The 109,235-nt window shown below is 42.0% G+C and overlaps 2 protein-coding genes across 13 annotated transcripts; one reads left to right on the top strand and one right to left on the bottom strand.

Moving 5' to 3' along the window:
- Nucleotides 1-11,301: 11,301 nt before the first annotated feature.
- On the top strand, nucleotides 11,302-27,837 carry RNF44 (ring finger protein 44). 11 transcript variants are annotated; one of them, XR_014024176.1, is made up of 12 exons: nucleotides 11,303-11,514; nucleotides 22,211-22,361; nucleotides 22,549-22,738; nucleotides 23,073-23,240; nucleotides 23,675-23,851; nucleotides 24,066-24,227; nucleotides 24,317-24,444; nucleotides 24,713-24,800; nucleotides 24,888-25,009; nucleotides 25,144-25,243; nucleotides 25,431-26,632; nucleotides 26,813-27,837. XR_014024176.1 is itself a non-coding variant. In XM_081311190.1 (12 exons), exons 3-12 carry the CDS (start codon nucleotides 22,255-22,257, stop codon nucleotides 25,491-25,493), a joined length of 1,305 nt encoding a protein of 434 aa, XP_081167316.1. In that variant the 5' UTR covers nucleotides 16,656-17,259; nucleotides 17,826-18,070; nucleotides 22,211-22,254; the 3' UTR covers nucleotides 25,494-27,837. The 11 variants fall into 11 exon arrangements, 10 of the variants coding, with proteins under 10 accessions (XP_081167322.1, XP_081167319.1, XP_081167321.1 ...); XM_081311190.1 differs by lacking the exon at nucleotides 11,303-11,514 and adding exons at nucleotides 16,656-17,259; nucleotides 17,826-18,070 and having other exon boundaries at nucleotides 25,431-27,837; XM_081311196.1 differs by lacking the exon at nucleotides 25,431-26,632 and having other exon boundaries at nucleotides 11,302-11,514.
- A 16,678-nt stretch (nucleotides 27,838-44,515) lies between these two features.
- Nucleotides 44,516-106,839, bottom strand: FAF2 (Fas associated factor family member 2). Of its 2 annotated transcripts, XM_081307288.1 has the most exons (11): nucleotides 106,692-106,839; nucleotides 69,646-69,714; nucleotides 63,175-63,309; nucleotides 59,861-59,937; nucleotides 57,272-57,410; nucleotides 55,540-55,625; nucleotides 55,351-55,442; nucleotides 53,363-53,540; nucleotides 51,993-52,164; nucleotides 51,322-51,465; nucleotides 44,516-45,335 (listed from the first exon to the last, which is right to left on the bottom strand). In XM_081307288.1, exons 1-11 carry the CDS (start codon nucleotides 106,752-106,754, stop codon nucleotides 45,153-45,155), a joined length of 1,338 nt encoding a protein of 445 aa, XP_081163414.1. In that variant the 5' UTR covers nucleotides 106,755-106,839; the 3' UTR covers nucleotides 44,516-45,152. The 2 variants fall into 2 exon arrangements, with proteins under 2 accessions (XP_081163414.1, XP_081163415.1); XM_081307289.1 differs by lacking the exons at nucleotides 57,272-57,410; nucleotides 59,861-59,937.
- Between the last annotated feature and the right edge of the window lie 2,396 nt (nucleotides 106,840-109,235).

Below are 109,235 nucleotides of genomic sequence, written 5' to 3'. Positions count from 1 at the left end.
CAGCTGAGCATGAGTGATGGGGTACACTGCTGATGTCCACTCTGTGAGGAAAACTCAGGAGCTTTCATGCTGGGTGGACATGTCAGGACCTGGCATCCCTGAGGGGCTGTAATCATCCACTTAATCTCTCATCTCTTCTGTTCTCTCCTCTCTCCTCCCTCAGAAGTGAGTCAACAGTTGCAAAAACAGTCATTAGGTGCAGAGCCAGCAGGAGTAAAAGGTATATTTATCTCCATTACAAAGTCCATCTCAGTCCCTCTCCCAAGATGGGAGATTACTGTCCTCAAGATCCCTCTACCCAGTCCTCAAGAAAAAAATGGAGCTGACAAGAAGGGCCACGTGCTGTAAATAGCACTTTGTACCCATTATCGCTGAGCATACGAGGTGGGGGAGAGACAGGGACCGGTCAGTAATGGGGGTCAGATCCAAAGCCAGGTAATCTGTGCTCTCTTTTCTCATTCCCCACCATCCCTGAGGCCTCCCCTCACAGCACCCTTCCTCTGTACTCGTTGCTCGTTCAATTTGTCCCATTCCCGTCCCACTCTCATGGTGAGGGGGAGGTCAACAAGTCCACTGTCCTTACTCAACAAGGATGGGACCCTTCATCTGCATAAGCACATACAAAGTCTCCCTGCATCAGGTGCTCAACACCCCCTGGAAGGAAGAGAAGGCTCCTCAGCACCCCCAACCCCCATTTCCCATGGGGACCCAGAGTCTCAGGGAAGCAAAGTCTCCTGCCCAACAGAGGCCGCCAGCCAGAGGGGGAGCTGGGATGGCACCCTCCTGACTTCTGGCCTAGAGAGCTCTTTCCTGTCCTCTTGTCTCTCCTCCCTCTGGTTCAGCTGGGTAGGCCCTGGGTTTCATTCCGTCTTGCTTCCTCTTTGTCACACGTCACAGCAACTTTTCATAAACATACTCATTTGATCGTAAAGAGGCCAAAGTTCAACATCACTCCCTGCATTTGGTTACTTAAGGAAAAAAATGTCCTGTGGGAGCCGGGGAAGGCACCAGGGCAGGCTGCCCTCTCTGAGAGCCTTCCCATCCCGCTGAGCTCCCTTGCTTCCAAACTCAGACTCCCCCACAGCTTCCCCTGGCCGCAGGACACCCTTCCTGCCCTTCCCCCTGGCAGGCAAAGTCCTCACAGGGCCCGGGTCTCAGTGTCCATACAAGCCATTCTCTCCCCTCCTGTGGTCCAAGGACACGGAAAGCCCCCTGCATTTTCTCTCCTTCCTGCATTCGCATCTGTCCTCCCCTCTGCCCAAAAGTCCTTCCCATGCCTTTGGCACGTGTGCAAATTCTCCCATCCTTTAAGGCCTAGGTCAGGGGTGGAGCCATGTTCCAGCAATTGGTGTTTCCCCCTCTGGGCCCCTAAATTTCTGGTACTCCAGCAAGGTACCAATGAAAAGAAAGTGGGTCAACTTGCCCATGGGCAACTTTCTCCGGGTACCCCCTTCTCCCAGCAGGCGCAGCCTCAGGCCAAGCTTGGTTCTGAAGCAAGGCACAGTCTGATTCTAGCCCCAGCCATCGCCATGCACAACTGTATGGGGCCTCCTTTCTTTTGGTTTGTTTCACTAAGAGTTGGAGACTCTACTTTCTGAAAAGTCTGCTTCCTTGCCCCCAAGCTCTGGTCCCACTCTTATTCTTTCCCACTCTTTTTTTTTTTTTTTTTTTCTTGCAGGGCAGAGGGGGCAGGGGAGGGTGGGAGGCCAGGCGGGGGATGGTACTGGGAACTCAGGGGCACTTGACCACTGAGCCACATCCCCAGCCCTGTTTTGTATTTTATTTAGAGACAGGGTCTCACTGAGTTGCTTAGCACCTCGCTTTTGCTGAGGCTAGCTTTGAACTTGTGATCCTCCTATCTCAGCCTCCAGCGCTGCTGGGATATATTCCTACTTTTAAAAAGTGTTTGGGGCTGGGCATGATGATGAACATCTGTAATCTCAGTGACTCTGGAGGCTGAGGCAGGAGGACTGAAAGTTCAAAGCCAGCTTCAGCAAAAGCAAGGCACTAAGCAACTCAGTGAGAACTTGTCTCTAAATAAAATATAAAATATGAGGCTGGGGTTGTGGCTTAGTGGTAGAGCACTTGCCTAGCATATGTGAGGCACTGGGTTCGAATCTCAGCACTGCATATAAGTAAATAAAAATAGATGGTCCATTAACAACTAAAAAATTTTTTAAAAATACAAAATAGGGGGCTGGGGCTGTAGCTCAGTGGCAGAGCACTTTCCTAGGTTTGAGGCACTGGGTTTGATCTTCAGCATCACATAAAAATAAACTAATAAGGGCTGGGGATGTGGCTCAAGCAGTAGCGTGCTCGCCTGGCATGCGTGCGGCCTGAGTTCGATCCTCAGCACCACATACACACAAAGATGCTGTGTCCACCGAAAAAAACTAAAAAAATAAATATTAAAACTCTCTCTCTCAAAAAAAAATTTTTTAAAAATAAAATAAACAAATAAAATAAAGGCATTCTGTTCATTTACAACTACAAAAAATATATATTTAAAAATATATACAAAATAGGGCTGGAGAGGTGGCTCAGTGGTCAAGTGCCCTTGAGTTCAATCTCTGGTACCAGGAAAAAAAAAAAGTGTTTGAGGAAAGATCAGAGGCAAATGAGATTCTGGACCACACCTCGGAGAATGCAGATAGTCCCTGGGTGTCCTCTTGGCCCTGCTGGGCCCTGGAAACACCAGCTCATCAAGCTCATTTGGAGGAGGCTTCAGACAGCTCAGAACAGTCCAGGGAATTTCTAGACTTTCTAGAATTCAGATCCACTGGGGTTCAGAGCCTCCAGGAGGATGAGAAGGGAGGCCTACCCACCTTATCCAAGGGCCCAGCCACTCCACCCGCCACTTACCACACTTTCATTTCTGCTTTCTCTTGTTGCCTTCCCAAGGAATTATCATTCAGATCACATCATTATGAGAAAACTGAGACTCAGAGATGTTCAGAGAGGGATGCCCAAGAGCAAGGGGCAGAGAATTAGACCCAGAGCAGGAGACCCTGGCCAAGGTCTGGTTTGGGCTCCACTCAATCATTCCATGGGGGCTATATCTGCACCCAGAGGGCAGACACCAACTCAGCTAGGGTGTTCCAGGGTGAGGATACGGGACTCACCACCCCTATAGTGCCCCTCCCACAGTTTGCTGCATCTGAGAGACAGATATGGAGTCAGATGGATTCCAACATTTCACCTACTCATGCAGCCCCAGGCCAATTCCGACACCCCCCCTCCGTCCCTGGGCCTCTGTTTCCCATACTGAGAAGTGGGACTAGGATAAGGTCATGGACTGTTTTGTTTTATTTTTGTGATGCTGGGGATCATACTCAAACCCTAACTCTTGCCAGGCAAGTGCTGTACCACTGAGCCACATCCCCAGCCTGCCTGGCCTGTTTTGATCAAAAAACTCTCATGCTCACTGAGACCCTAACTTGGGCTTGTGCTAACCCAGTAAGCCAGTCCCTGCCTTAGGAATGAGTCCGGGCCCCAGGTGGCAGCTGAGTCTCCACCATATAGACCAGGTGATGTAGTAGGGCCTGGGAACGAGCCAGGTTTGGGGGCCATTAGTCTCCCCTGACACCTCCTCATCCTGGCTGAGGTAGCACTGGACTTGATCACTGAGTCTGGAGAGAGTATACAAGCACCCAACCCTGCCTGCCTCAAGGCTGTCCAGCTTCTTGGCTGTACTAGCATCCCCACCCTACAGATGAGGAAACTGAGGCCCACAAGAGTCATGCAGTCCAGAGCTTAGAACTAAACCAAGCAGTCAGGGTCAGAGCCCAGCTTTTTCTCCTAAACCTCTGGGGCTCCCAAGGCTCACTTACCTTGTCCTCACCCTTTTCAGTGTCCTATGAAAGGAGCCCAGGTGGGTTAATTAATTTGCCTGGGAGACCCTGCCTCCCTTCCGTCCTGAGAAGACTCCTCCGTAGGCCAAATTACCCAAGGACTTGGAAGAGCAGGAAGCAGGCTTTATCCCCATATTCCAGAAGAAATGGAGACCCCACAGCTGGTTGGGACTCAACTCCAGGTGTGTCCAGCCCAGCACCACAGCTAGCTCCATCTGCCAGGCATTCCCACCCAGCTGCAGGCGGGATCTTTAAAGACCCCCAAGCTTGCCTCATCTCCAAGGACCCTACCTTACCCCCAGCCAGAAAATCCCAGAGCCCACTGCTGCATCTGAGCCGTGTGTTCCCTACCTGTGCCCCGGAAGGGGCCACAGAGGTGGAGATGATCACCAGCAAGCGCAGATAGGCACTGTCTAGGCCTGGCAGCAGCACACCCTGCAGACTTTGGCACCATCTCTGCCTCTTCTGAGCAATCATTAACCCTGCCAGAGACCACACCTCCTGGGTTGGGGCTGACTCTTCAGGAGGCACTGACCACAGCTGGGGGCCGGGGGAGGAGGAAGGACAGTTCCAGGGCTCACAGTGATCCTGAGACGAGAGTTCAAACTGGAGGAGCAAGGGGGGAAGGATCTGGAAGACCCCCAGCTCAGAGGACCTGGGAACAAGACCCAGCCCTGTGGTAGGTGGGAGATGGAGAGGGTAATGGAGTGGGGGATGTCAAGACCCTCCCTGCTACAAGAGTCTCCAGGGACAGGGACTTGCAGAGAAGGCGGGGTTAGGACAGGAGAGGAGACTAGTAAAATGGTTTGACAATCAAACATGGAGACTCCAGGATAGCCCAAGAGGTTTATGCAGGGGAGCGAGGCACCCTGGAACTGCCCCTCCTGTCATTGCTATTTATTCTCTCCACTGAGGCCCCCAAAGAGCAACCACCCTTCTCCAGGAGTTTCTTTCTTTCTTTTTTTTTTTTTAAGAGAGAGAGATAATTTTTTTAATATTTATTTTTTTAATTTTCGGCAGGCACAACATCTTTGTATGTGATGCTGAGGATCGAACCCGGGCCGCACGCATGCCAGGCGAGTGCGCTACCGCTTAAGCCACATCCCCAGCCCCTCTCCAGGAGTTTCATCCACCCCAGGCTGGCTAAAGCTGTCTCAATGCCAATGGCTTCCCGTCAGGGACCGAGCCCCCAGCCCCTTCTCAGCCAACCTCAAGGCCCAACCATCCCATGTGAACACAAGAAAAGAGGGGCCCAAGTACAAGATCACCAGCCTTGTGTCCAGCCTCTTTCTAGCTGGGGAAGACAGTATCCCCTTCTGAACCATGCTGTCTGCACCCAGGTGCCTCTGGCACCTGCTGGGAGCCTGTAGGGTAGACGAGCAAGCACAGCGAACCCCAGGTCTTCCAGAAGGGATCACGGGATGCAAATCCTGGGAATTGGCATCTTATGATCCAGAGAAGTTCTGGTGAAGGCTGATATTATGCCTTCCAAAGGGAGTTGGAATCAGCATTTATTGAGTACCTACTCTGCGCTTTACATCATGTTCTCAATGATGCCTGACATCACCTAGGAGAGTTAGAGACCCATCATGCCCATTCCCCAGAGGAGGAACCTGAGGTTCAGAGAGAGGAAGTGACCATGCCAATGTCCCCTCAAGAGCAAATAACTGAACTGGCAGCACATTCTGACTAGAGCCTCTGGCACCTGCTGAGAACCTGTAGGGTAGACAAGCAAGCACAGCGAGCCTCGGGGCTCCACAAATGGAAAGGGCAGGGGAGTGGCCACCGTGTCCTTGCTCACTCACCTGGACCCTCCCTCTTGCTCCTTTAGAGGGGGGATTCCTCTGCACACTTCTTTCCTTGTCTCCGTCTGCCTACCTCCCAGAAGGCCTCCCCTGTTCCCTGGCAGTGGGCACCTGATATTCCCATTGCCCAGTAGTCCTTCTCCTGGCAACAGCACCCTAGTTTTTATTTGGGGAAACTCCATGCACCACTCTCCTCTGCTCCATGCTGGGCACAAATGAGGCCGAGCCAGTCAAGTCACAGTGTCTCCTGGTCTGGGCAGGTGACCAAAGTTGGGCCAATAAGAATGAATGGGTCTCAAGTAAAAGATTTTTGTTGGAATGGTCAAGAGCAAGAACTTCCTCCCAGTTGGAATGTCTGAGTTGTAAGAAAGTGACTCTGGGGCTTCCAAACGCTATCTTACTATCAGGAAGGCAAAGTCTGACTGAGACATAATCTAAGACTGAGCAAAGCAGAGCTAAGAAACAGAAACACAGAGATTCCTTGTGACTCTGTGTGAGCCCCTGACGCAGCCTGTTGAACCCATCCATCACCAGATTTTTCTGCTACAGCTTGTTAAGTTGGTTTCTGATCTGACTACAGTCCCTTTCAAGATGGAAGTTCCCTTTCTTCCAAGATGCAAAGAAAGGGCATAGACAGGTGAGCAAGAGAGGCAGAGTCTGAATGTGGCTTGGCCACTTCCCAGTTAGTAAACCTCTTGGAGTCCTTGCTCCTCCTTGTATCATGATATCAGACACCCTCATTTGTTTTGTTTTGTTAAGCATTTAGTTTTTAGTTGTAGGTTGACACAGTGCCTTTATTTATTTATTTATTTATTTTTGCTGAGGATCAGACCCATTGGCTCACACATGCTGGGCAAGTGCTCTACCTCTGAGCCACAACCCCAGTCCCAGACATTCTCATTTATAACTCAAAGAAAATATTACCCACTGCATGGGATCTTGTGAGGATTAAATCAGGTAACTGAAACACCACTCCAGTCATGGGATCTTCCCACACACCCTCATCTGGGCTTCCCCAGCATTGAATTCACATCTTTCTTAAGGCATATGCCCTCCATCTTGTCATCCCCATAGGGTGGCCTGTTCCTCATGAGCAGGAGCCACATCTGATTCACATTCAATGGATACACATCAGTTAGTTACTATAGCCAGAAATTTTAACAGGATAATTTGTTCCCCAGCTCCTCAAATTTAAAACAGATTACCAATGTATATGCTACAACAAGCTTTAAAAGGCAAAGAAATCTGGGGCTGGAATTGTGGCTCAGTGGTAGAGCGCTTCCTAGCACACGTGAAGCACTGAGTTTGATCCCCAGCACCACAGAAAAAGTACTAAATAAAGGTATTGTGTCCACCTAGAACTGAAAAATAATATTTTTTAAAAAGGCAAAGAAATCTGGATGAAGGGAAGATGCATGAGAAAACAAGGAGAATCTAAGCTTGAATGGAGTCCACAGAATATTTGCCTTAAAATTGTGGGTAAAAGAGGTGGGCCATGAATCAGGTTCTGAGCTTTTCAGCAGGAAGGCAAAAAGGGAAACATGATCCACTGAGTCCGGCATCCATCTGTTTAAAACCACAAGTCTAGGCCAGGTGCTGTGGCCCATGCCTGTAATCCCAGTGGCTCAGGAGGCTGAGGCAGGAGGATCACGAGTTCAAAGCCAGTCTAAGCAAAAGCAAGGTGCTAAGCAACCCAGTGACACCCTGTCTCTAAATAAAATACAAAATAGAGCTGGGGATGTGGCTCAGTGGTTGAGTGCACTGGAGTACAATCCCTGGTAACAAAAAACTACAAGTCTATACCCAGGATCTGGGAGCTACAATGCAATTACAAGTTTTGATAACTAAGAGGTGTTTCCTCTTCCAAGAGGCATTTCTGAGGAAAGGTATAGGGGGCCGTTGCGCTGAGTGACCAGCATTTTCTTTCCTGTGATAAGTAGAGGCTCTATTGTCGTGATCTGGCCACATTCACACAGTCTAGATGGCTGCCCCATCCTTGAAGTAGCAGAATGTGTCTTCATGCGCAGGTGTGCCTTCCTGCAGCCCATGGGTCGAGCTGTGCTCATCTGTTCCTTTGTGATATTACCCTTTGCCCTGTTTGGGATAGAATATTCCATGGAAATGCCTTTTGCGTGTCCCCTTCTCTTGCTCTGCCTTTGGGTGTGGGCTTCCTAGATGTCAGTCAACCTTCTGACAGCAGACATCAAGAAGCTAGATTCAACCCCCTGAAAACTGATCCCTTGCCTCATTTGAATGGTTTCTCCTCAATAAAAGGGTCAGTACGTGCTCTCTCTCTCTTTCTGTGAACTCTTAAGGTCAGAGGAGCCACCACAGGACCCCCCAAAGAAAAAGGTATCTCTGTCTCTTGTGTGGTTATTTCATGCCGTCCAGTTCCTGTGGAGTGACCCTTAGTGTTTTTGTCACCAGGAATGTGACAGAAAGGATGCTGTGAACAGTTGGACAGCACTTGACATGACTGGCACAGAAAAGCAGTTAAGAGAACAGATCACGGTGAGATTCCTGGGTTCAACTTGGGGAGAGGCAAGCTACATAATATCTCAGAGCCTCAATTTCCTCATCTGTAAATTGTGAGTAATGTATGACACCTGCCTTGGAAGAAGGTGGTGAAGATGAAATGAAGTCACATATTTAAAACTCTAGGGGCTGGGGATGTGGCTCAAGCGATACCGTGCTCGCCTGGCATGCGTGCGGCCCGGGTTCGATCCTCAGCACCACATACAAAACAAAGATGTTGTGTCCGCCGATAACTAAGAAAAAAATAAATAAATATTAAAAAAATAAATAAATAAAACTCTAGGCTTGGCTGGGGATATAGCTCAGTTGATAGAGTGATTGCCTCACATGCACAAGATCCTGGGTTCAATCCCCAGCACCACACACAGAAAAATAGCCCTAGGTTGGGTGCCTGCACAGAGTGAAATCCCAATAAATGTTAATTTTTGTTGTGGTGGTGGTTGCGTTGTCATTACAAATATTATCTTAGCCAGGCATGGTGGTGCACACCTGTAATTCCAGTGGCTCAGGAGGCTGAAGCAGGAGGATTGCAAGTTCAAAGCCAGTCTCAGCAAAAGCAAGGCGCTAAGCAACTCGGTGAGACTCTATCTCTAAATAAAATACAAAATAGGGCTGGGGATGTGGCTGAGTGGTCAAATACCCCTGAGTTCAATCCCCAGTACCCAAAAAACAAATAAAAATATTATCTTATTTAGTCCTCCCCAAAACTTCAAGGATGATTTTTCCCCTATTACAGATGGGGAAAATAAAAGCCCAGGCAGGTTAGGTCACCATCTGAGGCCAGACTGTCAGAAGGCAGCAGAACCAGGACAGTAATACATATCTGCACAACTATTCTTGCCCCTGGATTTCCTGCCAGTTATCAGTTTCTCCTCTGAAGAAAGTAGGCATTAATATCACTGGTGGCTTGATATATAGAAGGAGAGGCAGATGACCTCACCCAAGGCTCCAGGTTCCAAGCTCCAGCTCTATTTCAGATCACAGAAGTTAGCCTGGTCTCTCTGCACAGACCCCAGACACAACCCTCTGCCCTCCTTCCATGCTGTGATGACTGGGGCCATCAGTTCTGAGTCACTGTTCTGGCTATTAGACGTACCCTGGTCTACCCAGACCTTTGGACAGCACCTAGATGAGCCAAATGTGATCCTGCCCATCTCAAGGGACACCCTTTCACCTACCACAAGGCAGCCTGGAAAGCTCGCTGTGTTCTAGGCTGTGATGAGCCAGGTCTGAGTAACATGTGCAGGTTCATTTAGTTTCAGGGAGCAAAAGACCAAGAGCCCAGGATGACCAGGATCCTCGTGTCTTCTCCCAAATTTACCATCTGAAGCCTTGGGCAAGGTACTTCATCACTCTGAACCTTAATATCCTTATCTGTAAAATGGGTATAAGGGCAGACTCCAATTCACAGAATTATTTTTAAGGATCAATCATTTAATGCATGAAAGCATCTAGCACAGGATAAGTAACAGTGATGTGCACATGAGGTAACAATTTAGATACACATTAGGGTTCCTTCAAAACCACTGTTTTAAGTGGGTGCTTTTTCAAAAAGTTGGTCATAAAAACGTCATTGACTATCTTTGCTAAGTTCACCCCTTATGTGCTCAGAAATTGATCAAGTCCAAACCAAGTGCAAGCTTGTCCCTGACTGGCTGAAGCACACTGGCTAGTTATTCTCTCTGAGCCGCCACTTCTTCATATGCAACATGGGAGACATCCCCTAATCCCCACCCTAGAGGTCACAGGTCACCTTCAGAGCCTGAAGATGGCTGCTTAGTGTAAATCCATTCAATCTTTCCTCAATGTCGCAGTCATCCCTCGATGCTACACTCTGTACAGGGTACAAAGTTAACTCGTTGTTGTTTACAATTAGTAGACCAGCCCAGGAACAGCCCTCCTTGTTGTCTCAGATTCATTCACTGCCTCCCACCCCAGAAAGAACTTTGGATACTCCCAGGTCTGTCAAGCTCTAGTCCAGTCCTATGTAGTGTTAAGTATACAGGGAACGTGGGAACAGAGCTGCAATCCCTTGGCCTGTCCTGGAACCACAGACCCTTGAGCCCACTACCAAGGCACACATTCCCTTTAAAGTGCTCTTTCCAGGTTGCTCTTCTACCAAAAAAGGAATCTTTAAAAACTAACCTCGTTGTGCTCTACATGTGTAATACGAAATGAATTACATTCTGCCATCATGTATAACAAATTAGAATAAATTAAAAAATAAAAAGAGGGGCTGGGGTTTGGCTCAGTGGTAGAGCGCTTGCCTAGCACGTGTGAGGCACTGGGTTCAATTCTCAGCACCACATATAAACAAGTGAAATAAAGACCCAATGACAACTAAAGAATATTTTTTTTAAATGACACATTTTAAAAAAATAATAAAATAAATAAATAAAAAAGAATACATTTTTATGAAAATTAAAAAAAAAAAAAACTAAGCCTCGAGTGAGCCTAACCAACATCAGCATAGGAGCTAAGTCCTGGCCTAAGAAAACGGGACGCCCCGCTGGGAGCCCCTGGGAGGCGTGGCCTACAGGTCCCCAGAGACCTGGCAGCGCGTCACCCTCCGGGAGCTGTAGTATCTATTAACCTGCTCCCTCTGGGGCTGGGGCTCCCAGGTCTGTCAAGCTCTAGTCCGGTCCTATGTAGTGTTAAGTATACAGGGAACGTTGGAACAGAGCTGCAATCCCTTGGCCAGTAGCCTTGTCTTCTTGTCACCGGAGTCTCCCAACTTTCTCCTGAATAAAACGTCATCGCTCCATCTCGCAGACAGAGGTCCAGAAAATGGCCCAAAGGAGGAACCAAGATCTATTGAGCCCGTTCTTGGTAGGTCTACCAGCGCCCCCTGCTCCATTCCGAGGCTGGGGAAGGGGCACAAACTTTCCGGGAAGCAAAGACTCTTTGAAAGGCCACGGAGTCGTATTATTCCTTATTTCACACACGAGAAAACGGACACAGTCTTCTTCCAAGGTCACAGAGGTAGTAAGTGGGCGCTTTGCTCTTGCGCACACTTTGCCTCCCAACGTGAGTGGGCGTGGCCGAAAACCGCCCGCCTTCTCCCGCCGGCCACCACCCCCTCGCATGGTGCGGTCCAGCCGGTTCCATTTGCTCCGGAGCCTGAGTGGGAGGGCCGAAGCTAGCGTGGATTCCCCCGCGCGCGCCCGGGTGGTGAAGTCCGCGGACGGTTCCACAGTGCGAGCCCAGAGGGGGGGGGCCCGCGGCAGGCGCGGCGTCCGGGCCGCCGCCAGACCGAGACCCTGGGCTGCAGCGGGAGCGACGAGCTGCCGCGGGGTCGGGGAGCAGCCCCACCACCGCCCCAGGTAACGCCCGGCCGCGACCCTGCGCGGAGCGCCCCAGGCGCAGGGTCAACGAGGACGCAGCGGTAGGGGGCGGCCGCGGGCTGGCAGAGTTAACGCTGGGGTTCCAACGAGGCCTCTGCGTGTGCTCACAGCCAGAACTAGCTGTTGTGCATCTGGGTGCCAGTGTGGCGCTCTCTTCCGCCGGTCAGCTATCGAAGTGCCTCAGCTCGGGGATGCCCGGGCAACTACAAGTCCCACTGAGCCCTGCGCCCCGCGCCTGCCCTGATCACAGCCCCCCAGGTGGGTCCAGCTTCAGCTGAGATCCAGGCATCCGGGAGCCTAAGAGGCGCTGCAGTCCTAAGGCCTCCTTATGCCGGTCCCAAACATTTTTACTGACGCCCTTTGTGCTAGCCACTGGAATAACCAGAATGACCCGGGCCCTGCCCTGTAGTGGCTGCCGGACCAGGGAACCCACCTCTAGCCGTCCTTACTGCATTCAGAAAGCTGGAATTCCGAGGGGGGCAAGAGAGGATCAGTGTCTTTTCCAAGACTACACAGCTTCTGTTGTTTGAAAGCCACTAAGCTCTATTCGAGCTGGTGCCGGGAGCCGGAAAGGAGAAGAGGTGAAAGGGGATATTTAATGTGGAGGAAAAATGGGGCACTCGGTTGAACTCATCTCCCGAGTCTGCCAGACACTGTACTCCTGCAGACGCAGGTTATCATCTGTGAACAGTGGGTCGTGGTTCCTAATCCTTTTGTGGACGTTGACAGCTCCAGTGATGAGAGTTACAGGGACTGGGGTGAGTCAGAAAAAGGAGTCCCCCTACACACACACACACACACACACACACACCAAGCTCACACATCCAAATGCAGATCCGGAACCAGAAAGTTAAGCAAGTGTCTCACAAAATGCACAACACGCTGAGATCGGTACTCTCATCCCTATTTTACACCTGGATTAAACAGCCTCACAGAGGTTCATGACTTCTTCAAGGTCACAGAGCTCTTAAGACAGAGCAGTTCCTTCATTTAACCATTAGTGTAGTCCTAACATCTTACCTAAAGGAGATGAACAACAGTGCTGGGTTGATCCTTTGTGCTCAGTAAATGTCACTGTCATTAGAACTATCATTATTGCCCAATCTTAGAGATGAGAAACCAAGATTTGGAGAAGGCAAATAAATTACCTAGGGTCTCAAAACTGGAGCCAGAATGTTGCAGACATGAACCTCATACCCTGACATCTCTACAAGACACCCAGCACCCTTGCCCCACTGATGCATCTGCACAAATTTGTTCTTTTTAAGGAAGCCAAAACTTAAGGCCTTAGATACATTCAGTCCTGCTCTAAAGAGAGAGGATTTGTCAGGGAACCTGTCAACTCGCTCCCAGGTATTTGAGTCTCTAGGCTCAAGTCTGATATTCTGTGTTATCTGGGAGGTCTGAGTCCTAAAACTGGCTCTACCAGGCTCTGCTTTCCCCTGAGGTGGTACATCAGTCTCTATCTCCTGCCAGCTCTATCCTGGGAAGGTTACTGTACCCTGCCTCTTTGGAGGAGGATTTGAGGATCCGTGCAAGAAAAGTGGAGTGCTCTGTGACCCTGAGGGAAGGAGGAAGGCAGCCTGATGTCCAGGCTCTGAGTAGGTGGAAACCCTGGCTGGGCAGGGCCCCAGCAGGAAGTGATGACCACACCCTCCTCTTCCAGCCTCAGCCTGCCCAAGCCCCTCCCAGCTGCAAAGGAGTTCTGGAGGAGGAAGCTGGAATGTAGTAGCATCAAGTGCTTTATACTTGAAAGCATTAGGATTTGAGCCCCTCTGGCTCTCATCTGCTCTGTGTGATTTGGAGCCACCCACTAGTCCCTGAACCTCTGTGGTCTCCTCTTGCTTTTTTTTTTAAGTTGTAGATAGACACAATACCTTTATTGTATTTGTTTTTATTTTTTATATGGTGCTGGGGATCGAACTCAGTGTCTCACACCTCACACATGCTAGGTAAGCACTCTACCACTGAGCCACAAGGCCCCTCCTCTTGCATTTGATTATTGAGCAAGTTGAGTAATTATGGCATTTGCTTTGCCTGAACCAAACTTCAAGAATGTGATCCTAAGGGCTGGGGATATAGCTCAGTTGGTAGAGCGCTTGCCTCGAATGCACAAGGCCCTGGGTTAGGGTTGCCTCTTAATGGCTGTGTAACATGGTGACTCATCACCTCTCACTTAAGTTTCTTCATCTGTAAAATGGGACAAACATTGGCACATAGCATTTAGTTCACTGTCAGATGATCAATCCCACATTGCACCTGCATCTTTCCACAAAACACTCAGCAAGCTACCCCCACCTTTGGTTTCTGGAGCCCACTGGCCACCTTTCTGGGGCAGTGAGTTCCTGTCTCTGAACCACTTTTATTAGTAATATGAGACTAAATAGCACTTGCCTTCAAGGGGGCAAGTGTGACGAGAAAGAGGCACATATCACTACATAGGGAGTTGTAGGCCACATCCTCACATTGTAGTTCCAAAGTATAGGATTTTGAAGAAAAGTTCGGATTTCTGCCTTGTATTGAAAATTTAGGATATCTGATAAATTTATGTCCCCTTTTCACTTTGCTGAAGACTGGCTTTCCTTGTGCCCAGAAAAGATATCTTATTGACCTCTGACCTTAGTTGATCTCCAAGGGACTCTGGGAATTTACTGAGGATTTCCTGGTCATGCCTAGACACAGGGGATAAATAAGAGAGTTGTACAGGGGCTGGGGTTTTGGTTCAGAAGTAGAGCACTCGCCTAGCATGCGTGAGGCACTGGATTTGATTCCCAGTACCACATACAAATAAAATATTGTGTCCACCTACAACTAAAAAATAAATGTTAAAAAAAAAAGAGAGAGAGAGAGAGTTGTGCTGGAGAGATGATGAGGAGGAGTTTCCTGGACAAGGATGAGGGGCAAGTACAGAGCCTTTGCTTTGAGCATCCATCACCTAGTATGAGCCAGGCCCTGAACTGGTGTCCGGACCCTGCTGGGAACAGGCTTCTGTTATTGTGATACAGTGTGACAATTCTGCTGGGAGGAAGCCAGAACAAGCCAGCAGGTTAGGGAAGGCTCTGAAGAGGTAGTCTTTGAGCTGTCCCCAAAGCTTGAGCAGGATTTTGCCACAGGCGAGTAGGGGGAGTTGAGGATATATTAGACAAAAATTATGGCACAGTCAGAGGTTGGATCATGGCTGGAAAGTCCCTTTCTGAGGGTGAGAAGTGGTTAAGGTATTGTGTGGGTTTTTTGGCAAAGTCACTTTGCCTTTGTGAGTCTCAAATATTCACCTGTAAAATGAGATTGGGTCACCCCTGTGCTGCCTAACTTCCAGCAAAGGCCAACTGTTGGCACACTTAAAAGGGCTGAATCCTCTCAGCCAGCAAGAGGATTATTAAGACACGCAGTGATTGTGACAGGGCCATGTGCAAATTAAATGGCATGAGGGGAAGGTCAGGGTACTAGCCCTGTGTGCATAGATGGAGGAGTTCAGTACAAGCTGGAGATATCACAAGTAGCTTCCTGAAAGAGGTGAGATGAGAGCAGAGCTTCAAAGGGCAAAAAAGAGGAATGGATTGGTAGGGATTCAGAGGGCATCCAAGACAGGTAGGGAAGGCTAGAGGGAGCACCGCCATGGTGTGGGAGAGAGTTGAGGAGAGGTGAACCCAAAAGGTTTGGACAGCGAGACTTTGTTAAGTACACCCCAAAGACTTAACAATGTGTTGTTGGCAGTAGGAAGTCTGCCCCTGTTGAAGCAAGGGATGCTCTTACAGATGTAGACACCTTTAAATGTGGGGAGGGTTTTCCAACTGCTTTTATATGATGGGGAAAATTAAAAGGTTAATATTATATGGGCGGTGAAGGAAGAATTGATGATAGGGAGCCAACTGAAGAGCTCATCGTGTGAGCTAGGGTGTGTGTAGTGGTCGAGTGCTGGACAAATACAGCATTCCAGGTTACATCTGTAGCACTGTATCAAGAACTTGGATCTTCTGTTGCTTAGAGATCTGCAAATACCCTGCTGGGTACCATCTTTAGGATGTGCATCCACAGTAATACTGATTTGTTGTTGGTCTACTTGACATGTGATAAGCAAGTCTGTTCCCCAAACTTCTTTCTGGATTCTTCCAATGGACACCTCTACTGAAAAGTGATTTCTGATTTCGAGAAAACAAAAGCTTTTATTGCTTAAAAAACTTAAAACATACTCTTATATAGTAGTTTTTATTAAATTTCCCAGTAGCTTATACTCTAGAAAAAATTTTTTTAAAAATATTTATTTCTTTTAGTTATTGGCGGACACCAACATCTTTGTATGTGGTGCTGAGGATCGAACCCGGCCGCACGCATGCCAGGCCAGCACGCTACTGCTTGAGCCACATCCCCAGCCCCTCTAGAAATTTTTTAAATGAGCAAATGTATATGTTAATATACAAAAAAAGTCTACCCTCCTGATTCAGTTCTCCTTGAGGACAACTGTTAATCAGTTTCCTGGATATCCTTTCAGAAATATTCTATGCAGATGTATATATCCAATTAAAGATATCGATAGTACCGTTACATCCTGTTCAGCATTTTGGATTCAATTTTTATTTTAAAATTTAAGATTATGGCTGTCTCAGAGTACTTGCCTAGCATGTGCAAGGGCCTGGGTTCAATCCCTAGTACCACAAAAACAAACAAAAAAACAAATTTGGGGTTCCAAAATACCCAAGCAGCATAAAAATGAGCCCCACCCTGTAGTCCATCACACAGATTTAATAAATCATAAACTTTGCGCTCGCACTTTGTTTCGAGCTGTCCTGGAAGTAGCCCCATGGAAATATCCCTGTAGCTGTACAGGGGTTCAGTTATTAGTTGTACGGTTGCACTCACCAGTCTTTATTAGGCTTGACTGTCCCCAGCTCTGGGACAGCTCTAGCATATTACTGATTTTTGTTTGCTTATATAATTGATGTGTTACGCTGCATTTTGTTTGATGTCTCTCTGGGGAGGCATCCAGGCAAAGGATAACAAGGCTTGGCTTTGGTTCAAATGTCTGTCCCCCACACTTACCAGTTCTGTGATGTGGGGCGAGTGAAGGCGCGTGCGCATGCACCCCCACCCCTAACGTGCTGGGGATCAAACCCAGGGCCTGGTACATGCTAGGCTAGGGCATCCTCAACCCAGGTTAGGTATTTCTTAATCTTCATTTTCCTCATCTGTAAAATGGGATGACTGTCATAATCTCTCGTTTTATAGTTGCTGGGAGGGATAGAAAACTTAAGTATGGAAGCGTGACACAAAACTTCCTCGCCCAGCCAAAAGTAACTAGTGCCTGGTGACTCAAGTTTAATCTTAAACTACAATCTGTTCCCTGCCCCTTTCCCCTGGTCACGTTGGGGGCGGGGCGGCTAATTATCTCTGTGATGTCAACGCGCGCAGGACCAATCTCCCCACCTGGTAGACGTTAGCTCGTTTGCATGGATCGCCCCTTATTGGTCTGTTGGGCAATCTAGGCCGTCCCACTATATTAAAGGGGCCGCACAGTATAAACAAGGAGATGTGGGGCGACGGGATCATGATGTCATCGCGGTGCTGCAGCTCTTGGAGGTGACGTCATTCTGGGAAGGTTCCTGGCCCAGGGCTGTTGAAACCATCCTAAGTACTCGATCCGGCTGTCCCTGCCCCATTGGAGGTCAGCCCCATTGCACTTCAGTGTCCGAAGCGGCACCTGGTCCCCAAGGAGGTGACCATGACACAGTAAGTCCGGGCCGCGGCTCTGCTGGCGGGACTCATTTCTCCCGCAGGGAAACTAAGCCTCAGAAGCGCGAGTAGTTAGCGAGTTTGCATAGCATGTTTGAGTTGCTGCTCATCGGTCTTGTGCATCCCGAGGTCTTCAGCTTTTTATCAGGCTCTGTTGCCCCGCCCCTTGTCTTTAACAGTGGCTGCTGCGGTCGCTTTAAGTGCGAAGGTGGAAGCAAATAAGAGATTTAAAAAAAAAAAAAATCTTGTCTTTCAAGATGGCGGTCTGCCCGTCACGTGCCTGGCTGCGATGAGTGATTGGCTCTCTGGGCTGCCGTGGGGCGGAGCCCCTGGCGTGGGGCGGGACCGCCGCAGGCTTGCAGCCGGCTACGGTTTGCCTAAATCTCCCGGCGCGCCCCCGCGAGCCCCCCCTCCCACCCAGCGCGCGACCCCGCCGCTTCGAATGTTGTGAATCAAATGTGGGGTTTGTTGCATTCCGCTGCCACCGCGGCGAGTTCTTAAAGGGCCAGCCGCCGGAAGCCGCGCAAACCAACTGCGTCCTGCGCGTCCCTCGGCTCCCCTAGGGCCTGGGTCAAGAAAGACTGACCGCGCGTGGGCCTCGCGAGGCGGACGCCGTCGGGCGGACAACAAAGAGAGAGGGCCCCGGAAGGAGCCGGGCTGCCCCCGGACTGGGGGGTGGGGAGGGGAGCACATTGTTCCGCAGGGCGGGGACTCTTAAAGGGTCCAGGCAGCCCCCCCCGCCCCCCTGCCCGGCCTAGCCTTTCTAGATCGCGAACAAAGGAGTCACCGTGTGGCCGGGCGGCCGAAGGTGAGTCAGGGCCAAGGCCCATAACTCCCGATTCCCGCACCCCTGAAACTCAGTTTCTTTCCCCGGGGAATGGGGTTAGTGATCCAGCTGGCTCTGCAGGGGTTAATCATGGGCGGTAGGGACTGGGAGCAGCGAGACCCCTGAGATCAGGGAAGCCCCCCTGCGCCCTCCAAGGCCGGGCCGGGTCTCCCTTCTCCAGAGGTAGAGCGCTGCGGTTGGAGAGGAAGGAGCCGCCCCCTCCCCCTGCGGCCGCCACTTCCTTTGTTGTTGCTTTTGTCTCACGCCGAGCACATGGTCCAGGATCCTCGGCTCTTAAAGTCACAGCGCTCCTGCCCCGGCGCTGCAGTCTGGCCTCCCGCCCCTACTGCCCCTCTGAGCGTGGCACAAAGGAATAGGAAAGGGACGCGGGAGGCCCCGCTCGGGGCAGGTATCCGAGTCTCAGATCTCTACCGCATCCCCAGGGATGGCTGTGGAAGGTTCCTGGAGCCCCACGACTTGCGCCTGGCCAGATCTGGAGAGGAGCATGCCCCTTAGGGACCCGGGCTTTCCTCCCCCTTCTAATATGACCTCCAGGTTTCTTGTCCCCTGCGGCCTTTGGGTGGCATTCCGGGGAAGAGAGATTTCTACTCCATTTACAGTTGGGGCTGCTGAGACTTTCAGAAGCTAAGGGATTTCCTTGACCAAGGTCACCCAGAGAGTATGAACTAGCCAAAGACTTATGGCCCCGCGTGTGGTGGTCCCGCCTTCAACCGCCTCCAGGCACCACACGTTGGAGAGCTCCTCTTTGGGGTGGGGGTGGGGCAGGAAAGTAGGGTAGGGGCTTCTATTCCTGCCTGAGTTTACTCATGCTCCTAGGGTCTGATTTGCTCATCTGCAAAAGGGTGTCTTTCCTGCAAGCAGACCCCAGGCCCAAAAGGCTTGGGCTCCTTAAGCAAGGGTCAGGGTATCTGCATGGGGCCATGGACTGAGGGAGTTGGCTGACAGGGAAGAGTGTGGATGTGGGAGTGTCAGTGCAAAGTAAGATACCTGCTTCTAGCAAGGTTAGATTTAGAAAGGGGACAGTCAATCCATTTACACTAACGTTTTTGAAAGCAGAGCGTTAGTGTGGAAAGGCAGAGCAGTTAAGCTGGCCACCCTTGCTGTTTGACCTTGAGCAAGTTGCTACCTCCAACTCACTGGTTTCTCTCCACAACGATGCTACTCACAGGTGCCTGAAAGACAGTGCTTTCTCAGCCTCTTTTATGGCTTGGAACAGAGTTGGATTAGGTGGTTCTTCCTTGGGCTATTGACACCAGTGAGAGAAAGGAATTGGGAGAGTCAGTGAGGACCAATTGTGTTCCTCAGGTTTTGTGGCCTATATCAAGTTTCTTCCTTTCTCTGGGCCTCAGTTTTGTCAACTGTGCAGTGGGTGTGTCCCCTTTGCTGCCTGTGTTCCTTGTGCTTAAAGTAGTGCCCTCTTTCTGCTTGGGGTTTGGGGATGGAGGTCACTATATCTTTTTTTCTGATAATGATCATTCACACCCAAACTGACTTCAAACTTTACAAATCACTTGTACTGCAGTCCTTGAGGAGCCTTGGGAGGCAGTTAGTGGATTGTTCCCCTTTTAAAGATAAGAAAGCTAAAGCTCAGAAAAGGGGAAGCCATGCATCTAAAGTCTTCAACCAAGACTCCAGCAAGAAGCTGGGGGTGTTAGGTATGGGGCTGTGATGGCTGACGCTGTCTGTCTGCTGGTCTGGTTTCTCAACTCCTTACTTACCTTTCCTGAGGACTAGGTGCCTTTGTAGGAGGTCTGGCCATGGAGCAGATTCCCACAGACCGGTCTCTGTGGGATTAGCACCCATGAGCAGTTGAGGCCACTGGCCGCTACTGAATTGATGGCTAAACATGGGTGCTTTATGGTCAAACTGGGTCATGCCTCAGTGTCCTTACCTCCAAAGGTTGTATGGGGACTCATCAAATTGGCACATGAGAAATGTTATAGTTCTTATTGTTACTATTTCTCATTGGCAGAACTGTGGCTCCCTAGATCTCTGGAATCAGCTAGAGCAGAAGTTCCAGACCTGACTGTGCCATAGAAACTGCTAGGGAATTTGATAAAATGTAGGTGCCCATGTTCCCTGAACCTCCAAAGCGGGTCTGGAATGGGCCAAGAGTTTGTTGCTTCAGTTATCTGTGTCTCCCTTGGCCCTTGTTTGCTTGGTAGATGGATAGCAGGAAATAGGAGGGCTATGTATATACATGTGTGGTAAGGATTTGCCCATGCCCAGAGTTCACAAACACTGTCGTCTATGGTGGGCAGGCAGAAAATGGGCTAGAGTGGCTTAGAGAGCACATGAGGAAGGCGTGCAGAAATAAGACCCAGTGGGACCGGATTTCTCACTTTTCTCCCCTCCCCTGAGAGGTTGTTTTTGTAATCTCCTGGTTTTTAATCACTGGCACTAACATCATCACTGCCAGACTATGTGGCCTTGGACCTGTGTGTTTGACTTTCTTCAGTGCACATTTATAACACCTGCCCTGTGCTAGACACAGAGAGGTCCATACCCTCCTCTGAGTGCCATAGCTCTTGAGTTAGGGGAGAAATGTGAATTCCAACCTATATACCTCCTGCCTGTGTGGCTTCAGCCAGGCACTGTCGGTGAAGTGGAGGTAATAATTCCTAGGAAGGCTCATTTTCAGAATTAGGGCCCAAGCTTGTAGAGCCCAGCACTGAGGAAATGGTTCTTGTAGCTATTGGCAGGAAGAAACAAGATGTTGAACTGACAGTTAACACCAGCTCCCTGGCTGTGTCAATAAGGAGGTGACATTTCAAGTTGGGTATCAAGGATGCATTGGAAAATTGTTAAATGGAGAAGTGGTAGGGCTGGGGATGTGGCTCAAGCAGTAGCGCGCTCGCCTGGCATGTGTGCAGCCCGGGTTTGATCCTCAGCACCACATACAAACAAAGATGATGTGTCCGCCGAAAACTAAAAAATAAAATATTAAAAAATTCTCTCTCTCTCTCTCTCTCTCTCTCTCTCTTTAAAAAAAAAAAAAAAAGAGAAGTGGTAGAGGGGGTTTCCCTATGGCAGGAACAGCAAAGGGCTGGCCCTGTTTGATGTACCCTTCAACTTTGCAGGACCTGACAGGTTCTAGAGCTTTCCCTGCCAGGGCCTTATCCCAACCTATGAAGTTAATGAATGGAAGCCTGGGATTGAGCCAAGTCCCTCAGCTTCCCCCACCTGGGCCCCCTCTCTGACTCTGGGGAGGAGGTTCTGCTCCACCCACTCTTTCTCAACTTCCTCTCTCAGGGTCTTGCTTCCCTTTTTTCCTTAGTAGGCCCCACGTTCTACTTTGGGGGCTGTGTTAGAACCCCTCACTTTTCCCCAGAACAAGGACCTATGCCAGACCCAGTAAGCTATCAGTAACCACTCAGATGCAGGAACAGGCTTGTAGTGGCCCCTGTCCTAGCTTTAATGCTTACTGTGGGGTCTAGGGCCAGTCCTTTCCTCTTGCTGATCCTTGGTTTTTCTCCTCTGCCAAATGCTCTAACAATACCTTTCTTGAAGAGTAGATAGATTAAGTCACACTGGGGTGGGCACTGTGGAACTGGTCAAGGAAAGAAAACACTGCTTTGCCTTGAGCTGAAAACCCCCAATGGCAGAAGACATGTTGGAACCTCTTACCTGGTGATAGTGGGAGGAGAACTGGGTTCCAGGCCTCTTTCGGATCCCTTCTGAGCCAGCCAAATGGAAGGGAGGGTATTTGGAGGCCAAGCTGCAGCCCATGGCAAAAGGAAAGGGAAGGTCCCTGCCCAAGTCCTCATACCAGGGGTCAGTACCCAGGAGCCCTGTCCATTAGGATCCTTGCTGGAACCAGCTGGCCCCAACATGTGTTAGCCAGAACTCTGAGGGGACTTGATGCCATCTCACAGAGCTGGAAGCTGAGGCCTACTTCCTTACAGGCAGAGCCTGTCCGTAATCTGTCATCCCTGGACCCAGGGTCCAGAGCAGGCCACTCTGAGGGTGCACATGGAGCCCAGGAGCAAATGAACATCACTGGCCCCTGCAGTCATACTGCAGGGATTCGATTGAGTCTCCCCAGCCTGTAATGGGGCCAGTGACTGGACTTATCCACACCTCAGTGTCTTTGCCTCCTAGGGTTGTGAGCCCTGGCCTAGCCCCTCCAACCCACTGTTCCCCTGATGCGACCATGGGCTCTGGCAGTGACTAGGTGGCCACCCTCTATCCCTGTGGGTCAGCGGCGATTCTCTGCAGGACCTAGCAGCACTCCAGGCCAGCTCTGGGGAAGGTAAGAGAATCTCCCAGGCCTGGTATTGAGGTGGCCAGCTTGACTAGGGCCTGGGGTTCCAGAGGGGTGGGGCCCGGGTCCCAAGCTATCTTCCCTCCCCAGTGGGTGTACAACTCTGGCTGCTCTCCCTGCTCTGTGAATGAGTGGCACCCCTTCAGTCCTATGGGGCCTCCTCTCTGTGGTGCAGCCCCAGCCACGAGGGCCCCCTGGCCAGCCCACCTGCCCAGGATGAGCGCTTACCCTCCCAGCAGCCGCTGCCCCGACCACCACACCTCCCCTTAGAGGAGCACCGAGCCTCGGCTCCTGCCGGCGGGAGCCCCCGAATGCTGCACCCAGCCACCCAGCAGAGCCCGTTCATGGTTGATCTCCACGAACAGGTAGGCACAACACTTGCCCACTTCCCCAGCCTTTGACAAACCAGTCTTAAGAAACAAAGGCTACAAAACCCTGATTTCATCTTGCTTAACTCATTACATGGTTGTGGGAGACATTATTAGCCTTGTTTTACAGGTAGGTAAACTGAGGCCCAAACAAAGGCAGGGCTTTCCCTGGGGTCCCTGGGCCAGGGAATAGTCTGGTCTGAAATTAGGTAGGTCCCTAGCTGAGAAGAGACAGGAACCTGGGAGTTGAGCCTGGCAGGACTTTTTCTCCTGAGGGTAATCTGAGTGGTGGGGCCTCCCTACAGTTCCCTGGCTCTCTCTCTACTCACAGGTGCACCAGGGACCTGTCCCTCTGTCCTACACAGTCACCACAGTGACCACCCAAGGCTTCCCCTTGCCTACAAGCCAACACATCCCTGGCTGCAGTGCCCAGCAGCTCCCAGCATGCTCCGTGATGTTCAGTGGGCAGCACTACCCCCTCTGCTGCCTCCCACCCCCGGTGAGTAGGTGCTTTCTTCTCCTACCCTGGCCCTGGTTTCAAGCAGCTATCTTCCCCAGGACAGCTACGCAGCAACCCGAACTGAGCTGAGCTTCCGGTGTTCCCCCAGGCTGTCACGGTTCCAGTCCATAGTCCTGAAAAGATGTATCAAAGCATGCTCACATGTAGTGATAGAGCGTTTCAGGTTCAGGGACTTCCCTGTACCCAGTGTCTTACATTGGCAGAGGTGCTAGAGTGAAGGCTGTGGGTCTTTAAAATACTATGTCCTCCTGGGAGCCTATGACAGAGATGGGACTTCTAGATCCACTGAGGCTACTGGGTTTGTATTACAATGAGGATCTTTAGCTGGATGGAATAGCCTGTGGCCCTCATCACAAATTAAGGCCTAGCCCAGAACCTTCTCCAGCCTCCCCCTCCCCTTACCCCTCTCTCAGCAGCTGATCCAGGCGTGCACCATGCAACAGCTCCCTGTGCCCTACCAGACCTACCCCCACCTCATCTCCAGTGACCACTACATCCTGCACCCGCCACCGCCAGCCCCTCCACCCCAGCCCACCCACATGGCGCCTCTTGGGCAGTTTGTATCACTGCAGACCCAGCACCCCCGTATGGTGAGTCTTGGTGTTGTGTCTGTGCTAGAGGGGGAGAGTAAGGGGGGTTGGGCATGTGAGTCTTGGGGTTGGGTCTGTGCTAGAGGAGGAGAGTGGTGGGGAGGGTTGGGCATGTGAGTCTTGGGGTTGGGTCTGTGCTAAAGGGGGAGAGTGGAGGGTCGGGTCGGGTATTTCTTTTATCACTTCTGTGACTTACCACCCCTACCACTTCTAGCCCTTGCAGCGGCTCGATAATGATGTGGACCTGCGGGGGGAACAGCACCCCTTGGGTGGCTTTACTTATTCCACCTCTGCCCCAGGCCCAGCCTTATCCCCCTCGGTACCCCTACACTACCTGCCCCATGATCCACTGCACCAGGAGCTGTCTTTTGGGATGGTAAGTGCCAGCCCCACCTCCCAGCCGGGCTCTGGGGCATTTAGGAAGCAGGCCTGCAGGCTGACCTATGTCCGCCCCCCCTCTTGCAGTCATATTCCCACATGGTGCCACGAAGACTGAGCACCCAGAGATACCGCCTGCAACAGCCACTGCCCCCACCGCCACCGCCACCACCACCACCACCACCTTATTACCCAAGCTTCCTGCCCTACTTCCTGTAAGTACCAGCACGTCTGCCCCAGAGCTATGATACCCCATTGTCCTGGAGACCTTAGGTCCTCCGAAGCCATCTAGTATCCCCAGCAAGCCACATCCACACAACGCTCTGTTGAGTTCCCATCCTAGAACAAGAAACCAGGGTCCCCATTGTAAACTGTGCAGAGCTGTGGACTTTTCATGGAAGAGTTAGAGGAGCAGTTCTGTGCTCTTCCCGCCCCCACCCCATGTTAACCTTGACTTTGGGACCCCATACCTTCCTTCTCTAGCTCGATGCTGCCAATGTCACCAACAGCGATGGGGCCCACCATCAGCCTGGATCTGGATGTGGATGATGTGGAAATGGAGAACTATGAGGTTCCGTGGCTTCCCGTGCTGGGAGGTGGGGTTTGGGAGACCTCCAGCCCTGAGTGCTATTGACCCTCCCCTTCTGCCTTTATCTAGGCCCTTCTGAACCTGGCCGAGCGGCTGGGAGATGCCAAGCCCAGAGGCCTCACCAAAGCAGACATAGAGCAGCTCCCATCTTACCGCTTTAACCCAGACAGCCATCAGTCAGAGCAGACACTGTGAGTGCCATGCCACCATCTCTTGCCCCTGAACAACTGGGCTGCAATGAGAGTCCTTTCAAGGAGAATTATACTCTGATGAGCCTTCCCTCAGCCATCATTGTGCAGCTGAGTGACACTGTGCTCCTCTCCAGGTGTGTGGTCTGCTTCAGTGACTTTGAGGCGCGGCAGCTACTCCGAGTCCTCCCCTGCAACCATGAGTTCCACACCAAGTGTGTCGACAAGTGGTTGAAGGTACGGTGGCCCCAGGTATTCTTCCCATGGTGAGGGGCAGGGCAAGCCTGGAGAACTTCTCTTCTTGTCCCTGCCATCATCCAGAAGTTCTGGCTCCGGGGACCAAGTCCTCACCAGGCAGTGGAAAATAAAGGGGTGGGACGGAGGACAAGTGAGAGTGAATCCTGACTTGCTGCTGCTCCCCTAGGCTAACCGGACATGTCCCATTTGCCGAGCTGATGCCTCCGAGGTGCCCAGGGAGGCTGAGTGAAGCCCCACAGCTGCCCACGAGAACCCTGCCCGAAGCTCTGGAAACTCGGGGGGACCCAGGGAGGACGGGGGAGGGAATGGCCCAGGCCTGCCCCTTCGTTCCCACCTGCATCTCCAGAGCTGGTGCCAGGGTCCTCCCTGTGAGAAGCCCCTGCAATAAGCCCCTGCATTTGCCAAGCTCCAAAGACTACTTCCCCGATCTGCCTGCCTGTCTGCCCGCCAAGGAGCTGCCTGGGTTTCCCCAGCTCAGTCTCCCTTCTGTTCACCCTTGGGTCCTTCTTTTTCCTGCTGGCACTGAGAGCCAGGGGTCTGCTCCCCTCTTACAGCTGGTAGAGATCCTTGGCCCCAGGATGGGCAAAGGGCTCGCCGTCCTGGGTCATCTTATCTCTTGCGCTGAGTGGTGTGCTCTCTGCCCAGGGGCACTGCCAGGCATGTGGACAGACGGTGGTGTGAGACTATTTCCTAGGACCTGGAACTGAGTCCCCCTGCTTGACTCGGGCAGCCAGCTCTGCACAGGTTGCTCTGCAGGGTGTATCTGTGTGTCTCAAGGACCCTCGCCACAGGCGCAGTGATATTCCAGCCCCGTCTCCAGGCTGGAGGACAGCCCAGACAGCCCTCCTGAGCAAATGGGAGACAGGCCCAAGCTGGGACACATATATCCTGAGGGGACCTGGGCCACACTGGGCAGGGTCCCTGTGCTCCTGGTGGCTGCCCCTCCACCAGCGACGGGGTCAGATCCATGCCCAATCTTCTCCCCTGTTGTTTTGCATGAATGTGAGGAGCAGCAGTTTTTGTTTATTCATTTGGCCCAAAAATGCCTGTAGGATTTGGGGGTGTGGATATTTAAGACATTTTTTTTTTCCTTTTGGTTTAATGGTGGGGGGTGGGGTATGGGGACCAACCAGGACCTAATGCCCAGGGGGCAGAGAAGGGTCGAGTGGTGCCGCCCAGCCTGCATGCATGTGTGCGGCTGGGGCTGGGCTGGGCGGCTGGCAGTCATGGGGCAGGGTTGGGGGGGGTCTGTGCTCAGCTGATAACTGCCATGCACTGTACTGCACACGTCCCTAGAGCCTACTGGGACCGTACGCTTTTCAGGGCATTTCTCCCTCTCCAGCCAGGGCCCGTCTCCCACCTGCCTGGGTGAGTCTCCTTCAAGGAATCCCAGGAGGATGGGGACCAGGGAGGGTGTGGACCTCCACCTCCAGGGGACCCCTCCCAGCCTGATCCCTGCCCTCCAAGGTCTGGAGGAGGCCCCTGCAGGGTCTGGCTGAGCTCCCCACCTTCCTTCTCTGATCCTGTTCTTTCCTCTCTTACCCTCAGCTGGGGTTGCTGCCCTGAACGAACTGCGTGTGGGGCCGGCACATCCTAGCAGGCAGCCCTTGGCGCCTGCTGCCTCAGGGATGCTCCAACCACCCTCGTTCTCCCTGCAGCTGCCCTGGCTCCTTGCCTCCCACCCTCCCCAGCCTGCCACGGGACCTGTCAGCCTGGTCCTACCCCCATGGAGAACCCAAAGTCTTACTGTATATAACTCCAGGTGACGTTTCTATATTTATAGCAGTGTTGAAAACCCACGTGTTTTACACAAAGAACCACCCTTTCCAAAACCCCCCTCCCTTCCCACCCCAACAAAAGGTTTTCCAAATCCTTACCATTCCTGGGGCAGGCGGAAACAGGCTCACGGATTTTGTGTTGGCTGCAGCAATGATTCCAACAGCAGCTACTGGGGGGGAAACAACATTTTTTTTTTTTAATCATCATAAAAAAAAAGATTTATGAAACAATTATTTAGGATGTTTGTGATTTGCCGACCTTGCTATAGATGCCATGTTACCAATGATTTCCTGTGGTGGGGGCTTGTCATTGTTTACTCCTTTATTTACCAACTTCTGGCCTAGGCATGACAGTGGGCACCTTCCCCCAGCCCTGGCTGGGCCCAGCGCCTGTGTTCTGTGTTAGAAAGGTTTTATATATATATATAGTAACATATATATATAAATATATGTAATTTCGGGGGCCCTGTTCCTTGCACATTTTACAGTTACCTCATTTTTCCCATGTATGTATTTGAGAAAATGCTAATATATATAGAAAAAAAATGGTTCTTAAAGCTTAAATGTGTGGTTTTTTCCATTCCATTGGATTCACATTGGTTTGTAGCATTTAACATAACTAGTATGTTGTATTATATATATGTGTATACTGATTGAAATTTTTAACAGATTTGTACTTTTTTTAAAATGAAAGTTGCTAGTTCTGCTTGACCAAGTAGTGCAATCATTATTTTTTTTAATATTGTTGCTGATTTCAGAGGGATATTCACTAATAAATGTATGATGTATACCAAGTATCGACCAAGCTGCCTTTGGCTGCCTGTGTTCTTTGGTGAGAAGTGGCGGATGATGTCAAGCTGAGGGCGTGGATGCGGGGACAAAGATGATCTGGGGGTGTAGAAGAGGTTGTTTTCTGCTGTGGAACTTTAGGGTAGTCAGCAGCACCTCATCAAGAGTGGCCTGCAAAAAAAAAAAAAGAGTGGCCTGCCAAGTCAATTTAGTGATTACTTTTCCTGGGCACCTGTCTCAAATGTGAATTAGGTGAGTTTCTGTTGGCAAGTAACAGAATTCCTTCTACCTAATTTGAGGGGGGTAGGGGAAAATTCTTGTTAGTGGCTCCAACTTAAAATTCTGAGGTAGTGGGCTGGGGTTAGACAGCAGTTGTAGAGTGCTTGACTAGCCTGTGCCATGCCCTGCATTTGATCCCCAGCACCACAACAAATAAAATATAAATGAATTCGAAGATGGGTCTTCTGTTACAGCTGCTCAGGCCTGTCCTGAGGGGGAAAGGTCTCTTTCATCTTCCGACATGGGCATCATCAAATTCCCACAGAATTTCTGGACTCAAGTCTTTTTAGACCAGTTTTGGTTGTGTTCCCAAACCTGAACCATTCACTGTGAGAGGGAGACGTAATGGCGAGATTGATAGGACTGTTACATGCTGCCCATTCACAGGCCCCAGTGAAGCCACAGGAACTTGTACTCCTCAAACCTAGGCTCAGTGGGGAGGAAGTGCCCGAGACACCTCAAGTGCCTGATAGGCAATGAATTTACATTCCTCTTATCCAGAATGATGTCTGGTGCTGCAGGAATGGTGGCTGATTTATTAGCATGTCTAACAACATGATCCAACATGGTTTAGAGGAGCAGTAGGCTGAGATCTTATGTCTGATGCTACTAACTGGAGCCTTAGTCAGAGCTGCTTAGATTACCTGCAAGTTAGGGGACAAGATCATTTGAGTTGTTACCTAAGTATGTTTTAGAAAAAGTCCAGTGGTAGCAATAATGGTTTGTGTATAATAAAAGCAGAAAAATACGTAAGGCGCCTCTGGTCAGATAAGCTTGGTCAATTCCATGTTGAAGGCAGTAAAAGAGTATCAGGGTTTCTCTGAACCAGTATGACTCTAAATCTCCAAGAGTGGATGCTGGGGTCCACATATCCTATATTGGTGTGTTTGGTCATGAGTAGGGCTCGAATTACATTCCCTGGAGCACTCTGGGACTCAGCAAGTTAGACCAGTAGTAGCAACTAAGTTACCAGGACCCTAGAAGTCTGAGAAAATTGTAAAGTGGGAGGAGTCTCTAAGCTTTTTTCACTATTTCAGAAAACCTAAAGAAAAAAAAAAAATCACAGGATCAAATCAAATGATATAAAAAAATTTTAATAAAATTCCTTATTTATCCATGATAAAAACTCAGCTGACCAGAAGAGTGTAACGTCCTCATCATTCTAAAGGACATCAACAAAAGTCTCTGCAACTAACTTCATGCTTAATAGTAAAACACTCTGCTCTGATTAGGACAAGGCAAGGAAGCCCATCTCACTCGTCCTATTCGACACCATACTGAAAGTCCCAGCCAGTGTAATTCAGCAAGAAAAAGGAAATAAAGTGGGCTGAGGTTGTGGCTCAGTGGCAAAGCACTCGCCTAGCATGTTTGAGGCCCTGGGTTCGATCCTCAGCACCACATAAAAATAAATAAAGATATTTTTTTAAAAAAAGGAAATAAAGTTAGTCATACAGATTGGAAAGGAAGAAATAAAATTGTCCCAGTTGGCGGCTGACATGGAAGTCTGTAGAAAATTAAGAATCTTTCAGAAAACCGTCAAAACTAAATTCAGCAGATCAAAATATATAAGATCAACAAAAAATTATGTGAACCGATCCTGGTGGCATGCACCTGAAGTCCCAGCTACTCTGGAAGCTGAGGCAGGAGGATCTCTTGGGAGCCTGGGAAAACATCAAAACAGTGTCTCAAATAAAACAAAAAATGTGTTTCATCCAGGCGCAGTAGTGCATGCCTGTAATCCCAGCAGCTCGGGAGGCTGAAACCAGAGGATCATGACTTTAAAGCCAGCTTCAGCAATGGCAAGGTGCTGAACAGCTCAGTGAGACCCTGTCTCTAAATAAAATACAAAATAGGGCTAGGGATGTGGCTCAGTGGTCCAGTCCCCCTGAGTTAAATCCCTGGTACCAAAAAAAAAGTGTTTCTATGGCTTGCAATGAAAATGTGGAAATTGAATGCAAAAAAACCCCACCATTTCTAATCAAAAGAAAAGTAAAATACATAGGTATGAATCTAGCAAAGTATACAAGATTTGTATGCTGAAATCTTCAAAATACTGATGAAAGAAGTCAGAACTAAAGTGTAAACCACATACATGTTCTTGGATTGGAATAGGAAAATGCAAATTAAACCACAATGAGGTATTATTACATAACAAATATAGTAAAGAGATCATTTCTTCCCAAATTGATCTGTAATTTCTATCAAAATTCCAGGGAATCAGGAGGATTGCAAGTTCAAAGCCAGCCTCAGCAAAAGCGAGGTGCTAAGCAACTCAGTGACACCCTGTCTCTAAATAAAATATAAAAAATGGGCTTGGAATGTGACTCAGTGGTCAAATGCCCCTGAATTCAATCCCTGGTACCAAAAAAAAAAAAAAAAAAAAGAAAGAATTCCAGGGAAGTTTTTGTTATACCCCTGCTTGCTTTCTTTCTTTCTTTTTTTTTTTTTTAAGATACAGACATGCTTATTCTAAAATGTATGTGAAAAGGCATACAAAGTAGCTAAAACCATTTTGTAAAACAAGAATAAAGTAGGAAGAATGGTTTTAAGACTTTAAACCTCACCTAGTTTAAGACTTACTAGCAGAGCAAGGTAGCCCACACCTGTAATCCCAGCAGCTCAGGAGCTAAAGCAGGAGGATCACCAATTCAAAGCCAGTCTCAGCAATTTAATGAGGTCCTAAGCAACTTAGCAAGATCCTGTCTTGAAATGAAAAAGGACTGGGGATGTGGCTCAGTGGTGAAGTGTTCCTGAGTTCAATCCCTGGTACAAAAAGAAAAAGAAAAATAGACTTCCTATATAGCTAAATAAATCAAGACAATGTATTAAAGATGGGAAAGACAAAGAAACCAAAGGAACAGAATAAAGAGCCCAGATGTGGAATGTGGCCTGGTAGTTTCTTATAAAACTAACATACTCAACCTATGCAAGTACAACTGATTTTTTTTTTTTTTTTAGTTGTGGGCTGGGGATGTGGCTCAAGCGGTAGCACGCTCGCCTGGCATACGTGCAGCCCGGGTTTGATCCTCAGCACTACATACAAACAAAGATGTTGTGTCCGCCAAAAACTAAACAATAAATATTTTTTAAAAAATTATCTCTCTATCTCTGTCTATCTCTCTCTTTAAAAAAATTATTTTTAGTTGTAGAGGGACACACACCTTTATTTATTTATTTTTATGTAGCGCTGAGGATCGAACCCAGGGCCTCACACATGCTAGGCAAGCGCTCTACCACTTAGCCACAACCCCAGCCCACAACTGATTTTTAATCATCTGATGGATAGTCTTTTCCAAAAATCTCATAATTTGTACAGAAATTAACACAAAATAGAATTAAGATAACAGGTAAAAATTTTCAGGACCTGGACCTAAATGAATAATTCTTTGATACAATATCAAAAATGATCCATAAAAGAAAAAAAATTAACTTCATCAAAATTAAAAACGTTTAATTTGCAAAATATATATCTGACAAAGGACTTGTATCTCATATATATATAGAACTCTCAAAACCCAAAACAAAACATCAACATGAATCTTATCAAAGAGGATATTCACATGCTTATGAAAAGATGTTTGACACTGTTAGTCACTAGGAAAATGCAAATTAAACCACAATGAGATATTACATACCTATTAATAACAACTAAAAATATTGACTGTAAACCAGGTGTGGTGGTGAACACCTGTAATCCCACCTATTTGGGAGGCTGAGACAGGAGGATCAAAATTTCCAGGCCAGCCTCGGCAATTTAGCAAGACCATGTCTGCCAGCGCACCCCATGTTAATTGTGGTGATTCGGGAATAAAGAATTGCTGTTTGAATCTACAAAGCTGTGTGGTGGCTCGTGATTCTGTGCCCAGCCAAGACTGCGGCACATGTCTCCAAAAAAAAGGCAGGGGGAGCTGGGGATGTAGCTCAGTGTTAGAGGACCTCTGGGTTCAATCCCTGGTATTACCAAAAAAAAAAAAAAAAAAAAAAAAAAAAAAAAAGCCAATTCAAGTGAGAATGTAGAGAAACTGGATTTCATATATTATTTAGGGGAATATAAAGTCACTCTAGAATATGGTCTGGTAGTTTTTTATAAAACTAACATACACTTAGCACTGCGGCCTTCAGAGGGGTGGAGAGTTGAATACTTTCTCATCACTTTTGGCCTTTGTGTCCTTTGAATTCTGCTTGTTAATTGACAGGAAATCAATCCTGAGGAGGATATAAAAACCTAGACACTCTATAAGGGCTATTTAATTGTCACTGTCTCCACAGGGCCTGGTATGGTGCTTGGCAGGTCATCTGTGCCAAATAAATTCATTGAGCAAAACTGACTGAGGCTTCTGCCCTGAGCCAACCCAGGCACTCTGTTCTAGACATCAGGATATCAGGAATCCCATAGTGAACCTGACAAAGTTCCGGCATTCATAGGAGAGGTGAATATCTACAAATAAACAACCATTTCAAATTATAATAAGGGGGCTGGAGATGTGGCTTAGTAGTAGAGTGCTGGCCTAGCATGTACAAGGCCCAGGGTCCAATCCCCAGCACCAATAAACAAATAAGGGCCATGAGGAAAAAGTGGTGAGTCAGAGGACCTAGGGCAGGGGCATCCTGACACAGGGGTGACCTCTTAGAGGAGGTGACATTGAAATTAGTAAGACCTAAATGATGAAAAGAGCCAGTAAGGACAAGAGCCCTCCAAAGAGAAGGAACAGAATGTGCAAAGGCCCAGAGGCAAGGATGCACTTGAGTGGGAATATAGTGAAGTTTTCAAGGGTGAATCAGGTCCTAGGGGCCTTATCAACCATAATGTTTTCATTTGCTCCTAAATATCCTGGGTAGATAAATAATTTTGAGTTTCCTTTGGGAGAATTGAGACTCAGAAAAGCCTGGGTTTAAGCCCAGCTTCATAATGGAAAAATCAGCCCAGCTTTTCAGTCTCCACTCCTCTCTCTCTCTCTCTCCATCCCCCTCTGTAGTGGTGGGAATAGAATCCTGGGCCTGCATCCTTGCAAGTGCTCTACCCCTGAGCTACTTACCCTGCCCAAGAATCTGCTTTTGAAAGCGTGAACAGAGAGGCCACTGGGTTTGGTTGGCCTCAGAACCTCTGAGATCGCTTGCTTGAGTCAGTTCTCCTCACCTTCTCCAGACTTCAGGTGTGCCCTCCCCAACCAGCCACCTACAGCTTCCCACCATAGGAGGATGTGAAAGCCCCTGTCCCTTGGAGGGGTTTTGAGGAGATCAGCTGAAACAGAAATTTTTTAGTTTTTACTTTTTCTTTTTTTGAATGGAGAGATTAAAGTCAGCCCCAAATGCAAACCTTTGCCATTTCAGAGGAAAGTAAAGGATGTCAAGGAAATAGATTTCCTTGTTTGTTTCTTCCTCTCCCCTCTGTCTGCCCTACTTTCTTTGAGGGAAAAGATAGAGGATATGGGAGGACCAGCCTCCTTTGTCCACTCTTTGTCCACTCCTACCTCTCCTTCCTCCTTCCCACCAGATGCTTAGGTTTTCCCCAGCCCACCTTCGGCCCCCGCCCAGCCCCTGTGCTCTTTCCTCTGCTTGAAGACCACTCACATCTATGATTGACTACAGTGCTGCCTCATTATCTCTCATGGGATCCTGTTTTCTTGACTGTGAAACTCACCTTCCTTCTTAGTACCCACAGGAAACAGAGGCTCAGAGAGGAAGGACGACTTGTTCAAGGCCACAAAACCAACAAGAGTTGGGTTTCAGACCCAGGTGTGTGTGTGCCCCACCCCCCACGCCACACACTTCAGCCCATTGTCTCAGATGTTCTGCCCTCTCCCTCCCCCAGCAAGCAGGTTCCTTTTCCACAGCCCAGACCAAAGGCACCGTCCAAGTCCAACTCGAGCCCTCTCTTCCAGCCTGCTGGCTTCCACTGGGGCTTCCACAAGCTGTCAGAGGGTTTTTTGTGTATCATCTGTCACAATCGCTCCTGCTGTTCCCCATCTCTCTGCTTCACTAGACTGAGGGTCGTCACATGCACACGTTCCCAGACCCTAGAAAAGGGCAAGAACATCATAGGCATCAGTATTTTCTGAATAGATGACTGAATAAGCAAACAAGTGGGTGGCTGTTGGGGGAGAAAGTATGTGGAGGTTGACCCCAGTCCTGGTGACTTGACACAGGCCCCACTCTTTCTTTCTAGTGGCCCAGGTTAGTGAAACAGGGTGTGATCTGTCCTTTTTTATTATTATTATTTTATTTTTATTTTTGGTATAATGATAACTCCTTGTTCACTGTCCTCTGTAGTTCTGACAAGCTGGGACAAGTCCCTGTCTTTTGTGCTGTTTCTATTGAAAAGGGCCTCTGGGAAAGAGGCTCAGAGCAACAGAGGACTCACAATGCCAGGTCAGCCTTCGAGGCCGGCATTGGAGTCCAGCTCATCTCAAGTTAGCCAAATCTCCTGAGTATAGTAGATTTATTTTAGCATATGTATAAACATTTTCTGTAACTTTTTTTTTTTTTTTTTTTTTTTTGGTACTAGGGATTGAACTCAGGGCACTCGACCACTGAGCCACATCCCCAGCTCTATTTTGTATTTAATTTTTTTTTTTTTTTTTAGTTGTAGGTGGACGCAATACCTTTATTTGTTTTTATGTGGTGCCGGGGATCGAACCCAGTGCCTCACTCATGCTAGGCAAGTGTTCTACCACTGAACCCCAACCCCAACCCCATATTTTGTACTTTATTTAGAGACAGGATCTCACTGAGTTGCTTGGCACCCTGCTGTTGCTGAGGCTGCCTTTGAACTTGCGGTTCTCCTGCCTTAGCCTCTGGAGAAGCTGGAATTACAGGCATTTGCAACCTCACCTGGCTTCTGTGACTTTTTATCCAAAATGTATCCACAGAAAAAAGCCCAATAGATATACCTAAGTATTAATGTTAATCATTTTGGATGGTGGAAATGTGAGCAATGATTATTTTTTTCTGTATATTTTCTGCATTTTTTTTATTACAAGGCTCTGCCTCATCCTATGGAGTTCACCTGCTTACTGGTTATGCTCCTTCATCCCAAAGGTGGATTCTGACAATGTTGTCCTTTATTTGTTCCTCTGTCCCACAACTAGGCTCAACCTGTGCTTTTTGAGCTCTGGTTTTAAATTCTGGAACCCACCCAACTCTTCCAACAATTTTTCCCCCTTAAATTAGCTTTCTTGCCTGTCGCTTACAAATAAAAACCTCTGGTATAGGGACCAAAATTAACAGCTGTAGGTGTTAATCCAAGTATGTGCAGAGTTTGTGTTCGTATTAGCATACCTTGCTAATTATGATTCATAATATTCTTTTTGCTACTATCTGAGTTACACTGAATCCAAAGTTAAACCAGGTATTTTGGAGGGGGAAGGTACTGGGGATTGAACCCAGGAGTGCTTAACCACTGAGCTACCTCTCCAGCCCTTTTTATTTTTTAGTTTGAGACAAGTTTTCACCAAGTTGCTGAGGCTGGCCTCGAGTTTGCCTCAGCTTCCCCAGTCACTGGGATTATAGGCACTTGCCACCATGTTTGGCTTAAACCAGTTTTATAAATATGATTCTGGAAATACCAGGGTCATGTGGTCTAGGCACTTCCCTTGTTGGCAATTAGAGGAGTTGGAGAGATTGACAGCATATCTTTTGTTTCTTTTTGTTTGTTTTTTGTGGTGCTGGGGATCAAACCCAGGGCCTGTACATGCAAGGCAAGCACTCTACCAATAGAGCCATATCCCCAGGCCTAGGTTGTTTCTCTTGATATCAAGAGATCAAAGAGAATAGTTGTCCAGCTATAGGCAGGAAAGTGCATGGTGTGTCTAGGAACAATCAGGGGATCCTGATTATATCCAACTCAAACCTGATATGTGTGCCTCCATTAATCTGTCTCCCCCTCTCTCCTTGTTATACTGTAGAGGATTGAACACATGAGCACTCTAACACTGAGCTATATCCCAACATCCCTTCTTATTTTTTATTTATTTCTTCATTTTTTTAGTACTGGATATTGAACCCAGTGGAGTTTTAACCACTGAGCCACATCTCCATTTCTTTATAATTATCCTGTCTTCCCTAGTCTTAATTTTGAGACAAAGTCTCACTAAATTGCTAAGGCTGGTCTTGAACTTGTGATCCTCCTGCTTCAGCCTCCTGAGTCACTGGGATTACAGAGATGTGCCACCAATCCTGACTATTTTTTTATTTCAAGACAGGGTCTCACTAGGTTGCTGAGGCTGGCCTCTAACTTGCAATTCTCTTGTCTCAGCCTTTTGAGTTGCTGGGATTATAAGCAAGTACCACCACACGTGGCCTCAACCCAAATCTGATGCTCTATCTTGCTTAATGCCCTTCACTGTCTAAGTGTGAATTCCTTAACTTTAGTTCACATAATTTGATCTTTGATTTGTGGATTAGAGCACAAGGGGACATTTATTCTGTATCAGGTAGCTGCTTATTCAAAAGAGAATAGTTAGTAAAGGTTCTGGAGATGATGGAGACAGATGGGAGACTAAGCACACATTTATACGCTGCAGGTAGAAATATAAATAACTTTTATGGATTATAATTTGGAGATAACACAAACATTTTTTAAAGAGTAAAAATTTCTCTCTCTCTTGACTCAGAAATTTCACTTCTAGTATTTTTACCCTCAGTGGGGCTGAGGATCAAATCCAGGTCCTCATGCATGCTAGGCCAGCCTCCAGCCTCTGGATTCTTTTTTTTCCCTCCTGAGAAAATAAGCTTCATGCCAGCTGCAGTGGCACACACCTGTAATCCCAGCAGCTCAGGAGGCCAGAGGCAAAAGGATCACAAGTTCAAAGCCAGTCTTAGCAATTTAGCAAGGCCCTGAACAACTCAGTGAAACCCTGTCTCAAAATAAAAATTAAAAAGGGCTGGGGAAGTGGCTCAGTAAGTTAAGCACCCCTGGGTTCAATCCTCAATACCAAAAAAAGTAAAATTAAAATATTAAAATAAAAAGAGGCAGGGGATGTAGCTCTGTAGTAGTTTTCTCCCTAGTACGCCACACACACCAAAAAATGTGTGCAACTGAAATAATACAGTACTTGTTTCTATAGAAAAAAAGTTTTTATGTGCAATGAAAAGTCCAGGAAGATATACATTAGAATATTAATACTGGACATCTCTGGACAGTGTGGTATGATTGCAGAGCAAGGCTATCCACAGAGGTTCTCAGTCACCAGTTCTTTGGAAGGATTTCAAATGAGTCACTTAGAGTAGCAGGCATGGGTTTATTAGATGGAATTGGAAAAGGGAAAAAGGAACACTCTCAAAGGAGAAAGGGAGAGAGTGGATCCTCTCAGGAGAGGAACAGTATGTTCCTCCAGCCCTGTTTTATTGGGGGTTACAGGGAAATATCTAGACTCCTCCACAGGCCCACTTCTTGATGATATTTGACTGATAGTTGGATTGCCTCAAATCAAGTTCCATCTGCTCATGGTCTTACTCCATGAAGGAAATATTTTCCTATTATAATGGAATGCTAAAGATCCAAGGCAACTCTGGGTCACTTTGGTCTGCACTGACCAGTCCTAATTGTAACTAGTTTTTACATATTTTATGGTTGGGGACTTTGTTTCTAATTATCCTGTCTTCCCTAGTCTTGGAATCTGATCTGTGTAAAGGTAACAAAAGTTCCCCTTCAGGGCAACCCTAGCTCTTTCTATCTGCAGGGAAGAGTCTTTGGGCCTGCATTTCTCCTAATAGGAGAATCCAGAATCCCATTGATTGGAGCCAGGCAGGGCCAGAGCAGCCTCAGGCAAATTGCCCTTTAAAAGAAAGCTTTATATGAGGCACAGTAGGCCTGGTTCACAAAACCAACACCCAACTTCATATTCCTACCACTCATGTCTCTCTTTAGTATTACAAAATCACCTTTGTTGTCTTTTTTGTTTCTTTACACTTCCTAAATTTTTATAAATTTTTTTTTGTACCAGTGATTGAACTCAGAGTCACATAACCACTGAGCCACATCTTTCTTAATTTAGAAAGAATTTCTTAATTTAGAAAGACAAATTCTTTCTAAATTGCTTAGAGCCTCACTAAATTGCAAGACTGGCCTTGAATTTGTGATCCCTCTGCCTCAGCCTCTCAGTTGCTGGGATTTCAGACATGCATGAGCCACTGTGCCCAGCTTCTAAATTTTCTTACCATGAAAAATAATTAAATCTTAATCAGGAAAACAATTTATAAAATCTTCCCCTTACCCATAGAGGCAGATTTCAAGAACAGGTAAAACTATGGTGAAAGAATTCAGAATAGTCATCAGCTCTAAAGGGGCTATCAACTGCAAAGACACAAAGGGGAATTTTCCAGAGTGGTAAGAATATTTTGCATCTTTTTTTTGTGTGTGTGTGTGTGCTAGGAATTGAACACAGGGACTTGCATGTGCTAGGCAAGAACTCTACAACTGGACTACATCCCCAATCCTGAGTATTCTGCAGCTTATCTTGGTGGATACATAGTTAATTTTTAACAAGCTGTAGATTTTAGATTTGGGCATTTTACTGTATGTAAATTACATCTCATTTTAAAAATACACCCATTAGACAGAAGAGAAAGAGGAAGCAGGTGACATTACAAAACAATTTTGAGGTGAAAAAGGAAGATAACAAAGTTCTGTGGCAAGAACTCAACTTCTTTCTGGCAGCAGGCTGTTGTAGTAACGGGCTTAGATTGGTGTGATGTAGTTAGACTTGGATTCGAGATAGTTCCTTTGCAGCAGAAAGGCAGGCATGGGAGCTGGATTAAAGGAAGGGGCACTTACACCCATCTTAAGGAGCACACAAGGAGGAAAAACAAATGGTTGCATGACTTTGGGAATTGTAAGTCAGACTGGCTTGTATTGGAAAAGAACATGAAGACAAGAAAATAGGGGAAATGATATGAGTGGAGAGGAAAAACAGGTTTTGAGGGCAGGTCAGGGACAGTGGGAGCTGGAAATATAAAGGTGGTCAGAGGGATTGGCATTAGTCTTTGAAAGTGAAGCAGTTACAAGTGCAAAATGGCACTCTAAGAGAAAGACAGGAAAGAGGAACACTGTATTTACAGAGCATCATCCACCCAATGCCAGACAGTTTGCACACACTGACTCATTTAAACAGCACCTCCACTTTGCAAGGATGTACTATTATGATATTTATAGATGAGGAAACAGGTTCTGAGGTCAATAATTTGCCTTAGAGCATACTTAGCAAGCAGCAGAATAATTTCAAATCCAGATTTGACTCCAAAGCCTCTTCCCACCATGCTCAGCTGACCTTTAGGAACAGAATTTTAAGGAATCCACATATGTAGAATTGGAAGTCCTCTAGTGCTAGTGGAGGTAAAAATATAATCTAAGTAGATGTCATGTGCTTCAGCAGTGTCTTTTATTTTTTATTTTATTTTTTTTAAAGAGAGAGAATTTTTTTTTAATATTTATTTCTTAGCTTTCGGCAGACACAACATCTTTGTTTGTATGTGGTGCTGAGGATCGAACCTGGGCCGCAACGCATGCCAGGCGACCGCGCTACCACTTGAGCCACATCCCCAGCCCTCAGCAGTGTCTTTTAGAACCATGCTTCAAGTTGGCAACAGAAATAGAGACCTTATTACCTGTCGGCCAAGAAATGGGGAAATGTAACCTCCATTAACAGTTTTTTTGTTTTGGTTTGTTTTGTTTTTAAGCAAGCAGAGACTTCAAGGGAAAACTAGGTTTTATTTACAGGTAAGAAACCTTGGAGTTTTGGGTCATCCTTCTGAGAGTTACAAAGAGGGATAGATGGGAGGGACTAGGGCTCTAAGGCTCAGGAAGCATGGTAGCTGAGCTCATAGGCATAAAGAAGGGACTGAGAGGGCTTGGAGCTCAATCAGGACATGTGGAGTTCCAACTGCAATGCCAGAGAAGTGTCAAGAAAAGTTATCCTGCATGAGTTGCCAATAAACAAAGCCTAAACCTCACCCCCCTCCTTCTTTCTCCTTTATTCATCTCAGGTAAATCTTGTGTGAGAAAACTACAAATTTCTACGAACAGGAATAGGAGGCAATATTTACCAAATGCCTACTGTATGCCTGCATCCTGCAATGAAATTGCAATGCTACAATTGGTCCTGTTTTATAGCTGCTGATACCTTTAGAATGAGAGCTGATGTGGCCAAAATCATGGCATCAGTTTGAATTCTCCTTGATTTTGTTGATCCATGGCAATTTTTATACACAAGCTTCACAGTGAATTGTGAAACATTAATTTAGTGGCTTCTGACCTTAGGTGAAAAGAAATCTTGCAGACCTAGACTAGAGCAGATGTTCTGGTTTACATTAAGAAGATGGAGCGCCCCAACTCCACCTCTTTGGATAAGCAACCAGGCAGACCTTGAAGGTAACAAGAATCCATAATTCAGCCAGGTGTGATGATTCATAACTGTAATCTTAGCAACTAAGGAGAAGGCAGGAGTACTGCAGGTTTGAAACTAGCCTGGGCAGCTTGTGAGAGCCTGCCTAAAAAATAACAAAGGGCTGGGGATGTAGCTCAGAGGTAGTATCATATGTACACACATACAAATCTGTAATTTACAGGCATGAGTTCTTAGCACAGGAAAAGATAGGTGAAGACAGATGTAGAGAAAGGTTGAAGCTTAAATGAAAACGGGGAAAATACTCTAGGAGAGGAATTCCAATAGCCCAGAATCTGTTGGAATGGAGTTACTCTTTTCTCTCATTACTGTTTTACCAGGATATAGCTCTAACAGGAGAAACAAAAACAGGGCTGGCGCTGGACACCTGAAATCCCAGCAACTCGGGGGGCTGAGGCAGGAGGATCACGAGTTCTAAGGCAGCCTCACAGTTCAGTGAGGTCCTCAGCAACTCAAGAAGATCCTGTCTCTAAATAAAACATAGAAAAGGGCTGGGGATGTAGTTCAGTGGTAGAGAACTTGCTTAGCACGGGTGAGGCCTTAGTTAAATCCCCAGTGAGGGTTACCACTCCTCACCAAAAGAAAAAGGAAAAAAAAAATTGAATAAACTCCATATGAAAGGGATTTTTTTAAAAAATATTTTTTAGTTCACTGGACATTTATTTATATATGGTGCTGAGAATCAAACCCAGTGCCTCACACATGCTAGACAAGCACTCTACCACTGAGCCACAACCCCAGCCCCGAAAAGTTATTTCTGCAAGAAAATATTCCTTCAAAATATATCCATACAGGAAAGGGGGTACAAATGATGGCATCTAAAGTATGTAAAGTGCTTCACATTGATTTGTTCTTTTTTTGGAGGCGGGGGTTACTGAAGATTGAATCCAGGGGCACTTTACCACCAAGCTACACCCAGCCCTTTTTATTTCTGAAGACAGGGTCTAAGTTGCTGAGGCTGGCTTTGAACCTGCAAACCTCCTGCCTCAGCCTCCTGAGAGGCTGGGATTACCAGTGTGCCTCACCATTTTTGGCTAATTTGTTCTTCAAATCTATCCTGAAGAAGATGGCAAGTTTCATTTATGACTGAGGAAACTAACTTATGGGAGCTAAGAACTCACCTGAGGTCAAAGCTGATAAATGAAAACCAAAATTTGATACCAGATCTGCCTGCTTTTTACACTACCATATTGCCTAAATTGCTATTTCTCACAGAGAAACAATATAGATCTATTTTTTAAAATTTATTTTTCAGTTTTCGGTGGACACAACATCTTTATTTTATTTTTATGTGGTGCTGAGGATCGAACCCAGAGCCCCACGCATGTCAGGCGAGTGCGCTACCACTTGAGCCACATCCCCAGCCCAATATAGATCTATTTTAACTCCTTATTTCTGATTTTTAAAAAAATTGTTATTGGGGATTGATCCCAGAGGAACCTTACTACTGAGTTACAACCCCAGCCCTTTTTATTTTTATGCTGACACAGAGTTTTGCCAAGTTGCTGAGGCTAGCCTTGAACTTGTGATTCTCTTGCCTTAGCCAAGCCACCGGGATCCCAGGTGTGTTGCACTGGCTTCTTCCTTGCTTCTTGACAATGCGATGTCCCATTTACTCCAAAATGTTTTTCAACCTTTCCCTCACACATAGAAAAAGATGTTACACCTCTACTGGACAGAAGGACCCATAGCCAGTTGTGAAATTTTTGTTATAAAACATTTAATGTTAACCTACAATACAATGTAAACCTTTATGAAAAAAATTTTAAGTACACTAGATTTTTTCAGGAAATTATCGCGTAACTATTCAGCTGCAGTACAAGTTGGGGCACTGCATCCTTTGTGGATGGATTTCCCATTGCTGCGTTCCTTACAAATTCTTAAAAAAAAAAAAAAAAAAGTTGTAAGGTGGAGCCCCTTGTTCAAGCACCAGGTGATAATACTCCCCTGACTTTGTATTCTGGGAGTTACCACTCTTCATTTTCTGAAACTCTTTCCTTGGCCTTGGCACGGTTAACAATTTTCATAGTGACTGCTTAGTTGATTCCAGGTTCTTTTTTATTTTTTTAAAGAGAGAGTCTCCTTCTGCCATTCCTTCTCTAAATCTCATGGTAGAGGCAAGCAAGGAGAAATATTTGCTGCAGGAAATTCTGCACAAGTGGAAGAAAAGACCAGAAGGATCCCACCAGGCTGCAAAAATTCAATGACCCCAATAGGTGTCTTTGCTTGATCGTGTTCCATGGTTATTCAGCTGTATCTACAACTTCAGTTTTGAGAGTGCAGAACAAAACTTCAAACAAGTGTTTTCTTCAGTTGATGACTTGCCATTTGAAATATCCCAGAAGTGATATGGAAATAAGCAAACGCTTGTAGCTCACCAGCACCTCAGCCTTTTCTCCCTTGCAGGTCCCATCAAGCTCCCGGAGGTCCTTGGGAGTAACAGATTGTACAGGCATTAAGTGATAAAATGTGCAGCCCATATTCCACCTACAAGGAAAGGAAATGACATCCAGGCGGCAATAGTAGGGGCAGCAAGGAGGCAGGCACAGGGTCTAAAAGGGACTAGATAGGGGCATGTGCTTCTGCTGAAGCTTCTTGAAACCTACAGTAAATTGGCAGGCTGTCCCAAGAGTTGTATTGATAGAGGGACCTTGTCTTAATTTTCTGGCATCTGACCTCCTTTACTAAACAGTTATCAAAGAAAGGCAAGAGGCATAAAGTGCACATTTTAGAATGAGACTGAGAAAAAAATAACTTCCCCAAGGAGATGTGGGCAAAATACTTACATTGTACACCCAGCCTAATGAAGGTCCTTCACACCCTCCCATGTGCTGCCAGGGAAACAGCTGTGAACTACAAACAGAGAGGGAGGCTCTGAGTGGAGAAATTCCTCTTTGCATGGTTGTCAATGAGCACACTTCATCCAAGGTTGAGTGGAGAACATCATTCATCTGATGTCCACTCCAGACACATTTTGAGAATTTGTGAGGGGGTAGTTTTCCACCCATCTGGCTCTGGGACAGCAGGAAACCAAGTGGAAGGATGATAGGCAGGTAGGAACAGAACTACTTTCCCTACAGATGGTGTTCTAGATTCCTGTATCAAGGTCACTGGAGAATTCTCACACTACCCAGGTATTATGGATGAGGTACCTCCCTCAGTCCCATGGTGTTTACTTCAACAAACCTGCAGAGGGCTGAGAGAACAGTAAGCCTATTACTACTAGTAAAGAAAGTGGTCCTTAGGTAGATATGTCGTCTCCAAAGGCTTCCTCTGTTGATAAACTAGAACCTATCTATCAAGTCGTACTTTAAACCTGACCTGAAGCCCTGCCCTTCACAGCATGCTAGCAACCATAGGACTTCTGAAGGCTTCCATGTGTAAGCCTGCACCCATGTACCCATTATCATAAACTCAACCACAGACAAGACATCCAGGGGTGGTGGTGGGGGGAACTATTACTTCAATACAGCAATAGAGGGAGAGGATACGACCGCCTCCAGCTGGTAGCTACATCAGAAAGTGATCTGTGCCTTTCAACAGCTTACAAAGGCTGGGAGTCCAGTCTTGTTTCTCTTCAGGACCTCTCCTCTGGTTCCATACTTAAAATACACTTCCACTGACAGGCAGGGCACTCTCATGTGGTTCTGCTGGCTCCACAGCAGGCCATGTCAGTGCTTGGGAAGGCACCACGCTTGGCAATTCAGAAAAGCTGGGAGAAGCAGCATGCAATGTCAGAAGAGGAATGAAGAGCTGCTATCCTTTGGTTCGGATCCTTCACCACCACCTGGTACAGATCCAAGGCAAAGCTGCAGTTGTATGTAAAGGTGAACGTTCACCACACACATGGGTGTAATCTGTACATATATGGCCTTTGTGGGGCTACAGATTCCTCTATTCCTCCAAGTGGGGTGGTTAGGTGGTAAGAAAGGACGGCAAGAGCTGGACCAAAATGGGACCTCTCTGGGAACATGAGAGGGGCAATAGCAGAAATAAGCACAAACCAGCCCGGGGCACCTTTATTACACTATTATGGGCTAAAGGATCCCAGGGCATAAACTCATGTTTAAGAATTGGTTCTTTATCAAACAATGTTAAGGAAAAGAAATACACCTATGTCAGCCTCAATCCTTTGGTCATTACAAAGCAAGAGAAACAAAGTTATACATAAACTGTGGCAGTTCAAGGAACATCTCTGTTCTGTGCTTTCTCTTCCCTCTCTTCTCCAGAGGTGGAAGAAGCAAGTCTTCAGGAGATGCTGCTGTAGCTGGTTGTTAGAGGTTTTTCACTTTTATTTTCCATAAAAGCAAGAATGAATGGAAACTAGTGGGAATGTCCCCTTCCCCAGTTGGGACAATGGACGGGTTGGAGGTGAAGAGTCTCCATTCACTTGGAAGATGCATGGTATGGAGGCCATAGGGATGGGTGAGTTTGCCAAGTGGGTACGTTCACTGCTAACCTCGTGCACACACACAGGTTGTGACTCTTGCAGGCAGCATGGTTTCTGATCCTTCCTTAGGATGCAGCAGTCTTTTAAAAAAAATATTGTATTATAATAATAATAATATGAATTACTCTCTTTTTTTGTTTTCTCCATTTCTTTTAGGGATTAGGGTAGGAGGGGGAGAGGAAGAAAAAGTGTCATTCGTCTGTTAGGTCCTGAACAAAGAGAACTTCTGTATGGCTGAGTCCCGCCTCCTGCAGTGTAGGAGGGGTGGGCCATTCATCTGAAGGAACACAGGGCAGTACCCGCCTGGGAAAATTGGCTTCAATCTGAAACTTTTCAGGGCTTTCCTTCAAGGAGAATAAGAAGTCGTGGATTACCTGCAGAAGTCATATAGAAAAAGAATGATAGTGAGAAAAAGAGATGCATGCACCACTATAAAGTCAAATGTCACCCAACTCTTCCTAAGATGATTATGGGACATGAAGCAGTCATATTACACTGGAATTTTCAGGTGTTCCCATTTACCAGAACAAATATGTGGGGTAGTCCTTTAAAAAGAAATCACCCAAGATCAATATTAGTCCTACTCTGAATTGATTCATCTGTTAAAAAAAAAAAAAACACTTTAAAATAATCACAAAGTTACAAAAAATCTGGATGTGTAGGATATAGAATTTTTTTTTTCTTTGAACCAGGTCTGAGTGAGCTGCCAACCTGATGTCTCATCACCCCAAAATTCTTGAAGGTATGTATGTTTTACAAACAGGACAACATTCTACATGATGACAATACTGCCTTCAAAATCAGGAAATCTAGGGGCCAAGGTTGTGGCTCAGTGGGCACAGTGCTTGCCTAGCATGCATGAGGCACCGAGTTTGATCCCCGGCACCACATAAATATAGACAAATAGAATAAAGGTATAAAAAAAAATCAGGAAATCTAATTGACAAATTATTACCATAATACAATATATCCCTCAGTATTCATGGGAGATTGGTTCCAGGACCCCATTGTGGATACCAAAATCCCCAGATGCTCAAGTCCCTTATATAAAATGAATAACCTTAACTCATTTTTGGATTGCTTATCGTATCTAACAATGTAAATGCTATATGTTGTTTATCTTCTGTATTGTTTAGAGAATAAATAATGACATTACATTTTTGATCTGTGTTGTTTGAATCCATAGATGCAAAACTCACAGATAGGGAGGGTTGGACTATATTACATTATTTGGGCCCCACTTAAGTTTTGCCAATTGTCTTTTCTAGCAAAAATGATCTAGTTTAGAACTGTTACATTTGTCATGACTCTTAAATCTCCTTTAGTTCAGAAGAAATCATTCAATTTGTATATAAAGTATGGTCAAATATTTTTCAGAATGTCTTTTAGTTTGTCTGATATTTATTTATAATCAAATTCAGGTTGTGCATCCTTGATAGGAGTATTTCAGAAATGATGCTACACTCTATTCAATGTACCCTATTCGATTGGAACACATTTTTAATTTGTTTCATTATCTATGATGTTCATTTTGATTATCTGTTTCAGTTGGTGTCTGCCAGGTCTCTCCACTGAAGTTATGCTTTTTCTTCAGTTAGGATATATTTTGGGGATAGGATATATTTCTATTTCTATCAAACACTCTGAAACTATGAAGATATTCTGTTCCTTAAACATTTACATTTATTTGTAGCAATACAAATTTCTGTTTTCCTATTTTACTCAATAGGTTATAATGTTACAATCATTATTTTAATGTTCAAACTACTCCAGATACAGTCACCATGAATGGCTGCCTTCAGTGTCTAACATGTCATCAATTTCTGAACAATTCCTTGCTTGCAGGGTCAAGATGTTCTAGGATAATCTTTTATATTCCTTGTCCAAGTCCTGGAATCAGGCATGTCCTCCAGAGAGATCTAGTTCTTCTTTGTGGTGCTAGAGATTGAGTGAGTCCAGGACCTCATGCATGCTAGGCAAGTGCTCTACAACAGAATGTCATCTCCAGCCCTGTTTTCTTAATGGACAATGGTATTCAAACGCCAAGATCTTGGTGCTGAGTATGCTCATTTTGAATGGGAGGTGCTGTTTCTAGGCACTCACTATGGAGAATATGCCTATGTATGTATGGATAAACATATATACAAACTCCCACATCTAGTACATGTGTGTATAAAACCAAAACTTTAAATCTGTAAATCTATGACTTTCTATGTATATTCTTACTATGTTCAGATTTTTAGACACCAACCTGAGCTATCTGGACTCAGATTTGAGTTGCCATTCATGTAAACACACTCTTTAACCTGATCAAGATTTGACATTTGGGCTGGGGTTGTGGCTAAGTGGTAGAGTGTTTGCCTAGCACATGTGAGGCACTGGATTTGATCCTAAGCACCACATAAAATAAATAAAAGGTACTGTGCCCACAAATAAATAAATAAATAAGAATAAAATTTAAAAAGGGCTGGGGGGCTGAAGTTGTGGCTCAATGGCATATGTGAGGCCCTGGGTTTGATCCTTGGCACTGCATATAAATGAATTAATCAAATAAAAAAATCCACTGACAACTATAAAATATTAAAAAAAAAAAAAGACTTAAAAAAGAAAAGTAAAAGGGCTGGGGATATAGCTCAACGGTGTAGCATCTGCCTAGCATGTGTAAGGCCCTGGGGGAAATGTGACACTCTTACATGGACTTCCCTCTGTGGGAAGGGATTCCTCACCCTGTTCTGGCTCTGAGAAGCTACAGGTAAACATTTAGTGCAAAGTGGGCAATTAGCAGAACTCAGACTGCTAAAACTTAAAGTGTGAACAATATGCTTGTATATAGGCCATGGTTATTTCTCCCTATCTCTTAATGCCCACAATAAGAACAGGTTGTCTCCATCATGCTTCTATTTCTATCAAAGACTCTGTGTTGTGAATTGCGTTACTTTGTTTCAGGTCAACCCTCAAAATGAGGAACACACCATTCAAATTATCCTTCCTTTTGTTTTGTAAGAATATATTTTCTCCAGGCGGGGCTGGGGTTGTGGCTCAGCAGTAGAGCACTCGCCTTGCACTTGCAAGACCCTGGGGTCGATCTTCAGCACCGCATACCAAAATAAACAAGTGGGGGCTGGGGATGTGGCTCAAGTGGTAGCGCGCTTGCCTGGCATGAGTGCGGCCCGGGTTCAATCCTTAGCACCACATACAAACAAAGATGTTGTGTCTGCCGATAACTAAAAAAAAATTAATATTAAAATTCTCTCTCTCTCTTAAAAAAAATAAAAATAAACAAGTGAAACAAAGGTGTTGTGTCCAACTACAACTAAAAAATAAATATTAAAAAAAAAAAAAAAAAAAGAATAGGGCCTGGGGATGTGGCTCAAGCGGTAGCGCGCTCGCCTGGCATGCGTGCGGCCTGGGTTCGATTCTCAGCACCACATACAAACAAAGATGTTGTGTCCGTCGATAACTAAAAAATAAATATTAAAAATTCTCTCTCTCTCTTTCTCTCTCTCCCTCTCTTTAAAAAAAAAGAATATATTTTCTTTTTGTTCTACCTCTCAGAACAATGAATTTTCTTGGCTTATTCCCTTCTGCATGAAGCAGTCTTTCTCTCCTTTGTCTTCAATTCTTCAGAGAATTTTAAGAAGCTACATTTTTAGAATTTATGGATTAAATCTATTTATCCCTTATCTAATGACTTTATAAACTTGTCATATTTTAGTCCATCAACTTCAAGCATTTTCTGATTCTTTGCAATCTCCATTAATACTAACTCTCATTTTCTTTTCTTCTTTTTTTTTTAATCTTTAATTTTCGGCGGATACAACATCTTTGTTTGTATGTGGTGCTGAGGATCGAACTCGGGCCGCACGCATGCCAGGCGAGCGTGCTACCGCTTGAGCCACATTCCCAGCCCCTCCCATTTTCTTAAGATGCATCAGTTAGATTTACATCAAGTATTCTTGGTATAAACCCCAAACAGGTTTCATCTAAGGGTAAAATAATATATATATATTTTTCCTGGTGCTGGGGACGGAACCCAGGGCCCCATGCATGCTAAGCGAATGCTCTACCAGTGAGCCACATCCCCAACCCTGAAATAATACTTTGTATATCAATTATTGCTTGAGACTATCCAATATTCTTATAAAACTGGCATGTTTTCACTTACCAATGAAAAGAGCTGACACCACCAATAAACATGTCACCACATTATGTCCCTTTTAGTTTATAATGGACAGAAAGATGAGTGTGTGGCTGAATATAAACTGGATCTCTTTTATACACATTTAAGAGAAAGCCAGATGCCACTTTTCTGCCCACTCATGGAATTTAGAGATTTTATCCTTTTTCATTTTAGCATTTTACCACTATCAAGAGCTGAGCATCATGTGCAAATGTGTCATTCCCTGATATTATATGTGGAGATCCGAGCTGATAAGAAAATGACACAAGATCTAAAGAGCACTGAAACACTCTAAATCATTATCTGGTTATATGTTGTTATGTCTGTGAATGTTAAATTCCAGGCCAGAATCAGCACTGCACTTCTCCTCCTTTATACTTTCTTTCTCCCTCTGCAAGCCCAATTTAAAATCAAACATTTCTTTCAGCCTCAGCTGGTTATGATGTTCTTTTTCTTTTTGGTACTGAGGATTGAACCCAGGATGTTTTACCACTAAATTATATCCTATTATTTTTTTATTTGGGGACAGAATCTCAATATTAACTGCTTAGGGCTTTGCTAAGTTGCTGAGGCTGGCTTCAAACCTATGATTCTCCGGCTTTACTCAGCCTCCTGAGTCACAGGGATTACAGATGTGCACACCAGGCCTAGCAGGGTGGTCTTTTTTAAGAAACATCTTTTAGGGAGAAACCTATTTATAAGTCTTTAGTTGAAAAGAGCTCCCAAAGGAAATACTGAAGACTGATATTGGCCAAATTATATTATGTGCATGTATGAATATGTAACAACAAATTCCACCACTATGTACAACTATAATGCAGCAATAAAAAAAATATGGAAAAAAGAAATAATTGGTTCCCCTTTAATCACAGGCCTATTCTTATTCTGTTCCACAATTTTTTGGGGTGTGGGGGTGGGGAGTGCTGGAGATTGAACCCAGGACCTTGTGCATGCGAGGCAAGCACTCTACCAACTGAGCTATATCCCCAGCCCACATTCCACAATTTAAAAAATAATAATAATTTTAGTTGTATACAGACACAATATCTTTATTTTATTTATTTACTTTTATGTGATGCTGAGGATTGAACCCAGTGCCTCACATATGTTAGGCAAGTGCTCTACCACTGAGCTACAAAAGCACAGCCCATGTACCACAGTTTTAATAGATCTTTTTTCTCTAAAAGAGTAAATTGTGGTTTTTTATATACAGTTTTATCTGAGCTTTGCGGCTAGAAATTCCATAGAGCTCAGATGTACAAACTGTGAAACTTAGTAATACAAGCTAAAATCCACATGTCCACGTAAACATGTAACTTGAGCAAGCAACTTAGTAATATTACTATACCAATTTAACCAATGAAGGAATTTAGGCTAGATATGTATCGCAACTAAAGAAATATATCTAGTAACTCTGGTAATATGACAGTTTGGTTCTCTTTTAACTACTTACCTAAGGAAATAACAATAACAAATATGGATTCAAAGAAATAAGGAGCCTCAGGAAGTGGGGCTTCTTATATGATAAGAAGGGCATAAAGGGAGAGATAAAGGCACCTGAACTACTTATATTCAGATATGTAATTCAGTGATTCTTAGGTCACTAAAGACAAAGCTTTCTCTAAACAACCAGGAGTTCTGAAGTCAATACTGAAAGAGAACCTGGAAGAACCTCAAAGACATGGAAGAACATGGCCTTCTTTTTTTTTTTTTTTTGTTTAGCAGAGTTCAAACATTATAATGAAAGAAAACCTTTAAAAAAAAAAAGCTTTGAGCTCAGGCTGGGGTTGTAGCTCAGTGGTAGAATGCTTGTCTCGAAAGCGTGAGACACTGGGTTTGATTTTTAAAGATAAAAAAAAAAAAAAGTGCTTTGAGCTGATAGCCAGAAAAGAAGAAATCTTCCTGGTGTTTTCTGATGTCACACCCCTTCTCTTGTTTCTTTCCCTGTTCATCAGAGCTGAAGATATACTAATAACACTCTCAGAAGGTTATGTAGAGGCTCAATGGTAGAGTGCTTGCCTAGCATGCACAAAGCCCTGGGTTCAATCCCCAGCACTGCAAAGTACAGAAACAAACAAAACAAAATAGAACAAAAACAAATAAGGAATTAAGGCTATAAAAGCTTCTAGACCTATGGCCCAGATGTCAGAAACACTTCAACCCACTTAAGTGATGCTTACTGTTAGAGACTGTGAAAAGTGGAATCGTCTCTCTACTCGAGAATCATTGGGTAATTTGAAAATTATCTTGACACTTTCAGGGTCATCTGGGGAAGGCTCAGGAGGCAGGCACTCCAACTTCCTTTCCTTTTCCTCCTGTAAGTTCTGTAGAGACAAAAGCAAAGGTGAATATAGCTCAACTACAGAAACAGGATCATGTAGGTTTATTATGCGCTCAGAAGAAAAACTAATAACTAATTACTCTCAGAAAAACCCCTGGCAAGAGACAAGAAACAACTATTGCATCACATATGTTATTTACTGACCATGTTCAGGTATTAGACTATTTGAGGAAAAGGGTAATGGCTAAAAGACCCTGGCTATAACAAGTACATTACTGAAATGTGTTATCAGCTTACACTAGTACTAAGAATGAATAAGGTCAAAAAATTATAAATCACCCATAATTACCACATAATTTTTCCTTTCATGTTTTCTTTTTCACATTTTTTCCACCTTTTTTTTTTTTTTAATTTCTCTAAGTTCTCCAGGCTGGCCTTGAACTTAAGATCCTTCTGCCTCAGCTTCCCAAGTAGCTGGAATTGCTGGTGTGTGTCAACACCAGGTTCCTTTCACACTTAAGCAATCTCAGTAGTTTGGGAATCACAGAGAACAGAGGCATGCTCCATCACCTGTCGCCTTCTCTCTTCTGCCAGCTTCTGCTGTTGCACCTCCTCCTCCTTCCGCCGCTTCCGCTCCCGTTCCTCCCTTTTCTTCCTTTCTTTCTCCTGGTCAGCCCTGAGAGAGGCCAAATAGGCCTCATCCTGCTGTTGTCTCAGCACCTGGGTCTGGTTCCTTTCTTCCCTATGAACAGATCAAAAGTATAAAAAGGAAAACAGCAATTTCACATAGCTCTGTGTTTACATTCCCCCCTCCTCGCCCCTCTTTTTGTGTGTGGCATTCAGGATTAAACCCAGAGTTTCATGCAGTACTGAGTCATATCCCCAGACCTCTGTGAATTTTTATGTTGAAAATTTGAAACAGGGTGAAAATGTTGATCCTCTGAAGGATTTTAAAAGCAGAGAATGGCAGAATCTGAAAGAGCCATCTCTTTCCTCAGTATAAGTTAGCAGGAAAAGAAATTATAAGCTTCCCTCTCAATTTTTAACTTTTAAAATAAAAGCTTATCCTTTATCATAACATTATTATTATTATTATTTTGAAATAATCATCAATACTGTATTTTATAAATACCCTTCTAAATTACTGCACTATTGTATACATAGCACTTGGCTCATACATACATCATAAAAGATTTGAAAAAGGTGGAAACATTATTCAGAATTCTACTAACCACATAACAACCACTATCACACCACCCCCATGACCAAAAATGAATTCCACTAAAAACATAAAATATCATAACAATTTGGTGTATATCCTATTTTTTCACATAGCACAAATATTTAGCCAATCAAAATGGTTGAATAAATACACATTCTTGTTTTATACTTTCTTCCCTTTTTTTTTCCTTCCAGTACTGGGGACTGTATCCAGGGACACAGTACCACTGAACTACATTCCCAGCACTTTTCTTTTTTTTTTTTAGAGAGTGAGAGAGTGAGAGAGGAGAGGGAGAGAGAGGGAGGGAGGGAGGGAGGGAGAGAGAGAGAGAGAGAGAGAGAGAGAGAGAGAGAGAGAGAGAGAGAGAATTTCTTTTTTTTTTTTAATATTTTTATTTTATCAGGGTCTAAGTTGCCCAGGCTGGCCTCAAACTTGCAATCCTGCCTCAGCCTCCTGAATTGCTGGGATTACAAGTAAGTACCACCATGCCCGGCTCACAATACTCATTCCTGAGGATAAAGCCCTATATTTTGATTTATACCTCTAAGAACAGATGAAATGATGTAGAGTAATTCAGGTCAAAACATGCAAACATCTTGACCCCAATTAGGGAGCACTATTAAAATTGCTTAAGAGAAGGGAAAAAGGGTTTGTGGAGTCCCAGGTCAGTCCTCCAGATACACAAACTGATCTCTTCCTTTCAGAAAGTCTCTCATACCTTTCTAAGCGTTCTGACACCAGGTATGTCTGGTTTGCATCCATAATAAATGTTAGCTGGTTAATGAGGTCATCGGGTTGAATGAGGCCCTCTAACCGTCCCACCACAGTCATTCTCCGATCCTTCAACATAATCATGGCCAGGAATGGATAGGTATTCTCTCGTAAAGCCTGTGAGACTGATAGAAACATCCAAGAGATTAAGGGGAGAACTTGGGGATAAAACAAATCACCTCTCAAATTTTCCATAAAGGGAGAGAGAAAACTGCTTTAATCCCAGTTGAGATAAATGGGAAATAACATTCATCTCTGCTTCTCTTTTCCCTTCCTAGACATTTTTTGTTTGTTTGTTTTTTAATATCAGGGATTGAACTCAGGGGCACTTAACTACTGAGCCACATCCCCGGCCCTATTATTTTGTATTTAGAGACAGGATCTCACTGAGTTGATTAGCACCTCACTTTTGCTGAGGCTGGTTTTGAATTTGAGGTCCTCCTGCCTCAGCCTCCCAAGGCACGGGGATCACAACCGTGCCCAGCTCCCTTCCTAGATTCTTAATCTTTTCTCTTTAGGGGTGTGGGGGGGTGGGAGGTTACCAGGATGGAATTCTGGGGTAGTTGACCACTGAGCCACATCCCCAGCCCTATTTTTGTATTTTGAGACAGGGTCTCACTGAGTTGCTTAGGGCCTCACTTTTGCTGAGGCTGGCTTTGAACTTGTGATCCTCCTGCCTCAGCCTCTGAGCTGCTGGGATTATAGGTTTATGCCACCTCGCCCAGCTCTCTTTGTTATATTTTTGAATCCCCACACCTAGGTGCTTAATTAGAATAGGACAGGCTTTCCAGGGGTGTAGTTAGTATATTGCAGACTTCAAAGACAATATCTTCCTAATGATAGGAAAAGGATCTATAAAAAAATCTTTGTACTGTTTAGCATAGTTCACCCTAGGGGTCAAGCCTAAAAGGGGACAAGTTTACAAGTCTCACCTAGCCTGATGCTACTGGCGATGATTCTCAACATCATCTTCTATCTTTTCTTTTTCTTGCTTAATTTCCTTCCTTATTACTTTCCTTTGGTCTAAAAAGGCTACCTGTTCTGCTCCAAAGGAGAAAGAAAGATGGTCTCCAAATAACCAAAATTTGACCATAATGGAGTTCCATTTTCCTTATAAGAAGGGATTTTATAAATCTCTATAAAAAGTGTCCTTAGTTTCTTCTCTTCATCTCCACTACCAGCCTCACAAAGCCATGTTAGAATGGCAAAATGTATGCTGCAGGAACATATCAGATGTTTAAGACATAATTAGGGAGTAAAAAGATTCAGATTCCAGGATGCAAAGAAAACACCTGCTGCATCTTTGGTTCTTAAGATCAGCATAATGCCTGACATGCTATCACACACTCAGGGCTGCTGGAGACAAGGAGCTACAGAACAATGCCTTTTTCTTCACTGGATGTCTTCATATCTTCTAATGACTTCTAAAAATATTTATCTCCAATTAAGAGTTACTGTCAGCAAAGACCTGAGCTTCCTAAGTCCATATCAGCACTCAGGGTACTCAAACAGCTAACTCACTATGCAAGAAGCTCTGTTAAAATTGCTGATGAGGAGAATAAATCTTCAATAAAAATACCATTGAGATTAAAGTGCAAATTGATAGCTAAGGCTCATTTTTAAAAATAAAAGTCTCTGGCAATGGTTAACTGTAAAGAATGAAAGTCTGTCAGACCTGATCTTGCTCCAAAACTTATTAACTATGTGATCTCAAGCCTGTGGCTTAAACTCTCTGAGACCGTTTCCTAAGCCACAAAGTAGAAGTAATACAATCCTCTCATGATTGCTAAGAAGATTAAATAACATAATATAAAAACCACATCTAGTACAGTGTCTACCACAGAACAGTCATGTTACAAATGACATGGTGTGTCTTTCAAGACCTTGGCAAAGATACCCCAATAAGCTCAATAAGGCAAAAGAAACACAACTTACCCCTATATCCCTCAGGCTTGTTTGTAGAACATGCCCAGAACAGCATTCTCGTATTTATTAGTGAAATAACTTCAGGTGCACAGAGAGTATTGCTATGGAAAAGGATGAAAAGAAGTAAGAACAACTTGTTGACTATAAACTGTCAGCAGAAAGGTCAGAAAAGAGAAAGAAAACAATTAATTAACTTACCGACAGAACTCATCAGAGTCCTGGTGGTCATCTCCATGAAGATAAACCAAAAGAAAGCGAAGCTCCCGCTTGGCATCATTAAGTGCCTATAAGAAAAAGAAGATCACTAATTATTATAAAAACAGTGCCCTGATCTTTTACTGAGGCTAAGGGTCCTAACATATACACTACAAACATATGAAAAAAAGAAAAATAAGGAAAAAATGTGAGCAAGAAACCTAAAAAGATCCTGGGCTCCTACCTTTGCATCCCTGGTATTTTTCTCCCCATAAAAAGTCCATACTAATAAGTTTTAATAAAAAGGTTTTAGAGTTGTTAGGATTTAAATTGTATCAAGCACATGAAAGTAGACAAGCTGACATACAAAGGTTCCCTACAAATCACAGAAAAGCCAGCTGTTCCACAGTCTAAAGAAAAAACAGGAGAATCTGACCAGGTGAAAAGGGAGGTGAGACCTGTCACTTCACAGCTATAAATAACATCCTTGGGGAAAAAAAAAACAAAAAACCTGCGAAGATGACCCTGATCATAGGCCACATAACAAGCAGGAATGAAGGATTATGGGACCCAAAGTCATTCTAAGGAGCACAGGATTTAAAAGATTCTCAAAGTTAAGGCTAGTGTCCAAGAGTCTTGTTTATACTTTTGCATGTGTTTACTTCTGAGCACCATTTACTTTAATTATTTTCTGAATGGCCAATGGTGGTCTACCCCTAGGATCACAGCAAAGAGGGTACATGAGAGGTGCCCATCTTTTTCATCCCTGTGTCTCCAGCATTCAGCACAGGGCCTTAATGCCATTAGTAGATGCTTGCTGCTGATTGGCTGCAGTGGTAGCAGCCAGCAAGGTGAATAACTGTGAGAAAAAGCAGATGTGGGAAAAATCAAAGCAGAAGCAAGGAGAAGCAGTTTTCTCTTTCTCTAGATAGATTCAGGAATTCTAAAGGCTGCAGAATAAAACTACCCTTTTGCCAATATCCACAGTCTTAATTTCTCTGACCAACTAGACAAATGCCTAACATGCAGAGAACTCCAAAGTTTTCCTCCCCTTGGAGGTGATAGTCAGAGGTCTATGTGGCTTAGGATAAATGAGATGAGCTATCCTGAATCTAAGACTTATAACTTTATTCAATTCTGTAAGGGGTCAAAAAAGATTTAGCCTTTGCATTCAAGCCATGTACAGTCTGGTAAAGGATATAAGACATGAACTCAAATAATTATAAGGAGGAAGTGGAAAATACTATAAATTTTAAAAGGGCAGAGGGAGAACAAAAGGAGAAATTAATATTTTAGACTACAAGGTAGAGCAGAACAGAACACAATAATTAGAATGGTTAGAAAGGGGAATGACATGAGCTGGTTGAAGATGGGCAAGATTTCAATTAGCCAAAATGTGAGGAAGGCATTCCATGTGGAGGGAATAGCAAAAGCAAAGGCACAGAGGTAGGAAAGTATAGTGTGTGTTGAGGGAAGGGTTTGGCCGGAACGTAGAATATAGGAAAATAAGTTATGCAAAAAGACCTCAAAAGAACATTGGAATTAGATCAAAGAGGGCCCAGCTAAAAGGTACAGTTTTTTTTTTTTTTTTTTGTTTTTTGTTTTCTTTCCCTGTAAGCAGTGAAGAGCTATTTAAGATTTTAGAGTAAAAGACATGATCAGTGCTGGGCTATGCTTTCCTTTGAGGACAGAATTATATCAGTAAGTTGGCATCTACATGGTTTGTGGCACTGACCTGGCTGTACGTTCCCTGGTAGAAGACAGGGTGTGCCCTCCCATATTTCTCTTCAAAAGAGTGCATAAATGAAACAATGTCCCCAACGGGGTCAGTGACCCGGCTGCGAGGGTCAGGCCGTATAAAACGAAGAGCAAACCTGGGAAAGAAGGAATAAATAATCACATGAATCCAGGTTACTGTAGTGCATATGGAGTGGGCCGGTTTGTACAGTTTCCTACAACAGAGGCATGGCAGCAAAGGGAGGTGAATGGTCTAAGTGGATCATCAAACCTGGGAGTAGAATCTGGCTCAAAAGCCATAAAGCTGCAAGTGTTGTTCCATGGCCTGTTCAAGAAGAATGCAAACTACTAGGATTATAAATACCAACATTGGCCTAAACAAATGACTGGAGTGCTTTCTGCAGAAAAATTGAGAACCAGAAGGGGTGGAAAAGGAAGATACTATGGTAAAAAAAGACTAGGGGTCAGGCCATGCTCCAGACACTGTTTAATAGAGTAGCACTGACCATTAGCCACTATGGCTATCCTAAATTTAAATGTTATTAAGTCAAAACAATTAAAAATTCAATGCCTCAGTCAGACATGCCACATTTCAAGTGCTTAACAGCCATGTGGTCAGTAGCTTCCATACTGAACAGTGCAGAGATAGAATGATTCCATCATCACAGAAAGTTCTACTAGACAGTGCTAATCTAGAACAGACACCTCTTTCTATTTGTCCTATTTGCCCCTCTCTCTTGTTTCTGTTCTCCTGGTATTTTGGATTTTTGTTCAAATTCCAAAGCAATTCAAATTATGGACTGAGACTTCAATCCTGAACTTTTTGTGATTTACTTGTTCTTCAAAGGGGCAAGTAAATTTGGCTTGATAATTTATGGTTGATATGTCCATGAAGGAAGATTTTTTAAAATAATCCACGATATACTGAGAGATTTATAGTATGGGTAGCTACTGTAAAGTTAAGGATGCATTACCTGATGGTAACACACATCTATTCCTAAAGAGCCCATTCTATTTGTATAGCACCATTTCTTTATGCTTCAAGCTTCCATAGAAGGCAATGGGGCAGGGGCCAATGTGCTACACAACATAAACAAGTTGCCTGGATGATACAGCTGCATTAAAATTAGTAACGCATGCCATGCATATTTTCCCAAAGAAAGCAAACAATAGTCATTTACTTGAACTTTCAGCACAGAAAAGGTGACTAAACTATGACAATTTCTTTATCAAATTCTAAGCCAATTCCTTCACCCCTCAACAAATCCCCCATGTGTATATAATTACACTAGATATTTTTCTGAATAATCAAACCAAATTCATTGACACAAACATTCCACAGAAAATAAGAAACACAAAATGTAATAAGTTGTGTATGTAAGAGAGTCATTAGAAATGTTGCATAAAATTGATATTGTCTACTTTCTCTGAAATACTTTAGGGTTATCTTTTTAAGCATTCAAAATTTGAGAAATGGATAAAGATTTTAACTTTTTTATTTCTCATCACAACACATTCCTACAGCCAACACAATTTAGGACAGAGTCTTCATTATGATTTTAAAGGTTTTAAATGTGCCCATTCCTACAAGGATGAAAAAGTACCAAGCAGGTAATTAATGGCCATTAAGAACTTTGCTAAAGCAAGGAAGCCATTAAGCAGACAGTCTCATAAAACACCAAGAGGCCAAGGTATTATCTGATCCTTAAATTTCTGTAGCTGCTAGGTCCTAACTTCTAGCCCATCACTTCCAGCTTCTGCTCCTTAGAGCAGAGCAAAGCCAACCCCATATTTGGAGGAAGGTAAAGGTTATACTGTATGCAAGGCACAGGTCACATTTCTAGCTCCACCTACTGGACTGAATATCCAAAACATGTTCGTTTCCCATATAGCTTAGGTGTGGCTCTAGACAGATACACCAAATCTGAAAGTCAGGCTCCACTCAGCATTTCCTAACCTTGGACCCTCTGTAGCCTCCAACATGAGCTCTTTGATTGTAACATGAAGGAAGCTAGAAGGTGAAGTTATGAAGCAAGTGAGTGTATATGCAAAAGGGATCCAGTGTCAGCATCCTAGAGATTGTCAGGGTAGAGGGAAATGTACATGACAGAGTGTCTAGAGAGATGCCACTATCGTAGGAGGAATCCAGGGCAAAGTAGGTGACCTCAGACAAGAGAATTTGTTGAGATTATGAGTAGTCAGATGGAGAAGCAGTTTAGGATAAAAGTTCCAAGGAGTGTGAAGTTAGGAGATAATGGTGGTTAGAAAGTAAAGGATGTGGGGATTAACTAGGAAATGTAGAAGTGACAAACATGGTGGAGGGAGAAAGGGGTGACCAATAAATGTAGGCAGATTGATTCTTGCAAACAGACGAGACTAACTTAAAACAATTCCATTATATAACATCTGCAACTATGCTTGAACAATTTAAAATATTTTAAACTACAGTAAAAGTTCAGGAAGAATATTCAATCTGATAACAAACTGGCAAGTCAAAATTGATAAAAGCATAAAATTTATGCTCATCTAAGCTTCAGTCCCAAGGTCTACACTGTTGTTATTAATACATAAATATAGAGGTACATACCTAAATATATCAAGTATCGTATAATAGGTAAACCGGAATGGAAGCATTATCAAGTAATAACCCCATCCAAGCAGCCCCTGAAATTCCAAAAACAAAGTTAGAGACTATTCTTCCAATCTCTAATAACTTACAAAATAGCTAGTTCAAATTTTTGCACTTTTTTATCCTTTCATGTGATTTCCCCCACTATGATACTCCTCTTCCCCTCTTCCTCATCACCTTCTCCTTGTGTGTTTGTGTGTGTGTGTCTGTGGCAGGGGATTTGGGGGGCATGCACGCATGTGCAGGGTACTAGGGATTAAAGCCAAGGCCTTGTGCATGCTAGGCAAGCACTATTTACAAAGAGCTGTGTCCCCAGCTCTTTTTAAATTTTCTTTTTGAGTCAGTGTCATTAAACTTAATGAGAGCCCAGGCTGGTCTTAAATTTGTTTTTTTTTTTTTTTTTTTTTTTTTAGAGAGAGTGGGGGAGAGAGAGAGAGAGAGAATTTTTTAATATTTATTTTTTAGTTATCGGCGGACACAACATCTTTGTTTGTATGTGGTGCTGAGGATCGAACCTGGGCCGCATGCATGCCAGGCGAGCACGCTACCGCTTGAGCCACATCCCCAGCCCCTGGTCTTAAACTTGTGATCCTCCTGCCTCAGCCCTCCAAGTAGCTGGCATTACAGGTATATGCCACATGCTGGGCTACCTTACTTTTTTTTTTTTAAACCTTGTCCTTCTCAAATGCTCCGGCCTTTGATCTCATTCCATTTAATACTATTGCTTTTCTTTTTTTTTTACCTGACTTTGTCTTAAATCTCCTTTAACACTCTTCCTGCAGCTACTTCCACTGGCTATCAAATTCAACCATAAGTTTGCCTCTCTAAATAATAATACTCATTCTTTTCTTTCTAGATATATATATATATATATATATATAGTATGTATATATATAGTATGTAGATATAGAAAGATCTACTTGGACATTTGTATGTAAATGATAAGTATATTACCACAATAACAAATCCTCATATGGCTGATAGGCTTAGTATTAATACTAAATATTAATATGATTATTACTGTTGTTATTATTAACTAGTAAACATACAGGGCTCTGTAGATTACAAAGCACTGCTCAGATATCATATTGTGCTAACCTGAGACAGCCAGGGAACTCTGGAGCCCCACAGTTGACATTAGGGTCTCAAATACCTAGTAAGCCTAAAGCAAGATAGAGAAACACTGGGCATACACAGAACTACTCTATGAGTTATATAATTCTTTAGGAATCTATACTCTTCTACCTCAGAATATCTTAAAACAAGTATGGTAGCTGCCCTCCTCTTTATCCACAGTTTTACTTTTTGCAGTTTCAGTTACCTATATAGTCAACCAAGATTTGAAGATATTAAATGGAAAATTCAGAAATAAAGAATTCATAAGTTTTAAAGTGCATGCTGTTCTTATTGTGATAAAAATCTCACTCTACCCTACTCCATCCCACCCAGGATATGAATTGCCCCTTTGTTCAGTGTACTGTACATTGTATCTACCCATTAGTCAATGAGTAGCCATCTTAATCATCAGATTAACTGTCAAGGTAATGCAGTGCTTGTGTTAAAGTAGCCCCTACTTTACTTGATAATAGCCCCAAAGCAAATTATTAGTGATGTTGCCAATCTGGATATGTCAAAAAAAATTAGAAGCTGTTTCCTTTAAGTAAAAAGGCATAAATAAGAAAGAGAAAAATATTCTATGCTGAGGTTGCTAAGGTATATGGTAAGAACAAATCTTTATTCATGAAATTGTGAAGGAAAAAAAAATCCATGCTAGTTTTGCTGTTGTACCACAAACTGCAAAATTTACTGCTGCAAGGAGTACAGCAGTTGCCTAGCATGTGTGAGGCCCCAAGTCTAATCCCCAGTACCACCAAAAAAAAAAAAAAAAAAAAAAAAAAAAAGAAGAAGAAAAAAGAGAAAGTTACATCCATAGTATGTGATAGGTGCTTAGGTAAGATGGAAAAGACAACAACCAGGGAGGCTAAGGCAAGAGGATCATCAAGTTTGAGGCCAGTTTCAGAAATTTAGCGAGACCCTGTCTCAAAATAAAAATAAAGGACTATGTGTAGTTCAGTGGTAGAGTACCCCTGGGTTCAATCCCCAGGAGCTCCCCCCGCAAAAAAGATGGAAGATGTTCAAGGTTTGGTACCATTGGTAGTTTTAGACATCTACTAGAGGTCTTGAAATCTATCCTTCAAGGATAATGATGAACTACTGTACTTAAACAGTACTGACTGTATTTATCTATTTAGACAGAGTTCTGCTATGTTGCCCAGACTGGCCTTGAACTCATGATCCTCCTGCCTAAACTCTAATTTTAAAACATCAAGTATTCTGCTGGGTATAGTGGCACACACCTGTAATCCCAGCTGAGGAAGGAGGATCCCAAGTTCAAGGCCAGCCTGGGCAACTTAAGTAAAAAATAAGAAGGACGGGGGATGGATGTAGCTCAGTGGTAAAGCACCCCTGGGTTTAATCTCTAGTACCAAAACCCAAAAACATATTAAAAAATATCAAGTACTCCACAAAAGTATGATGACAGAGTAAAGTCTACAGCTCCAAGGTTAAAGGGGATGCTTTCTTAGGATTCTGAATGCATGTGTAAGAAGTGGATGTAATCTCAAGAAAGAGAAATTCCAAGAAGTTCTATGGAGTTCATTATCAATAAATAAATATTTTATATATATATATATGACTTCCCTAACTAGACTGTTGAGAAATTAAAATTTGAAATGGGAATCCACCTCTAGACACCCCCCCCCCCAAATACCAGGTTACTGGAGCTCTTAAATGCCTGTCAAACTTAAGTGAAACTCCTCTTTGCTTATTAACCCTTCAATATTAACTTTGAAGATGTGGTAGAGGACTTCAATGGATTCCAAACACTTTCTCAAAAGTAGCTGAAATTAACTGAAGCAACAAAGAACTTGGTCAAGAGATTCTAATTTAAAAGTGGGTGATCTATTAAATGTGTAGTAAACAATTTTACACAAGTAAATGAACCCATTGAGATATTCAAAACAAGGCACAGAAAACACTCCAAATAACTGGCAAAGAACAACAACAAAAAAAGGGATAATTTCTATGTTAATTAATTTATTTAAAAATCAAATAAAATTATATTTCACTAAATCTACCAAGGGCCCCAGGTCTAGCTAACATGTTCACATTCTGAATATTTCTTTCACTCCTACCAAACAGAGATCAAAAGAATCAAGGGAATGAATTTATAAAATCACAAAGGGGGAAATGCCAACTACAAAGTAACTTGCCCTTGGTTGTGGTCTTGAGACAACATAGCTGTAGATCCTGTGGTCAGCAGTATTAACCTGTAGGGGTCGGGATGGAGGTGGGTTGAAAACACTGGGTACACCCTCTTGCTCATTCAGCCTGTCTTGTACAGCAGCCTGAGAAGGAAAACAGAACAGCAAGAGTTTCAATGATGTTCACATCAACCCAGAAGAGATGAGGCAACCATTGGGTGTTTTAAAACAGAATGATCATTACACAAAGGTGATCTGAGTAGTATATTTTCAAACCTGGTTAAAAAACAACAACAAAAACAAACAAACAAACAAACAACAACAACAACAAAAAAAAAAAACAGAGAACTTGTCTGAAAGCTATATCAATGCAGCAAGTATAATGCTTTTAGTCAGATGGTATATATTATTCAAGGGAGCTGGGATACAAGGTGCTTCACTGTACAATCCCAAAAAAAGCCATTAACAGGGAACAACACAGTGTATACAGCCCCTGGAGTTGTGCAATGGAGCAGTTCTGATGAGTGGCATCTGATTGTAGGACTTTGGCATAGGTCTGTACCCTAGCTTCATCATTCAGAAAAGGCACTCAATTTATAAGCCTCAGATTCCTTATGTGCAAAATGAAGGTAATTTTAAAAACTCATTCTCATCTCAATTCTGCCCTTGAAAAGGGGGCTATCCCAGAGTAGTAAAAAATTTGGCCATACCCAATGAAATGTCTGGTATCTTGGGAGGTAATCTATGCCATATCTCATAGAAGTACCTTTTTGTTTGTGGGTTGTAGTTAGAACTGCCTCACCCAATAGTCTTGGGGTGAAGATTGGCCACGCCAGAAAGAAACACCATGTGACTTAGGGTGGGGCCTTTGAGTAACTTGGTTATTAGTCAATTGGACACTGAGTTCAACCACGTAAGTAATTAAATCAATTATGCTTTTGTGATGAAGCCCCCCCCATCCCCACCCCCCAAAAAAACCCTCAACATTCCAGACCACAACTAGTTGACAAAACTTCAGGTATATTGCAAAACACGTGTGCCAGGATGGTAATACATCCTGATTCCATAAGAGAGGAGTATGCAAGTTTTACATTTGGAACCCTTTGAGACTCTGCCCTTTGTGTCTCTTTAACTGATTTTAATTTGTATCAGTTCCCTTTAATAAACTGTAACCACGAGTGTAACAACTTACATGAGTTCTAGTGAATTATCAAACCCCAGGATGATTTCTGAAATACTTTGAACTTGCAGTTGGTGTCAGAATGGGGAGTAAGGCCTTGGAAGGCCATGTATCCTCTAAACTTGACAGCCGGTTTTAAACTGTGTGGTTTGGCTAATTTCAGACATTCTCCTAGTTTTACAATTCAGTGGGGGAAAAATACTCTTTAAGCAGATGGGGCTGGTTTAACTACTTAGCCACATGCAAAAGAAATTGAACCCCTAAACCTAAACTATGCACAAAATTTAACTCAAAACACATTAAGACCTAAGTATAAGAATTAAAATTTTGAAATTTTTTTCCACATTTTTTATTTTTGTGGTGCTAGGGCTCACCAAGCGTTCTCTACCGCCAAGCTGCACTTCCAGTCCATCCTATTTTTTGTTCTGAGACAGGGTCTCACTAAGTTGCCCAGACTGGCCTTGAATTTGCAATTCTCCTGCCTTGGCCTCCTGAGTAGCTGGAATTAAAGGTGTGTGCCACTATGCCTGGTTGAAATTTAAATTTTTTTTAAAAATATTTTTTAGTAGTAGATGGACACAAAACCTTTATTTATTTCTTTATGTAGTGCTAAGGATCAAACCCAGGGTCTCACACAAGCTAGGCGAGTGCTCTACCACTGAGCCACAACCTGAGCCCTGAAATTTTAAATTAAAAAAAAAATTTTTTTAGTTGTAGATAGACAGAATGCATTTTTATTTATTTATTTTTATGTGGTGCTGAATTGAACCCAGTGCCTCACAGGTTAAGCAAGTACTTTGCCGCTGAACTACATCCCCAGCCCCGTTAAAGAAAACAATGAACATGGATTAGGCCATGTTATCTTAGATTTGACACCAAAAGCATAAGCAACAAAGGAAAAAAGTAGAAAAACATCTCTTTATCAAAATGAAAAACTTTTATGCATCTAAAGACACTCTCCAGAAAATAAAAAACAAACTTAAAAAATTGGAAAAAATATTTACCAAATCATGTCTGACAAGGATCAAGTATCCAGAATATAGAGAATTCTTGCAACTCAACACCAAAGACAAATAATCTAGTTTAAAAATAAGCAAAGACATTTTTGCAGATTTATAAATGGTTAACAAGAACATACATAAAGATACTCGATACTATCAGGGATGGTAGGGCACGCCTGTAATCTCAGCAGTTTGGGAGGCTAGACAGGAGGATCACACAGGAGGCTAGACAGGAGTTCAAAGCTAGCCTCAGCAACAGTGAGGTGCTAAGCAACTCCCTGAAACCCTGTCTCTGAATAAAATACAAAATAGGGCTGGGAATGTGGCTCAGTGGTTGAGGGCCCCTGAGTTCAATCCTCATACCAAAAAAAAAAAAAAAAAAAAAAAGAAAAAGAAAAGAAAGGGGCAACTCATGTTACATTCCAAAATAAATTATTAAAAAAAAAAAAAAAGATACTCGGCATCATTTCAGTCATTAGGAAAATGCAAATCAAAACCACACTAAGGGCTGGAGTTGTAGCTTGGTGATAGAGCCCTTGCTTACAATGTGTGAGGCACTGGGTTCAATTCTCAGCACTGCATATGAACAAATAAAAAAAAATAAAGGTCCATTGACAACTAAAAAAATATTTTTTTAAAAAACAACACAATGAAATACTATCTCATACCCCTTAGAATGGCTAAAAGTGAAAAGATGCTAACAAGTATTGGTAAGCTATGGATAAATTGGGACATTCATACATTACTGTTGGAAATTAAAATGGTACATTTTGAAAACAGTCTAGCAGGTCTTCAATAGTTACCATATGGCCCAACAAATTCTACTTCTAAGTATATACTCAAGAAAACTAAAAATATACATTCACACAAAAACTTGCATACTAATTCACTGCAACATTATTAACAGCCCAAAATGGAAAAACCCAAATATCAATCAAATGATGAATGAAAATATTGTGGTGCTATGGTCTGCATTTTTGTAAACCACCCTCCCCAATTTTCCTATATCAAAACCTAACAACCAGTGTGGTAGGACTCATGATTAAGATTAGTGACTGTTTTTTTTTTTTTTTTGGTGGTGCTGGGGACTGAATCCAGGGCCTTGTGCATGTGAGGCAAGCACTCTACCAACTGAGCTATATCCCCAGTCCAGGATTAGTGACTTTTAAAAGAAGCCCTAGACAGCTGCCTACCCCTTCCACCATGTGAAACTACAGTAAGAAAGTGTCACATGTGAACCAGAAAATGGATTCTTACTAGACAGTTAGTGCCTTCATTTTTCCAGCATAAGACATAAATTTCTTTTGTTTATAAGCCTTCCAGGTTATGATATTTTGTTGTAGTGGATGACTGGACTAAGAGGTAATATATCTACACAAAGGAATTTTTTTTTTTTTTTTTTTTTGGTGGTACTAAGGATTAAACCCAGGGTCTTGTGCATGTTAGACAAGCACTCCAGCAAAGTTACACCCCCAGCCCATTGGGAATATTTTTTGACCATAAAAAGGAATGAGTACTGATACAAGCTACAAGATGAACCTTGATATAAGTCAGTCACAAGAGACCACATGCTCTGATTCTATTCATATGAAAGTTTAGAAAAAAGAAATCTATACACAGAAAGTAGACTAGTTAGGGGTGGATGGGCAGAAAGTAATAGCTAAAGAGTATGGGGTTTCTTTTTGGGGTAATCTTCTAAATGATCTAAAATATTTTTATGAAAATGTTTTAAAATTGATTGTGAAGGTAACTGTACAAGTCTGTGAATATGAGATGGAACCTAAGGGAACTTTACCACTGAACTACATCATCAAACTTATTTATTATTTTGAGACAGGGTCTTGCTAAGTTGCTGAAGCTGGCCTCCAATTTGCAACCTTCCTGCTCATTCTCAAATTGCTGGGATTACTGGTGTGCTCCACAGCACTCAGTAACATAGTTATCTTTTATAAAAGTGTTTTTTTCTTTCTTTCTTTTTTTTTTTTTTTTTTTGTACTGGGGAGGCACTCAACCCCTAAGCCACCTCCCCAGCCCTATTTTGTATTTTATTTAGAAACAGGGTCTCACTCAGTTGCTTACACCTCATCATTGCTGAGGCTGGCTTTGAACCCACGATCCTCCTGTCTTAGCCTCCTGAGCCACTGGGATTATAAGCGTGCATGCGCCACTGCGCCCAGCAAAAGTAATTTTAATAGAGTTTTCGTTGTTATTGTTTTTGTGGTAGTGGGAATCAAAATCAGGGCCTCATGCATACTAGGCAAAACTATGTACCCCCAGTCCAACATATAATGAACTGTCTTAAAAATAAATTAATAAACTTCATTAGTATCTATAAACTAAAACTCCAGTTCACTTTGGAAAAAGCTCTGATCTATATAGGAAATATATAACAAAAATACTTTTAGGGGCTGGGAATGTGGCTCAAGCGGTAGCGCGCTTGCCTAGCATGCGTGCAGCCTGGGTTCGATCCTCAGCACCACATACAAATAAAGATGTTGTGTTTGCCGAAAACTAAAAAAAAAAAAAAAATATTAAGAAAATTCTCAAAAAAATATATTTTTAGATGGGCATTAATAATATCTGGACAGAATCAAAAGAAATTGTTAGCTGGGTATGGTGGCACACACCAGTAATCCCTCTGACTGAGGAGGCTGAGGTAGGAGGTTCTTGAGTCAAGGTCAGCTTAGGAAACTTGGTGAAACCCTGTCTCAAAATAAAAAATAAAAAGAGTTGGGGATATGGTTCAGTGGCAAAGTGCCCCTGGGTTAAATTGCTCTCCAGTACAAAGGGTGGGGATGGGGGAAGATAGTTAACATGGCAGTGTCAGGAAAGCAGGACTAAGAAACTGGTAGGAAAGTGATACTAATGGAATTTCTTTGATACTTTATCTTAGGCTTTCTTTGAACTTTTGAAAAATTAAAATTATTTTTATATATTTTGTCTATTAATTTTACAAGCTACTAAAATAGATTAAAGTGAAAAAACTGCAAATATTGCACAATCCTATCTCAAAAAATTATATATAAATCCATATAGTCATTTCAAAGGGCTAGAGTTGTGGATCATTGGTAGAGCACTTGCCTAGCATGGGTGAAGCACTGGGTTCGATTCTCAGCACCACATATAAATAAATAAAATAAAGGTGCATTGACAACTAAAATATATTTTAAAAATAGTCTATTTTTAAAAAATCCATACAGTCATTTCAATAGAGAGTCAGAAAGAAAATACACTAAAATATAACAATATCTGTACATAAAGTGGTTTATAGGTGATAGATTTCTTCTTTATGCTTTTTGAAACCTTTTGCCTATGTGGGTGTGTAACATGTACATAGCTTTTCCTTTTCAGTGCAGAGGTACTCTAACATGGAGCTGCATGCCCAGCCCTTTTAAAATTTTTATTTTGAGACAGGTCTAACTAACTTGCCACGGCTGGCCTTCAACTTTTGATCCTCCTGTCTTAGCCTCCCGAGTTGCTGGGATTATAGGCATGAGTCTATAATATTAATAAGTCTATAGTATTAATGCTTTGTAGCATTAATATTCTAAGAATAGATTTAGTCAACAGATATTTATTGAGAGTCCATGATGTGCCAAGCTCAGTGTTATATATGCTGGGAACAAAGCAGTTAGTAAAACTAGAAGAGGGCTGGGGACATAGCTCAGTTGGTAGAGTGCTTGCCTTGCATGCACTAGGCCCTGGGTTCGATCCCTAACACTACACACACACACACACACACAAAAAAAAAAACCTAGAAAAAACAAACAAACAAAAATCCTCTGCTCTCATAAAGTTTACGTTCTGATGAATCTAACTCAAAGCAACAACTGATAATACAATATCAGAAACATGACAGAACAGATGTTTGCTACTACCATTGATGATTTAGACAATATTCTAAAGTTCTAGCCAATTCATAATCAAATAAAAGAAACAAAAGATGCAAGTAATGAAAAAAAAAAAATCACTGAGCTGCAAATGACATGATCACCTGGAAAACCCAAAAGAATAAGCTACAAAATATATAATAAGAAGGTTCACATTAAAGTATCTGGTTAAACACCAAATATAAAAATATAATAGTTTTCTCAAACAGCTATTAAGAAAACCTAAGAAGGGAATAAGAGTATGGAATTTCTTCACCATTTATGATCTCATACATTTTTGACAGGCTTTCTCCATTTCCCACACCTTTAATTTCAGGGAAAGGTTCCTGACATGGAAAAACACATATTGTTGATTCTTTGTCAGACCAGGACAACAAATGGAATAAGCTTAGAACAAATCCTATTATACCTCTATGTTCCAGTTATGCTGTTCCAAAGTATGGCGACATTGATCCATAGATTCTATGCCAGTCAGATCCTAAAAAGAAAGATAAAAGTTACTTAAGAAAAAATCAATAGTACTTACTTTTTGTTTGGAGCACTTTTACCCCAAAGGAATCCTTATTGAATAATGATAGGAAAATGCACTAAATGTTTAAGGTAGATGTTTAAAGCATGGTAAAACTTTGATTAAAAATTTATCTAGGCCAGGCACAGTGGTGCACATGTGCAATCCCAGGGACTTGGGAGGATAAGACAGAAGGATCACAAGTTCAAAGCCAGCCTTCGCAACTCTGCGAGGCCCTAAGTAACTCAGTGAATCTCTGGCTCTAAATAAAATAAAAAAAAAAAAAAAAGTCTGGGGATGTGGCTCAGTGGGTTAAGCATCCCTGGGTTCAATTCCCAGTAACCCCCCCGCCCCAAAATTAATATTATAGACTCACAGAATTTCTAAAACTTCAAGGCTTTCAATTAAAGAGAACTAGTGATTAAAATCAAATTTTCTCACTCAAATTCAAGTTAAAATTTTAAATATTTCGTCAACCTCTGGGTCTAGCAAAATATTTTTTAAAGGTAAACAACTATTCTGATTTTAATATATAATGATATAATGCAGTTTTCCTGCAAAATGCTATGCCTTTCCTTAATTTATATCACTTTATAAATAGCTTCAATATGAACTGTATAAAGCTTTTTATGAAAAAGAATCTGTAATTCAGATGTTTTCCCCCACTCTCCTCAGACTATTCTAAGGTTTCAACTAGACCCTGACCAAAACTCCTTCTCTGGTTCCTCTTCTTCTTATCCCTCTAAATGTAATTTCCTAAGGATGTATCCTTGGTTTTTGTCTCTCTCTTTGGCAATCTTATTCAATCCCCAACCTTCAAGCATCCTTTCTATGTAGAACTGCTAGTACAATCTCTGGGCCCACTATTTCTTCCAATTCTTAGCAACACACTTCCAGTAGCCCACTCACCACATCCACCAAGACAAGGCACCAGGGCTGGGGATGTGGCTCAAGTGGTAGCGCGCTCGCCTGGCATGCGTGCGGCCCAGGTTCGATCCTCAGCACCACATAACAACAAAGATGTTGTGTCCGCCGAGAAGCAAAAAAAAATAAATATTAAAAAAAAAAAAAAAAAAGACAAGGCACCAGTACCTCACTCAAATCCACCCATTAAAATTACTGTATCTGTTAGTGATACCACAAAAACATCTAGACAGAAGACATCTGGCTGGGTGTGGTGGCACACAATTACAATCCCAGCATTAGAGAAACTGAAGTAGGAGGATAAAAAGTTTTGAATAGCCTAGGCAATTCAGGAAGATCTTGTCTCCAAATAAAATAAAAGGGGATGGGGATAGACCTCAGTGGTAAAGCACTTGATTAGCATACAGGAGGCTCTGAGTTCAATCCAATCCCCATTATCACAAAAAATGGAAAAAAAAAATCTCGAAACCTCAACATCACCTTGCCATACTTCATCAGTAAACAAGTTTTGACAGTTCCATTTTCCATTTATCTTACATCTGTAACATTTCCATTTTCACAGCCAGAATCTTTAATTAACCTTTCATAACACCTCAAATCAACTGTCAATAATTTAATTTCTCTCTTTCCTTTTGGTTCTTATTCCTGTGTATTTAGTGTGTTTGTGTTCATTACTCCTTTGTTCAAAACCTTTGAATAGTCAGTTGAAATAATTTCAAGTTATTTTTGTTATTTAAATGAAAGTACTAATTCCAAAATCCTTAGCCCGGATTTAAGTGTTTCTATAATGTGAACCCAATCTGGCTTTCTAGGTTATTTCCCTCAATAATTGCCTTGAGGGGGCCGGGGGTGCAGCTCAGTGGTAGGGTGCTTTCCTAGCATGCACAAGGCCCTGGGTTCAGTCTCTAGTGCTGCCCCCCATCCAAAAAGTTTCCCTTCAGATGCCCAATACTTATTAAATCTAACAGTTCATTGCATATATGATATCCAGTGAGCTAAACCCTAGCCTTCCTTCAACGATCACTATAGGCGTCTTATCTTTCCATCCATTCACCTTTTCATTCAACAAATGCCTACTGTGTGCCTATTCTGTATAGCAAGTATATAATGTCTAAGGGCTAGAGAAATGAGGTAAAAAGTCTATATCCTCATGAAACTTCTCTTGATAACTGACAATCATCAGGACAAAGAGCGATCTCAACCAGACAAGAATACGTTGACATAGATTAACTAGTCATAAGACTCAAGTTCTTGCTTGATTTTGCTCTCCATATTCATGGACAGACATATTTTAAAACATTCTGGAATTTATTTTCCTTTATTTACAGCATGAGGGGTTTAATTTGGACTTGATATCCTTTACAGAGCTTGAAAAAACAAAAACACTAAAGCTTGGATTTTTCAGGACTTATTTATTTATTTGGTGCTGGGTATTGACCCAGGGATCCTCTGCCACATCCCCAGCCCCTTTTATTTTTTGAGATGGGGGTTTGCTAAATTGCCTAGGTTGGCACTGAACTTGCGATCCTCTTGCCTTACCCTCCTGAGTTGCTGGGATTACAGACATGCACCACCATGCCTTGCTATAATTGTTTGTTTTTTTAAAATTCACAAGTGATAAATAAACTTTCTAATTAAAAATGTTTAATGTTTGAATTACTATTAAAAACTCCAATACTAAAATTTAGAAAGTATAATAGCTATACAACTCTGTTAAGAAATGATGGCTTCAATAGCTCTGACAATCTGGATTTTATCTCCTGACCATTCCAGGCCTTTTTCCATTTTGGCAATGATCTTCTTTCTGGCTTGTGACAGGCCCTCCCTTACTTTTCAATTTCCTACATTACAGTCCATATAAAGGACTTCCATGTCCTCTCTCTCACTGCGTATTCTCTTTAAGAATTAGACTATAGTTGGGTGCACTGACTCATGTCTGTAATTCCTGTGTCTCAAGAGGCTGAGACAGGAAAATCACAAGTTTGAGGTCAGCCTGAACAACTCAGCGAAACCTTTATCTCAAAAATAAAATAAAAAGGGTTGGAGATATAATTCAGAGGTACTGTACTCCTGGGTTCAATCCCCAGTGCAACAACAACAAAAAGGAATGAAACTCCACGGGCTGGGGTTGTAGCTCAGCAGTAAAGCACTTGCCTAGCACTTGCAAGGCGCTCAGCACCACATAAAAATAAATAAAATAAAGGTATTGGGTCCAATTACAACTTTAAAAATATTTTTTAAAAAGAAATGAAACTCTAATTTTACCTTCTCACAGGAGTCTGAAGGACCACTCCCTACCTAAAATACCAAAATTGTTTTCTATTTTCTACTATAATTATTTACATCCATGCTACTGCCTTCTCAAAGGGTGCAGGTTCCTTGAAAGCAGTGTCCATGATTCACTTATGATATTCCCTAGCACCTAGCCAATAGAAAGAGCTTAAACAGTTACAGAAAGTTAGTGCAAATTAAAAAGATTTTGTGTGTATGTTTCAATAGTAGTAATAAACTGAATTCTTCTAGAAATTATCATAAAATCTCACTGTATAACCATATACTGAATTTTTTTTTTAAAGTGCTGGGGATGGATTTTAGGGCCTCATGAATGTAGGCAAGGGCTCTACTACTGAACTACCCTCAGTCCCAGTGGGATTTATTATTTTTTCTTTTTTTTTTTTTAGTTGTAGATGGACACAATACCTTTATTTATTTATTTTTATATGGTACTGAGGAAAGAACCCAGTGCCTCACACATAGCTAGGCAAGTGCTCTACCACTGAGCCATAACCCCAGTACCCCCAGTGGGATTCTGAAACACCAAATGTTCAAATAATTAGATGCCAGACTACATGTTAAAAATACAAAATTGTAGAATTTTCCTAGTCAGGAAATAGTACTTTGTCCCTCAGCTAACCTTTTTTTTTTTTTTTTTAATTCCTCAACTGATTCTAATTATAGCAGGACTAGGAAGTCAGTGGTTATTAATATGCAATTCCAAGTATGAGCAGAGACATTTGTTTTTGAAGTACCATGGATTGAACTCAGGTCCTTGATCTCAGCAAATACTCTATCCCTGAGATACACCTCAACCCTGGAACAAAGATTTTAAGTCTCTTATTAAAACATATTTTTTAAAAAGGGTTATCAACATGTAGGAGAGAATAAAGTAATTGCACATTTTCAATATACTGAAATAATCTAATCTGCAAGCAAATCCCTTTTGTAAGTAGAGAGGCAGATAATCAGAAAGCTGAATTGAACAAATCTGCTTTCAGATACTATTAATCATGAAACCATGACTAGGAATAAGACTAGACACACCTAGGACAGGATTATTCATTCATACATCAAGATATTTTTACTGACCCAGTATTTTAAATATTCAGGAAACAGAAAAGTCCCTGCTCTCACTAAATTTGTATCTTAGTAGAGGGAGATTGACCAAACAATACAGAGAAAGAGAGAGAGAGGAGAAATTAAATGAATACAATTTTTCATTTTGTTTGGAGAGTCCTTTAGGTTGAATGCCCAAGGAAGGCCTCCCCATGGAGCACAGAAGGGAATGAAAGATAAAGGGGTAACCATGGGGCAATATGTGGGAAGACTATTCCAGGCAAAAGGACAACAAATGTAAAAATTCTAAGACAAATAGATGTGTGACACTTTGCATTTATCAAAACTTAACTAACTTCATAGCGTGAATCTTAATGTATGTAAATTAAAGAAATCATATAGGATGCCAGGTGATTTCTGGATGGAGTACAAACTGTGATGAAATAATCTAATTGTGGGGCTGGGGATGTGGCTCAAGCGGTAGCGCGCTCGCCTGGCGTGCGTGCGGCCCGGGTTCGATCCTCAGCACCACATACAAACAAAGATGTTGTGTCCGCCGAGAACTAAGAAAAAATAAATAAATATTTAAAAAAATAATCTAATTGTACTTCAAATAAATTAAACAACCTCACTGAAGCAGGTGTAGAAAAGGTGCTGACCTAAGTAACTTTGAAATGACTAGAATCTAAGACAAAAGGCAACAGGTACTACAAATAAGCACTAAGAGTCTTCCATAGGACTCTGTATTAATCTGAAGCTGCTGAATCTATATATGTATATTGAAACTGAACAAATAAGTAAATATATGATAGATTGTGAGAGCCAGATTTTTCACTGTTGAAGAGTGAGCTTACAGAGAGAGAAAAAACCAAAGAGAGAAAGCTGGAATGATCTATGTGATAATACAGACATCTGTACCAATTCATGTTGAGCTTTTCTTTTTTGCTACTGGGTTTTGAACCAGGGGCACTTTACCACTTATCTAGATATCCCCAGCCCTGTTTATTTTTATTTAAATCCAAGTATTCAGGGCTGCGTTGTAGCTCAGTGGTAGAGCACTTGCTTGCCTAGCACATGTGAGGGTCTGAGTTCCATCCTCAACACCGCATAAAAATAAATAAAGATATTGGGTCCATCTACAACTAACTAAATAAATAAATCCAAGTATTCACTAAGTTGCTGAGGCTGACCATGAATTTGAGATCATTCTGCCTCAGCCTCCTGAACTGCTGGGATTACATGTGTACCACCATACCTGGCTCATGCTTAGCTTAATACAGATGCACATGGTTACACTTTAGCCTCCTTGCTGTCAGCTTTGAGGCCCTATGTACACAACTAATACCCAGATCTTATTTTTTATGTAGTTTTTTCTTTATTTGTTTTATATTTATGTGGTGCTAAGGATCGAATCCAGCACCTCACATGTGCAAGGCAAGCACTCTGCCACTGAGCTACAGACCCAGCCCCCAGATCTGATTTTCTAATACCATTCTCCAATAAAAGGAAACAGGGTTCCTTGCAGAAAAGGCTAACTAAAGAACTGCAGCAAATATGTAAATGAAGGTGGATAAAATTATAATGCTGAGAATTAAGGAAGTACTCAAAAAATAAAACAAAAAAACTATAATGTCTATGTCAAAGGGATACAGTAGTCAATTGAAAAAGACCCCATAGGGGCTGGGGTCATGACTCAGGGGTACAGTGCTCACTTAGCATGCATGAGGCACTGGGTTCAATCCTCAGCACCACATAAAAATAAAATAAAGATATTGTGTCCACCTAAATCTAAATCAAAGTACAAAATAAACATCTCTGGCACAAATACATGATTGAATAAATAAATGGAGGAGAAGAGACAAATATCCTGTACAGAAGAATTTCAAATAACTTAGGTAGATACTTTACCTTCAAACTAAAGCATAACTTCCTAGTCTTTCCCAATATGTAGTGACTTTTTTCCAAAAAATACAGTGTGGAAAACGGAATAGGGAATATTAACTTTACAGTGGATAAACTGATAAGCACTACCTCACTCAGGTAAATAATCAACAGTGTTAAATTTTGTTGAATACTATGTACTCTAAATATGATGTAATAAAAACAGTGTTTTACCCCTGTGGTCTTCCTCCCCAAAATATATAACTTTAGCCAAATGTCAACCAGAGGACATACAACAACCTGACATGTATTCCTGAAAATTGTCAAAGTTATCAAAATCAAAGAAAGTCCTAAAAACTGTCATAACCAAGAGGAGCTTAAGATGTGACTACTGAATATAATAATTTAGATGGAATCCTGAAACAAAAAAGGACATTAGGTAAAAACCAAACACAGAAGCTGAATGAAATAGGAGGATCTCAAGTTTGAAGCCAGCTTGGGAAATTGAGGGAAATCTTGTTTCAAAATAAAAAAATAATGGGGCTGGGGATGTGGCTCAAGCAGTAGCGCGCTCACCTGGTATGCGTGCGGCCTGGGTTCGATCCTCAGCACCACATACCAACAAAGATGTTGTGTCCGCCGAGAACTAAAAAATAAATATTAAAAAAAAATTCTCTCTCTCTCTCTCTCTCTCTAAAAAAAAAAAAAAAGTCTTTAAAAATAAATAAAATAAAATAAAATAAAATAAATAAGCCAGGTACTCTGCATACACCTATAATCCTAGCAGCTCAGGAGGCTGAGGCAGGAGAATGTAAGTTTAAAGCCAGCTTCAGTTACTTTATGGAGGCCCTAAGCAACTTAATGAGAACCTGTCTCAAAAAGTAAAAAAGGGAGGGGATGTGATTCAATGATTAAGCACCCCTGGGTTCAATCCCTGGTACCAAAAAATAAAAAGAAAAAGGGTGTGGGCTGGGGCTGTAGCTCAATGGTAGAGCACTTGCCTAGCACGTGTGCAGCCCTAAGTTCAATCCTCAGCAACACATAAAAATAAATAAATAGAATAAAGGTAATATGAAAATAATAATAATAAAGGGTTGGAATGTGGCTCAATGGATAAATGCCCCTGGATTCAATTCCTAGTACAAAAAAAAAAAAAAAAAAAAAAAAAAAAGAATAAATAGGACTGGAGGGTGAAAGTGCTTGCCTAGCATGTATGACGCCCAGAGTTCAATATCCAGCAATGCAAAAAAAGGAAGGGAGGGAAAGACAGACAACATAACTTTTGAGAGGAGGAAACCTATGAGACTGAACAAGCATGGGAAGTTGGCAGATAAGGTCTGAGAAGTAGACAGAGGAGAGATCATTCATCTAAGGGAAGCGTTCTCAATCTTGCCTGCATATCAGAAGCACTTGAGTAGATTAAAAAAAAAAAAAAAAAAAAAGACCCTAAGCAGTTTATTCAAATTCTCTGAAGACTACCTAGCCTAGGTAATTTTTTTCTGTAGGGGTCTGGAATTTCCAGGTAATTCTAATATGCAACTAGGGATGAGAATCACTAAATCCAAAGCCATAATTTCAAATTCAATGGAAGTGGCATAATCATATGTACACTATTTAAAAAGCTATTCTGGTTGCACATGAAAAATTAATTACACAGGGCATGAAAAAGAGCAAAATACCAGCAAAAAAAAAAAAAAAAAAAAAAAACAAAAAAAAAACAAAAAAGGGAAAACTGTTAGGACAATTTTATTCATCTTTGTTAGAAACATTTATGGTAAAATAAAACTGTTTTTAAATTCTTGATAGGTAGGAAGCCTGGCAGGATGGCCAACATCTGTAATCCCAGCAACTCAGGAGGATAAGGCAGGAGGATCCCAAGTTCAAGGCCAGGCTGGGCAACTTAATGAGACCCCATCTCAAAATAAGAAAAAAAAAGGATTGGGGATGTTGCTCATGCCCACCCTCACACAAAGACAAAGTTGTTTAAATACTAAGAAAGTAGTCCCAACCACTAATAATACAGTAATTCAATGGTTTACATTTTAGTATATTTCCTTCCAGTTCCCCACACTCCAAAATAAGGATTTAGGATTTTGACTCAACCTCTTCTCCATATTCATTTTTTTTAATTATTGGGGGAAACTGGTTAAAGATATTTGCTCCCTTCTATGCCATAATTATTTATCTATCTATAGTTCTGGGGATTGAACCCAGAGGCACTCTTACTATATCTTAGCTATATCTCCAGCATTTTTTACTTTGAGACAAGGTCTTGCTAAGTTACCCAGACTGGCTCAAACTTGGGATCCCCCTGCCTCAGTTTCCCAAGTCACTGGGATTACACGTGTACACTACAACACTCTGGTATTTTTAATGCATGTGAAAAAACTATTCCAATTTACACTGGATAGGGCTGGTTTTAATTTGAGTTAAAACCTGAGTGTGTCTCCAGCACAATATCCATTCTCATTTCAGTACAAGAGTTTTGCAATGCCAACTTTGTTCAGAAAGAAAGTCCACTGTAGTTTTGGCAGGAGATAATTCCATTATCTCTGCTACCAATTCTTGCCTAAGCAATAACAAAGTTTGGCTATTAGCATTTCTGGAAGAGAAATAAAACAAAGAGGAGGGAACATTTAACTTAATTACCTTGGTCACAGATTTCAAGCTCCTCCCAAAGTACTTTCTTTAGAGTCCAATAGGTAATTCTCTTTTAAAAAGTAATTTTTTGGGGGGTGCTGGAGATTAAACCCAGGGCTTTGCATGTCCTAGGCATGTACTCTAACACTGAGCTAAACCCTAGCCCTGCAAATTTTTTTTCCCTTAGAAAAAAAACTTATTTATCTTTATATTCCCAAAACCTAGCATAATGCCTTGCAACAGGAAATGTTTGAGTAACTAAATAAATTCTCTATCACCCAAATAACTTGTTTTGAAACTTTACCTTTCTCATTTATTTTTGTTACTGAACCCAGGGATGTTATATCCCCAGTTCTTTCTTTCTTTTTTTAAGACTATGTCTTGCTAAAGGCGGCCTCAAATTTGAGACCTTCCTGCCTAAGCCTCCCAGGTTGCTGGGATTACAGGCATGAGCCATCATACCTGGCTACTTTTCTATATTTTCTTAAACATTATTCTTCTTACTATTATTACTAATTTATTCCTACGTTCACAATATTTTCCTCAACTATCCGTGAGACAAATATTGTTGTTGTGTCCATTACAAATTGAGAATAATGAATTTTTTAAAAAAGAATATGTAAACATCCCACACCCGTTTGGGTATAAAATTGGTGTTCATGGGCTGGAGTTGTGGATCAATGGTAGAACACTTGCCTACCAGGCATGAGGCACTGGGTTTGATCCCCAGAATCACATAAAAAAAAAAAAAAAAACTAAATAAACAAAATAAAGGTATTGTGTCCATCTACAATGAAAAATATATTTTTTTAAAAGATTGGTCCTTGGGGCTGGGGTTGTGGTTCAATGTTAGAGCGCTCGCCTTGCATGTGCAAGACCCTGGGATTGATCCTCAGCACCACATTCAATAAATAAATAAATAAACAAACAAGTGAAAAAGAAATTAATTTTAAAAAAAGATTGGATTGGTCCTCACTATAAGTTGGTCAAATCTCCAATTTCTCCTACTGCTTTGCTCTTCAGAGTAGATGTGATTTACATTCAGATCTACTGATATCTAAGGTACAAACAGCACTGGACAGAACAGATGTAATAGGAAATAGAGCTTAAATTTGGAATCTCTTTCTCCCTCTAATTTCTTAGGGAAAAGTGTCAAATGTCACCAACTGCTGCCATACATCCCCCACTGGGCAGTTCATCCAAATGTCTGAGAAATATCCTTTGCTCCATCTTTTCCCCCTTTCATATCCCCTCAGAGGTAACTACCCTTCAATGAACTGACCTCCTAAGGATTTGGGAGAATACTGCGTATAAAAGTATAACTGATAATAGCATTATAGGCAGAAGGGCAGTATTTACCTTGGGGAAAAAATAAAAACAAAAACAACCCCAATCCATAGGCAAAACTGGGAAAGGGTTCTGAACTATTCTATAACCCTAGCCTATACCATCTAGTCTTGGTCTTAACTATCTCCTCTCTCAAGTCAAAAGATAAGAGGACATCAATCACCTGGCAACCAATTTTGAAACATTGTAATCCCTGAGCTATCTCTTGCCAAACTATGATCCAAGGATGGTCACATTAGGTGGTATGTGTATAATCACCATGTTTTGTTTTGTTTTCTACCAGGGATCAAATCCAGAGGCATTTAACCAGCCCCTTTTATTTTGAGACAGGGTCTCTCTAAGTTGCTTAGACTCACTAAATTGCTGAGGCTGGTTTTTAACTTGCTAGTCTCCCGCCTCTGCTTCCCAAACTGCTGGAATTACAGGAGTATGCCACCACACCCTATTTAACAGGATGTCTTAATCAAGTGTTTTGACAGGCATTGGGTAACTAGGGCATAATAACTTTCCCAAGAAGTGTTTCTCTTTTCATATCTCAACTGTTTATACAAAAACAAAACGGAAGGGGGGTGGTGTGGAAATCTCAGTTGAGATGTAAGTTCTCCAAATTCCAATTGGCTTGCTAGGTCGAGCTTATTGAGGATGCACATTTTAAGCTTTGTTTTCAACTATGCCCAGAGAGAAACTTGGCAAAACCAGGGGATCTTTGTTTTTCCCTTTCTACCATGTAGACAATTTGGCTTTGCTTTATGTAACAGGCACTATGCCTTATGTGGTACTAGGAACTGAATCCAGGAGTGCTTTACCACTGAGTTACATCCACAGCCCTGTTTATTTTTGAGATGGGTCTTCCTAAATTGGCTACACTGGCCTCAAGGTTGCAATCCTCCTGCCTTAGCCTCATGAGTAGCTGGGATTATAGGCATGCACCACCATGCATGGAGGAGAAACAGAAAAAGTCCATGCTAAAAGTAACCACAGCTGAGCCCTGATAAAAATAAATAAATAAACATGAAAAAAATATATATGGGTGTGTGTGTGTGTGTGTGTATGTATGTATATGTGTGTGTGTGTGTGTGTATATATATATATATATATATATATATATATATATATATATATATATATATTTATTTATACTGGAGATTGTCCCCTTGAGTACTTTCCCACTAATCTAAATCCCCAGCCCTTTTTAATTTTTAATTTTGAGACAGGGTCTCACTAAGTTGACTAGGGCCTCACAAAGTTATTGAGGCTGGCTTTGAATTTTCAATTCTCCTGCCTCAGCCTCCCAAATTACAGGTGTGCACCATGTGCTTGGCTGTAACTAAAATTCTTATATACAGATCTTTATTATTCACATTAAATTACTGGTTTCCCAAATTAATTACCAGCAACTCCCACTATGTATAATGACATAGTAATAGGTGCTTATTATTGCTATACAAGCACCTATTACTATGTAATAAGCTTTGTAAACATCAAAACCCTTTTTTCAGCACTGAGAAAGCCAAGAATTCAAAAAGCTATGAACCTTTTCTAAGAATACACAGATAGTGATAAGTAGTGAAGTTGAGACTGAAACCTAGAAAACTACCTCCAAAGTCTGAGTCCTCTCTTGTGCCATGATACCTCCAATTATTATTTGATAAGTTCATGTTTGAAAACAACAAATTTTCAATTTAGAAAACGTCAGTTTCTTGATTTTTTTTTTTTTTTGGGGGTGGGCAGGGTGGAGGGAGAATACTGGTGTTTGAACCCACGGTTTCATATATGACAGGTAAGCACTCTATCACTGAGCTACATTTCCAGCAAAAAATTCAATTTCTTTAATGTCCTTATCTGTAGCTGAATAAAAGCTCAAAGATGTACTTAAAGTTGTTCTCCTTTATGCCCAGAATCAACACATGTTAAAATAGTTTTGCTCTATAACCAAAGGGCTTTGGGGTCAAATAAGACTAGAAAATGTTGTACAACAATTTCCCCTTTTGGAAATCTGCAATATAATCTTTTAAAAGGTTTTAAAAGGTCCTTCTTTGAAAAATAAATTTAACCTCACACCCTACACAGGAAAGATCTTTTTAGGAACTCTACTGACATCGCTTGACAAGTTTTCACTTAGAATCAAAGTGGAAATCACTGATTTAGATCATCACAAGATGTCAACTAAATGTCCTGTGTGAATCAGGAGATAACCATACCCACATACTAGAATCTTAAATATTTGATAACTTATTTAAACCAAATTACATTATGTATGTGGAGATGTTTTATAGGCAAACATATAAATCTACATTAAAAACTGCCTAAGGGGGGAAAAAAAGACTGAATAAGTAAAATGGGGCAGGGGGAATCTACACAAGGGCTGGGGATGTGTCACTCAATGCGAGAGTACTTTGCCTAGCATATGTGAGGCCCTAGGTTCAATCCCCAACACCTTAAAACAGAATAAAACATACATACATCCATATACCACAAACACACACAAAACCCACATGAATGAATATTTCCAAGAAATCCATAATATCTTTTATCTGAACAATTAAGAATACATGGAATAAGTGGTTGACCTTTGCTGGAAAGGTAGAAGGACACGGTCTTCAATAATCTTTCCTTTTCAGCTGAGCCAGGTGACACATGCCTGTAATCCAGGTACTCAGGAGGCTGAGGCAGGAGGACCGAAGGTTTGAGGCTAGCCCAGGCAACTTAGCGAAACCCTGTCTCAAAATAAAAATAAGGACTGGGGATGCAGCTCAGTGGTAGAGCACCCCTGGATTCAATTCCCAAAAGAGAGAAAGAAAAAAAAAATACTGCTTTCTATTTCTACATTAACTACTTTGGTAACCTTAGAATCTTGTGTTTACTTTCCTCATTGGTAAAGTGTAAACAAAAAGTACTTAAATGTTTGCATTGTAAAAATGAAGAATACAGTCTTGACAGAGGTTAGCTATTATTATTACTAAGAAACATGAAGGGACTGGGGATATAGCTCAGTTGGTAGAGTGCTTGCCTCACATGCACAAGGCCTTGGGTTCAATCTCCAGCAAAGAAAGAAAGAAAAGAGAGAAAAGAGAGAAAAAGAGAGAAAAAGAGAGAAAGAGAGAGAGAGAGAGAGAGAGAGAGAGAGGAAGGAAGGAAGGAAGGAAGGAAGGAAGGAAGGAAGGAAGGAAGGAAGGTAGGTAGGTAGGTAGGTAGATGAAGGACATATTAAAAAGACATTTGTTAATAAAGTGTAGTGGTATATAACTGTAATCCCAGCAACTCAGGAGGTTGAAGCAGGAGGATCAACAAGTTCAAGGCCAGCCTCAGCAATTTAGTGAGGCACTAAGTAACTCAATGGAACACTGTCTCAAAATAAAAATAAGTAATGGAAATGTAGCTAAGTGGTAAAGCACGTCTGGATTAAATGCCTAGTACCAAGCGGGGGGGGGGGGGGGGGGGAGGAGGGGGTGTGTGTGTGTGGCCTGATATTTAGCATAAAAACTTTTCTCATGGGGGTGTAGTAGTAACCCACACCTGTAATCCCAGCTACTTAGGAGACTGAAGCTGGAGGGTCAGAAATTGAAACCCTGTCTCAAAACAAAAAACAAAAATAAAGGGGCTGGGATTTAGTTCAGTGGTAAAGCATCACTGGGTTTCATCCCCAGTACTGTGTTAAAAAAAAAAAAAAGAAAGAAACAAAACTTTCCATATATATTCCAGGACTGTGAGAAATTTTTTAAAATTTTATTAGTGGGGAAGCCCAAAGCCCTCAGGCCCTTAAAGTGTTTATGGGGATTTCTGCTATTTATCATTTCTGGAACTCTTATTAAAGATAGTATTTTTAAACTGGGCATGGTGCCAAATGCCTGTAATCCTAGCTGCTTGGGAGACTGTGGCAGGAGGATCATAAGTTCAAAGCCAGCCTCAGCAACTCAGTGAGACCCTATCTCAAAACAAAAAAGGCTGGAGTTGTAGCTCAGTGATTAAATACCCCCTAGGTTCAGTCTCTGGTGGGGTGGAGGAAGTGTTTTTAATATTTTTAATGTACACACAAGCAAAAGCAGTTACCAATTTTTAATTTTATAAACTATACTACTTCATTTTTGCTTCTCACTTTAAGCAAAAATATAATGCTGAGGAAACCACAACTAGAGTTCTTGAATGTACGCAATGATGCTCAGGTGGCCCAAAAGAAAACTGACAAAATTAAATAAATCTTTATTAAGAACTACCTTAGAGGGGCTGGGGATGTGGCTCAAGCGGTAGCGCGCTCGTCTGGCATGCGTGCGGCCCGGGTTCGATCCTCAGCACCACATACCAACAAAGATGTTGTGTCCGCGGAGAACTAAAAAATAAATATTAAAAAAAATTCTCTCTCTCTCTCTCTCCCTCTATCACTCGCTCTTTAAAAAAAAATAATGTCTGTTTCATTCTACTATCTTTAAAAAAAAATAAAATAAAGTTAAAAAAAAAAAAAAAAGAACTACCTTAGAGGGCTGGGGATGTGGCTCAAGCAGTAGCGCGCTCGCCTGGCATGCATGCGGCCTGGGATCGATCCTCAGCACCACATACCAACAAAGATGTTGTGTCCACCGAAAACTAAAAAATAAATATTAAAAATTCTCTCTCTCTCTCTCTAAAAATAAAAATATTTTTTTTTAAAAAAAGAACTACCTTAGAAGACCTACTTCTGGGTTGGGGCTGTAGCTCAGTGGTAAAACGTTTGCCTCACATATGTGAGGCACTAGGTTCAATCCTCAGCACCACATAAAAATAAAGATATTGTGTGTCCATCCACAACTAAAAAAAAATTACAAAAAAAAAAAAAAGACCTACATCTAAAAGAATATGTATAGTACAGGGAATACTCCACTCAGAGAAACCTGAAATTATACTAATGTTTTATGTACAGAAATACTCCTTAAAATACTTAGAAGAGGACATAATCATTGATGTCCAGCCCATCCTAAAGAAATAACACTAATCTTAAACCAATTTGATCATAAATGTTTGTATAAAATAAAGATGGGGGGGCAGCTAGCACTACTGAATCAAAAATTCCCAGAATGTAACCATATTCTTGAATAGGAAGATTCAACAATACAAAAATGTCAATCCAGCTCCTGAAGTTAGTTTACAAATACAATAAAATTACAGTTTTAAAAAGTTGACTATAAGATGAGCGCATTGGTACATGCCTGTAATCCCAGCAGCTAGGGAGGCTGAGGCAGGAAGATCCAAGTTCAAAGCCAGCCTCAGCAATTTGGTGAGGTCCTAAGCAACTTAGCAAGACCCTGTCTCAAAATAAAATATGAAAAGGGCTGGGTATGTGATTCAGTGGTAAAGCGCCTCTGGGTTCAATCCCTGGTACCCCCCCCCCAAAAAAAAAAAAAATCCAGGAGGACCTTAAAAACAAAGAGCAATGGGGCAAAGCGGGGTGGGTAACAACCTTCTGGATTGAAATATATTACAAGCCTCTATAATTAAGAGTAATGTTGAGGGCTGGGGATGTAGCTCAGTTGGTAGAGTGCTTGCTTCACATGCACAAGGCCCTGGATTCAGTCCCCAGCATAACCAAAAAAAAAAAAAAAAAAAAAAAAGTAATATTGTGGCAGGCATGGGGCACATGCTCTAATCACAGCTACTTGGGAGGCTGAGGCAGAAAGACCATAAATTCAAAGTTAGCCTGGGCAAGACCCTTTTTCAAAATAAAAAATAAAAAGTGCTGGAATGTTGCTCAGTGGTAGAGTGCCACTAGATTCAATCCCTAATTCAAAAGAGTATTGTTGCCATATATATGCAAAGACTAATGGTACAGAAAAGAAAACTAGAAACAGTCCTAACTATGGATTGAAATCTAATACTGATATGGTAAGCATCTCAGAACAATGGAAGAAAAGATTTATTTTTTCACTTAATAGATTTTATTTCTTAGCACAGTTCTAGGTTTACAGAAAATTTTAACAGAAAATACAGAGTTCTCAATAGGCCTTCCCCCACCCCTTTCCCCATTTCCCCCAATTATTAATATGTTGTATTGGTGGTACCCATTTGTTATGGCTGCACATCATTGTTAACTAAGGTCCATGGTTTACATTAGGGTCACTCTTTGTGTTGTACATTCTTATGGGTTTTGCTAAATGTACAATGCCAGGTGCAGTATCATAAAGAGTTATAGGGCATAGCTCTGCCTAAAAATCTTCTTTGCTTCACCTATTATTCCCGCTCCCTGACCTCCATTCCTGGGATCATCCATTGATCTTTACATTCTCTACAGTTCTGCCTTTTCCAGAATGTCACAGTTGGGAATCAGACTTTTCTAACTGGCTTCTTTCACTCAGTAATATGTATTTTAAGTTTCTCTATGCCTCTTACATGGCTTGACAAGCTAAAAGTATTTTACTTGCAGATACAGACACAGAGAAATAATCCCCCAAATTACTTTAAAACATAGTAAATATATTATACACCCTTCAAAATAAAAGGCTCAAGGGCTGGGGATACAGCTCAGTGGTAGATTGTCTGCCTAACCCGCCTAAGGCCCTACTGCCAAAGAATAAGGGGAAAGCTTAACTTATTTAAATAATCATATTGTTAGTTAGTAGTATGGATATTGCTATTTTGAGACAGTTATGTGTTAATTATGTGCTAAAGCAAAAGATTTAGTTGTCTTTTTTTTTTTTTTTGGTACTGGGGATTGAACTCAGGGGTACTCGACCACTGAGCCACATCCCCAGCCCTCTTTTTTGTATTTTATTAGAGACAGGGTCTCACTAAGTTAATTAGCGCTTCACAGTTGCTGAAGCTGGCTTTGAACTCAAGATTCTCCTGTCTCAGCCTCCCAAGCCACTGGGATTGCAAGCATGTGCCACCCACGCCTGGCTACATTTGTTATCTTATTAAAAAACAAATTTGAGCTGGGCTTGGTGGCGCTAGCCTGTAATCCCAGTGGCTGGGGAGGCCAAGGCAGGAGAATAGCAAATTCAAAGCCAGCTTCAGCAACAGTGAGGCACTAAGCAACTCAGTGAGACCCTGTCTCTAAATAAAATATAAAACAGGGCAGGGGATGTGGCTCAGTGGTCCAGTGCCCCTGGGTTCAATCCCCAATATCAAAAAACAACCAGATTTGGAGACATAAAAAAGTAGACAGACATAGGTGTAATGCAGAATCAGGATTGGTAGTCTTAAATTTGAAATGGAATACTAAATTATTATATCATGAAAATAAACACAAATATATGTCTATGTAGATGGTTTTATTTCCAAACCGACATTAATTAATTCTAGACCAATCCAGTAGCAACAAGCATTCAGTTTCTACTGTGGTTTCTAAATATCCTTCCTCAGGTTCCTTAGAGATATGGTTGATTCTGGATCTAAGAAAGCACTTTGTTGGGGCCGGGGATGCGGCTCAAGCGGTAGCGCGCTCGCCTGGCATGCGTGCGGCCCGGGTTCGATCCTCAGCACCACATACAAACAAAGATGTTGTGTCCGCCAAAAACTAAAAAATAAATATAAAAAAAAAAAATTCTCTCTCTCACTCTCTCTTTAAAAAAAAAAAAAGTGCACCTTGTTATATGAAAAAGCTAAAAAGGTACCAAAGATGACTAGGACCATGATAACATGACAAAAGTTCTTGAGAGCAATCATATAAGACTTTTTTACACATTCAAAGAAAGAGCTTTTTGGATTTCACACACAAAAAAATGGGTAACAACTGACTTAAAAAAAAAAAAAGAGAGCGAGGAGAGAGAGAGAGAGAGAGAGAGAGAGAGAGAGAGAGAGAGAGAGAATTTTTAATATTTATTTTTTAGTTCTCGGCGGACACAACATCTTTGTATGTGGTGCTGAGGATCAAACCCGGGCCGCACGCATGCCAGTTGAGCGCGCTACCGCTTGAGCCACATCCCCAGCCCCAACAATTGACTTTTTTAAAAAAACGGTCCTTAGGAGCCTTCCAAAAATATTTTCAGTCATCAAACATGGCAAAACCTGTGCCCCAGTTAATATAAACATAATGAATTATAAAATATTAACTATGTTTAAATTCATGAGCTCATTGCAATATTCAAATTTTGAAAAGTCTCAGTAGTCACGATTAGAGAATGCTAGGAAAACCAACTTATTTAAAAAAAAGTAAATAACTAAAAAGAATCAACATTATCACGTCTACAGTATACGATAATTTAGTATAACAGGTGAGAGAATTTTCTCTTTACAGAGAAATTCCTATTAATAAATACAGAAGGTGCTGGCTATGGTGACACACACCTGTAATATCTGTGACTTGGGAGGCTGAGGCAGGAGGATTACAACAAGCTTCCCCTCTAAGATCAGAAACAAGGTAAGGGTGTGTCCCTCCTACCATTGCTTTTCAAGATTGTAGTAGAGGGGACTTGGGTTGTGGCTCAAGCAGTAGAGTGCTTGCCTAGCATGCATGAGGCACTGGGTTTGATCATCAGCGCCACATAAAGATAAAATATTGTGTCCACATAAAAAAACTGAAACAAACAAAAAAGATTGTACTAGAAGTCCTAATTAATACAATAAAATAAGAGAAGGAATAAAAAGCATATACAGGGATTGGGACTATGGCTCAGTGGTAGAGCGCTCACCTGGAGTGTGTAAGGCACTGAGTTCGATTCTCAGCACCACATAAAAATAAAGATATTGCGTCCATCTACAACTAAACACACACACACACACACACACATAGTGTATATAATATATATATATATATATATATATATATATATATAAAAAAGCATATAGATTGAGAAAGAAGAAATAAATTCTTTGCAGATGAGATGATCATCTAAATTAAAAAAAATTATGAAAGAACTGACAAAATAACTCCTGGAATTAGTAAGTGATTATAGCAAGATTATAGGAAACCACTGCCTATATACCAGCTGTGTGAAAAAACAGTCAGGTATGTGGCACATGCCTATAATTCCAGTGACTCTGGAGGCTGAGGTAGGGGGAATTAAAAGTTTGAGGCCAGCCTGGGCAACTCAGGGAGATCCTGTCTCAAAAAACAAAATAAAAAGGATTGGGGATATAGGTCAGTGGTAGAGCAACCCTGTGTTTAATCTGCTGTGCCACAATAATGACAATCATTATTATCATTATTACAAAATAAATTAATTAAATTAAAAACTGCTTTTTGGTTTTTTTTTTTTTTTTTTAAGATAGAGTGAGGGGAGAGAGAGAGAGAGAGAGAGAACTTTAATATTTATTTTTTAGTTTTAGGCGGACACAACATCTTTGTATGTGGTGCTGAGGATCGAACCCAGGCCACACGCATGCCAGGCGAGCGCGCTACCGCTTGAGCCACATCCTCAGCCCCTAAAAACTGCTTTTTTGAAAAGACAATGTCAAGGGCCTGGGGTTGTGGCTCAGAGGTAGAGCACTTGCCTAGTATGTGTGAGGCAATGGGTTAAATCCTCAGCACCACATAAAAATAAAATAAAAGATATTGTGTCTATCTATAACTAAAAAATAAATTTAAAAAAAAGAAAGAAAGAAAAGACGTCAAGAAAATGAAAAGTCAAGCCATGGACTGGGAAAAGAACTCTTAAAACTCACATTAAGAAAATGAACAACTCAGGGACTGGGGTTGTGGCTCAGTGGTAGAATGCTTGCCTAGCACATCTGAGGCACTGGGTTTGATCCTCAGCACCACATATAAATTAAATAAAAGAAAGAAAGGAAGGAAGGAAGGTAGGTAGGTAGGTAGGTATCATGTCCATCTATAACTAAAAAAAAAAAAATTGAAAAAAAGAAAATAACTCGATTTAAAAAATAAAGAGAATTTCGATTAGCCATTCACACAATAAGTACTGATTGAAATTAAAAAAAAAAAAATAAGATCTGAATGAATACTTCACCAAGAAAGACATACAGATGACAAGTAAACACTAAGAGACATCCAACATCATGTCATTAGAGAACTGCCAAATTAAAATTATGAGACACCATTATACACCTATTAGAATGGCTAAAACCCAAACAGTTACATTACCAAATGCTGATAAAAAAAAAAAAACAGTGGAGCAAAAGGAAATACCATTCACCACTGGTAGGAATACAAAACCGTACAGGTACTCTGGGACAGCTGACAGTTTCTTACAAAACTAATTAGTCTTATCATACAATTCAGTATGCCACATCCTAAGTATTCATCTAAATGAGTAAAAAACACATCCATGCAAAAACCTGTATTAGGTGTTTATAGCAATTTTATTCATAAATGCCAAAGTTTGGAAGCAAACAAGATGTCCTTCAGTGAGTGAGTAATACCTACAGTATTTCCAGATAACAGCATACTATTCAATGCTATCAGGTCATAAAAGAGGACTTAAATACATATCACCAAGTGAAAGAAGCCAAACTGAAAAGGATACATACTGTGTAATAACTATAAGATATTCTGGAAAAGGCAAAATTAAGGAACAGTAAAAAGTTTTGTGGTTGCCAAGAGCTAGGGAAGAGGAATAAATACACAGAGACTAGAGGATTTTTAGGGAAATGAATCTATTCTGTATGATATTGTAATGGTGGATAAGTGTCATTACATATTTTTGTAAAACCACAGAATATACAACACCAAGACACTAACGTCAACTATGGCGTTTGACTTCGTAATATGTGAGTAAAAATTCATCAACTGTACCAAATTTTCACTGTGGTGCAGAATGTGAATATTGTCTGTGTGGTAAGAAAGAGTATATGGGATCTCTTTCCACTCAACTTTGCTGTAAACCTAAAACTATCTAAAAAATAAAGTTTAATTAAAACAAATTCATCTGTAACTCTCAGAAGGTAATACCAATTAAGTAAAAAATTTTATTCAAAGAAAATATTTGGTTATTCACTCAATTAGCACTTGTCAAAATGCACAGATTTTATAGAGGTGGCCTGTTATACTTGGAACAGAGAATAACTATATACCAAGAGTAAGATGACTGGGATTCTAAAACAACAGTAACTTACATTTACTGAGTAATGATTATGTATCAGGAATTGTGCTGCACAGTTAATATACACTATCTAATTCCAATAACCCTTGGACATTAAGTACTATTTTTGTTGTTTTTACAAAAAAAGAAACTTACTACTTAAAGAATGAACTAACGCCATGAACATTCCCATTAGTAAATGGGAAGCAAGTTGTACTGAACTTGGAGTACTCTGATTTCATTTTATGCTCTTGTCACATTATGCTTCCCATTATTCCTATACCAGCTGATTTCTCACCTATTAAAATGAGAGGTTGAAATATCATCTGAATCACCTATGAGTCACTAAGAAGGTAATGTCGTGAGGTAAAAGCTAATGAAACATAATTCATTAATATTAAACTTGTGAGAATATGTGAAGCTCTATCTGATGTGTGTGTGTGCATATGTATGTGTAATGGTAGTGGTGGTGGTGATCAAAGGCTGCCTTGGACATGCTAGACATATTATTCTACCACTGAGCTACATTCTCAGCACCTAATATCTGAATTTTTAAGTGGAAAAAAAATTATAAAGTTAAAGCACTTTTAATGCTCAAATAACAAGTTTAATTTTGTATATGTAAAAAATATCAGATAAATCTTTCATATATAAAAAAATCTTTAGGTCCCTGTGAAAAGGACTTGCAGTCTTTCAAGTGTATATCTGACTACATGATACGTGGTTTAGTTTGTTTCTGGTACTGGGGATGAAACCCAGGAATGCTTCAAGAATGAGCTACATCCCCAGCCCTTTTTTTTTTTAACTCTTCTTTATTTTTATTTTTATTTATTTATTTTTTTAGTTGTAGATGAACACAATACCTTTATTTATCTATATGTGGTATAAGGCAAACGGTCTACCACTGAGCCACAACTCCAGCCCCCAGCCCTTTTTATTTTAAGATAGGGTCTCACTCAGTTGCTTAGGGCCTTGTTACGTTGCCAAGGCTGACCTCAAACTTGTGATCCTCCTACCTAGTATCGGGATTATACACATGTGCCACTGTACCTGGCAATAAGTGTTTCCTATCTTAACACACTTAAAAAGGACAATATTGCAGACTGGGGTTGTGGCTCAGTGGTAGAGCATTTGCCTAGCATGTATGAGGCACTGGGTTCAATCCTCAGCACCACAAAAAAACAAGCAAATAAAGACATGCTGTTCATTTACAACTACAAAAAATAAATAAATAAATGACAATATTACCAGGTGCACTGGTACACACTTGTAATCCCAGTGACAAAGGAAGGCTGAGGCAGGAGGACTGAAAGTTTAAGGCCAGGAATGCAGCTCAATGGTAAAATGTCCCTATATTCAATCCCCATTACAAAAAGTGTGTGTGGGGGATATTTTTGCACAAATTCTCAATTTCATCCTCTATTGAATGGCCCCCAGAAAAACAAAGACAAATATTAGAGAACAGGAAGTGGGGATGTACTTCAGTATTACAGCACTTGCCTAGCATGCACAAGGCCCTGGGGTGGATTCTCAACACTGAAGAAGAAATTAAAAAAAAAAAAAAAAAAAAAAAAATATATATATATATATATATATATATATATGTGTGTGTGTGTGTGTGTGTGTGTGTAAAAAAATGTGTGTATAATTGAAGCTCAGGACTGTTCCTTTTGTATAGAATTCCCCTGAAACTATTAGAACAAAAGAATTCAGCAAGGTTGCAGGGTACAAGACCAATATACAAAATCCAATTACATTTCTTTTTTCTTTTTTTTGGCAGGGGGTTACCAGGGATTGAACTCAGAGGAATTTAACTTAACCACTGAGTCACATCCCCACTGTATTTTATTTAGAAACAGGGTCTCACCGAGTTGCTTAATGCCTCACCATTACTGAGGCTGGCTTTGAACTCGAGATTCTCCTGCCTCAACCTCTGGAGCTGCTGGGATTATAGGCGTGCACCACCATGCCTAGCAAAACCCAGTTATATTTCTATGCACTAGCAATGAACAATTTGAAAATAAAATTAAGAAAACAATTACATTCACAATACCATCAAAAAGAATAAAACTTTCAGGAATACACTTTTTTTTTTTAGAGAGAGAGGGAGGGTTTTTAATATTATTTTTTAGTTTTCTGGCGGACACAACATTTTTGTTTGCATGTGGTGCTGAGGATCAGACCCCGGCCGCAAGCATGCCAAGCGAGCGTGCTACCACTTGAGCCACATCCCCAGCCCTCAGGAATACATTTAACAAAAGAAGAGTAAAACTTGAAAACTACAAATCAGAATAAGATAAAGGGCTAGGAATATAGCTCAGTAGTAGAATGCACACAGACACACAAACACACAGAAGGAAAACAAAGACTGAGGATGACCTAAATAAATGGAAAAGACTTCCTATGGGGCTGGGGATGTGGCTCAAGCGGTAGCGCGCTCGCCTGGCATGCGTGCGGCCCGGGTTCGATCCTCAGCACCACATACCAACAAAGATAAATTCTCTCTCTCTCTCTCTCTCTCTCCCCCCTCTCTCACTCTCTCTTTAAAAAAAAAAAAAAGACTTCCTATGTTCATGGATTGGAAGGCTCAATAGTATTATGTTGGCAACGCCCCATACTAATCTACAGAGCCAATTCCAATTATCCACACACACACACACACCCAAGAAATTAACAAGGTGATCCTTGTTAGGTGTTAGGTTGGTGGTAGCGACTTAGAACAAAGCAGCCCATGGGGGAAAGGAACATCAACCAGGCGCCGGCAGAAATGCATGTCAATCAGCAGGACCCCCTGGCCAATCCAGTTCAGCCAACTCCCCTGACCAACTCCAACGGGACAACGGATCCTAAGAACACCTTTTCCTGTCCCAAGCCCTTCCCTTACTGCTGTAAGCCCCATAAAAGTCCAGTCCAGTCGAGCTTCCACGCGGTTTCTCCTCAGACCCTTCTCCTGTCCACTCTGTGGGTCTGATCAAGTTCCTCCTGTAAGTGGTATCTCAATAAAGCCTCCTTCGGCGGCCTTTTTAAATCTGCCTCCTTTGGTCGCTGCCTGCCTCACTTGATCTGACAATCCTAACATTCATTTGGAAATACAATGGACCCAGAACAGCCAACAATTTGAAAAAGAGAAAAGTTGGAAGATTCACAATTCCTGATTTCAAGCTTACTACACAGGTGCAATAGTGAAGACAGTGGGATGTGGTTCTGGCATAATTACTGACACATGTCAGTGAGACATTAACGAGAGTCAGAAACAAACCCTCAGTTATTGTCAACACATTTTTGAGAAAAATTCCAAAGTCATTCAATGTAGACAGAATAATCTTTTCAACTAAGTGCTAGAAAAAATGAATATCCACATGCAAAATAAATCAGACCCCTAACTCACAACTGCTTACTATAAAAGGATCACAGACCTAAATAAAAGAGCTAAAGATGCAGATTTCTTAAAAGAAAGCATAGATAGGGCTGGGGTTAGGGCTCAGGGGTAGAGCGCTTGCCTCGCATGTGTGAGGCACTGGGTTCAATTCTCAACACCGCATATAAGTAAATGAATAAAATAAAGATCCATCAACAACTAAAAGAATTTTAAAAAGAAAGCACAGGCATAAAGATTTGTGATCTTAGATTTAGGACATGATTTCTTAGGTATGACACCAAACATACAAGCAACAGACAAACTGTACTCCATAATTTTTTTTTTTTTTTAAAGAGAGAGTGAGAGAGGAGAGAGAGAGAGAGAGAGAGAGAGAGAGAGAGAGAGAGAGAGAGAGAGAGAGAGAATTTTTTTAATATTTATTTTTTAGTTCTTGGCAGACACAACATCTTTGTTGGTATGTGGTGCTGAGGATCAAACCCGGGCCGCACGCATGCCAGGCGAGCTCGCTACCGCCTGAGCCACATCCCAAGCCCTGTACTCCATAATTTAAAGCTTAAAAGCATACCCTCAAGAAAGTGAAGGGCTGAGGCTGGGGCTGGGGCTGGGGCTGGGGCTCAGCAGTAAAGCGCTTGCCTAGCATATGCAAGGTGCTGGGTTCAATCCTCAGCACCACATAAAAATAAATAAATAAAATAAAGGTACTTTGTCCAACTACAACTAAAAACATATAAAAAAAAAAAGTGAAGGCAAGGGCTGGGGATGTAGCTCAGCTGGCAGAGCACTTTTCTTGCACATGTGAGACACTGGATTCTATCCTCAATACCACATAAAAATAAACAAATAAAGGCACCTTATGTTGTCCATCTACAACTGGAAAAAAAAAGAGTAATGACCTTGGAAGTAGGAGAGACCATAGAATGAAACTGATAAAAACATTATAAGACATAAGACTGATATTTATTTAAAAAAAAAAAAAAAAGATAGCTGGGCTCAGTGGTACACACCTATAATCCCAGTGGCTGGGGAAGCTGAGACAGGAGGCTCTCCAGGTCAAAACCAGACTCAGCAACGGGAAGGCACTAAGCAACTCAGTGAGATCCTGTCTATAAATAAAATACAAAACAGGGCTGGGAATGTGACTCAGTGGTTAAGAAAAGAAAAGATAACCTACAGAATGGGAGAATATTTTTGCCAATCACATATCTGATTAAAGATTTGTATCCAGAATATATAAAGAACTCTTACCACTTAAACAAGTAAGTCAAAAAATGGGTAGAAGATTTAAATGGACATTCTCCATAAATACACAAATGACCAACAAGCACTGGAAAGACATTCCACATCATTTCAGTTTTAGAAAATGCAAATCAAACCCCACAATGAGAAATCCCTTCAAGCTCACTAGGATAATTAACAAATATGGACCATAACAAATATTGGCATGATATGGAAAAATTAGAACCTTCACATACTGAGGGTCGGATTGCTGGTACAGCTCCTTCAGAAAATTGTTCAGTAATTTCATAAAAAGTTAAATATAGACCCAGCAATCTTCCCCCCACCCCCCAGTTCTGGGGATTGAATCCAGGACATTCCACCACTGAACTATATCCCAGTCCTTTTTGTTTTTTGAGACAGGGTCTCTCTAAATTGCCTAGGCTGGCCTTGAACTTGTGATCCTCCTGCTTCCCAAGTAGCTGAGATTACAGGCATGCACCACCATGTGTACAGATTTTTTTGTGTGGACATATTTTCATTTTGCAATTCCAATAATCTCAAAACTGCATAAATGATTTTTTATATTTTTGTACTAGGGCCTGAACCCAAGGGTGCTTTTACCAGTGTGATACATCCCCATTTCTTTTTAATTTTTTATTTTGAGACAGGGTTTTGTGAAGTTGTGGCTGACCTCAAATTTTATCCTCCTGCTACAGCTTCCCCAGTTGCTAGGATTACAGATGTGCACCACTGAGACTGACTAAAAGAGTGATTTTTAAATGCAAATGAAAGCCCTTGTAAGAATTACAAATAATTTTTCAGGAAGAAAAAAACAAAGATTAGTGAAAGTCCTATTCTATCAGACATTAAAATTTAGTATAAATCTAAGGTTATTCAATAAATACCAGACCAGTTAGTGAAACAACATAGAGGGCTACTCAAAATCAGTGTAAACCTATAGTTTTTCCTGGGAAAAAAGTGAAATTGGTTTTTTATCAGATATCACACACAAAAAAATTAAATGCTACGGGGATTAAAGATCCAATTTAAAAAAATAATACTACATAGCTGGGCATGATGGCATATGCCTGGCTTCTTGGGACACTGAGGAAGGGAGATTGCATGTTTGAAGCCAGTCTTGGCAATTTTGCAAGACCCTATCTCAAAATGAGAGGAAAAAAAAACAAAAACAAAAACAGGGGGTTTGGGGATGTAGGTCAGTGGTAAAGTGTCCCTGGGTTCAATCCTCAATACCACAAAAATAAATACAATTTTAGAAATAAAAATGAAATTAAAATTGAACTATATAAAATTCCAAAGGGAGGGCCGGGGTTGTGGCTCAGTGGTAGAGCACTTGCACAGCATGTGTGAGACACTGGGTTCGATTCCTAACACCACATAAAAATAAATAAATAAATAAAGGTCCATTGGGCTGGGTTGTGGCTCAGTGGCAGAGTGCTTGCCTCACACATGTGAGGCACTGGGTTCGATCCTCAGCACCACATAAAAATAAATAAAAACATTGTGTCTATGTATAACTAAAAAATATTTTTTTAAAAAAAGGTCCATCAATAACTAATAAAAATATTTTTAAAAAATAAAATAAAATTCCAAAGGGAAAAATGTATTTGTATAGCCCCATTAAGTGGAAGCAAACCAGTGAAACAGAAAACCTAATAGCCAGAAAGAAGTGCTATAAAAACATCAAACAGCCAGATATTGTGGCACACACCTGTAATCCCAGCTACTAGGGAGGCTGAAGCAGAAGGATCACCAAGTACAAGGCCAGCCTGGGCAACTTAGTGAGACCTGTTTTTAAAACATTAAATTAGGGCTGGGGATGTGGCTCAAGCAGTAGCACGCTCGCCTGGCATGTGTGCGGCCCGGGTTCGATCCTCAGCACCACATACAAACAAAGATGTTGTGTCTGCCGAAAACTAAAAAATAAATATTAAAAAATTCCCTCTCTCTCTCTCTCTCTCCCCCTAAAAAAATATTGTTTAGGGCTGGGGATGTGGCTCAAGTGGTAGCGCGCTTGCCTGGCATGCGTGTGGCCCGGGTTCGATCCTCAGCACCACATACCAACAAAGATGTTGTGTCCGCCGAGAACTAAAAAATAAATATTAAAAATTCTCCCTCTCTCTCCCCCCTCTCTCACTCTCTTTTTTTTTTTTAATTTTTTTTAGTTATATTTGGGCACAATACCTTTATTTTATTTGTTTATTTTTATGTGGTGCTGAGGATTGATCCCAGAGCCTTGCACATGCTAGGTGAGCACTCTACCGCTGAGCCACAACCCCAGCCCTCTCACTCTCTCTTTAAAAAAAAAATATTGTTTAAAAAAAAAAAACATTAAATTAAAAAATGAAAAGAGCTTAGAGATATAGAAGAGCACCCAGTGGTAGAGCGCCTGAGTGCCTCTGGGTTCAAATCCTCAATGCCACAAAATGGGAGGGCAGGGAGACCAGCATTTGCTGTTTAAAACAAAATCAAATACCACAGCCTCCTTGGCGCCTGCTGCCACCACCATTTCTTCCAGAAATGCAAATTAAAATAAGATTTTTCATTCCATCAGATTAATTTTAAAAAAAAAGATATCTGAGACTAGCAAAAGTATGGGAAAAGGCATCCTATTAATGATCTTGGTAGAAATGAGCTGCCAAAATCCTTCTCGAAAATAGTCTAGTAGTCACTTTTAAAATTTAACAAGTATATTTGTTTAACTAGTGCTATGGTTTCAATGTGCCTCCCAAAGTTCAAGTGTTGGAAATTTAATCCCCAACACAATAGTGCTAGGAAGTAGGACCTTTAAAAGGTGTTTAGGTCATGAGGACAGGGATTAATGTCATCATCTCTGAAAGGTATCTTGATACAAGCATGAGTCAGTCTTCCTTCTCATGTTCTCTTACCCTTTCACCTTCTGTCACAAGGCCCTCTCCAGATGTGGACCCTCAACCTTGGACTTCCTAACCTCCAGAACTATAAGAAATAAATCTCTTCTTTATAAACTAACAGGTTTTGAGTATTCCATTACAGTAGCACAAAATGGACTAAGATACTCAGAAACCCCCATTTTTAGTACTTTTATTCTACAGAAATTAAACCCCCACTATATCAGCAATATTCCCTTTATTCTTAGCCTCTAAATATTTTCTCCATCTTTATGATCTAATTGAAACCCTGAGCCACTCATGGTGGCCCACCACTGTAATCCCAGCAACCCAGATGGCCTAGCCAGGATCAAAAATTTGAGAACAGCCTGGGCAACTTAGCAAGATCTTGTCTCAAAATAAAAAATTTTTAAAAGGCTGGGGATGTAGGAGGATCACCAAGTACACGGCCAGCCTGGGCAACTTAGTGAGACCTGTTTTTAAAACATTAAATTAAAAAATGAAGGGCTGGGGATGTGGCTCAAGCGGTAGCGTGCTCGCCTGGCATGCGTGCGGCCCGGGTTCGATCCTCAGCACCACATACAAACAATGATGTGTCCGCCAAAAACTGAAAAATAAATATTAAAATTCTCTCTCTCTCTCTCTCTCTCTTTAAAAAAAAAAATGAAAGGACTTAGAGATATAGTAGAGCGGGCTGGGGATGTGGCTCATGGGCTGGGGATGTGGCTCAAGCGGTAGCGCGCTCGCCTGGCATGCGTGCGGCCGGCCCAGGTTTGATCCTCAGCACCACATACAAAGATGTTTTGTCCGTCGAAAACTAAAAAATAATAAATATTAAAAATTCTCTCTCTCTCTTAAAAAAAAAAAGAGAGATAGTAGAGCGCCCAGTGATAGAACGCCTGAGCGCTCTTCACAAAACAAGCACCTCTGGTTTCAGTATCACCACCACCCCCAAGTAAAAAAAGAAAATGAAACTGCTTTTCTTACAGGACACTCTTTCCAGAAATTCTCTCTCCCCCATATCAGTGGACATGGTTCATTTCTGTTTTGGGGTGGCCACTTTCACATAAAGGATACTAAGAGTTACCAGGAGTGATATGTCTAGAATAAGAACCACACTTTTTGTCTTCCTCTGCTGAATTCTCTTTCTTAGAACTGCCATGTAAGGCTCAGTGGTAAAGCACCTGCCTAGCACAGTCAAGTTCAATTCCCAGCACTGCAAAAATAAATAAATAAATAAACCTGCTACACAGCTATTTCTACTGGCCCTTTTCCCATATGTGATGTTAAAAACAAATTAACACTTAAGAGCCAAAAAAATAGTGCTAGGAAATAGGAAAGAGGAAATGCAATCCAGGTCAAATCTCAGATCATAATTAACATTGAATGTTACCTACAGATACTAGTTAACTTGGCAAAACCGGAACCTATTCCATTTGTTTACTGAGAGAATTCACCAGGAGAACTCACTGATAGAATGACTCTAGAATTATGTAGGCCAAAGTAAATGTTTAAATAAATATTTAAACAACATCACAAAACACCTTTAAATCTCAAGGTTTCATCAGATTATACCAATCAATATCCTGTTCTTGTTGGGAAATCTACTCACTCTAAATCACTGCCTTAAATTCTTTTAAAATTTTAGTTCCTAGTTGCCTGTCATCCTCTCCAACTCTACTGGTATCCTGGTGTTTTTACTATTTGCATAATTGTTCTAATACATTCAGCTTTCTGCATCCATAAATTTAACCAATAGCAGATCACAAATACTCAGGGAGAAAAATGTGTCTGTACTCAGTGTGGAGATTTGTTTTGGTCATTATTCTTTAAACAATACAGTATAACAACTATTTACATAGCATTTACATTGTATTAGGTATTATGAAATATACGGGAAGATATGCTTAAGTTATAAGCAAATACACTGCCATTTTATATAAGGGACTCAAACATCTTCAGATATCGATATCACTGGGGTTCTTGGAATCCGCTCAGATAATAAGAGACATCTGTCTGTTCTCATTTTCCAAGTACTTCACAACTCTAGGATATAACACTAATTTTCCTCCTATCTCAGTTGCCACTTAAATCTTCTTTGTATGTTCTCATGACATCCTCCAAATGCTAAAGATTAAGTACCTCAGGGCTTAGCCCTCTTACCTTTTCCATGTTTTTTTTTTTTTTTTTTTTTTTGAGGGAAAGTACTAGGGGTTGAACCCTGGAGTGTTCTACCACTGAGCTACACTTGAGAAGGTCTCTGGCTAAATTAACCAGGCTGGCCTTGAATTTGTAATCCTCTTGCCTCAGTCTCCCAAATAGCTGCGATTACAGGACTGTGCCTTTGTGCCCAGCTTCAAGCAGTTTCATGGCTTAAAATATTATCTATATATGGATAACACTCAAATTTGTATTGCCAATTACAGATTATTCTCTTTCACACAAGACTTCAGCTACCTACTAAGCATCTTCACTTGGATACCTAATAGAAATCTCAGACTTCACAGAACAAATCTAAACTCCTGATCTCACCCTTACATGGCTTCACTGGCATTCTTGTACTTTCAGTTAATGACTTCTACCCTTCCTATTACTCAGGGCAAAAATCTTTTTTTTTTTTTTAATTTTTGCCAATGGGGTTTCCACTTTGTTTATTCATATGTGGTGCTGAGGATCGAACCCAGGGCCTCACACATGCTAGGCAAGTGCTCTACCACTGAGCCACAGCCCCAGCAAAAGTCTTTAAAAAAAAAAAAAAAAAAAAAAGGTACCTCTAACTTCCTTTCTCACCAGGCAATCAATCTCTCAGAAAATCCCATCTACTCTACCTTAAAAAACAGACTCAGAATTCAGCAAATACTCAGCATTACCACCTCCTTACCCTTGCCCAAGCCTTTCGAAACCCTGGGAAAAAATCCTAATTGGTCTCTACTTCCTCTCTTACCTCAGGGTCTCCTAAATATAGCAGCCAAAGTAACCCTATTAAATCATAAATCAAATCCTGTCATCATCCTATTCAAAACCTTCTCAAGGTTACCCACCTCACCTCAGAGTTAAACCCAAAACTCCTTACAATGGCTTACAAGGCATTGGTCTTATCACATCTTTCATCTCCTGCTATATACCTCCTTCCTCTCTTGGTTCAAGGCACACTGGCCTCCCTGCTATTCCTTGAAACCAAGAACCAAACCATGCCTCAGAGCTTCTGCACCTTTATTTCCTCTATCCAGAATACTCTTCCCTCAGCTATCTATGTGATTTGTTCCAATACTTCCTTCACAAATGACACTTTCTTAGTTATGTCTTCCCGTAATCATCCTATTTACAATTAAACCCATTCTTCAAGATTCTTTATTTCTCACCACAGTACTAACCACTATCTAACATATTACACATTTCACTTGTTTATTTTTTCTCCTGTCTCTTCACCCTAGAATATGTTTACTGTACCACTGCATTCTGTGCCTAGAACTTTAGCACAGAGTAGGTGGCTGAATAAATAACAGTTGACTGAGAATGAGATAAATCTATATGTACAAGGATGTTTTTATTTAGTGAATTAAATTATACATAATAGTGGGATTCACTATGCCATATTCACAGGAATATTCACTGCAGCATTATTTGTATGACCACAAATAACAAAAATAACATTATTATCCATAATGTTTTTAAGTAACTACAAAGTAATAATAAAGTTTAACATTCAAGTTTTTAATATTTCCTAGTGCTTTAGATATGGTAACATTTAAACACTGAAACAACCCTGTGAATAGGTAATATATTATTAATCCATGGATGAAAAAATTAAGGCACAGAGATATTAAGTGATATGCTCAGGTCACAAAACTAGTAAGTGGAGATCCAGAATTCAAATCCAGGAAGCCTTATTCCAAAATTAATCTTCCTAGCCACTTATTATGATCTGCTTTCATAAGTCAAATATGATCATATCCCTATAAAACATTGAGAGCAGAACTTCTCTTACCCAATAAGAATGAAACCTATAACTAATCAATTGATTGAAAAGTCATATAAAGCAAGGAATAAAAATATGCTATACATTCTTATTTAAGATGAAAATAAAGTACAAATGTTTATGCAGCAATTTTTTTTTTTTATAAAAGCTACCTTTTTTTTTAAGAGAGAGTGAGAGAGGAGAGAGAGAGAGAATTTTTAATATTTATTTTTTAGTTCTCGGCGGACACAACATCTTTGTTGGTATGTGGTGCTGAGGATCGAACCCGGGCCGCACACATGCCGTGCGAGCTCGCTACCGCTTGAGCCACATCCCCAGCCCCTACCTCAATGATTTTTCCAAAAGTCATTTACAGACATCTTGCCCACACCTAAGTCAATTACAAGTTTTTTCAGGAACTTATCCTTATACAGCCTTTCTAAAGCCATATAAAGTTTTCATATAAACTATGTACTGGTATTTTATTAGTTTATGTAATAGTTACTTAAATTTATACAACAAACACCAGCACACACTAATTTAGGAATAAACACAATTGACTCCCTGTCAAGAGTACAATTCAGGGGCTGGGGATGTGGCTCAAGCGGTAGCGGGCTCGCCTGGCATGTGTGTGGCCCGGGTTCAATCCTCAGCACCACATACAAAGATGTTGTGTCCGCCGAGAACTAAAAAATAAATATTAAAAAAAATCTCTCTCTCTCTCTCTCACTCTCTTAAAAAAAAAAAAAGAGTACAATTCAACTTATGAGAGCAGAAACCCTTAAATATATTAGAAAATGGAGGATAGTCTTTTTCAACTCATCAGTCCAGTGACAGGGTAAGAGATTCTACATTAAGAATTTATAGATGTGCACATATATTAGAAAAAAGTATACAAAAACATGCAACATACCCCAAATTAAAACTAGAAGAATGAGACTTAATTGTTTAATATAGGTATATGTGGCTAACCTACAAGCATGCATTATTATTATTTTTTATTATTTTTAGTACCAGGGATTGAACTCAGGGGCATTCAATCACTGAGCCACATCCCCAGCTCTATTTTTGTATTTTGTTTAGAGACAGGACCTCATTGAGTTGCTTAGCACCTCACTGTTGCTGAGGCTGGCTTTGAACTTGGGATTCTCCGGCCTCAGTCTCCTGAGCCTCTGGGATTATAGGCAAGCCACTGGTATTACAGGCGTGTGACACCACGCCGGGCTAAAATAGGTTTGTTTTTTAAAGTAAAAAAAGAGGGGCTGGGGATGTGGCTCAAGCGGTAGCACGCTCACCTGGCATGCATGCGGCCTGAGTTCAATCCTCAGCACCACATACCAACAAAGATGTTGTGTCCGCCAAGAACTAAAAAAAAAATAAATATTTAAAAAAATTCTCTCTCTCTCTCTCTCTCCTCTCTCACTCTCTCTAAAAATAAATAAATAAATGAATGAATAAATAAAGTAAAAAAAGAAATCAAATGCTGTAAACTAGATAAAAGTATTAACAATTTATAGAAGAAGAAAGAGACTCAATGAAGGGAGAACTTGCCCGAAATTGCAGAATTCACCAGACGCTAAACTGAAAGGCTCTAATTATATATGCCTAGAGTTTCAAAGCTCACATTTCTCCACAATGTCAAATTCATTGCCCGCCTCAAAAAAACAAACAAACAAACAAACAAAACCCTCAGATGAGTATGAATTTTTATTTTTGGTACCAGGGATTGAACCCAGGGCCATTTAATTGAGCCACATCCAAACCCTTTTTATTTTGAGACAGGGTCTCGATATATTGCTGAGGTTGGCCTCAAACTTGTGATCTTCCTGCCCATCCTCCCCAAGTAGCTTGCTGGGATTAAAAGGGTATGCCATCACAGACATCTTGAATTTTTAAATACACAAAAAAGCACCATATATTTGTTTTTTCCTGCTAGGTAACTAATGAAGCACACTGAAAGATTTTCAAAATGAGTATAAACTTGATTCTACAGCTCAATTCAGGCTTTACTTGCTATAATTCAAAAGAATGAGGACAGCCAGGTGTAGTAGTACACATCTGTAATCCCAACTACCCAGGAGGCTGAGGCAGGAGGATCACAAGTTTAAAGCCAGCCCTGGAAACTTAGCAAGACCCTGTCTTGATATAAAAAAATAAAAAGGGCTGGGGATGTAGCTCAGTGGTAGAGGAAAAAGAAAGAATGAGGGTCATACCCCACTATACATTTAAAAGGAAATTTTTCTTTACTCCTGTAAAAGCAGAAAAGAGATCACTTCTTCCTCCAGGGGCAATTGCATAGCTCATTTAGTTTTTTCTCTCTCTGTCCATATTGTCATTGTCTAGGTGTTCAAACAGCATAAAGCTCTTAGGGAAGTTACTATATATGGATATTTGGGGAATGGACTCCTTTCATATCCCTGCATTAGTTCTCCTTATAACACACGCCCCTATTCTCTCCCATTTGAAATATCTTAAAACAAACACCTAAACTAGGTATTAATACTCAACTGATTCCAAAATAAACAGAAGCAATGGAGAACTACAAAAAAAATCTTAGAAACATCAGATGGGCTGAGAAACATGATAAATATACTTTAGGGAGTTCCAATCAAATTACATGTCACACAAAAAAATAAAATAGAGAAAAACTTGAGATTTCCAAAATATTTTACTTTCACTAATCTCAATGTATCAAATGAGGAAATTGAGAGCCAGCTCCTAGCAAGCAGCATCATACTGTTCTATTGTGATCCTGTGGAGATTCTAAGTACTTGTTGAATACTGTTCCTGAAGCAAACAGAAATCTAATGTTGTCACTCTCTGGTTGAAAAAAAACTTTTGATGGTTTCCCATGCCTACAGATTCAAAAGTTTAAACCACTGTGTAGAGGTTTGAAGGCCTCTAAAATCAGGCTCTAGTTTATCTTTTCAGTCTCATTTTCCACCCTCAATTCTCTAAAACCATCACAATAGACACACTTCACACTTTCCCATCTCCATACAGTGCAACTTGTTGTACAGCAGTTAAAAGCCCAAGAAAGGCTCTGGAAAGATGGACCTGAGTTTAAATATGACACAATCATATACTAGCTATGTAAGCTAAGAATATTACTCTAAAGCTTCATGTCCCTTCATCTTTAAAATAGGTACTGTAGGGGCTGGGGATGTGGCTCAAGCGGTAGCACGCTCGCCCGGCGTGTGTGCGGCCCGGGTTCGATCCTCAGCACCACATACCAACAAAGATGTTGTGTCCGCCGAGAACTAAAAAATAAATATTAAAAATTCTCTCTCTCTCTCTCCTCTCTCTTAAAAAAAAAAAAATAGGTACTGTGACAGTTGGAACCTGAGTATTAAATGAGATTAATGTATTTTTTTGTTAAATGTTTAGCAAAATGCTTACAACTTTGTAAATACTTAGTAAATAGTATTCTACCTGAGTGCCTGAGCACTAAGATTTTTCCTAATACTGAGGAATAAATGAATATTTAGCACATTTCATATTAGGATATAAATGTAATACTAACTTAAGTTCTTTTCTAAAGTAAATAATGAAAAACAGCAGCAATACTATTTGAGAGCATTTAACTGTTTATAATGCCCTTCTAATATCCATAAACTCGTTTGTTCTCCACAACATCCTCAAGGGAGTAGACACTTTTAAAATATGCAGACAGGAGAACTGCTAACAAAACCCTGGTTATCTACCCTAATGGTCTCCTACAACCAGATTCTCCAGCTGAGAGGTGAAGTGCTTAGTGCCAAATGTTCTTAACGTAAAATTCACTAAAATGCAGATTCCTCAAGTATATCAAGCACAGGAGTCTAGGAATGAGCCGAGGTGTAACAAACCCCTCAGAAGCCATCGATGATCATATTTATGTTGTACTGTTTCTGTATATGGTGTCCTCCCACAACTACAGAGCAGGAGCCAGGCCTGTGTGTAGGTGTTTCCTCCCCCACCACAGCCCGCAACACAAGACCCGGTACCAAAGAGGCCCTGGATGAATGTTTGTGGAAATAGTACGGGGCAGTGGTGGAAATGATCCGGAAACCTGAATTCACGCCAACTCTGAGATAGGAATTATGCATTTCGGGCAGATCTAGAGTCCTTGGGCGGAGATGATCTGACAGGTAACTAGGTTGACAAGGATGATTGAGGACTAGCGCCGCAAAAAGAAACGAGGGAAGCTGACCCGCTGAGGGTAGAGGGGCACGCAGAAGATGCGCCTGGCTGGCAGAGATTGCTAGAAGGCTGAGACCCGACAGAGGCTCGGAGACTAGGGGAATCCGGACAGTTGGCATCTGGGGGGGGGGGGCTCCTGCTGGTCTGAGAAAGAGCCCGGACCCAATCTGAGTTAGGAGGGTTATGCGATCCTCTAGGGGCCCACTCCCCATCCCGCGGGGACATCTGCTGCGCCGACTACTCGCTGCTACCTGAAACTGCAGCAGCTTCTCTGTCTGCTCCTGGGTTAGATCCCGTTCCTCAGGCGCCGCCATTTTGCCGCCGCCTCTACGCTCCTGACCCGTCCGCACCGTCACCCGCCGGAAGTGACCTCAGGCGCAACCACTTCCGGTCTGAACGGTCGCCGGCACGCAACTGCGTGCGCGCGCGCTGGCTCACACGCCCCTTCCTCAGCCTGCAACCAGAGGGCGTTACTCTCCGGTCAAGGCTGAACAAATCCGGAAACTGCCGAGGGGCTATCGGTACTAGTCGCCCTTTGGTTTCAAGCCTAGAACGGTGACGGGAGTCCCAAGATTCCTGAGTAGAACGCAGAGAATCGAAGGGGCTTGACTGTGTTTCGGAAAGGTCCCAAATGGTGTTCGGCCGATTTGGACTGCTCCCTAACCATCTTCCAATCACTTTCGATAATCCTGAAGGATTCTCAGCAAATCGTGACCGTTGGGAAATGTCGGCCGTTGACACTTGATTCACGTCCTGACTGTTCAAAAGTTCCGGAACGTCTCTCGGGAGGCTCCGAAAGTCTGAGTGCTGGTGGGGCGTTTCCGCCGCCGCCTTCCTACAGGAAGCTGAGGGAAAGCTTTTTGTTTAAATTGTGATCTCCGCATCATTTGGCAGGAGTGTTTGGACCTGGCTTCCTGTCTGTTGATGGTACTCCCGTATATGGGGGGAGCTTTCCAAAACCTTGTAGCCAAGTTACCTTAGCCTCAAGCTTTCTCAGGTCATTCTGCACTTAGCACCAAGGGCCTAGACCCCTACAGCCCAAGAAGGATCCCAGGACTTGGTTCAGGAGAGTTAGGTTCAAGTTCTAGTTACCACCTTGCAAATGCTGGGCGTCCTTCGGCTAACCTCTTGGGCTCCATCTTACCAATGACTGAATAAGATTTTCCCCTAGAGCCCTGACATAACCGCCTCTATTCATTTCCCTTGGAGACGGTTTCTTACCCTTTTCATATGGTATTTCTGTTTTATCCCACCTCTAAGTCTCTACTTCCCTTGCAAAAAGAGAAGCCTAACACTTCTCCTTAGATCTCCCATTTTCGTTACTGCTACTTGATGCAAAGAGCTGGGTTTGGTACACACTTTTCCACTGTCATATTAAATATAAATATAAATTTGTGGGGCTGGACATGGTGGCAACAGGGGCACTTAACCACTGAGCCCATTTTTATATTTTATTTAGGGATAGGGTCTCTCTGAGTTGCTTAGGTCCTCACTTTGAAATCGAGATCCTCCTGCCTCGGGCTCTGATTTGCTGGGATTTCAGGCATACACCACCAAGAAAGCCTGACATCATTTTCTATTTTGAGATAGGACTCTCTGGGTTACTGAAGCTGGCCTTGAACTTGTGATCCTCCCATCTCATCTTTCTGAGTTGAGGTGATGACAGGCCAATACCCTAGTGCCCAGTGGGAATTTTTCCTCTTAACACTACCATGCCACTGCCAGCAAGGAATTTGGCCTCCTGGGCCCCACCTTCCATTATAATCCCCACCCCTGCTAACAGAAAGTTCTTTGAACTTCAGTAAATTCTCTGAAGAGTTAAGTTAAAGAATAGAAGGACTGGGGGGGGGGGGGGTGCTGGGGATGTGGTTCAAGCGGTAGCGCGCTCGCCCGGCACGCGTGCGGCCCGGGTTCGATCCTCAGCACCACATCAGCACCACATACCAACAAAGATGTTGTGTCTGCCGAGAACTAAAAAATAAATATTAAAAATTCTAAAAAAAAAAAAAGAAGAAGGACTTGCCGGGTACAGTGGCGCACACCTGTAATCCCAGTGACTCCAGAGGCTGAGACTGGAGGATCATGAGCCAGCTTCAGCAAAAAGTGAGGTGCTAAACAACTCATTGAGACCCTGTCTCTAAATGAAATGCAAAAAAAAAAGGACTGGGAGTATGGTTTAGTGGTTGAGCTCCCCTGAGTTCAATCCCTCTTGCAAAAAAAAAGAAAAAGAAAAAAGAAAAAAAAAAAAAAAAACCCAGAATGGAAGAACTTATATTTTGCTTACTTTCTTTCTAGTCTTGATCAGGTTTCAGCAATAAAATGGAGCCCTTGCTCAATGGGCTATAGTCATCTGCTGGGTATTAACCAAAAGATGGGCTTACAATTGTAAATATGTGCCTCTCTCAAAAAAGTGGTGGCATTGGCATGACCTGGGGGTGGAGTAGGCCTCCAGATATCGAGGGGTCACCGGTAGGCTAGGGATATAGTTGGTAGAGTGCTTACCTCACATACACAAGGCCCTGGGTTCAATCCCCAGCACCACAAGAAAAAAAAAGAAAATGAGGTCACCCATATGGCATTTGTGCAGGCCCAACCAGAGAGCCAGTGTAGAGATTCAGTATTTCTGACAAAAATGGCCTTCAAATCCTTGAAAAATAATCTGGGCAATCCAGATTTTGTAAAGGTAGTCCACTTTATGGTTTGAACATAGCCATTGCTGCTCCTCACTGCGACCTGCGACTTTTTTTTTTTTTTTTTTTGTACCAGGGACTGAACTCAGGGGCACTCTTAGGGCA

This window comes from Spermophilus citellus (genome assembly GCF_964194105.1).
Source record: "Spermophilus citellus genome assembly, chromosome: 1".
Lineage (NCBI taxonomy): Eukaryota > Metazoa > Chordata > Mammalia > Rodentia > Sciuridae > Spermophilus > Spermophilus citellus.
Note: the sequence above shows the minus strand (reverse complement) of the source record. Positions and strands in the feature narration are given on the sequence as shown.

Bases quoted from the DNA above. Each gene is read 5' to 3' on its own strand.
- RNF44 (XM_081311193.1), top strand. From the start codon at position 22,255: ATGCGACCATGGGCTCTGGCAGTGACTAGGTGGCCACCCTCTATCCCT. The intron at 25,010-25,143 runs GTGAGTGCCATG...GCTCCTCTCCAG, and splicing joins CATCAGTCAGAGCAGACACT to GTGTGTGGTCTGCTTCAGTG. The intron at 25,244-25,430 runs GTACGGTGGCCC...CTGCTCCCCTAG, and splicing joins GTGTCGACAAGTGGTTGAAG to GCTAACCGGACATGTCCCAT.
- FAF2 (XM_081307288.1), bottom strand. From the start codon at position 106,754: ATGGCGGCGCCTGAGGAACGGGATCTAACCCAGGAGCAGACAGAGAAG. The intron at 63,310-69,645 runs GTATAATAGGAT...TTTCCTTCTCAG, and splicing joins AGCATAACTGGAACATAGAG to GCTGCTGTACAAGACAGGCT. The intron at 55,626-57,271 runs GTCAGTGCCACA...TTTTTCTTATAG, and splicing joins ACCAGGGAACGTACAGCCAG to GCACTTAATGATGCCAAGCG.